At 41.1% G+C, this 144179-nt stretch overlaps 1 protein-coding gene across 1 annotated transcript; it reads right to left on the minus strand.

Moving 5' to 3' along the window:
• Nucleotides 1-17413: 17413 nt before the first annotated feature.
• FGFR1 (fibroblast growth factor receptor 1) lies at nt 17414-80557 on the minus strand. The gene is made up of 18 exons (XM_063448451.1): nt 80508-80557; nt 65766-65929; nt 48870-49133; nt 45801-45887; nt 41871-42037; nt 39723-39846; nt 35406-35596; nt 32331-32475; nt 27430-27626; nt 25879-26024; nt 25663-25784; nt 25409-25519; nt 22147-22337; nt 21863-21985; nt 21175-21245; nt 19289-19426; nt 19058-19163; nt 17414-18915 (listed from the first exon to the last, which is right to left on the minus strand). The coding sequence occupies exons 2-18, from the start codon at nt 65854-65856 to the stop codon at nt 18751-18753; spliced, it is 2439 nt and encodes an 812-aa protein (XP_063304521.1). The 5' UTR covers nt 65857-65929; nt 80508-80557; the 3' UTR covers nt 17414-18750.
• Nucleotides 80558-144179: the final 63622 nt, after the last annotated feature.

Raw genomic sequence — 144179 nt, forward strand, 5'->3', positions numbered from 1 at the left:
GTTTGTTTTTAGTTGTAGAAGAGATGGAATTTATTACAGTGAAAGGTTTGCATTGTAGGGATCCATTCTGCTCAACGTAATTACCATTTAGTCCTCTAGATTAGTATCTCTCAACCTTTCACAAAGAAGTACCCTTGCAGGCCTAAACAAAATTCCCAAGTACCCTGCCACGAAAAAAAGTTTTCTATTGATTTAAATTCCAAATAAAACATGTAGACATTAATATTTAAATTAATCCCATATTGGACAACAAGCCTGGCTTGGCTCTTTCTTCTGCAAAAGCTCATTTGCACCTGCTACAGCAAAATAAATTTCTGCTCTGGTCCTCCCACCCTTCCTCTGACTAAAATATTCAATCTCACCCTCTCCTTTGGCACTTTTTCTTCACCTTTCAAACATGTAACCATTACTCCAATTCTGAAAAAAAAAAAAAACTTTGACACCAACTCCCCATCCAACTACCGTGCTCTCATTACTGCTGTTTGCCTTAAAGATCCTTGAAAGAGTTGTGAATGTCAGATTGACCAACTTCCTTGAAGCCAACTCTCTGCTCCACCCACTTCAGTTTGGATTCCATGATTTAGTAGGCGCATGATCTCACCATTCTATCCTAATTCTCCTAGATTTTTCTGCTGCTGATCGGTCTACGAGACACTGCACTCTCTCCTTGGGCTCCTCCTACCTCTCCCAGCACACTTTAAGTGTTTCTTTCTCTGGTTCTGCCACTTCTCTCCAATCCCTCTCTATTGGTGTTCAAGTTTCTGTCTTTGATCCCCTACTGTTCTCAATCTATACGGCCTCCCTAGGTAAACTCATCAGCTGCTTTGGCTTCCATTATCATTTATATGCAGATTACACGCAATTATCTGTCCTCTCCTGATCTTTCACAGTCCCTCATGACACGTGTGATTGCTATATCTAACTTTATGGCTGCTCACTTCCTTAAACTTAACTTGTCGAAAACAGAACTTCTGGTCTTTTATCCCTCAAGTGTTGCTACTTCTGTGTCTGTCTCTCTCCAAGTCAATGGCACTACCATCAACTCTATGTCGCACGCTCACTGCCTAGGTGTTCTCTTTGACTTAAACTTCTCCTTCCCCCTACATGTCCAGTAGATCGCTAAATATTGGCACTTCCATCTCAAGAACATTGCACGCATCTGGCCCCATTACATGCTGGATGTAGCCAAGGTTCTGGTTTATGCCACTATCCTCTCTCGCCTTGACTACTACAATCCACTTGGTCGTGTTCCCAACTTTCCCCGCTAAGTCTGTAATGAATGAAACAGCAATGCTCAACTTCTGTCCGCCTGCACCTCCCACCTCTGTCTGTCCCTACATTGGTAGATTTAGGGCTCAATTTAAAATTCTGGCACTTTCTTACAAAATCGCTACATAATGCTGATCCAACCTATTTATCTTCCTTAATACACAAGTATGTCCCGTCTAGGCCCCTACGCCGAAGACCTACGTCTATATTCTGTTCGTACTCGCACCTCTGATGCTCACCTTCTAGACTTCTCTAGTGATGCACTGTTCCTGTGAAACTCCCCTTCTCCATTACACTTTCACTCAGCCTCCATTTCTATACATATAAAAAAAATAATAATAATTGAAAACTCACTTCTTTAGGAAAGCATACCAAGTAAATTGTTAATAACTTTCCCTCCTGCATGCCAAATACTACCCGGCAACTATTTATATATATATATATATATATATATATATATATTTATATATATATATATATATATAAAACAAATAAAAAGCAAGCCCTCAGTGAATATTATTCTAGCAACCTTTCTACCCTAGCCCTTTTGACCCTATATCTAGCAACCTTTTGACCCTATATCCCTACCTCCCTCTAGCATGTAAGCCCATTTGACCAGGACCCTCAACCCTCTCTGTTCCGGTTTGTCCAACTCTGGTTACAAGTATGTGTCTGTTAGTCCACCCATTGTACAGCGCTACGGAATTTGTTTGCATTTTATGAATAATAATTAAGGGTAGTAAAGAATATTTTAAAAATAAATGCGACACTGAATATTGTGTAAGGAGTGTATTAACCATTAAATATAAAAGTCACAAAATTTAAAACACACAAGGACAATGACACACACTCAAATACACATTTATTAGTTGCTATTTTAGACACCTTGAAAGTAAATATGCTGGCAGGCAGAAAGCGCAGCCCTCAATTCCAACTCTCTCCTTGACCCTCTTCAGTCTGGCTTCCGCCCTCTCCACTCTACTGAGACCGCTCTTATCAAAGTGACGAATGACCTAATCTCCGCTAAATTCAAAGGTCACTACTCCATATTAATTCTCCTTGACCTCTCTGCTGCCTTTGACACCGTTGATCATGCTCTCCTCCTCCAAACTCTTCAATCGCTCGGTCTCTGTCCTCTCTTGGTTTTCCTCCTATCTCTCCCAACGCTCATTCAGTGTCTCCTTTTCCAAGGATACCTCCTCCCCTCGTCCTGTCTCAGTTGGAGTTCCCCAAGGCTCTGTCCTTGGTCCCCTTCTATTTTCTCTTTATACTGCCTCTCTTGGAAAACTTATTTCCTCTTTTGGATTCCACTACCACCTGTACGCTGATGACACTCAGATTTACCTCGCCTCCCCAGACCTCTCCCCTGCCGTCCTGCAACGTGTCACTGCTTGCCTTTCTTCCATCTCTGACTGGATGTCGTCACGCTTTCTCAAACTTAACCTCTCTAAAACTGAACTCCTTGTCTTTCCTCCTCCTAATACTGATCCTCCTCTCTCGCTCTCCCTTCAACTCAGTGATATCCACATAAGTCCATCCCTGCAAGCGCGCTGTCTTGGCGTCATCCTTGACTCTGGTCTCACCTTTGAGTCTCACATCCAGTTTGTTGCCAAGTCCTGTAGGTTCCAACTCAAAAACATAGCCCGCATCCGCCCCTCTCTTACGCAAGATGCTACCAAGGAGCTTGTCCATGCTCTAGTAATTTCCTGCATGGACTACTGTAACCTTCTCCTGATTGGTCTCCCCAAAAGCCGTATTGCCCCGCTACAGTCTGTAATGAATGCTGCAGCTAGACTGATTTTCCTCACACCTCGCCCATCTGCCAGTCCTTACATTGGCTTCCTGTATCCTACAGGAGTCAATTGAAAGTGCTAACCCATACATTTAAAGCACTGAACAATTCCAGCCCCTCTTATATCTCTTCACTGATCCATAGGTATGCCCCTCCTCGTACCCTCCGCTCTGCCTGTGACCACCTCCTGACCGCTGCTCGCACCCGTACAGCCAACTCGCGCTTGCAGGAGCTTTCGCGGGCGACTCCTCTCCTATGGAATAGCTTGCCTACTGCCATCAGACTCTCCCCTAGTCTTCAATCATTTAAAAAGGGCCTTAAAACCCATCTCTTCAGGAAAGCTTATGGCCTCCCAGAGTAATCTCTACCTTACATACCTGTCTCTTGCGCTCTCCTATGGGACAGTGCTTCACTCCTACTTGATATTTCCTGTCCTAATGTTTCTAATACCCCACCTCCTATAGTCTGTAAGCTCGTTTGAGCAGGGTCTTCTTCAACCTATTGTACCTGTAGGTTTTCTTGTAATTGTCCTATTTATTGTTACATCCACCCCCCCCTCTCAAAATATTGTAAAGCGCTACAGAATCTGTTGGCGCTATATAAATGGCAATAATAATAATCTAAAACCAGCTAAGGTTAGTGTGTGAATAGGTTGGTGGTTGTATGATATGTGGGAGGAGGCTGGAACAGAGTGTGTACACATTTTTGGAGGCTGCATGTTTGTTAGAATACCGCTTGTGGGGTTGTGTGTATGGGGCTGGCTGCTTGTTGTGTTGCATTTGGAAGTCGTGCAAAATAGCTGTTTGAGCTGTAGTGTGGGTGGGAACATTTGTTTTAAACCAAAACTAAACCTAACCTTATTCCTCCATCCCTGAAGCTTACCTTGGGCCAGTGAGAATCCTGGTCCCGTGGGAGAAGCAGCATGTCTGTTTTACCATGCCCCAAGTATTTTTTTTTTTTTTTTTTTTTTTTTTACCCTAGCCACAATTCTGCCTGTCAGAGTATTTGAATAATGAGACCTTAAAAGGGACACTTTAAGCACCATACCCATGGCTCAGTATAAGGATCTGTACACTAGTTTGTGAAGGCTTAACAGATTAACCCCTTAAGGACCAAACTTCTGGAATAAAAGGGAATCATGACATGTCACGTGTCCTTAAGGGGTTAAAACAGTGAGTGCAGTTTAGCGTTTGGTCTTTCTGCTCCAGCTGAATTTCACATTTCAGACCAAAATAGCTAAATTGTTAAAATTCCAGCTATGTTTTCAGATCAGCTGCTATGGCCTGAAATGTGAAAATCACTTTAAATTCACCGCACATTGTGAATTACACTGAAAACCTTCCCACTCATCGGTGTGAAAATGACCCTAGCTTACCCCTGGGCCACTCTCTATTAAAGCAATGCACACCACAGCACAAGGGGGCAGTATTTCTACTTTCTCTCCACTGATTATAAGGAAGACTTAAGATAAATAAGGGGAGGAGAGAACTGGGTCAGACAAGCTCTATAAGACCCCTAAATAATGCACTTTAATGTGAATCATAGTGGCTTTGGTGCTCTGACATCCCACACAGTGCACATTTGAGAATATATAGATTTAATTTTTTATTTTAAATCTCAGATGTTATCACACACCTAATACGGAGACCATTACTACTGCAGAGCTTTATTATATTCATATACATTCCACATCACAGATGTATTGCTATTGGCTTCTGAAAGGATCATGCAGTGTATATTACCATAAATTTCAATGCTGCGAAGCTGTGATCTACAAACTTAAACCAAAAATTAACGTGAACGTTGTTGCAGAAGGACTGATCCCACACAGCAAACCTGAGCTCTATTCCTAGGGAAAGGTAACATTCTGAAACGCAATGGTAGCTGAGAGACTACCATCTACCAGGAACATAGGGCAATGCGGTAAAAAGGTGCCAGAGTAAAATAGACAGATAAAAGGATATTAAATAGAAAATAGTAAGAGGGGAGTTCAAGCAGAGGCGGCTCTAGACTTTATGAGAAATGCAAACATGAGGCCCCACTAACAAAAAAGTGTCACATATACACATTGATGCACTGTGTATGTGCCTGAGAGTGTGTCTGACAGAGCGTATCCTTGTGTGTGTGAATGTATGTCTCTGTGAGCATGTTTGCGTTTTTGTCTGAGACCCTATGTGTATGGGGTAGCTGCTTGTGTTGTGTGTATAGGAGGGGTGAGAGGGGGTGCGATGGTGAGAGGGAGAGGGGAAGAGGGGGTGCGATGGTGAGAGGGAGAGGGGGTGCGATGGTGCGATGGTGAGAGGGGAAGAGGGGGTGCGATGGTGAGAGGGGGAGAGGGGGTGCGATGGTGCGATGGTGAGAGGGGGAGAGGGGGAGCGATGGTGAGGGGGAGAGGGTGAGGGGGAGAGGGTGAGGGGGAGAGGGGGAGCGATGGTGAGGGGGAGAGGGTGAGGGGGAGAGGGTGTGCGAGGGAGAGGGGGAGAGGGGGAGAGGGGGAGAGGGGGAGAGGGGGAGAGGGGGAGAGGGGGAGAGGGGGAGAGGGGGAGAGGGGGAGAGGGGGAGAGGGGGAGAGGGGGAGAGGGGGAGAGGGGGAGAGGGGGAGAGGGGGAGAGGGGGAGAGGGGGTGCGAGGGAGAGGGGGAGAGGGGGAGCGAGGGAGAGGGGGAGAGGGGGTGCGAGGGAGAGGGGGAGAGGGGGAGCGAGGGAGAGGGGGAGAGGGGGAGCGAGGGAGAGGGGGAGAGGGGGAGCGAGGGAGAGGGGGAGAGGGGGTGCGAGGGAGAGGGGGAGTGCGAGGGAGAGGGGGAGTGCGAGGGAGAGGGGGAGCGAGGGGGAGAGGGGGAGAGGGGGAGAGGGGGAGAGGGGGAGAGGGGGAGAGGGGGAGAGGGGGAGAGGGGGAGAGGGGGAGAGGGGGAGAGGGGGAGAGGGGGAGAGGGGGAGAGGGGGAGAGGGGGAGAGGGGGAGAGGGGGAGAGGGGGAGAGGGGGAGAGGGGGAGAGGGGGAGAGGGGGAGAGGGGGAGAGGGGGAGCGAGGGAGAGGGGGAGAGGGGGAGAGGGGGAGAGGGGGAGAGGGGGAGAGGGGGAGAGGGGGAGAGGGGGAGAGGGGGAGAGGGGGAGAGGGGGAGAGGGGGAGAGGGAGAGGGGGAGAGGGAGAGGGGGAGAGGGGGAGAGGGGGAGAGGGGGAGAGGGAGAGAGGGAGAGAGGGAGAGGGGGAGAGAGGGAGAGAGGGAGAGAGAGAGGGGGGGAGAGGGGGGGAGAGGGGGGGAGAGGGGGGGAGAGGGGGGGAGAGGGGGGGAGAGGGGGGGAGAGGGGGGGAGAGGGGGGGAGAGGGGGGGAGAGGGAGAGAGGGGGTGCGATGGGGAGAGGGAGAGAGGGAGAGGGGGTGCGATGGTGAGAGGGAGAGAGGGGGAGAGGGGGGGAGAGGGGGAGAGGGAGAGGGGGAGAGGGAGAGGGGGTGCGGGGGAGAGGGGGTGCGGGGGAGCGATGGTGAGAGGGAGAGGGGGAGAGGGGGAGAGAGGGGGAGCGATGGTGAGAGGGAGAGGGGGAGAGGGGGAGCGATGGTGAGGGGGAGAGGGAGCGGGGGGGCGATGGTCAGAGGGAGCGGGGGGGCGATGGTCAGAGGGAGCGGGGGGCGATGGTCAGAGGGAGCGGGGGGCGATGGTCAGAGGGAGCGGGGGGGTGATGGTCAGAGGGAGCGATGGTCAGAGGGAGCGGGGGGGCGATGGTCAGAGGGAGCTGGGGGGCGATGGTCAGAGGGAGCGGGGGGGCGATGGTCAGAGGGGGCGATGGTCAGAGGGAGCGGGGGGGCGATGGTCAGAGGGAGCGGGGGGCGATGGTCAATGGGAGCGGGGGGGCGATGGTCAGAGGGAGCGGGGGGCGATGGTCAGAGGGAGCGGGGGGCGATGGTCAGAGGGAGCGGGGGGGCGATGGTCAGGTGAGAGTGAGGGGGTGTAATGTGAGAGTGAGGGGGGTAATGTGAGAGTAAGGGGAGTGTGATGGTGAGAGGGAGAGGGGGTGCGATGGTGAGAGCGAGAGGGGGTGCGATGGTGAGAGGGAGAGGGGGTGCGATGGTCAGAGGGAGCGGGGGGGTGATGGTCAGAGGGAGCGGGGGGGTGATGGTCAGAGGGAGCGGGGGGGTGATGGTCAGAGGGAGCGGGGGGTGATGGTCAGGTGAGAGTGAGGGGGGTGTAATGTGAGAGTGAGGGGGGTGTAATGTGAGAGTGAGGGGGGTAATGTGAGAGTAAGGGGAGTGTGATGGTGAGAGGGAGAGGGGGTGCGATGGTGAGAGGGTGCGATGGTGAGAGGGAGAGGGGGTGCGATGGTGAGAGGGAGAAGGGGGGCGATGGTGAGAGGGGGCGATGGTGAGAGGGAGCGGGGGGTGATGGTGAGAGGGAGCGGGGGTGATGGTGAGAGGGAGCGGGGGTGATGGTGAGAGGGAGCGGGGGGTGATGGTGAGAGGGAGCGGGGGGTGATGGTGAGAGGGAGCGGGGGGTGATGGTGAGAGGGAGGGGGTGATGGTAATGTGAGAGGGAGGGGGTGATGGTAATGTGAGAGGGAGGGGGTGATGGTAATGTGAGAGGGAAGGGGTGATGGTAATGTGAGAGGGAGGGGGTGATGGTAATGTGAGAGGGAGGGGGGTAATGTGAGAGTGAGGGTAATGTGAGAGTGAGGGTAATGTGAGAGTGAGGGTAATGTGAGTGTGAGGGTAATGTGAGAGTGAGGGTAATGTGAGAGTGAGGGTAATGTGAGAGTGGGGGTAATGTGAGAGTGAGGGTAATGTGAGAGTGAGGGTAATGTGAGAGTGAGGGTAATGTGAGAGTGGGGGTAATGTGAGTGAGGGGGGTAATGTGAGAGGGGGTAATGTGAGAGTGAGAGGAGGGTGATGTGAGAAGGAGGGGGTGATGGTGAGTGGGGTGAGGCTGAGGGTGGTGACGGAGGGTTATGCTGAGGGTGGTGAGGGGGTGATGCTGAGGGTGATGAGAGGGTGATGCTGAGGGTGATGCTGTAGGTGGTGGGGGGGTGATGCTGAGGGTGGTGGGGGGTGATGCTGAGGGTGGGGGGGGTGAGGGTGGGGGGAATGAGGCTGAGGGTGGTGGGGAGTGAGGCTGAGGGTGGTGGGGAGTGAGGCTGAGGGTGGTGGGGGGGTGATGGTGAGGCTGAGGGTGGTGGGGGGTGATGGTGAGGGGTGAGGCTGAGGGGTGATGGTGAGGCTGAGGGTGGTGGGGGTGATGGTGAGGGTGGGGGGGTGAGGCTGAGGGTGGGGGGGTGGTGGTGATGGTGAGGTTGGGGGGGTGAGGCTGAGGATTGGGGGGGTGAGGCTGAGGGTGGGGGGGTGAGGCTGAGGGTGGGGGTGATGGTGAGGGTGGGGGGGTGAGGCTGAGGGTGGTGGGGGGTGATGGTGAGGGTGGTGGGGGTGAGGCTGAGGGTGGTGGGGGTGTGGCGCTGAGGGTGGTGGGGGGTGAGGCTGAGGGTGGTGGAGGGTGAGGCTGAGGGTGGTGGGGGGGTGATGGTGAGGCTGAGGGGGTGGGGGGTGATGGTGAGGGTGGTGGGGGGGTGATGGTGAGGCTGAGGGGTTGGGGGTGATGGTGAGGGTGGTGGGGGGTGATGGTGAGGCTGAGGGGGTGGGGGGTGATGGTGAGGTTGAGGGTGGTGAGGGGTGATGGTGAGGGTGGGGGGGTGAGGCTGACGTGGTGGGGGGTGATGGTGAGGGTGGGGGGAGAGGCTGAGGGTGGTGGGGGGTGAGGCTGAGGGTGGTGGAGGGTGATGGTGAGGCTGATGGTGAGGGTGGTGGGGGGTGATGGTGAGGGGGGTGGGGGTGATGGTGAGGGTGGTGGGGGTGAGGCTTAGGGGGGTGGGGGTGAGGCTTAGGGGGGTGGGGGGTGAGGCTGAGGGTGGTGGGGGGTGATGGTGAGGCTGAGGATGGTGGGGGTGATGGTGAGGCTGAGGGGGTGGGGGGTGAGGCTGGGGGTGGTGATGGTGGTGGGGGGTGAGGATGAGTGTGGTGGGGGGTGATGGGGAGGGAGAGCCTACCTTTAGTCCCTGGTGGTCCAGTGGGCTCCCTGGTGGTCCGGTGGCCACTGCTCCCGGTCTGCAGAGCTGCAGACCGTGTAGTCTCGCGAGATTTCAGAGCGTTGCCGTGGTAACCTGCGGCAACGCTCTGATTGGCCAATTCTCGCGAGTCACATGGTCTGCAGCTCTGCACACTGCGGAGCTGCAGACCAGTGTCTGCGATGGTGGCCGGGCAGCCAGGAGGGGCCTCGCACCCGGCGGCATACCGGGCAAGCCGCCGGGCCCCCTCCTGGTGTCAGGTCCGAGGACCTGACACACTCTGCCAACAGGCGGTTTAGGCGGCTGCGAGGCCCCCGCCAGCGCGAGGCCTTAGGCGGCCGCCTAAACCGCCTAATTAGAGAGCCGCCTCTGAGTTCAAGATCACGGTCCGGTTTAATTACTGAAGAGTGAATTTACATTTTTCGGCTAAAACAGTCAAACTGGAAACATAGCCAAAAAACTTCCAAACTATCTATTTCAGCCTTAAATTTTAAATTCAGTTTAAATTCCAGACAATTTACACTTTATTTAATGTGCTGAGGCAGAGAATAATAGATATAAAATATACAGTATATATTTCATTTTAAGGTTTCATGTTTTTATCTCATTCACTCATTGTATTTTTCAAAATTAAATTCACCTTAAATTCACCATTCTCTATGCAATGAATGAAACTCCAACCTTAGACACTGATCAAGGTATTACAGTTGCCCCAACAATTCTAGCTTTTAGTCATTATGCTAGAAAGCCGTAAATGCTGTCCCCACACAGCAGATGATTTGAAGTTCTCCAGCTTTTTAAATCCTTACCAAGTGATTCTTACTCACTTTTGTTTTCAGGTTAAGACAAAAGAAAATGTTTAGTTGGCCGCATAAAGTAAAATGTGCACCGTTTATACTACTGTAGAACAGTTTCCAAGAGGCTATGTACCGAGATCATTTTGTAAGGACGTTCACAATTAAAGATCAATACAAACCACATTTTGCTTTAAGGTTTTGTCAGCGCCTGATATTTATGGTGTTGTGCAGACCATCAACAGCCTCATTGAGACTGGGGGAAAAACAAATGTATGTCTGCAATTTCCAGAGGACGCCATTGAAGACTCAATGACTCATTAAACCTCATTAGATCACGGAAAATATACACCTCATCTTTTCTTGTACCCTCTACCTGATCAACAGTCCTTATATCAAACATTAGGAAACTTATTTTCTGCACCACTGCTAAACACGAGATTGTTGCTATTTATATACATAATAATTACATTTTCCATTTGTATGATAAGGTCATTCTTGGATTTTAGTTTATAAAATGGATTTCAAAAGTAGGAATTTTCTCTGTATAGACTTTACAATCATCTGACCCAAAGAAGCCGGATATTATTTATACTAAAAAGATATATTGCGATAAAAGTGGAAATTATGCATCATTAGTTACATTATGTGTAAAACAAAATATCTAGAAGGACTTTACTCTGGTTTCTGACTCTTTAACCCCTTAAGACCGCAGCCAAATGTACAAGTTGTGATCCAAAAAAATGTAAACAAACCACAGAATTTTACTATATGTCTGTTCAACAATAATTTACCTCTTTCATACTAAGTGCACCCACACTTATTATATATCATTTTGTTCAGGGGAAACAAGGCTTTCATTTAATATCAAACATTCATGTATGGAACTCCATTTTATATGAATAAAATCTAAAAAACTTGAAAAAATTATGAAATCTTGTTATTTTTCAATTTCAGCATGGCAATTTAACTGTTAATGTCAGAATACTATTCGGTTTTCCTGCAATAAAACATACATATTTGTATTCAGAAATGTCTCACGAGTAAAACAGTACCCCCCATGTATAGGTTTTATGGGGTTTTGGAAAGTTACAGGGTCAAATATACGACTTGTCCATTATTTTATTTTCTGCATAGAAATTTGACAGATTGGTTTGAGTGACCTAGGTTGCCTTTTAGACCGTATGGCAGCCCAGAAATGAAAATTACCCCCATCATGGCATACCATTTGAAAAAGTAGACATCCCAGGGTATTCAAAATGGGGTATGGCCAGTCTTTTGTAGTAGCCACTTGGGCACAAACCCTAGCCAAAGTTAGCGTTTTTTTGTGTGTGTTTTTTTTTACATAAAATCTGTACTTTCACTGATAATATTATTGTTAGTATATAGTTTACTGCCCTGAAACACACCTAGTTCTGCTCAGTGATATCTCACGAGCGCCATGGTACTCCCCGTGTATAGGTTTTATGGGGTTTTGGAAAGTTTCAGGGTCATATATACGGCTTATCCTTTTATGCTTTTTCACCTTGAAATTTGTCAGATTAGTTTGCAGTGTTCAGGCTGCCTTTGAGACCGTATGGCAGCCAAGAAATGAAAATTACCCCCATCATGGCATACCATTTGAAAAAGTAGACATCCCAGGGTATTCAAAATGGGGTATGCCCAGTCTTTTCTAGTAGCCACTTGGGCACAAACCCAAGCCAAATTTAGTGTTTTTATTTTTTTTTTGCATTTTTCACATAAAATCTGTACTTTCACTGATATTATTGTTATTATATAGTTTACTGCCCTGAAACACTCCTAGTTCTGCTCAGTGAGGTCTCACGAGCGCCATGGTACCCCCCATGTATAGGTTTTATGGTGTTTTGGAAAGTTACACAGTCATATATACGGCTTATCCATTTAGGCTTTATTACATTGAAATTTGGCAAAGTGATTTTCTGGGCCTATATCGCATTTGAGAGAGCATGGCAGCCTGGGTAATAACATTTCCACTATTATGGCATACCATTTTCAAAAGTAGGCAACCCAGAGTATAAGAAATGGTGCATTGCAAGATGTTTGGTCTAACCACTTTATCAGAAATGAAGGGCCCACATAGGGGTTATAGCTTTATTTGTGCTTTTTCACACACATGAACTCCATTTTCACAGGACATTTCATATTCCTGATATGAGTTATTGCAACAAAGCCTCACTATTTGTATTTAACATTGTCTCCTGAATGTAACAGTACCCCCATGTACTAGATTCTCTGTTTTTTGGGGGGGGGGGGGGGGGGGAAGTCATGGGGACAGAAATATTAGATGTCCTTTTCAAAGTTGGCAATTTAACAAAGTGATTTTCTGGGTCTCTCTCGCCTTTGAGAGAGCATGGCAGCCTGGGTAATAACATTTCCACTATTATGGCATACCATTTTCAAAAGAAGGCAACCCAGAGTATAACAAATGGCATAATTTGAGATGTTAGGTCTAGCCATTTTAACAGTAATGCTGGGCCCATGTAGAGATTTCTACTTTGATTTTTGTCTTTTTAATCAGATAAATAGCATTTTCACTGGAAATGTCATAATCCTGATATTAGTTAGTGCACTAGAGACTTAGTATTTTGATTTAACACTGTCTTTTGAATATAACAGTACCTACATGTACCATGTTTCCAGGTTTTTATTATATCACATGAATAGAACAGTACCCCACATACACTTTGATCTGAAGGCAGAGAGAGGCAGATAGATCTTTGATATCACATAGAGAGTCACTGTGTGAAAAGTTTGAGAAGTAAAAAAAACGAAAAAAACAAACTATTTTTTGTAACCCTTTCAGTGCTAATCACAGCATTAACCCTGTGATCAGTTTTTTATTGGGAAGTCACATTTCAAGTACTACAAATGTAGTATTTTGAGTTGTTTGGTGTAGCCACTTTAGAATGGCTAGCGTAAACAGGGACAGGCCAAGGTCAGGGGAATCCAGAATTCAGAGTAGTCGGTAAAACAAGCCAATGGGTCGGTACAGGCAGCTAACAAAGCGTAGTCAGGACAAGCCGAGGTCAGAAATCCAGGTAAATCAAGCAAACAAACTGCCAAAGTCCCATACAGAGTGATTCAGAAATTCAGCTCTGTATGGTAGACTTTGAAACAGTCTGTTATGCAGAGGGCGGGTAGAGATGGGCAGGTTGGACAATAAAAACTGGAGTCCTTTCTTGTAGCAAACACGGCACTTTTTTGGGGGAGCTTTTTTACTAGGGGTGGATGGGATTCGGGAAGGGAAGTGTTTGCCACAAAGTCTTTGGAGATCTCCTGATTCCAAAGTGGGATTGGGGGGCTGGGTAAATAACATACGGGACAAAATGCTTAATGTGAATTCGAGGAAAGGGCAGGGCCTACCTATGACCTCTTTTGTATAGAGGACATAGGCATTGAAAATTGCAATCTGGCTCACGTAGATTGCAATTTCTTGTACCAGGTCCTAGTTTTTCGGTTCACCAGATAGGGCTGTATGCATTGGTCAGCCAAGTCTACTCCCCCCATAAACTTGCTGTAGTCTACAATGCACTTCGGCTTTTCCAGATGCTCAGTGCTACCTCTCACAGACACTGGCACTGTACTTTCGTCATGCATCGTAGACAGCATGTATACATCTTTCCTATCTCTGAAGCGAAGAGCAAGCAACTCATCCTGGCGGAGAGCTGAAGAGGAACCTCTACTGCTTCTGCCACTTGCCAGGGCTTGGGGGAAACCCCTGCGATTCTTCCTCACTGTGCCACAGGCTAGGGTTTCAAAACAATATAAATTTTTAAAAAATTCTATACTGGTATAATAATTGTCAACCCATAGCCTATATCCCTTATTCAACAAGGGAAGGATTAGATCCCAAACAATCTTGCCACTTGTACCCACAGAATCAGGGCATCCTGGTGGGTCAAGATGGCTATCCTTCCCCTGGTAAATGCGAAACGCCCATGTGTAACCAGTACAGGATTCACATAATTTATAAAATTTAACGCCATATCGGGACCGCTTCGATGGAATATATTGCTTAAATAGCAGTCGACCTTTAAATTTCATAAGGGACTCGTCAATTGAAATATCTTTATCGGGGACATAATTTTCAGAAAATTTGTCTGACAGGAGTTGAATAAAGGGCTGAATTTTATATAGCCTGTCAAACAGTGGGTCGTTTCTAGGGGGACACAGCGAGTTATCATTAAAATGAAGGAATCGCAGCAGTTGCAGGTAGCGATCCCTCAACATAACCTCAGGGAAAAGAGGTGTAGCCAGGATACGTTGCTTGCTCCAGTAGGACCTGATACTGGGCTTTTTAACAATACCCATCATTAGGGTTAAAGCCCAAAACCGCTTCATCTCTGCGACATCCGTGGGTCTCCACATATTCCTGCGACCATGATGGGACCCCGGATGTGCAGAGAGATACTGCATAGCAAACAAATTTGTTTGAGCCATGAGCTCAAATATATCGTCTGACATAAAGAGCTCAAAAAAACGAATTGGCTCGCAGTCGTCCACTGTTACAGTGATGCCAGGTGTAACAGTGAACGGCGGTATTTCTGGGGCCATCATATTTGGAGGCACCCAGTCTCTGCCTGGCATTGGGCTTGCTGAGCGTCCTCTTGTGAGTGGTGGTGGGGCACCATCACTTGAGGTCTCACTCAGAGGCTCGTCACTATCACTGCCTGCCAGAATGGCATACGCCTCCTCGGCTGAGTAGCGACGTGCCATTCTAGGGGGACAAATTAATTAATTTATATACTAAAGTGGGTAATTAATTATCTACCTGTCTAACACCTACTACCCGCCCTCAAAAAATAATATAAATGTACTGATCACAGTATAGGCAGCTGCAATCAGTACACTGAAAGGGTTATTTTCAGATCTATAAAAATACCCCTAAAAAAAAGTCAGTCTGATCAGAGAGCCCTCTGATCACAGTGATCACTGATACAGTACTGTACAGCAGATAAACTGTACAGTTTAGTGATCACGGCAGCGGGGAAAGGGTTAAGGGAGATTTGGGTTGCTGCGACTGACACAAAGGGTCAAAAAAAATTAGAAATAATTTTTTTTTGATCCAAAAAAAAAAATAAATAAATACCCTAATCAGGTTGATCACAGTAATATGCTGTGATCAGCACTGAAAGGGTTAAATAAAATATAAATTTTAAAACTAAAAATTTTTTTAAAACTTTCTTTTTCCACAGGAGCTGCAAAAACCACGATCTCTCTGATCGAAGTGAGGTGAGGAGAGGGGCAGAGACAATGTGTCAGCCAGTGATCTGAGATCATTGGCTGACACATACTAACAGTGATCACAGTGACTGGCTGTCACTGTGATCACCTCCTACAGATCGCGGTAATTGGCCACAGGGGGAGTGCCTGGGAGGTACAGGCATGCCCCCCACCGCGATCTGTAGGGGGCTAATGGCTGCAGTTACATGTGTCAGCCAATAGGCTGACACATAGTAACACTGATCGCACTGACAGGCTATGGCAGCCTGTCAGTGTGATCTGATTGCAGCCTGACAGTGCAGATCGCGGTCACTGACCCCAGGGGGGCTGCCTGGGGGGCCAGGCATGTCCCCCGACCGCGATCTGCTGCAGAAGAATGCGGCAGGCTCCATGTGTCAGCCGATTTCAAATCGGCTGACACATGGTAAATACCGATCGCAGTGACAGCCTGTCACTGCGATCAGAAGCTGCAGACCGCGGTCCCCAGGCACAGGGGGGCTGCCTGGGGGGCCAGGCATGCCCCCCGACCGCGATCTGCAGCGGCCATGTGCCGCCGGCCACGTGGAGGGTAAGACCGCACAGGACGTACTATGCCGTCCTGCGGCGTTTAGAGCCGCCCAAATAAGGACGGCATAGTACGTCCTGCGGTCTTAAGGGGTTAAGGATGTAGAATTTAGTTTAACCCCTTAAGGACACATGACGTGTGACATGTCATGATTCCCTTTTATTCCAGAAGTTTGGTCCTTAAGGAGTTAAAGATTGTTGCTGAAATAGGACATTTACAAGCAGATTGAGCATATGCACAAGTAGGAAGCTTTCCAACTTTACAGTTTTGTAATTGTATTCGTGTCAGCATATAGATTTTTTTATATGATCAAAACAGTATCCAATATAAATGCATGTGAAACCTTTGTCTTGAAAACATAAAAGCAGCAGACCATTTAAAGATGCAAGGCCATGCATCCACCACTCATTGTGACAACTTTGTCAAATGAGAAATTCTCCACCCAAAAGGGTTTCACAATCACTTCTGTCCATGCTCTAGATTGTTGATTCATTACCATTTTGCAAGCACATTTCATTTTGGCCAGCTCCATCTCTGTGACTTGTGACCACATGCATTACTCATTATTTAATCCTTTCAGCATTTCGTCCTATGACAGGGTAAGTCTTCTCATGTATGAAACATACCAAGCAGCAGAAGCTTGACGTAGGTTCACCTGATACCAATTGTAAATGGCAACTTTTAAATCTGTAGCAAGGCAGGTAGTACACAGATATCAGTCTTGAGTGTTCTTTATGGATATGAAACCACTCTTACTGGGGAGAAGCAGTATAGGATTAGGAGTATAAACCAGCATGCCCTTTATTAAACTAAACAGAATGTTGCTTCACAAGATAAACTTTTTTTTCCTTGTCTTCCTGGGTTTTTACTCCATCCTATTGCAGATGTCAGGGGAATTAAGGAAAAGAACTTGGGATTCTAAAGTATATATAATTGTGTTATGTATCCTACTAGTCAGATGCAGTTGCTTTTACGCCCGTCAGGCTACCCATGTTCCTCAAAATGTTGGCGACAAGCTGTCATGTCTCATGATAGAAGGTGAACAAGCATGGTTACAGATCACCAATTAGAACCTCTAGGTACGATCAGGCAGTATCTGTCACGCACCTTTATAGTAGGGTTACATCCTGCTGCTGCTCATTGACTTTCTACATACAAGTGGAGGACATGTTTAAATACAAAACAAGCATGCAAAATGTGCAATATTTCATTATTAAATGTACATATAAAAGCAATAGAGATTTGCCAGATTTTCTAACATTCAATTTCATTACAAAGGTAGACATTTTGGTGGAGACCAAAGGGAGAGGTGTTCATAGATGAATGATGAGAACAATGAACAAGGAAAGCCAGGATGATGGTTCAGTTGCATTAACTAAGGGCAGAGAAGAGAGCAAGGAAAATAGGAATAACAGACATAAAAAAATAAAATAAAAAAGGACATTAGAAGAGGGGGAAAGACAAGAGAGACAGGTAGGCAGAGTATGAAAGATAAATGAAATAGAACAAATAACATACAGAATAGAGTATGTATGAGGTTAATGGTTTATAAAAGCCCAAAACATTTAACATTTCTAAAAAAAAAAAAAAAAAAAAAATGTGACTGGGAGTCACCCTCCCCCCCTTAAACACAATTCTAAAATGTTCAATTGTATAAAAATGTAAGTCAACTACAGCGATCTGGTTTTTTCTTTATTTTCTTTTTTTATTTAGGGACTTTTACTGGGAATATGAAAGGTTTTAGAACATAATTTAAAAAAATACAAACTGAAAACGTAGCAAAATATATGATTTTTTTGTTTATAGCAACTGAATTACCAGCCATTTTACTACCAAACTGGTATATATTTTGTAACATTTTTCTTAAAAAGACATGTAAATATATAATTCATATTTATACAATTTCTAGCTATATACACAAGAAAAGCATTAATTGGTACTCTGCCCATGTTTATTTTCCACTATAAATGAGAATTAAAACATACCAAGTTCTCCAAAGTTTTCAAGACCATTTGATTCAAAAAAATGTATTTGTTAAAACCGACTGTGGTTGCAGCGCAAAGTCTTTAATTGTGTTAAGGGGCTCTATTTTGCCAGGAAGCTTCTGAATAAGAGCATAGAACAGGTCAGAGTCAAATACTCTAGAAAACATGGGAATGGCATATTCTTCGTACCGCTGATTGGTCAACAGAGTGCTTAAAATTTACTGAATAAAATCAGTCTGCTTTATCTCTGAATTGTCCTTTATGATGCCTACATGTAGGTGCATTAAAACATTCCTTTAATATATTAAGACTTCTAGGTGACCATTGATTAGGACAGTCACAGTTTAAAATAAAAAAAATAAAATAAAAAATGAACAGGTATGTGGTCTTAGCTTAAGATGCCTGCATCGCTGATACAGTTCACCCAACCGAGCAAATCTCTTGTAGCAAAGTCAGAATTGTTGAGGTTACTTTGGAGAACAACCAAGATTTAATCTAGGTTTGAGATGACATATTTGGAGTTCCAGAATCCAAGGTAAATGTTCTTCATTTTTATGGGATTCTCTACTAAATGAATTACAAGAGTTTAGAATAAATCCAAAATGATACTTATTTGGAGTGTACCAACGTCAGCTGAGAGTGTATTCTTTGAAGGTAAATAAGATGCAGGAAGAACGGTTACGGTAAAATGAGGAAGATTCAAGTCTTGATACTCCATTTGATTAACATCATCATTACGCTTCCATATCCAAATGTCATGGGTTGAGCTGAAATCTCTTACCCGAAGAGGGCCAAGTAACAATACTTCAGTATTTAAAAGAGAAGAAAAAAAAAATCCAAGTGGTGTAGTAACGTAGATGGGAATGAAAACTAAAAATGTATCATGGAAAGTTTTGCCCTCTATAATCAAGAACGGAATTATATCGCAGTGCTTGGAATTTTGGAAGTGGTAGTAATTTTCGGAATGCTTGAAACTAAAATGTTCTCAAACTTGACTTTCAGGAGTGGATAAAAAAAAAAAAAGAAAAGGCAAGTGTCATTTTATAGAACTCCCAAGGTCAGCGTTTTTTTAATCCTCCATTGGCATATTTGGGAAGACAGGGGTCATCTGGTAAAGGATCATGGGAAAACACAGAATCCTCCCCCGAGGAACAAGTGGAGCTTCTGGTGTCCGGGAAACATGGAGAATACTGATTCACTGGCATGGAGAGATCGAGGTATTCCTGCAGAGAGAGTTCATATTGTAACAGTTACGTTTGCAGGCACAGTAAGTATAGTTCTATGGTTTATTAAAACAGTGTAATTTATTATGGAAAATGTTAAGTGAAATTTGTTTGCAAATTATCCCCAGACTGTTGTGCATACCTGGTTGGAGCTTAGAGCCACAATGCGGTCCAGATCTTCGACCAGCTGTACAAAGGTTGGTCTCTGACAGGGGACAGCATGCCAGCAATCCCTCATCATCATGTACCTGGTAAGGAGTTATGATAAAATTGTTACAATCCTCCCATTACATGGACTAACGTGAAGCAGTGCTTCCTATAATTAAAACCGCACATTTACTGTAGGAAAGGTAGTCAAGTGTTCTATACTTACAACTCATTGGTGCAGTTTGTGGGTTTGTCCATCCTATGCCCTTCTTTTAGTAACTTAAAAAGTTCTTCCATTGGGACTCCTGGATAGGGGGAGCCTCCAAGAGTGAAAATCTCCCATAAGAGTACCCCAAATGACCAGCTAAAAAAAAAGGTAGAAAATCATTAACATGATGCATCATCTGTCGGTGATAAAATAAATTTAGTAGATATAAAACAAAACAAAAAACACACGTGACAGCTTACCCTACTTTTTGAACATGCAACAAAAGATTTTACTGCATACTCATCATAATGCCACCTTGCAAACTAGGTCTTCTAAACCGGCAACCCCACTTGCACTACATCACCCCTCACATCACTGTTCTCTTCTCACATACAGGTAAGAATAGAGAGAGAAAACATGAAGATTCTAAAAAGATGGTTGTAGCGGACCACAGGTAACCCGACTTGTAACCTCCGCTATTACTTTCCTTTAGCCAACCTGGAACCATCAACACAAGTAAATACCTATTCCCCCAGTAACAAGACGAAACATAGTCCTGGGAGTCAACTGCTATTTATTGGAACACACACGGCTTTTATGCCCAGTCCCCTACATGGGGTTTACAAGAAAACAGGGGTTTCAATCCCAGGATCCACTGTGCCTGAGCGATAATTGCATGAAAACAAGTCTCTAATCGCATTCTCTCTCAGGTACAGAAAATCCAACAAAATATACAGTACCTCAAATGTGCCCCCACCCTACTCAGGAACCCCACAAAAAGTAAATTTCCCGATAGCCCTGATCTAAATGTACAACTCGGATTGGTTTGGTGAAATGGGAATGCCCTCGAGGTAAAGTTTTGACCTGCCAGACATGAAGCGATGGCCCAAAACAGTTCCAAGAAAATAGGTGCTCTGGCCGGTCTCCATTTGTGAGGTTCCTGTGCGGACACCAAGAAAGGAATTGGTTTTATTTCGGGATACAAATGCTCCCCCTGTTCAGTAGTTCATATCTCCCGAACATCGTTCGTGTAGGTGGTTGGGAAATGGAATGGGCAGCGGTCTATGTTTTACCGGGGTTCATGCGAGTGCCTAGCCGAAAAGGAGTTCCAGGCACTTGACGACCAAGTCCCTCTGCCCACGTTCGGGAGACAAGTTGGCCGCCATTCTTTTGTCTGCCACGTGTTCGGTTATACAAAATGACGGCCACCCAGGGGAGCATTCATTAATTACATCCCTTGTGGTTTAGCATTTAAGTTACTGGTGTGAACGTTATAATGGGGTACAGGGGCGGTCCCCGTTCAGGAGACGAATGGACTTTGTTCGTATGAAGTACTCCCGAATGGAAAAAAGGCAAAAACACACGTATGAGTAGTAGTTCTGCTACAATGGTGGAAAGTGATCTTACAGAGAATTCACAAGGAGTGACCTCAGGCACTTATTGCAACAGTCTATGCCAACAGCCACAAATACTGGTTTAACTTTCCAGTGCCAGGAAAAAACATTATATATAAAACAAACCAGGTCTATGTTGTATTATTTTATGTGTAACTTTAATATCAATGTAGATTTCCATACATGTATTAAAGTAGGGGGAAGAACACCCTTTAAATTCACATCGTTTCCCAATCCTGCTCCATAATGTTGTCAATGAAAGTGCTGTGCATACCACAAATGCAGCCAGATGACTGCAGATATTAGCTGGAGAAATACAATTACTTAAGAATAAGAACATTAGGTTGTGAGGTCTAAAACCAAATGTGTCCCTAACCACAAACCCCACTCTCAAAAAACAAATGAAAGTTGAAATATTGGAGGCAAATTTGTTAGACACCATTTACAAATGTCATGCATTGCTGTGTTATTGTATTTAAAAATAAAATAAATATATACACACACACTTACACATCACTGTGATGGGTGTAAATTCTGTCAAAAAGGGCTTCAGGTGCCATCCATTTTACAGGTAGCCGGCCCTGGAGGGAAAAAGAAAAAAAAAAAAGTCCAAAATGCAATGTGACTCTTTTGCAGCATTAGCCAGTGTCTTTACACAAAACCTTTTCCCCCTTTAAAAAGACATTGAAAACACATGGGATTTGTGCATATAGAATGTAACAAGGTCTTTAATGAAACCAGGAATATGGACTGATAGTGTTCTGGATCTGCAAGACCAATATTATGTCTGCACTAAGGTTTCTGTTGGTGTCTGAATACTTTACACAGAACTCTATATAAATATACATTAGCCCATTTCTGTAATATGAATATTTGGGGTACTAAAGCTAAATCCGCAACTAAAAAAAAAACCACAAATTGTCTTTGTCACACAAGGGTTACAAAGTAAAACTACAAAACAGGTCACCCATGTTGTACAGAAATAAATATTTGTTTGCTTGTTTTTTTGCAAAGGGACTAAACAAGTTAAGAGATTTTCACGGATGGTTGATTTGCAAGAAGCTCTTCCATCTGACCACAGCACTAGACAAAACATCTTATTTAAAATCAAATGCTGCTTATAAACCTAAAATATCATATAATGGCATGGGCAGTTTGACACACGGAACAATGATATTGAACAAGGTCAAACGCTTACATTGGTGGTCTTCTTGTAATAGTCTATGTGGTGAATATCTCGAGCAAGACCAAAATCAGCAATTTTCATCACATTATCTTCTGTCACCAAAACATTTCTTGCCGCCAGGTCTCTGTGGATACACTGACAAGAGACAGGAGACATTTACAGTACAGCATATCATTAAATATATGTAAAAATACCAAACCACACCCAAAAAAATTACAAAATTTAAATTAAAAAAAAATAATGAAAATTATATGTCCAAATTTATAGTAAAAGCGATGACAAAACAAAAAGGCTACCTTTTTAGAGGCAAGGTATTCCATGCCACGTGCCACCTGGTAGGCACAGGAGACTAGATCCTTAAAGCTCAGCAGCTCATTGGGAGCACAGCTGGGGTTGTAGCAATACTCCATACCAGGAGGGCGCCGTGCACGTAAGTATTCACGCAGATTGCCCTTGGAGGCGTATTCCACAATTACATAGAGAGGACCTGCGAGTCAGACAGGAAATCAGGGAATTACATACAATCAATTTAAAAATACGACAAGTCATTAACAGCCAGCAGTTTCTATTGTGAAAAACATCTAAAAGAAAAACCTGACAAAAAAAAAAAAAAACATTTTTTACAGAGGAAGTAGTAAAGATACCAGAAACTCCATGAAGGTGTACAGCCATTGAGTCTTCGACTGCACACAGTTTAAAGAGTAGAACACAGGTGTATAATCAGAAAGAGAAAGCAAAAACAAAATACAAACCATAGCAATGTTTCCTGAAAGGGTTAAACACATTTTTCTAGAGATCAGAGCTCTCTTCAGGTTGCATTCACTAAACTGGCAGTGACTCTACAAGTCTCTCCAAAATTTCAACACTGGGAATTAACAGTATTTCCTCGTTTTACTCTCCCTTCCTGTACTTCCAATGGATTCAGACAAGTTCAATAATGAATCTCTGGCATATTAATGATGGGTGCTCCATTCTGGTCACTACTGCTTTGAACTTTTCATTGCCAACATTACATTGGGGGTGCATTCTTCTATTATACAAGTGATTAATGGAGTTTACAGCATACAAGGGAAGCACAAAAAACTAAATCAAAACACACGGAAAAAAAATGTATTTAATGTATAATGTTACTTGCTTTACATTCAATCTTCTGTAAGGCTACTACAGTTCTAAAGTATTGCAACAGAACACAGTGAGGATGTTCCGCAGTAAGGCACAAATGGAGTTCATCTTGACTCATCTTCCCGCACACTAATGCAATGAAACGCCTTTCAAGACTAGCCAGTCACTAGAAAATCAAGATGGATATTTTTGTTTTGATCTTTCAAAGCTTCCTTTCAAGCAGTGCAGCCCAACTAGCTTAAACACCTTTTGTTGGCACAACTGCAAATCTTTATCTATGTCACCAATAGCTTGTTGTGATATGTGGACTATACACAAAGCAGAAGCTTAGAACAACGGTAACCGATATATTCAAAATGACATGGGCATTGACATACAGGGAAGCAACTTAAAAGAAAAAACAAAATGTATAAAATAACGTATGAGCGTTCCAGGGCTATAGGTGCATAAAGAAAACAGAAGAAGCTATTTTTATGAAAAATGTATATGCCTTTTATACAATGATATAGAACATAAAAATTATATTAAAAAAAAGTGTTCTTATCCCTATAAATTAACCCCTATGATAGGGCCGTACATCATATATATAGTAGGCTATCAATAAAGTAAATCATAGTAAAAAAAAAAAAAAACATATGAGCCTCCCATATTGGAAATAAATCAATATAAAAAATGACACCTAGCCAATGCCCAAGATCAAAAATTATCTACGTAATAAGTGGCAGACAAACCAGAAGGGCAGAAGGGCTAAATGTTAAAAAAAAAAATTAAAAAAAAATAGGAGCAGGCATATGTGGACTTCAAGGACTCGACTCGTATACAAACATACATTTGTTTTCAATAAAAAATATGCAATGTACTGGCCACCTGCTAAGATTACCAAGAGGTACTGTTTTCCAGGCAGGCTGTCTTGGAAAACTTTGAGCTGTGAATTTCATGCCTAAATACGCATATGTAGAGGTTTTAAAGGGACACTATAGACATCTTTACAACTACAGCTTAATGTAGTTGTTATGGTGAGTATAATAGCTCCCTTCAGGTATTTTTATTTAAACACTGCCTTTTCAGAAGAAAAGGCAGTGTTGACATTGCCCCTAGGGACACCTCCAAGTGGCGGCCACTCAGATGGCCACTGGAGGTGCTTCCTGGCTCAGTGCTGCACAGTAAGCAGCCCTGCCTTTCAGCATCCCCACGCTCTGCATGGAGACGCTGAATTTTATTCATAGAGATGCTGTGTTTGGCCCTGCCCTATTGCTGATTTTAGCCAATCCAATGCTCTCCCCATGGGAAAGCATTGGATTGGCTAAAAATCGGCAATTTGATGTCACCAAGGGGGTTGGGCCAGGTCCGGCAGACCTGTGGATAACTGGAAATAAGGGGAGTTTTAACCCATTCTGAAGGGGCAAGTCACCTAAATGGTGGGTTCAACACTATAGGGTCAGGAATATAAGTTTGTGATCCTGACTCTATAGTGATCCTTTACATTTTTCTTTCTCCGCTAACAGTATGATAAACAATGCCCATTCATGAAGAGGACTATGGTGGAAAAAAAAAAAAAAGAAAAAAAAAAAAAGACTTTTTCCCATAGCATTTTCTTCTTGAGAGCATTAAATTGTATATCTGCTTGCTACATTTAAGGCCTAATAGGGACCATATATTTATATCTGGTTTTGCCTTGGTACAATCAATACACATCTAAATAATTGTTAGACCTATTTGCAATACATAGTGATATTTGTATATTAACATTTACCTAGCTACACGAGCCAGAGAGATATTTTTAGTTTTGGGCTTGCTAGCTGGAGGCAATCTACATCACCCCACGGAAATACTTGCTTTTCTGTCAGCGCTGTATGTGGAATCTCCCATGTCCCGTTCTAAAGCTGACCATCAAAAGGTTTATTAGGTATTCTAAAGCTACCTGGACATCAATGGCAGACACACTGTCATACATTGACGTCCCTAGACATCCTTAAAGCAACATGTGGGGAAATGCAAAATGTCATGTGGGAGCAGGAGACTGAATAACAAGGACAGATCAACTTATGTTATCTCTTGCCTTATTCGCTCTTCTAGGAGGACAGGGCACCAAAGGATTATATGCAATATTCAAAAGACAAAAAAAAAAAACATAAACCTCCTATAATAATTGGTGGCTGATACTCAAGTGGTTCCCTGGAATTTTGTAATTTTTTTAAAATAGTTTAAAAGTTTGTCTGTCCAGAGATCAATTAACGTCTATTCATCTTCACCATGCTTCATATTTCATCTTCGTAACTGCAGCTACCACCATTTCCCTGCATGTATGCATTATGTGAAGAATGACAAAATACAGCTTACATCATAGCAACATTAAACCTACGCAGCAACAAAATAATTTTTTTTTAATAAATTAAGCTGCACATTTTATGTACTCAAATGCTAGAATCTACATACCATCCTGGGTGCAGGCTCCAAGTAAGTTAATAATGTTTTTGTGTTTGCCAATCATTTTCATCATTTCCATCTCTGAAATCAGGTCAGAAAGGTCCTTCTCACTAGCATCCGCTAAAGTTAAAATATAAGCAAATATTTAAGGTAATGCATTTTAATAAAAAACTGCCAGTATCACCCATTCACTGACACTCTATATAGAACAATGAGAAAGAGACCCCGAAAGGAAACAATGTGAATTCATACACTCTGCTTACATTTTAGCATCTTTACAGCAACTTTAGTGATTCTGTTGGGTTTTTCCTTGTCCAAGCCAATGGCTTCTGCCATGACAACCTGACCAAAGCAGCCTTCTCCAAGTGGCTTTCCAAGGATCAACCTGCAAAGGCACAATGCCATAAAGTGTTTGATTGTTAGCACACATGGAAGCATTAACAATGCCAAAGAATGACCTAGTATAGTAGACTTCTCACCTGTCCCTTGCTACTTCCCATCGAGGATCTTCAGGAAGCTCATATTCAGAGACTCCAGCCAGCATAGGTGAGCCGCTAGATGAAAGACGAGAGGGCCGGATCAAAATCACTCCTGAGTGCATTGATGAACTGGAGTCAGCAGACACCTGTTTCACCAAAAGAACAATAATGGAATGTTACTGTACAGATATAGATAAAGCATAGTGTAGAACACCAGTGTTTACTAAGGTAAATTATGCATATTTTATTTTTAATTTCGCTTTCCCTGCACATGTGGAGAGAAGTGTGTCTGAGTAGCCAATTACGTGTGTATGAAAATGGCTGATGTAGCTCTGATCTAAGGAATAAAATATTGTACAAAGAGCAACCGTGCTGTTCAGTCATCATCCAATAAATAAAATGCTCTAACTATTCTATTATCACATTAGCTAGCCATCTGCACACTTAGAAAAACAAAAACACTACAGAGGTGGATCAAATCTACTCTGCAAATTAAACCTGGTTTATCAGGGGCCTAAAACTGGACCACCAGGCATTGCTCAGTGTTTAGAATCTCTTGACACACCTTAAAGGGACACTATAGGCACTCGGTTCATTGAAGAGGACTGGGTGCAGTGTCCTAGCACCCTTAAGCCTGAGCAAGCAATTATTTAATTTTTTTAAATAAATAAACTGCAATAATTTCCTGCTAGGGTTAGCTCCACTTCGTCGGATTTCGGGTTGGTTAGGTGACTTTTGGTCACCTAAATGACGCTGGACGGCCTCACTCTATGCATGAGGACGTCCAGCGTCACCATAATCCTTATAGGAAAGCATTGAATAATTCTTTCCTAAGGGGAAATCCTAGTGTGAGCACAGCCATTGCCGCGCATGCGCATTAGGTCTCCAATGAAGCCGGACCCGAGCCAGCGCAGAAGAAAATCAGTGCTTGGGGTTTTTGCTTTCAGAAAGTAATCGTACATAAGGAAAAAAAACAAGAAAATGTGGTAAATTGTTAATGCACACCAAGTTTCTACGGTAGGAGCTTGAAAATATTTACTCTCTTTAGTGTTATTAATCTCTATGCTTACCAGCAGTGAATACTCCAAAAAGGGAGGGTGTACACAGTACTACTGCAAACTAAAAATAAAAAATTATTGCAATGCTGTCTCCCAAAATGAAACATGGGAATTGATCAGTGCTTCTTTAGCATAGAGACTAAATCTTACAGGCATGACAAATTTCCAAAATAAATAAAAATGTGCAAAAATACCCCCATGTGATGAAGGTTATCTAGTAGGATCCAGGGGTATACTCATACTATATTTTGTCATACAATTCCAGCTTTGAAAAAAAAAAAATCCAGGCAAATCAGAAGGGCCTCATTCTCATTTAACAAATATAATAAAAGAATAGATGCATACACAAAGTTTTTTCATGAATAAAAAAAAAAAAGAAATCGCACAAAATATTGTAAGAGCTCCAGAGCCCATATGCATGTTAAAACTCCACCACTATTTTCATATCTTATACAAGAATAGGTTTGTAAACCCCCTATATACTTTCTGTTACCTGTCTGCGCAGTGGGATGCTCTTGGCCAGCTTGTGTACAGCCAGTTGACTGTTGAAATCCGATTTCTTGGATGGGTGTTTCATCTTGAAAATCACGATGGTCAGCAGCATTGCACACACAAAGGCAGCTCCAGTGCAGTAGATTATTATCTCCAGGTGTAATGGGGACGTCATAAGTGCAGGTTTATCATCCATTGCTGTACTCGTGCACACAAAAGGTTAATTATAAATCTTGCAGGAAAGCGTGTGTTCGAGCAGTGTTTCCCAAACTGGTCCTCAAGAATTACAAACTGTCACAGGATATCCAATTTCCCCATTAATAGACCGGCCAGTAATGACATTGTTTTTTGCTGTGCACAGGTCTAAAAAAAATATAAAAAAGGAACTGGGCATTGCTGCCCAATCTCTCACCAACGCCTCCAATTCACGGGACCTGTAAAATACTGGGGGGACCTAGCACTGCTTTAAAGGGACCCTATAGTCACCAGAACAACTACAGCTTAATGCCGTTCTAGTGAGTATAATTATTGCATTCAGGCATTTTAATGCAAACACTGTCTTTTCAGAGAAAAGGCAGTGTTTACATTGCCCCTAGGTACATCTCTAAGTGGCCACTGAAGGGGCTTCCTGGCTCGGTGCTGCACAGTAAGCAACTGCCATTCAGCGTCTCCACGCTCTGCATGGGGACACAGAATTTTCCTCATATAGATGCATTGATTCAAGGCATATCACACCAAAACATTGTAGGATACGGAGATGACACAAATTTCCCAGCAAGAATTTTTTTTTTTAAATAAGTGTTTGGAAAATATCAAATTTGCCGTACTACCTGCAACTGACAGACAAGGGAGAGACCATTCAGAAGACTACCCTGAAAAAGAGTGTGAAAGCCCTGGACGCGTTTTGCACCTTCCTTGAGAAAGCACAAAGGAAGGTGCGAAAGGCGTCCAGGGCTTTCACACTCTTTCAAGGTAGTCTTCTTGTTGCTCTCTCCCCTGTCTGGCAGATTGATATTTTCCCGAACACTTTAAAAAAAAGTTTACAAATTTCCTCTCTTGCTGGGAAATTTGTGTCATCTCAGAGTGTCCTACAAGGTTTTGGTGTGATATGCTGGTACTACATTTAGCATCTAGGAGGGCTGCAGTGACCGCATGATCCCATGACATTTTGATATGCATTCCTTTATCAATAAGTGTGCACTCTTTTCGAATACACAATTTTTTGTTGGTTATCTATGTGTGCGGACCTACATGCACCTATTGTGACACATTATCCAGAATTGGGAAAATTCCATCACCGTGGCAAGAATCCTGTTAATTCGATAATGGAATGATCCACAAGTACAATCTAATATTTTTTTTTATTTTTTTTTTTTTATTTTTTTTTTTTTTAGATAATTTGGTTTTGCGGCTACACATAAACGGAATTTTATTTCCTGCTTGCACTCTTTAGTTTAGTATTAAATATATTATAGCACCCAAAAGCGACAGGTTGGTGCACTATAACATTAAATGGGGGGAGGGATGCTAAACCACCCCCTACCAAGTTAACTACCCTATTATAGTAATCGTGTATGGTGCCCCAATAAATCTAAAATCTATTAAAAAAAATAATTCCCATGCAAGTTTTAAAAGAGAAAAGACTTGCCTGCCCAAGTGCTCGGATTGGTTTGTTGGCTTATAAGTCAACCAGTCACAGCCCTCTACACAGCCCCCCCCCCTTTTTTTTTTGTAGTAGTAGTCGTCGTCCGGTTACCCTTTTATTAGGGTGAGCGGTAACTAGATTTTTTTTATTGGGGGTGGTTGGGGGTCTGGGGACTTTTAGTCACTGGGAGGAGAGAGGGGATGGTTCCAAGCTTTTTTTTGGAGTGGGTAGACAATGGCATAGCATCCCCCTCCCCCCTCCATTGACATTAATAACCACCACCCATGGGTGAAGGGTTGGGAATGTTTGGACAAAAAGGTATGTCCACCGTTTCTTTATAAGCTCCCACCCACAGTTCACGGGTGGGGTTCGAGGGTGGACACTGGGATGACCATGCCCAGTTTAATAATTATTAAATAATATTCCCCACCTGTGGTCTGTGGGTAGTGGCAGCATGGACAACAGGTCAGTATCCCCCCCACCAACTGTGGGCTATGTACAATAACCTGTTCAATCTCCTATATTTCATATTAAGCCCGATGCCAACGCCAAGTCCTCCCAGTTTTTCATGAGCCCTCTAGGACCTTAATGACTAGACCGGGATAGCTGCCCAGTTGCTAGTTTTTTTTTTATTGCAGCGAGTAGCAACTGGCTGCTTATCCGTTTATCAGACATGCTGATATGGTGAATATGATGAATGGGTGAATAAGGTGCATTATTCTTTAATTTTTTAATAACATTTTAACATGATAGCTGGTTAGCATGTAGTGGAAGGCAACCACATGATGTACCCTCATGCTGATTTTTTTGTTGTTGGATATGTGCCACAAATAATTCGAATTTTAACTCCAAATCATGAAACTGATAGTCAATTAGCTGTATTTGTGGGTGTTTTTTTGTTTATTTAAGGCAATATGGCATTTCAGATGAATTGCTGATCGCCCGCATTTTTAATGAATTGTGATTTATCCAACACCAAATGCACAAGTCTACTAACTTACTAGAGAGTTTTAGGAATGCATCATGGGGAGTGAGAATCTCAAGCGAATATGGAATTGGATCCTGGACTTTTGGTAATAATGGAGGGCTGCCTTAAGAACCACTGTTCTATACGGATATATAGTCAGAGAATAGGGATACTGACAGGGGCTTGAGTGGATTTCATGAACACATATGGCAAAAAAAGCAAAGCAAAACACACAAACAAAAACAGCAGACACTTGTAACTTCATAAAATCTAAAATTTCTGGGGCAGAATTTAAAAAGTGATGTGCACAACATTCAGTCGGATTCTATGTTGGGGTTTTTTTTTGGCCCAGAGTTGTCATCAAATTATTAAAGTGCAAGTGTATGTAATAGCCAAAATTATCACACACACGAAATAAAGAAAATAGAGCATGGGAAGGAAACAAACACCCAAATATTCAGCATCTAAAATATTATACACAATACATTCCTGCTTAATATCCCACCCTTAAATATATTAAAACACAAGGAAAACATTGTTAGAGATTTCAGATAATTGCAAAAGTAACAGCAGCAATTATCAGTGAGTCAAAAAGGATTTAATGTGAAATGATATTATCTAGAAGGACAGATCTCCCATGCACTGCAAGTTGATAAGAAGCAAAAGATAAAATATAAAATAAAGTTCCAGGGTTTCTTTATAAAGCCAGTTCCAGAGATATTTTAAATTGCAAATCAATTTTTTTTCAAATTAAATTACCCCAACATATTACTGTAAATGCCCCAAAACAAAAATTTAACATAGAATTGGCTTTAAAACTTAAACCTCTGGAGGTTATACTCCTTCATGCATTTCACAGACACAGGATGCAGCATATTGAATCCTAAACATCAAAGAAACCCTCCATTCTATAGTGAAACCACCAGATATTATCCGACAGGCCTTACTTAGCCTAAACTTCTAAAGATAATATGCAAATATAAATAATATGCTTGGACTATTTTAGTTTAACCCCTTAAGGACACATGGCATGTGTGACATGTCATGATTCCCTTTTATTCCAGAAGTTTGGTCCTCAAGGGGTTAAAACAAAATGAAGTTAAAAAGGTTACTGGAATCTCCCCAAGTGAATCCTTTCTGGGATTCAGGAGAGTTGGCCAATATGCCATTACTTCCAAACAGGGAAATGTAGAAACATACTTCTAAATGTAAAACCTAATAATGCAAGCTGCCAGGGTTATCAACAGTCACTAAATTTGTAATCAAAGGAGTATCAAAACTAGTCCTTCATAACTCATTCTTAAAAGTTATGCTCACATCGCTACACTGGAAAACTGCCTGAAAGTCCCTTTTGACAGAAGTGACCGATTGGGCTGTGCTCACATGTTGTCAGGAGCACAAGCCAGTCAGGCTACAAAGCAGCTAAAAATACATTAATGAATAAAAAATATATATATATATTTAAATGACCCACTATGTACAAAAGGTGACCTTATTCCTTTCTGGGGCAGACAGCAACGTAATAGAACTGACTGACAACTTGAGAAAATCATACAATTTCCTCATTTTCTATTTCATTTTATGGGATTAATCAGCAGCACAGAAATAAAAACTGTCAAGAGCAAGCCGCATGTGTCACTGCACATTAGAAACTGCGCCTCAAGGCAACAAGGGAGATTTTAACTACGGTAATATTTAAAAGAGAACTACATAATGAAAGCTTCTATTGCTTGCCCTAAATAAGTAGATCATATTTTCCTATATTGCCTTGCGTGTACCATACTGCGTAATTTGTGCACATTTATATCAGTCAAAGTGCAACCCAAAAAGGTCAATAGTGCTTCGCTAAGGGTCGGGTGTTCTTTATTATCCACCAATCAATTTCTTTTTTAGACTTATGTGGAAACACTAGTTACCTGCACTAATTTAGTACTTAAATGCCATTTCAAAACACAGCTTTATTGTAGCAATATAAAACATCAAATTGATGTTTAAATTGTGGCAATATATATATTTAAAAAACAGTTCATAATATAGGTCAACTACAAGCTTTCACTGCATTAATGGATCTATAGCTGCTTACAAGCAGATCTAGTCCTGAATAGCTGGTGGTCAACATTTTTTGAAGGAATTTGCAATCAAGCAGAGGATATGAACTGATGAAAATGCATCATAAGCTTAAGATTTTTACCTTATCGATAGATGTTTAAATAGCTACCATCCTTTGCTTTAGAAATGCATGCAATAATTATGAAAATACCCAGAGAGGACAGTATAGAACCATATATACCTTCAAGAACTGTCAACCATGCAGAATGATGAGAGAGCCCAATGGAATTAGCGGCCAAGCAGGTATATTGCCCAGCATCCTCAAAAGTAACATTCCTCAGTTGGAGAACCTCCATCTCCTTGTCGGTGGTGTTGACTCCTGCAGTCTATAGAGAACAGCATCGAAGAGGGGAAATGGACAAGCGAAATGCCATGAGAACCAGAGGAGAGATGGGCAGGTTCTATCCTGGAACCAATGGTACCAAGAACAGAGAGAAAACCACTGAAAGAAACTTGGTTAGAAGATTTGAGAAGGGCTTCTCCATCAAGAGGGACCTAAAGAGAAGCTACCATGGTTAAACCCGTCACCAAAAATCGAGACCACCTGCCCAATGAAACATGCTTGAGATTGACACATGGAAAAATGAGACCCAAGTGTGATAACCTTGTTTAATTTTGAAAAAGAAATCTAGCATGTTAAAGAAGGATTTAGAAAATAGTAATGCCTTGCCACCAAGCACTATTTTAGTGTGTGTGTATATATATATATATATATATATATATATATATATACACACACACACACACACACACACACACACACACACACACACACACACACTTTTTTTATTCCGCAACTTACGGATAGTAGATCTGCACTAATAAGTGTGTTATCAAGAAGATTAAAGGGTTACTCCAAGCACCATGACCACTTCAAAGTTTTGAAGTGATCAGTGTGCCTAAAAATTAGTGCATATTTCAATGTTTGGCACCTGTTCTCACATTTTCAAATATGTCGACTGGCAGCTAATGGCATAGCCTACCACTCTATGCTGCTTATGTCCTCTCTATGTCCTTCTTGACATCTGATCCAAACTGGCGAGGGGGACTGACATCAAGAGGAGGATCGGATAGCAGGAGAATGTGGCCTTGGGATGGTAGGGAGTTTTAGCTATTTTTTCTTTAAAACACTTTTTTGTAATTATCAAGAGGAATCTGTGCGTGGATGTGAGATATATTGTATTAGAAGAAATATGAACTTGTTATATTTTGAAAGAACAGATACGCGTGCGTGCACGCACACACACACACACACACTAGTTGTGCATCACCTACATATCTAGTAGGACATTGGGAAAAATCCATCATGGGCACAATAGTTCCAAGAAGTCATGTTTCTTCAACTGTCCTATACATATAAGCAGACAATCATGTTTCAGACTTCACCCGGTCTTTCTACATTTCCCCTTGACAATGGAACAGTTTTAAAATACACCCTTTAAAAAAAAAAAAAAAAAAAAAAAAACTACTTTTTTTTTAATTATTTTTTTTAAAAAGGGTTTTGATCCACTTGCTTTCTGGTCAGCCTTTTTGGATGTTTATAAAACAATGCAACCATTGCTAAAGGAACCTGCTGAAATGTGAGATAAAGGCTTAAACATGATACGGTCTGTGCTCATTTGCATGTCAAGCTGGGACCACAGAGAACTGTGGAAACAATTTTTCAGAATTACTGAGATAAAGGTATGCAGATTATTCACAGTAGCAAAATTTCAAATACAAATAAACCAGTGTTCTTTGTTATATAGTGAGCTCACCTCAACGTATTTAGTACATTTGTACATTTATACATACACACACACACACACACGTTGAAAAATAGAGAAACAAATGAGAGGGAAAACTAAACCAGGTCTCACACATTGGGTATTTTTCCATGGAAATAAAGCAGACAAAAAAGGGAGAAAAATAACTTGCTCTCCAAGAACTTGGAGAGCAGTTTTCCCCAAATCCCTGGATTATTATTTTTCTTTTCAGGAGGTGTCACCGATTTTTACCTTTTGTTTCTGGTCTGGTGACGGTAAGCCACGCAGACTGATTGGCCTCACCAATATAATTGGATACTTTACAAATGTATTCCCCACTCTCTGCCTCTGTCACATTGTACAGGGTCAATACTTCTGCGTCTGAGCTATAAATCCCAGAATGCTGAAACAAACCGATAACACGGCAACAATTAACAAGACACCTTCATTTAGTAAACAGCACATTGATCATTTAGGCGTATTACTGTAAAGGAAACTATTATCTGCAATAAAGTCTTGAAACAAACACACCCACCTCCCCTCCAAAAAAATTTAAAAAGTTTTAGTACATTTGTAGAGTAAGTAGTCACACACTTTGTGAACAGTTTGACAACTTGCCTGGAGACTGCAGAGTACCGGTCACAGTTTCCACTGGAGCTTGGAAGCAGCTTCCGTTGGCACCCTAAACCAAGCCCTATAACTGCTGGCTCATTGGCTGAGAGCATCGGCTAAGTGTTCTAAGCCAATGAGAAAAGCTCTACGGGGTCTTCTTAGCACAGTGCTACAGCAGAGGGAGTCACCGGCACCTGGCACACCCCAGGTAAGTTGCCAGACTGTACTCTTGGTCACCTGCACATTGCTTTTTTTAGAACAAAATTGATCAAAAGTGCCAACTCCAAAAACATTTTAAAAATGTTTATTATTTTTCTTTTAAATGGTCGTGATTAAATGAAAATTTAAACCATATTGCATTTTAAAAAAAAAAAAAAAAGGTACATTTTAATTCAATTACCTCACTACATTGAAAAAATATCAGAAACTGATTACCTATTCCTAAACACTACATATTTACGTTTAATCTATAATTTAACATTTTAATTGCACCCCTATCTCCTCCCTTAACGTAAGCAGCAGTGACAAATTGTTGGTCAACATAACCTGGTCTGAGATCTTGCAGAAAACGTGCTCCCAACGGTCCCCTTTACATCTCGGTTTCCTGCTGGTGCAGGTCTGCAAATTGTAGCTTGTCTACTTATTATGATGTGTTCTTAACCAGGCCTATATTTAGCAACATGCTAGTTAATAAATAATGCATATAATGTTTAATAGCATTCAGCAGACTCAATAAGCTGCATCTGGTTTCTTTTCCTATGCCCTGAGAGGAAATATCCCAAACAGGGGCACTTTGGCTAAGATTACACTTTCCACTAACGGAAACATCGAACAGTAAGTGGCACTGCACACATATACACACACTGACACACAGGGAGTGTACAACTCTCAGTATTTACCTTGAGCACCTCCACATATGGATATCCATCAGAGGCAATTTTACTTCCGTTGATCTCAATATGTTTGAGCCATTGAATATGAGGCTGGGGGTCACTGTAAACCTTGCAGTAGAAATCTGCATTGCTCCCCACTGTGACCGTTTTATTTGCAGGGAGTCCAGCTTGTAGGATTGGTCGGTGCGGAGAGCGCTCTGTGGGGGAAGGAGGGAGATGAAAACAAGACCAGTTTATTTAAAGGCAATAAAACAATTATATTTTGTTATGTGACACACTGCGTGACTTTTTGGTTTTGGTGCTAGAAATTTGGCAAAACTATGGTAGATTGGGCCTTGTATTGATGGTAGTTAAGGTGGACTAGTGAACAACCCTTTGCAGCACTCACGGTTTCCTGCACAAGATTATGAGCAATATCTGCTGAATATATAAAAAAAAAAAAAACACAGGAAAAAAAACAGAATATATAAATGTGATAGAAGGCTCAGTTTAATACAAGATAATTCATTTTCTAACATTAATATTGCTACACTGTATACAGAGTATTACTGGTCAATAATTACAGAGTGCTATGTATGCAATTACCACAGCACATGGAGTTTAGGATATAGACAATGCCCATTACACTAGGTCCACAATTATTAGACCTATTGTGTATTCAGGAAATACAATCTGCCCCCTCCCCCTCCACCTCCGCCTCCCCCCCTACACAGGTATGACTGGAATTTGAAGTGTTATTTGGATATAAGCAATACAAATCAAGCTACTATATACACAGAAAGCTGTGCACTTTTACAGCAAACCATAAAACAGGGAATGTGCACAAACTCATCTAATTAGAAAATAAGGATTACTTCCCACAGACAACTTGTGATATGAGAGAGAGGGTAAAGTGTTTAACCATTGTATGCAGCATTATTCCAGTAAACTTGAGTAACCTTTTCATGTGTACTCATGACGCCAGAGAAGGCGCCACACAAATTATAATACATACAATTTCCTGTAGCCTAGAATTCTTTTTCAAATATTTTAGCTATATAAACTTACACAGAAAACAATTTTCTCACTATAAAGCAAACGTATGATTAGGTGTTTCACCTTTATGCCCTTAAAACTCCCAGGCAAACATAAACCACTGCGCAAAAAAAAAAAAAAAAAAAAAAAAAAGGAAATGTATGCCTGCAGCATCTTAAGGCCAGGATCAAGTCAATAACGCCTGCAGAATGCTTTACAAATTTGGCGCATGAAAACTTGAATTTCTCCAGAACAGAGTGGTAACCGCTATCGTGAAAAACTTAAGCATCATCAGGTAGAGTTCTCCCTGAAGCGAAGTAGTCAGAGGAATAATAGCCAAAACAGTTAGGGTGGGGGGAAAAAACTGATTGAAAACCCCTTCCACCTAAAGTCTGTGCATAGTTAATACAATGTTGAACAAAAATCTGCACACCAGTCAAGCCATAAGACTCTTTTCCCACAAAAATCACAAATGTGCAGTGATGTTACTATCGCAAAGGATGGGTGGGCATATGAAAATTGAATTCACCTAGATAAGGACAGTTTGGCTTCTTCATGACAAAACACAAAAACATTGCAAGAATGAAATAAAATTATTCAAATATTCCAGCAAAACTTTGCATGCATCCAAGCAATAGAGTTTTTTTTCCCCAAATCCAAAGTGGGAAGGGGATAGTATGTAGGGAGTACTAATTCTTGTTAAATGATAGCGACATTCGAGACATTTGGACAAAAAACATAACTACTTGGTCTTTGTGGAAGAAAGAGTATGGATATGAGCATGATACAACAATGAATGGAGGGACAGTGCCAGGGCACTCCAGGCACTATAACCAATTTAAAGAGATGAAATGGTTATAGTGACTACATTGTCCCTTTAAGATTTACTAGTTGTGCACAAGTCACTTCCCTCTTATACCAACAAGCATAGTGGGAAATACACAGAACAAGGAACCATACGTTAAAAGGACAATTAATAACATTAATACAATATACATAAACCCTCTGCTCCTAAAGATTGGGATTTAAAGGGTTCATTTTGGACATTGCAATTACTTTTTTTTGTTTTTAAAATGTGGAAAACTAACAGCTGTAGCCTCCTGGAATATTAGCATTATTCTCTTATTGATGCATTTAGAAGTGTTTTGATTTATTTGGTTTGTGTCTATATATCAGTCAGCTCTACCACCACAGAATAGAGCAGGAGGGAGTGGTCCATTTAATACATAGTAGGCCTAAAATAAGTAGTTCTGTATATCACGAGAAGGGCATTGGGGTTTCACTAGAAGATAAGCACACATCCTCCAAATTATACCCCATATTTATTTTTCACCAGATAGCCTAAATTCTAAAAGGAAAAAAACCCCACTAACTCCGCAGCCTTATATCACACTCAATATCGACAACAATATTGCTGCAGACAGCAGATGTACTTTACAGACAATGCTGTGTTGCTTCGTCAGGTCAGAGATACAGGTCACACTCCTCACACAGATACAAAGATTGACTTTCCTTACACATATTACAAATCAGTTACAGATGACTTCTCTTAACTTTAACCAGATGCCACATGCTGCAAGGACATCAGTTAATACTGAAACTCCAAAAATACACACTGCTCACTAAATAGATGCAGTCTCCTAAGATGTATTGGTAGCACATTTAACATCATGCTTTACACAGCATGTGCAACACATGAAATACTTTTGTATAGACAGGCTAGGTCAATTTCAAACCCGTCACCACTTCCACCGCATATAAGTGCAGGGCACAGGACATCATTTGATTGTTCTCTTTCTACCTGCCCTGTCAACCAGGTCCAGGAGCCCAGTGCTGCTTTAAATTAGTCAGTCACTTTCCATAGTGTCAGCAGCACCCGCAAGATTAGTAAGTGCTGAGGTGGGTAATTCACGCCAGGAAATTCATTTAAAATATTTTATAGTAGACAAACATAAGCACAAATATTAGTCAGTCTAAGTATACATTTGCCTTCTCTCCCTCCAGTCAATGAAGAAAAGAAAATTGAAACACTGTTAAAAAGACGGGCTGAGGGGGGGGGGGGGGGGGGGGACGACTAAGATGACAGAATAAATAAAACTGAGCACCTTAAACAAGGCCTCATGCTGCCCCCTGTACAGGAAATATCTGAAATTTAATAGGATCTGTGAGGTGGAAATGGGGGAAGCTAAGTAAACTAAAATATGTAGGATAATTAAAGGCGGATGTTCACAAAGAAATATTTGAGTGAAGAATTGGCTACTTATTTGAGGAAATGAGGGATAATTGAGATTTGCCAGACCGAGGGCAAAAAAATAAGTCCTAATTTTTCTTTGAAAGTGCCACAATCCTATCATAACATACACATGCCCAATTTCTTTCCATCTTAACTTAGACACCGCAGATCACATTCAAAGTATTTTTTGTTTGTTTGTTTGTTTCTACTGCTAGTGGTTTATAACAAAATGAGATGTGCTGTCGTCAGTAACATTTAAAGTCTCAAATAAATTGCTGCTTCATCCCTTAACGTTTGACTTACCAACATCAGTTCACTCTTTAGGGAAGTAACTGCCTTAGCCTTTATTTAGCTTTGGTCAGGGGGTGTAAACGTGCTGTACATGATTAGGAAAGTCTGGGAGCCATACACAAGATACAAATGCAACATAAAAAAACTGAAAACCTGGTACACACTTAACTTGCGCATTAATTTATACTCTTGGAATATGATAAAATAGACCAACAAACCAAACCATTTATTTAGGGTAGGGATAAAACAGGACTAAAGAAATGCCAGTTGTGACAAACGCTCCCTCCCACTAACGTGTGCGTGTGTGCGACAGACTGTGCACGTCTGTGTGTCATTATATCAGAGTGTGTTAGTCAGTCCAAGTGTGTGAGTCTTTAACAGAAAGGTGTGGCAAACGTAAATTCTGTCATGTCTAGGGCAGCATAGATCCAAAATACACCACTGGTTCTCATGCTGGAAAATGCGAATGCACACATGCAGTTTTACAATTAGCACATTCCCAGAATAACCAGAGGATGATGTCCACTACTCTCCTTACAATGCTTAATAAAATTCTTCAAGGTAATGAATGAGCTTTGAGTTAAAAAGGGTCATCCTATGAAGACAAACATTTTAATTTTAATGTAGACACAGGAGACCAGGTTTATTTGCACCAAAGGACAATAGAGGATTTGCATAATTATAAATAAAATCCATGCAATTTTGTTCCTACACACTTACAGCTGAAGACATCATATAGTTTATATTTAAGGATTACACTTCTACATATATTGAGGACTCCTTACCAACAACATCCAACTGGTACGTGTGATTGATGCTTCCAAACTTGTTTTCAACAATGCAGGTGTAATTTCCTTTATCAGATGGAACGACAGAATCCATAATAAGACTCCAGGTTTGAGAACGGACCTAGAGAAATAAATTATATTTCATTAGGCTTTTACCCCTGTTAATGTGCAAAACATTAATTAAAAAGACCAGGAACACAATAGTTCTGCTTAATGATATGGTTAAATCATAAAGATGAAGAAGCTCTGTATGTGACTAGTACATCAACATGCGCGGTTCTGTATTTTGCATTAGTGTTGGACCAAAGTATCATGATGGGGGGGTACGAACCACAACACAACTACAAAGTAGAAATACAATATCTGTTGAAGTTTAGAATTCAAGATCTTAAACTCATAAACTGAAAGTCTACATTAAGAATTTTGGAACTAGATTTAATAAAACTAAAAGTGTGATTTCTTGTGAATAAATTCTGACCAGAGTAGGGGATCCAGATACAAACACAAACACAGGACACATCCAGCCGGGATGCCTAAAATAAAAGCAGTCACAACAAGCATTGGACATAATATGGAGCCACAGCCATTAATGGGAAACCGAAACAAGCAACGTGAGATATGCAAGAAGACGGAAAATGGAAGGATGGAGAGTTACTGTCCAACACCCTCAACCCTCCCTCTCACTAATTACCTTCAGCTCGTTAAGCCACCAAACAAGCTCAGCTATCAGCAGGGGGAGATATTAATGAGCGTCCACTTCCAAACCTGCTCAAAACATGCATGCTGGGCATGGAGAATGGATGGTCCTACTTCAAAGACTGAAGTGGCACGCAAGGTGATCTCATGTCCTGGCACCTCCCATATTTTAAGTGCAAGTCTAGTGGAGCATCACACTGCTAGCTGCACAACACAGTTTCTGCACAAGAGGAATGTGCACAAATGGCTCTAATAAACTATATTTCTATACAGATTATACATTTAAGCGCACACACAAACTCCAACGGTTACAATGCCAAACCTCAAGAGATATTACCACGACAGGAAATAATATCTGCACTTAAGAACAGAGAGGATAACAGAAGTGGCTAAATGCCAAACTTGCTGGCATGGGCAAAATGTAGCCCACTTTGATGACCGTCTACCTCCCTCAAAACTGCATTATATGCTCAAATCACTCGATAGGTCAGGAAACAGAACAGCAGAATGTCATTATCAGGAAATATAATATACCAACAGTTGCTTACATCTAAACATATTGAGAAGTTATCGCCTTCTGAAAGGTAAAGTAGGCTGTGGATACGCATGTCCCGGTCATCGTTTATTCAGTATAACAAAATATACATTATCAGCTATCCTTGTAGGCACAAAGCATTTCCAACATGTTATCATTCAAATGCAAGAAACAAGATTACAGCATCAACGGACAAGTGATAAAATTAAATTGAGTAGTATCCTACAAGAAGAGAAGAGAAAAAGAAGATCGGAGAAGGTCAGGTCATCACTAAGAGGTAGGGCAGAGAGAGAAAGAGACTTGTGATAGAATGTTGCATCCAACTGTGGTGGCAATGGACCCTTCCAAGCCCAAGTACCTAGAAAATAGGTTGACATCAGAGGGACAGCACCAGACCCACACCCTTCAACCATTTCCAGAAAAGATCTCTCAAGGTTGCAAGACCTTTGTGAAAGTCTGCAAGGACTCCTGTAGGCAACAGGATTTTTACAACAAAACTTATTTTTGCATACAGCATAAAATAAAATACACACTTTCTTATTCACAGCTGTAGTGTGGGTGTGGACATAACGCAATCTTGTGTAGGCCACACAGTTCTGGTATATCCCATAAATGGTCCTTCTAACGCTTTGTACCAATGAGAGGCAAAATAAATGTTTTAAGAGCAGTGAAGAACTGTGACTTACAGAATTTTGAATCCTGGGTAAAATTGCCATAGCACAAAACTTTCATTACTCCACCAACTCTACAATAAGTTGCCAAGAAATAAAAATCCAGGGAATAGTTAAGGTAATGGATGGGATTTTGTTATAGCACAATCTTCAAATGTAGTCATACAACGAACGGTTTCTGAGCATTAGCAAATCTAGGATGCATGCAAGAAAACATTTTATATTTATGGTTTAGTCTTTCACCTTGTATCCTCCAATGCGGTGATCAGGTTTGAACTCTTTGCCATTTTTTAACCAGCGAAGTGTTGGCGTTGGAGTGCCCCCTGCTGGACACCTGAACTTTACCGTTTTGGCAGCAGGAACAGCGTGAAGTTTCTTTTCCATCTTCTCTGGATTTGCCCAAAATGGACCTGCAATTTTGAAGAAAATTGTTTTTTTTTTTAAATACACACACACATATATATATATATATATATATATATATATATATATATATATATATATATATCTATCTCAATATGGAATAAATTTTTATTCCGTATTGATAAAGCCATTATAGGCAAAACACGTTTATGGACATTTTAACTGTGTATTTTATATATTAAAGATTTTTTTGGTCACTTTTTCGTTTGTGCCAATAATCTTTATATACACTTCATCTTTTACCTGGCATTTTCTACCTCGGGACTCCAAGCATATCCTTGGTGGGGATTATTCCACTTACGCCATCATCAAGGAGCAGTCTGCCTGCTCCATTCTTGTGAGTACCATTTAATTTATTCATTATTTTATACAGAGAACACTATTGGTTGTGTCTTTTTATTCTCTTTGAGTGGCATTTCTTCCCCTTGAAGAAAAGAAAAAGCTGCAGTATATCCTACAAGCGGGGATCTAAACCGCTGTATGCGTTCCACACTAGAGCTAGCTATAGCTCTACCAAATGTGAGCGCTGTACTATTCTTTCTAAAAAATTTTACACTATAGTGAATATATTACACTATTTTGGAAATTTGTTTTATCTTTTCATATTATTGGATTTACCTGCGGAAGGACAACGAGGACAACGTTCTCCATCCAGCATTGTATAGACTATCCTATCCAAAGAAGACCTATCCAGCTAATACTACTTATTTTACTTGGACTTTCCCCTTTATTTGGACTATTTTATTGACTTATTCATATTTTTTTTTAGTGGCGCAGCTTTTAATTTTTATTTTTTCATTATGTTTTAAGGGTTTTGAGGGATTCCCTTTTAAAGTTGCTGCCTTGTTCTGGTTTTAGCGCTAACCCTTTTTCTCTTCTTTTTACAGATTAGCAGTATGTTGCCACCTCTCACTACACTACAATGTATACTGGTTTCTTCATTTATGTATAATAAATATTAGATACACATAACATTCAAATACACAATATTGAAAATGAACCAGTGAAGGATCACTGACAATACAACCTCATCCTAAAGCTCATGAAGAACAAGGAAAATTCCTCTAAACACTGACCACTCAGAAGAATCACATTTCTAAAATAACTAGGACATCCCATAATGGCATAGAGTAGACTGGTGACCAACCTTGGCAGAATAAAGATCTGAACATTTGACACGTGTACTGCCAAGTGTAGTAATCATTAGCAAAGGAATGACAACCAACTTGTTGTAATGGCATGAAATACCATTGACTGTTAAAGATTAAAGCAGGTTTTCTTCTGTTCTATTGACTCCGTTCTTTAGGTTTGTACCCCTTACCTGGCTCTTCGAATCAGATAATTTGCAAAATCAGAAAGATCTCAATGTGGTAAGTTCTGGATTGGCAACTTTAAATTTTAATAAATAACTAGTTCTAAATGGAACTATACAGTTCCATTTAGAATGGAATACCAGCCTGCTGCAGCTTGATACCTTTATATGGATACAAAACAGATGGCATGCATTCTTAGAGACTTTTAAATTAAACACACACACACACAAACTTTGTCCAATACACGTTTAAGTTACTGAAGTACTCCACACACAATCCTCTACTATGCAATGCATAGTGCAGGAATACAGGTCTAAATCAACATTTAAAGGGTTTATTTCAAAAGTGCTGGAACAAATCCTTTTTCAATTAGGATGGCATGAAGCTGAGGGAATCCCATAGGAATTTAAGGTATGTGCTGTCTAAACTCAGTTTCTTACAAGGGAAATTAAGGAGCTGGGGGGGAGGCGACAATCAAGAGATGCAAGCTGTACTGGTTTCAAATCTATTATTTGCAAAGCTCTTCCGTATTACTAGACCCTGTATATTTGGGGAGACCACCATTCAGCAGAAAAAGATAGACCAACATAAAATTACAAAGCTCATAAGGAGTCTCTACAATATACTAAAGAGCAATCCTAAAACGCTGTTACTACTACTGTGAGACAGACTGTTTAACCTGCAGCATTAGCCAAGGATAAGGGTTGTTGTGGTGCCACCATTTTGAACAGATCGAGAGACATCTGCTATAATGGTTTGAACCTGTTGAAGAACTCTGTTAAGAATTCATGGCAAGCTGTTTCTATGCAGTCTGCTAAAATAATAGCCTTAAGCAAACCACCTTTATTTACAACAATAACCACGCACTGCTTTTAGGTCACCTCTGACACAAATAATCAGAATAGCCTAGCAAAGCTAGAACAGAAGATGATCACCAAATTATGTCCTTTATATTGGGGGTTTTAAGTAAAAAAACGTTAAAAATTGTGGAAAAAATTATTAAATAAAGGTGTGTTTTTTTTTGGTATAGAAATGTCAAGGATGTCAGAATTGTAAAATCTCTCTCTATAGACATTGTAATCTATGTACAGATTACAATGTCTATAGTACCACTTCAAAGCAAAAATAATAATAATAATAATAATAATAATAATAATAAATCTAGACAACTGCCAAGGGAGAGTTCAATCTGGATAGATTGACAGTTTAGTGTTAAAGAGATACTATGTCTGAACGAATGGCTCAAATTCAGTTTAAATTCCCAGAAAGGAACACTATACAGTCTTCCGAATACAAACATGAATTCCTAACACTATAGTACTGGAATAAATGTATAAGTGTCCAGGCCCTGTATCTGTGGAGATAAAAGGTCATTGTACTCACCTTTTCTCCCACGGCATGGCAGTCTTTTTGCAGCTAGCCCCACCACCATGACAGAGGTCATAAATCTTGAAGATCCGATGCTTTCCCAAATAACAGTATTAGGAGGCCATTGTGCATGCGCAGCAAAAACACCAAGCTGCAACAATCAGCATCTCCTTATAAAGATGCATTGAATCAATGCATCTAACTAGGAAGAGTTACGCATCTCCATGCAGAGCAGAGAGACACTGAACGTTAGTGCTCCACACTGTGCAGCACTGAGATAGGAAGCACACAGAGGGGCTGTCTGAGTGACTGCACCTAGATCACCTAGAGTGTTACTAGGCAGCAATGTAAACGCTGCCTTTTTTCTGAACATGCTATAGACACCAGTGCAACTACATTAAGCTTTAGTGAGTTCTGGTAAGTATATTGTCTCTGACAGACACTCTTACCAACACGTTCTCTAAACATTATTCTAAACATTCAGATTTACAGATAGACAATCACACACTCAAACATGCTCACTCTTTGAACATCCCTTGGAGCAGGTTTAAATCCATTAAATAAAAAATAGTTAATATGGCAAAACCAGGTCTCTGCTTAGAGAAAGCGACTCAACCAAAATGTATTTACTAGGTAAAGAGGGCACTGGTCAGTGATGCCAATAGGAGGCTAATAGTACATTTGAAGTAAATGCAAAAATCCATAGCAGAGGTGGGATAAGCGGACCATGACAAATCTAAAAATCTTTGACTATACACATCCATCATGCCAAGTAATGTGTCCAAGAGAAGAAAGCATTTGCACAAATGCAAATATATCCACATTCAGGCCTTAATGCAAGATTATTTTTCTGGTGTTGCAAAGCCAACTTTGCTCATTACTCCGAGAAGACCATTTCCAAAGTGAAGTTTTATCAAGGTGGCATGTTGTGGGAAAACTTTTCACTGACCGGGACCAGCCTTTAATATTGAACAGGTGATGTGGAGCGAAATATGGACCATCACTATATGAAGGAAGCCCTTCTTTTCTGGAGTGGTTAGACTGTTTATTCACAATACAGGCTACTCACGGTTTGGTTTGGAACTTTCTGCAGCTTTTTCTTCGGAGGATGAATTGTCATCATCGTCATCGTCTTCTTCAGCTGAAGGCAGAGCATCTGAAAAAAGGACACATACAGGCATGTTTCAATAAGGATTTGATCACGGAAACACAGGCATAAGAAAAATAAGACCCCATGGGACCAGAAAAATAATGTGTACAGTGATTTGAAGTGGTGCTTTGAGGCTAAATGAGCAGCATTTCAAACAGCAGCGTCATTAGCAAACCCAGAACGAGTTTTAGGCTGGCTAAAGTCAATTATGTGCATATTTGGTGCCAGTCAGCATGCATAGCATCCTGGAGAGACATGATCAATGGCGCCATGGCTTTCCCTTCAAGCTGCAATGCAGGGAAGCTTTCCTTTATTCAACGAAGTGGGGTGCACCATGCCAGTAAGGGTTACTCTAACCGAAAACCGTTCTTAATTTCACAGTATAAATAGCATTGTGCTTTCAGGGATACACATTTTGTAGAGTAACTACATAGGTGGCTTAATGGAGCTTATGTATGAATTATGATTTTGTTCATGGTATGTTCATGTCAATAACTCCACTTTTAAAACTTTGCCCCCAAATTTCTATTTATACGACCTCAATGAGTCTTAATGTGTTTTTCTCAGAATGCAGACATAGAAGCAAATCTGAGTTGTCTTGCTTTCTGCAAACTCCATTTTTTTTTTTTTATTTAGGGTGGGGCATGTTGGGGACAAAAAAAAAAAAAAAAAAAACCCCTTCTGAATTCTGTTTAAATTGCACCAATTAGATTTTAGTAAGCATGTGCCATGATGCTTCATAGGCAACATGTCAACAATTCTATATCCACTCCAAGGAATATAGACTGTAGTAACTTTCCAGACACAAGTCACTTATGGATATGTGCATATTGGACAGAGAGTAAAATAAAAGTTTCATTTTTGAGAGAACATTAAAAAAAAATGGGTATGTGATACTTCACTTGTAACGGAACACTCAAAGGTAGATCAAACCACCTTAAACAGTGTAAAACCCCTTAAGGACACATGACATGTCATGATTCCCTTTTATTCCAGAAGTTTGGTCCTTAAGGGGTTAAAGGGACACTAGTCACCTGAACAACTTCAGCTTAATGAGGATGTTCAGATGAGAACTATAGCTCCCTGTAGCCTCTCATGTAAACACTATTTTCTGAGAAAATACAGTGTTTACATTGAAAGCTAGGAAAACCTCCAGTTGCAGTCACTCAGAGTGAACCAGAGGGTATTCCGAGTTGACTCAGATCTGCTGTGCACGAGCATCATGTGGATTTTCCTCAGAGATTCATTGATTCAATTCATCTCTATGAGGAGATGCTGATTGGCCAGGGCTGTGTTTGAATCATGCTGGCTCTGCCCCTGATCTGCCTCTTTGTCAGGCTTAGCCAATCCTATGGGGAAGCAATGTGATTGGATCAAGCTACCACATGTCAGCAGACTGCTTGTTTTTCCCTGAGTAACAGCATGCAGATTTACAGCTTCTGGCTTGAATACAGTAAGATTTTTACTATATATTTATGGAGGTATGCGGGGCCCAGATGGTCGTGTTAACACTATAGGGTCAGGAATACATGTAGTTGCACTGGTGACAATAGTGTCCCTTTAATGCACTGCAATAATGTCCCGGAGGAGGGCACCCATCATCACCTGTGGCATAACTCCTTAGTGTTAGCCCTTTCCTGTAACACAAAAATACACACTGGCGCACACACACATTCATTGATTTCACACTATCACTGACAGACACACAAATTGTTTTTTTAGTACTTTTATTTAAGTCCACCCAGCCTCTCTAACTTTAGTAGAGCTGGAGTGTATGCTTTCCCTGGGGTCCAGTGTGGGGGCTTGTGTAATCTTCATGCCATTCCAGCACAGCTCCCTTCTGTGGTTTGGCGATGCCGTGCCTGGAATGACATAAAACAGCTCGCAGGGCATGTGAAGGAGCAGTGCTGAAATATCAAAGCTCCATCGATGCCTTTGTCTCCATACTACCCAGCTGCCCACCTCTTGGCGTATCCTCTGCCTTTGTGGCAAGTAACAGCTGAGGTATGTGCACTACAGGTTGAGAAACTAGGCCCTGCAGGACACACTGCATATGCACAAACCTATATTACAAGCACATGCTGTGTTACCTCCAATCAAGGATAAACTGAGGCCACATGCATCCATGGGCTTGCTTTATTTGAATGAAATCCCTCAATTGTATTCAAAACACAATGCTTTGCCCTCCCGTTATAAAGAAGTAGAGCACATGCACAGCAGAGAACACACAGTCAGGAAGGGGGTTGGAATACAAGAAATGTTTTCTCCGACTTTTACAGATTTTGTTCAACTTCTGAAAGGAATTCATAAATGAGGGGAAACAAAATATAGTGCACCAAAATAGAGTGAAGAAAACAAAATTCCTATGTAATATGCTTTATAAATGCAGACCATGCAAAGGACATGCATATAATGTATATATTATTTTTTCTAATCTTATATAGTCACCTTATTTATGTGAATATTTTCCAAAAAAGCATATAAAAATAAATATATTGTGTGTGATAACCTCCAAGATAAAATGGATGGCTAAAAACACATGGTGTGATTTGAATCCAGCAACCAAAAACACCATTCTACCAATACTTTCAAAAACCTCAAGAAATATGTTGATAATAGGTCTTCCAAACTGACTAAATTAGTTCACTTAATTCAGTGGATCATTTCACTGGTGTCATTCAGATCGTTCGCACATGACAAGTTTACCAGCTTCTCCTCAAATACACACATTGAAAATAGGGTTCAGTTATTAGCCACCAGAATGCATACTGTTTGGCCTTTAAAAGTGAATGTTTGAGTCAGGGCTACATCAAAATAGAGGCAATGGAAAGTTTTTGCCTGTTAGCCATTAGCTTTTGAAAGCTTCAGAACATAGATCAAAAGTATAAAACCTCAAATTAAAATAAACATGGCAGTTGAGGTTACTCTACCTACAAAATGCCCATTTGACGTGATACCGGACATAAAGAACACCACACATCTACAAACCTGATACATTAACTTTGAATAAAACTGTATCCGTTCCAGATGGACCGCTAGTAACACAGGCATATAACCCAGAGTCCTCCAGCCTTGCGTCGAGAATTTGGATTGCCTCCCCTGTTATAAGCGTGTGGTTAGTCTCCAAAAGCTGATCACCATTTTTCACCCAGCTGATGCTCTGAACATCCTCTCGAAGCCTGCACTGTAAAATTATCACATCTCCGGGACGGGTCAAATACGATTCCATTTCTGGTTTGGATTCTGGGGCAACTGAGAGAAAAATAAAAATAAATAAAAATCCGAATTAAAAATAAAAATAAAATTTAAATATATATTTATGGAATATAAAACGTAATCCAAGTCGTGGCTTTTAAAAGATGGATAATACTTGTTTGGATAGGTCATTAGAACAGTGACAGTTAATAAAAAAAAAAAGTCAGGCAAGTTCTTAATGACCATCATTATAATCAAAGCTAAAACAAAAAAAATAAATAAAAAAAGGAAATATTTTAGTAAGAGAAGATACACTTCTCTTCAAAATGTAAGATGATTTGTAATTGGGCTTGAAATGACGTAATATTGCAGGATACCTTTTGTAAGGTATGGCTCAACCTATCAAGGCCAGGTGAGTTAAAGGTACATTAGGTAAATAGCCCTAACATGTAATCTGTAAATAGTTGGTGCTAACATATCATTTGGAATGTTTCCATCCTGTGTCAATCTCTCATGGACAATAAGGAATGTCACCAAGGATGATGATAAATAAATTTAAAATTTTTTTTTAAAAAAATGTAAATACTAGGAGGCAGATGCTTCATGGGTGAAGAACAGCTCAATATTTTACAGGCAAGTAGCCAAGCAGAGAATATGAGTGGTAATTAGTTTGTTAGCACTGAAAGGACACATCACAATATCAATTCCATATAGCACATGCCCCTATCATACAAGGTTGAAAATAAAACAGCAGCCCTGCCCACCTTTCCTATCTTATTCAATATCTTGAGTACCTGAATGCATTTCCTTTAACACTGATCAATTACTTTTTTGGTTGCAATGTTCCATAAGTTCTCAAATTTCCAGACAGGGATCATTCTTCATTATTGTATGAGAAGCCTTATCCAGTCTACTTTTAAAGGAAGAGCACAAGGATTTTTCCTTAACTCTTGATAGTTTTTTTTTGGTTACATAGTTTGTTGGGGGAAGGGTGAATAAATAAATACATAATATTTTTTCTCTTCTAATTACCAAGGTTTAATCATGCAGCACAAACTTTTTTAAAAACACATTTTTAATATATATTGAAGGGAATGTATCCTGAATGTGGCACATCATAAAAAGGGATACTTTAAGCACACACAAAAAAAACCAAACACTTTGCCAACTGCAAATAATGTGGCAAATTCTCTTTGAGATGATTATGTGCCATTGCTGGTTGCCACAAGAGGGAGAGGGGGAAAGAAATCCAAAACAAACAAAACACATAAGGACCAACTCGATATTCAGACACACACACCCACCCCCTCACCCCCCTCCGGGGCGTGAAATGTGCACAAGCACAAAAATGAAAAAGCAGATTCTAAAAATGTACATTGTGACAAAATATATAATATGTAAGAAATTACAAAAGGCAGTAAATTACATTTTCTTTCCTTCATGTTGACAAATTTCACAGGATTCCAGCTCTTGTTTAGATATATATAGATATATATATATATATATATATATATATATCAGATACAGACATTACAATATTTACACATTAAATAAAATGGACATTTTGTTGCTGGCTCTCATGCTGCAAAAAAAATAAAAAAAAAATAAAACAAAAAACGCACAAACCTATAAAAAGATAAAAATCCAAAATAAAAAACCAAAAACACACAAAATACCCCTAAAACTACTAATCTCAAGGTCCTATATTTAACAGAAGGAATTCAGGATAGCAATAAAATAAATAAATAAATGGTACTATGCAATTTTAATTTTTATTAAAAAAAATCCCAGTCCTACCATGCCTGTCAAACAGTAACAGCAAACATTTAACCATTGTATTGTAATGGTAAAACATTAATTACATGTGTTTGACAAACACTCCCCTTGAAGAAATCCAGGTGTTTTCTTTCCCTTGCCCTTATCAGAGTCAATAAAGATAAAAAGTGTAAGGGCCACTTTGCAAGAGCAAATTAATGTGGAGCAGGCAGAAACAAATAGGAAAGCCTGTTCCATCTCAAACATAGCATTGTCAATTAGTTATTGAATGAGGAGCCCTTTCTGGAAATCTGACATAAATAGCCAGCTCTGGATTACAATGGATTGTGCTACCCAACGGAGTGACAGATGTGGACTAAGAGGTCAAAGAGCAGGAGGAACTGGTGGCTGAGGTCTATCAAACACCATCATTACATCTTTTCCTCCCCTCCTCCCCTCCTCCCCCCCCCATTTATAGCCAGATCACTATGCATAGGATGAGGCAGAGGCATCAGTGATGCCCACCGATTATCAAAGATAAAGAACACAGTAATGAACAGTTAAATCTGAGCTGCAGGGTCTCCTTACTGTAGTTCCAACAGTGTAACAAACAGGTAGCCAAAAAAAAAAAAAAAGTGAGTTCTGCGCATCAAGTAGGTAGTGCACACCCAGGTCACAATATAAGAGGTCACAATATAAATACTATATAAAAATATTGTTTATATTGTGTCCTAATAAACTGCAGTAGCACCTGGGTGTGCACTACCTACTTGATGCGCAGAACTCCATTTTTTGTCTACCCATTTATAGCCAGATGCACATTTTACAAAATTGAATGCCGATAAACTCTCAGTACAAACTATTTATGTTCACTACACACAAAAAAACAAAAACCAACAAAACCCACAAAGATAATTTTACTATCCTCCATAGTTCATCAAACTGCCACCAAAATGAACCAGATAAATTTCAATACAGAGAATTCAACCAGCCAGCCACAAGCAAATAATCTCCACCCCTCCAGTATTTGGAAGATCGTTGCAACAAAATAAACTAATGGGCAAATAACCAATACATAAAAAATAAAAAAAATTCTGGGTGTGCACATTTCATTTGATTCACTGAAACAGTCGTTTTAAAGGCAAAACATAACTATGTAATATACAAGAAAAATATAACTATAATATACAAGAAAAATAAATACACGTAGGTCAGTTATAGCCACTTGTAGATATCCAATGAATTATAGGAGTAGTGGATTAACAGTAGAGCTTAGCAGGTATAGTTATTGTCGGCTAGAGTTTAGGATAAATTGCTCAGCCGGCATTAGACAAGATTATAATATTAGACCTTTGACCCCATGATGTATAAAACACTCAGGAGGTAGAGTCCAACAGTACAGTGAAGAGTCAAAGTACAGTTAAATAGTTAAGAAGTTAAAGAAAAAGAAAAAAAAGGAGGGGAAAAGCCACATATATATACCAGGGGTCATCTGTCAGACCAACAAGATTGGGAGTACAATATTCATTACAGAAATAAGACCAAAAAATTAATAAACACTCTAAACCTCATAACCGCTGTCATGGTTTGCCTGGAATCTAGCACTCTCACAGAGTAGGGAGTCAAACTATTGAGTGGTTTCACAACTTAGCTGGTGCACACTGCTGCCAGAAGCCAGTGAGCTTCCAGTTAGCTACACGGTAGCCGAGAGAGTGTTAGCAGTGCACAGATGACAGTGGCCCTAAATAGCCAGGCGTTTCTGTCAGCAGTGTGTTCTTAACTTTATAGTGCCCTTATTACTGTTAAAATCCCCATCCCCAACCTATTGGGAGAAAAAAGAAGCTCTGTCTCCTTGGCCAAGATCATGCAGAAAGCATTGGGAGGCTAGTGCACATGTACAGCAATATGCAGGGCTGCGCCTGTCAGATAGTTTATGAAACTATTTGAAAGATATAGCAGAGCTTTATACTAGAGGTATTTAAATCATGCAATGGAAACATTGCACAACAACAAGTTTTAACTTGCAGGGTTAAAATGGGGGAACATGGCTTCCAGACCACTTAATTAAGATATAATCGTTTGGGTGCCTATAGTGTCCCTTTAACAGTTTGACTACTTCCTCCGCGAGGGCATTCCTGGCACTATAATCTCTAATTTTTATTTCATTTTCCCACTGTTGTAGAGACTGAAAAACAAACAAATAACAAAAACATACATCACACCAATACTGGCTACTTTTCATTATCAGAGACATTTTTATGATCTTAAAACCACACACAGCAGTGTATTAATTGGGGGAGGGGAGGAAGAAGAAATCCTAAAAAAAAGAAGTCAAGAATTCTTTACAGGTAACAGTATAGAAAACCTGTCACTGCATGTACATCTTCTACATTTGGAACCATGCTAAGTATGACAGGTGTTTTAGTCAGTAGATGTTTGAGCATCACAACTACTTCCACCACAGCACTGGGTAATAAATTAGCTGTAGTCATGGCTGATAGTTTTCCAAGGGAGCAAAGCCAAATATGCGTGTGACAATTCTCCATTTCTCATTATTAGGTCAACATACATCATACCCTCAATTTATTTAAAAAAAAACAACAACGTGTGCAAAAATGTATATACACTTCCCAAAACTTTATTTTATACACACACACACACAACTTGAGTGGAAAGGTACCATTGGTGTAAACATAACAGTTGTTTGTTTGCAGTTGTAAAAGTAAATGAAAAGCAATTTTTGCACATAGGAAAGGAGTGTTTAATTAGAGGCAACTGGTTGTGTTCTCATCCATTTCAAGCAAGCTCTTGAGATGGCTCACCCAGATAAGTATCACACACACCACACTATATAAAGATGTTTATACAAGGTTTCTTAAAATTATCTGGAACCACACAGTAGAGAATTTCCCTCAAACATTATAGCCTTTGTCCTGCTCCCCCATGGCTATTGCATATATAAATCTAACTTATAAGGGGGCTGAAGGATATAGCATAGTAAAGTGCCTCTTTAAAGAGATCTTTTCTTTATTACCCCTGAATGGGCTGTTCCCTTAAAAAAAAAAATAGATTTCATATAAAAGAAGCTTTAAAATGTGATGTGTTACTAGGCAACATCATTACCAGTGTTATTTAGTAAGACAACAAGCTATTAGAGAATCTCAGTATACATACACTTTTTCTTTTCTTTAATACAACACCAATGCACAAATATTAAATCAGTTTGTTTTCTCCTTCTGACTGAAGATCTGTAGGATAAATTAACTTAAGAGCTCACATTTTTGCTTGGGGCGACAGGTTTAAATAATGGCGCTAAGCTCAGATGGCAAGAAGGACAAAGTAGAATTTAATTTCAGAACTGCCCCTGGCATGTCATATCAAATGTGAGGTGTAAACTCCAATGATACCAAATACAAGCTATTTATGAGCTAAGCAACTATGTCGTTAGACAAAAAAGAAAATATGCAGTGTCTACAATAGAAAACCAAAACACAAAACAAACCATTAATACAGGGCAATTTAACGAAATGATAACGAATCATAACGACATGATAAAAAAAAGTCATCCCAATTCTTTATAATATATATATATTTTTAAATACACTACTAATCTACAAAGCACAAGTATGGACAAATCACATTTGAAGATCACATTCACTGAAAAATCTAAGGTCATGGACTGGCCACTTATCCCTGCAGATGATTTGACGCAAATACTCACCATGAGACAATATACAAATTTTTAATGCATTACAAATAATTTCGTGGCTTGGCCAACTAAAAATGGCAAGCAAAAAAATAAATAAAACACAAACACGGATTGGTTTTTGAGTGCATATGCACTGGAATATATAAATCTAGTTTTTCAATATGGTGAGTGTTCACTATTTTACAGAGATACTCGTTGTCCGTAGACAGAGAAATGCATTTATGTGCAGGTATACAGGCTGAAATAAGTATTTTGCCCTCTGGGCTGTTTTAATGGTGGGAAAGCATCCTCCACAGGAAGGTGCACACTTGATCCAAACAAAGTTTTGTTTAGATGTTAAAGGATACTTTATTATTCGCAGCGTCCCCTGGGACACAAATACACAGACTCTTCCAGAACTTAGGGCAAAAAAATTCCAGGTCAGTGATCAGTTTTCAAATAAAGGATATAAAAAGTGGTGGTAACACAGTTTGGAGTAAACTGGGGTGGGGAGGACAAAGAGTTATCTGCATGCTATTCCAAATCCCTGTGCATCCTGAACTGCCCCTCAATGTAGACCACATACCGTCCAGGATTTAAAAATGGATCATGAGGTTGACTTTCATTTTAGGGGGTATTGTATGGGTGTAGTACGAGGGACAGTTCTGACACATTTTAGGTGACTTATTAACAATTTATGCAACTAAAATGCAATTCAGAACAAAACAGTGCAACCACAAGGACAGATTCCTAAAGTTAATTACAGTTTAAAGGCACTTTAGTGAGTATTATTGCTGCGGAGGTCTGTTACACATTCAAAACGCCCCAATAATACAGAACTCCTAGAAATGAAGGTCAGGATCAGCTCTTAAAATAGTTTGACTACATTTATTTATTTTACATTTAACAAGCTGTGAATGCCCTGATTACGTGTGGTTGGCATTGTAAAAGTGCTACTCCTGTTTTGAGATTCTGACAATTCCCAATGGCTGTCAAAGCAACTATACGAGAAGTATGGCAGTTGCTGCATTTTTAAAAAGCACCCAAATTTTATTAACAAAACCATATGGGGTCATTCATATAGTCTTCTAACCACCAACCAATGTGGCTCAATAACTTCCCCTTGTCACTCTGAGTGAAGCAATAGGAAGTAAACTCGACATTCTTGGCCTGCAAGGATCAGAGAGGAAATAAAATGCATGCAATTGGCCCTTCGGGAGTTCGTTCAGTAGAGAACATTATTTTAAAACATCTCAGTCCTGGAAAGAAAAAAATAATTAAATCCTGCAGATAAAAGCTTTAGGATAATGTAGTACACAGATAGTGACGTTATCTTCACAATAATGAACAAATAAAACTGCCCAGATCAGTTTCAAATGGTCATGGGGGCCCCTCATATTAGACAAAACTGGGACATACAAATCCCAATCTGCCTCATAAGTTGGAGCTACACTCCTGAAGAACACCTACCACTTTAACGATGACATATGAAATAGCCCTCGCTCAGGACTAATTTCCACTAATTGCAGGCAGCACTGGAATGTTTGTCACAATGTTGCCATTAGTATACTTCACATTAATCTCTACAATCATTATCCTTAAACAAAACATTAGCCCTAACACCACTTTAAACATTATCTCTTTATGTTTACAGTACCTTAATACCAACTCCAACAATACTCTATTGCAAAATGATACCACTCTGAAGGTCTCCTCATGTTATTGAAGCAGTGTATATCTTAAAGGACCACTATAAGCACCTAGACCACTTTAGCTCAATTAGGTGGTCTGGGTGCCAGGTCCCTCTAGTTTTAACCCTGCAGCTGAAAACATAGCAGTTCCAGAGAAACTGCTATTTTTACACTGAGGGTTAATCCAGCCTCTAGTGGCGGTCTCCCAGACAGCCGCTGGAGGTTGCTTCCGCGATTCTCACTGTGAAAATCATAGTGAGAAGACACTGGACGTCCATAAGAAAGCATTGAATGCTGCTTTCCTATGGGCTGTTTGACAGCGCACGGCTCTTGCTGCGCATGCGGATCTGACATCGGCAGGGGGTGGAGAGTTCCCCAGCACAGAGGGAGCCTGGCGCTGGAGAATGGTAAGTGGCTGAAGGGGTTTTGACTTCAGAAAGTTACAGAACTAGACGTTTCCATAATGATACGGACGGTAAAAGATTTGAACATTAACAAAGCAGAGGAGCAGATTACACACATCACTGTACAAGAGTTGAGGGGGGATTACATATCTCTGCACTAGCCTATACTTTTGATTGGAAAAGCCGTTTACATGGTCTTTAATGGATTAATAAATTGCTCACAGTTCAGTGTAGCAGTGACATTTTGACCAAGAAAAACTATGTGATAGATAGATATATAATTTGCCAGTGTGTGAGAAGGTTTGTGTGTGACTATATTTTCATTTTGTGACTTTACTTCAGATTTATATTTATACACAATATTTACATTATGGTCTTTATTTTTAAAATATTATTTACTACATTTAATTAGGCTTGTTCTCAGTTTCATTTGGAATTCAAAATCAATAGAAATTACTTTCTCAAGGCAGGGGTACTTAAGATTTTTTTTCGGGGCCTTCATGGGTACTTCTCTGTAAAATGTTGAGAAATATGGCATAGACAAGGTGTACTGTAAAGTTTTTCCTGAGTTTGTAGTAGTTATCCAGCAGCTAAGAGGCCTCTATTTGAAGTGTCAAAATAAAGCAAGTATACATGAAGATTTATGAAAGACTTCATTCCACGACATCCCTTTTAGCAGTACTCCACTATAAATATTAGACAAAATGCTGATGACATGACATGTACAGTGTACATATGGAATATGTGCATAAGAGTTTGCATACCTGTGTGTTTACCATACTAAAGCCATCCAGACTGGGGAGTTCAGTGAAGCGGGGGAGACAATGGTTGACAGACTTATGGCTCCTCTAACAATTCCATATTAATCCTTTAATGTGAAAGAGTGACAGCAAAGAACTGTATTGCAATTTAAAAAAATATATATAATAATTTAAACCACACACTAAACTCCAAAAATCACAGCATCTTAATGCAGTGGTTTTGGTGCACCGACCAGGTCTCTACAGTCTGAAAAATGTAAACATTGCGATTTGTGAGAAAGTGAAAACCATGAACCCCTACAACACCTCAAACTTAAAATATACTTGAAAACGCTCCTTTTAATTCCAACTAATCCTCCTGTTCTAGGAGAACACAGCTGCACTTTATGAACCTCCCATCACTTCAGTTTATTAAGAGGAGGATTTCTGTATCACTAAACACTAGAATACTTAATTAACTTAGATTATACTTAACAAGAACCTGTGAACCATTTACCCTACCCACCTCTGATAATGTTTAACCCAGCTGCTTGCTTCACAGAGCAGGGCAAAGGGTGGAAGGAAAATAAAACTCATGGCAATGAAATACAGAAATAAAGAAGTCCGTACAGAAAATTAAGAAAAATAATAAAAATTGCAACCTACCAATATTTAAAATTATATATCCAAGCAATAGAAAAAGCAAGCCTTATATTTGTAAAGAAAAAAAACCCACAGCACACAATGCACATCAAACCAATCCTCCCAAAAAGGTCCCCATTTAGGAGGGTCAGTCCCTATTTTGAACCCAAATCCCTGTGTCCCTCATTTCTATCCTAATGCCGCCTCACTTCTCTAGGAGCTCCAGATTATTGGTGTGCGAGTGTATAATAGAGCTTTACAAAACTGTATTCCTAACACTAGGGATTCTGCCCTAAGCCCCCCTCCAGCTATCAAAGGGTAAAAAATAAAAAACACACACCCCTTTTTAACAATTTACCTTATTCCAGTAACCTTAGCGCTGGGTTTGTCCCTGCCTCCTCTAATGTCATCACTAGGGGGAACCTAATGCATGGTGAGAGACACACAACTCCCCATAGGAAAGCATTGAATTAAATCATCTGAAGTTTCTCAGAACAGCACCTCCCCTGGCCACACCCTACACCCATTCCTAATTATAGTCTATAGGGGTACATTTTAAAAAAGACACACTTATGTTACTGGACTATCCACATACTTCAGGTGGAAGGGGTTTTCAATCACCCTCCCCCCCCCCCCCCCAATAACTATTTGTTTGTGCTCCGCAAGAAACGCCAAGCCTCACGAGCAAGTCAGTAGCCAAGCCTCACGCTGATGAGTTGCATTAACAAAACAGCTGTCCATGAGGGGTTCACTGGCTTTGTATCTTTTGTTTCAAAGCTGAAACAAACTTCAAGGAATCCATGTTTAAAATGGCATAAAAAGAAAAAAAGTAAAAGTGATGCTTTGTTGAACGAATTTGAATATGCCCACCTAGATTCCCTTGCAGTAGTAACATCACAGCACATTTTAAAGCTCTTATGACTTGACTGATGTGTGCAGATCGGTGTTAAACAAGGAATTGACTATACACTTACTGCCAAGTTAATATTCTTATGTTATTTAAAAAAAAAAAAAAAAAAAAAAGCCCAAGCATAAGGAGATTTTGTAGGACTGCGTAATGAGTAAAATATGGACACAGCTGCACAGAGCTGTTACAGCCATATTCAGTGAGGCAGATACAGTCTTCAGATGAGCATCTTAGCTTGACTCCACTTCTGGCTCCCCATATTCCTTGTAAGCAGTTCACTCATTTTAAAATGATTTGACTTAACAGGGTCCTCTGCAGGCATTGCTCACCTACAGCTTTCAGAGAGCTGGAAGATTAGGAGCTTCTGTAAGGTTCTGCACCTCTAGGTATTGCTCAAGCAGTGAGAGGTTGGCTCTCTGAAGACTAATGGCGAGAAATTGGTACCCGGCAAATAAAAGTTAACCTTTCTAAAAACTATTTGACTACTTATATTGGGATTGCGGCAGGGCATGAAGGTATAATTGGTTTATTCAGCCGTCCAAAAGACAGAGGCTTTTGGGAATCGATCGGAACGAGAATTTTACCTGCGTCAGAGGAAGCAAAAATTGAAGCCTTCTTTTACTGTGCTCACAAGCACAGCACACAGTGTCTCTACCATAAGCATTACAGCGCATAAAGTGTTTAAGGTGGTCCAAATGTTACTTTAACATATACACTTGGAGATGACTTTACAAGTACCATGCATAGGCTTTATGTTCACCTACCTTTGTGGTAGGAAGATAACCGTAACTTTAAAATTCAGTATAAAAAGACTTTTAACCCCTTAAGGACACATGACATGTGTGACATGTCATGATTCCCTTTTATTCCAGAAGTTTGGTCCTTAAGGGGTTAAGCAATACAGAGGTTGTTCGTAAAGGGAAAGCAACAGATCAAATCAATGATTTGATGACACATGTGCTAGTCATCACCAGGCTTACTGGCGTTTGTCTTTAACACCTGCATTACCAAATCCATAAAAATAGCTAGTCCGGCAGTATTTAACAATGAGAAAGTGATTACCAATGTCATGGTTTGTTAGCAGGCAAGATTAAAAAGAGTTAAAGGAATATGTGATTAACAGTGATAATTTTATCAATGACAAAATTCTTTATTTAAGAATAGAGTTCTGCAGCTTTATACAGCTTGATATACATTAATAAAAACAAGATACATTCATACAAATATTACAATGTTAAAAGTATTCCCTATTTCTAAAATCAAAACAAATGTAAGCAACATCCCAAGATGATTTGCTCCTTTCCCCTAATATGGGATCAGGCTGCAGGAGATTTCTTAGTGGCTGGAAAAAGGACTTCCTTTGAAATTAAATCTTTGTCGCTTTGAACCGCATGCAAATTAGATGCTTAAGCAAATATCAAACATTCTATTCTTATAATTCAGAAGTCTATAGGAATTAAAATAACATATGATTAAGGAAACACTGTCAAATACCATTTCTGAATTAACTAGTGTTAACTCTACAGACCAACGGTTATTATAAAATCAAATCACTGTACAGTCTGACATCTTATTTTTAGACTCGCTAGACAAATGCATGCATTCATTCCAAAGTGATTCATAAACCGTACAGAAAAATAAAAACAAGTGCATTTACATGCCAATATTTGGAGAGATCTTGTGTGTTTCACACATATATGTATATTATATACATATATTGATACACAGTTTTTGGAGGGGAGGGAGAGATACATCCACTTTCAAATGCAAATTGAGTTGAGCATGCGGATGCAAAACTAATCTAAGCTGATGGAGGGTATACCATAAAAGGCCTTATACAAAGCCTAACTTAGACAAAAGAGAGTGAATGGTTCCAAGCAGCAGGCACTGGCTGGTTTCCATAGTAATGCCAATGGGGCCTAGTTTAATGTGTTCCTTCTACTTCCTGAAGCATACAAATAAGCCCATAGGTACCCTAATCCCAAAAACCTGAGTGGTGGCTAATGTTTCAGTATTCAACTATGTATAGGATGCGGCAATAAAGCAAAACACAATGAGTCCAGTAACATGCTTTAAACCTCACTAACAGGGAATCAATTTTCTCATAAATTGTGCATTAGTGCAGCATGTGTCACAGCCAAAGGCTGGAATATAGCCAAGTTGAATAATGTCTAACCAATATATATTTGGCCTCGTGTGTTTGACCAAAGCAAACAGTATGCCAAGTGTATTTTTAAATACTATCAAACTTAACTAATTTGTTGAAAAGTACCAGCATAACCTCATTCAAATAAAATAAAAAAAACACAAACACAAAATACTGCATTTTTTTAAAAAGCACAATTATGCACTATATTATACATATAAATAAAATAAAAATAAGCATTTGTACATCCATTGCAGACAGGCTACTCTGGACAAAGAAGAGGTTTCACCAATCAGGAGCCTCCCATCTGCCCAGTAGAATTATCAATGGGATCTTTAAAAAGGTACACTAAGCACCAGAATTACTACTACTATAGTGATTCTGGGACAAAGATTGTCCCCTCACTCCGCAGTGTAAACACTGCCTTTTCTAAGAAAAGGCGGGGTTTACTTTACTGCCTAGAGCCACCTCTAATGATGGTCACTGAGCCAGCCACCAGGAAGGCTTCTTGGCGTTGTCCTGCAACATTTGCAGGAGCAACACACCAAACTCTCCCCACAGAGAGACATTGAGTCAATTATGAGACGATTGTTGAACATGTGCACTAGCTCCCCAACACTTCCCAATGGGGAAGCATTAGATTGGCTAAGATCACCAGTAATGATTATCTCGGACAAGGTAAGAGTGGCGGCTCTAAAGTGCAGAGTGATCGAAGGTGATTAAAAAGCTTTTTGTTTCCCCCGCCTTCAGATTTAGGGAGACTCTAGCAAATCTAAATAGCCCCTAGATTACTCTAACTTTAGGTTTGTATTCGGACCAATGTTACAATGTTCCTTTAACCTCCCATCCACACTTCCACTCTTTGCTTATAATGGAGGTAACGTAGCTATTAAGAGTCGGATCAGTGATTCAATTTGTGCCACAGCCTGCCATCCCTCCCCCTATTGCACCTGATCAAAAGGTTCAAACAACTTTTGCGGTCCATGACAAAACAAGAAAAATTATCTTAAAATATTGCAGTGATTTATAGTTTGAGCATATGGTTCCCATACTGTTTAGTGTTTCAGTAAATGTGCAGAGTTAATACAGTTCGAAAACCATTACAAAACATTTTTACAAATATATTGTGCTATGGAGTAGAAATGACAGTAGTTATACCCAGTGAATGCAATCTAAAAGAGAATCTCCCCTGACACGCCAATGAAAAATAAAGCCTACACAAAGTACCAATTTGTTACAGATTCCCCAATATGACCCAACTGCACAGAACAAAACCTAGTTTATTATTACAATAATCTAAAAATGAAGATGGCATAAACCGCCCACCCTGCCCCGACAAATTTCTTTATAAGAAATACTTCCCAAATAAATGTGCTCCAATAGGGCATAGGCAGCTTTTCACAACAATTTTAGCGCCCATTTTCCTCAATCCAGAGATAAAAAGATGTGTTCTCATTAAACACTTAAACCCTTTATCCCTCCTGACCCAGGAAATACCTCAAAAGACAAGTAAACAGCTTTTGTCTGCAGTGGAAGAGTGGTTGGGGGAAGGTTCATTAATTTATGTACATCTAGGCCTCAAAGCCCAACTACAAATATGTGCAGAGTACAAAAACAAGGCAAACATTCAGATTTCAAGTTGGCAAGATGTATAGAGGAAGGAAGGAATAAATAGTATAAAAATGTGTCTAATATGTTATGTGAACTTCTTAAATGAATTTAGCAGTGCAAATAGCAACTGGGTTCTGCAAACAACACATTCAGTGAGAAAAACACCTTCATATAGATAAACAACATTTGCCATGGCTTAAAGTAATTAGCACAGATCCTACAGGGCATGTAACTGTGGAATCTTGGTTTTGTAGGGTGTCATTAGTTAAAAATTAGCTTAGTTTGTTTACTTCATATACTGCTTAACAAATTTAGCAGGGGGGAGGGGGTGGGGGGTGTTGATGGTTATGGCAGGACTTAAGTATTAGTCCAATGCTACTAAGCAGGTCTAAAATGTTACTCATCACTGTAAGCCATATCACACCCTCCAGTGGTGAATTTCTACTTGCGGGTTCAGTGAGCCCTAGTTGTGGTTCTTAGTGAAGACATTGCAAGTGCCCTCCTCTGAGCCAACAGCTTGACATTCTAATGAGTGTGAGGTAAAAATGACACAAAAGGTAAAGGGTAATAAGTAGGTTGCTATTGCTGGGAGAGGTTACAATGAAGTTTTTATATTTTTTTTGTGTTTTGTTTTTTTAGATGACAGATGCAGGAAAGAGGCAAGAGGAGTGAGGGAGTTGTGGAAGGGATAGAAAGGTTAACTGTAATTAAAATGCCTTCTTGAAAAAGCGAGTTTTCAGCAATAGTTTTTTTTAAGAAGTTGAGAATGAGGGAGGAGGGGAGGGGGCAGAGGGGAGTGAGTTATGGTCAACCCTTACTATAACATTTTATTACATTGGCTAGCACTAAAATGATAAGTGTTTGCAACCAGAAAGCAACCATTTATTCTTGTGTAGTTTTATGTACAGGACCTTATAACACACCTTCAGTATTCAAAAACGTAGCAAAATGTTACCAGCCCAGATACAGTTTTTCTTTATATCTATTTACAGGATATGTTTGGGGGAAGAAAAAAAATATATATAAAATGTATTATTAAAAAAGCCACACTTGAACATATGTATTCTACTGGTAAGAAACTAGCCTATGCGCTACTTATTAATTATGACACAGACTTGGGTCTATCTTTCGAACAGGATTTTCCAAATCACCTTTTTTCTTACCAATGTAACAGATGCAATACAATCTAAATCTCCTGTGGAAAGCATACAGAGTGGAATTACCCACTCCTGACACCTAATTTTTGGATCAACATATGCTGGCTATCAGGAGTATTGTTACATAATTCCCAACCACTAAAGGACCACAACAGAAGACCTATAAATGCCATGCATCCCCCCCCCCCCCCCCCCCTTTATTTCAGGTACAATAAGCAAAGCTGTTCCACTTCTCTTTCCTTGGGAAATAATTGGCTGATAAAGGTCAGGAAGGTGTTGCATGGATGAGTGCTTTAAATTTGCAGTTCTGTTTAGTTAAGATTTGAGTCCTCAGATGAGGGATTAACCTCTCCCTTTTGATCCCTCTACCACCACCAAAAAGGAGGGAAAAAAAATTAAAAAAAAAAAAAAAAAAAAAAAGGGCCCCAGCTGTTTCCAGTTGGCCTCTGACCTTATGCCTGTCCAAAAGTGTTATTCTTGCCCCTCACCCTCTTCAGAACACTGCTATTCCCCTCCCAAATACTCACAAGCCTAGACACAAAGCATTCCTAGATTCTTCTTGTTTGAGGTAGGAAGTAATGTTTGCAGTCCATGATTGACATTTTTGTTTGGGATGGGTGGGTAGTCAAAATGACTGATATACAGAAAAAAATAAAAATAAAATAAAAATGTGCTAGACTTACGCCTTTAATGTCTGCACATTGGTTCCTGAACACAACACTGCAAGCCAGACACAAAAGTATGAACTACAGCAACCTACGCTGGTACTGAACTGGTTAATATAACAATAGGAATAGACACAATGGTAAACTAAATGTGTGTGGTGTGTCATTTCAATCCCATGATACTCAATATCCACATTTCTACTCATACTGAATAATTGTAAGTTCTTCTAGATGAGAACACCTTTTTACAACGTTACCCTTGCTTTCTCTATTCAGGCCCCTACGGGTTCTCCGTTGCCGGAAATCCTATCTGTTTAGATGTATAGAAAAGTTCAGTAACCCGAGGCAGTGTTCTGGTACATGTACAGAAGGGTTGTCAAGAGAAGTATGTGATCTGTTTACCCAGAAGTGGAGTATAGACACCCTGCGGATATAGAAATCTAAGTCCATCATCAGGACTAAAAAAAACCAAAAAAAAAAAAAACAGGAAGTTGGTGTTGGATAATGTGCATGCCTTAGGGCTTGGAACCTGTTCAATTATACACCATTTGAGCTCAGGTAGTATTTAGCTCACCTTATGTAAAACTGTATACACACTTACAGGATAAACTACCTGGGACATTTGGCAGCGCACTTTTAACCACTCATCTAAAAGATTAAACTGGCAGCAGAGTTAAAGGTTAGTGAGACACTAACTAAGGGTTGGCTCCAAGGAAGCAGTTACCTTGCAGGCATATATATTATTGTCAAGATAAATCATTTCTTATCAGTCTTAAAAGACAGTAGATTAAAAAGGCAGACACCTCCCTGCCACATTTACTCAGAAGTGAGGTACAAAGGTTTGAAAAGGTCATAGAACACCCAGAAATGCAATTCTAGAATAATATTATATATATATATATATATAAAAATCATGAGAAAAAAAATAAAATTAAAAAAAAAAAACTAGCCTTGACCAGTACAGGATTTCTTACTCTCCCCCCACCTCATAAAGAAAATTAAACACACCACTAATTTAGTTGAAATTATTTATATTATATATGCTTCAAAAATTAATTGGGACAAAAACCAACAGCAAAGTATCAATGGATAAATTATTATTTTGCTGATAAGACTTGTAAAACAGAATAATTTCAATGTGTGAATGTTAAAACAGCCAGAACACAAAAAACTTCAAAAAATAAAATAAAAAATACAAAAATGTTTGACATGGTATAGGTGTAAAGTTATGACGGACACCTCCAAAATAAAGCCAGTTAAGAAGAAAAGAAAAATATGCTTACCTTGGTCTGGCAGAATGGAAGGGGGCCTGGCAGCTGAGAGAGCAGCAGCAAGTAGGACACCCCAGAAAAGCAAAGATCTTCTGGAGAACATCCCTGCTTGGCTAGTGCAGCCCAGGGGAATCCATGAGGCCTCCAGTGTCAGGGTGAGCCAAAACTCACAGCTTCTGGGGAAACAAAATAGGGTAGACACATGAAGATTGTTCTACAAATCAGCTCTTTAAGACTGAAATTGTAAGGCTTTTTTAAAGCAATTATAGCTATAAATATTTTAATAACAAATAGTAGACCCATTTAACCAAGCTTTAAAAAAAAAAAAAAATCATGTGGATATACACTAAAAAATTCTACAGGAAGAGAGAAAGCAATGTACATCAACAATAATTTAAAAAATACAATAGTCTTCCTTTGCCAGGAAGTTATAGATCATGTGTATTACTGCAAAGGGCATAACAGGGAATTGTAATTTTTTTTGCATAGGATACCATTTTAAGATCATCTTATCTCCACAATATTATTAGTTTTGTATTCCTCTTTGTCTCTACGAACCAAACAGACTACCCTAGGCTATTTTGCTTACTTTACATTCATACTCCTAATACCATTATAGTCCTTTGAGTGGAGATTAGTCACAAGGTGATTCCATTTTCTCTGGACAAAAACACAGCCATGATGCAGTTGGAATACTGTCTGGCATTGTTAACAGCTTGATGTAAGCCATGAGATTTTATGGCGTTCACATCATAGGCACAACCTTTTTCAGCTACCACAGTTGGCCTCTTTCACGGAGTGCAATCTACATATATTAGCCACGAAACTTCAACATATGGAATGAGCAACCACCTCACTAGGTCTTCGTCATTTTCCCAGGAGTGCATCCCCCACTGTAAAAACAAAATGCTTTGACAACTTGTATAAGGGGGCGGGGGGCACAGAGCCGTCCAGGCACCATAAGCACATCAGCGCACTGAGTGTTTCTTTAAGCACCAATATATGCTGCAGAGCCACACATACAAGCAGAAAAGTGAGAAAGTCAACGGGGCTACAGAGAAGTTTAAAAAAATAAAATAAAAAATTACTTTAAACTAAAAGTAGTCTGATGGCGTTGGATAGAAGGTTTAACAAATCATGGGCACAGCACCCACAACTCCTTGCAACAAGTTGTAGTGGTTTTAGTGCTTAGACTGCCCCTTTAAGCAAGAAGTGGAGATGGGATGTTAACAGAAGACAGATGATTGTTGTCCAAGCAGATAATTAGAAAAGAACATATAGTTTAGGATACAACTGTTGAGGGATTTGCAGGTGAGAATAAAACAAAAAAAATTATATATATATATATATATATATATATATATATATATATATATATATATATATATATTTTTTTTTTTTTTTTTTTTTTAAACTGATAGACGTAAAGAGCAGCAGGTAGTAACAAACATTAGATACCCTTTAGGGGTAATCTGGGCAAGTCAAGACTGAAGACGACTAAGGTACAATAAACAAGTGAATGCACAAACATAAAAGCTGACAAGACCGTTGGAAACAGAGAAAAGGATGTTTGTGACAATATAAAATGTGACCAGCGGTTAATTTACAGATTGCCAAACTAGATCACATAAAAAAGTAAATACAGTCAGGAAGCAAAACATGAATAATTCCAAAATGAACGACCAATGACTAAATGGTACCAGAATACCACTGTTAAGATGCACGAGGCTCTTTGTCCCCCATCTCTGCTCATTTAGAGTGAATAGTCAATCTTTAGAAAACAATTCCAACTAAATATTTCCCCTTCTAAGCAGTGACCCGCCATGGATTTAAATGGCATTTGACTTATTAGAGACAGTCTGTATCCAACAAATATTACTCTACTCCCTGTAGCTATCCATGCTTTTATGGAAATCCTAGCTTCTGAAGGACACTGCAGATTCACTACAGTTATTATAGTCTGTTTGCTACCATCTGCTGCAGTGGTTATGGTGCCAAGAGTATGCATTGAATAAGTACTCAAACCATAACTTGCCTATGATCCTCAATGCATCCTTTACAGTGGGCTTTAGTGGTTATGGTTCTTGGAGTATTAGGATTTAATGGATATTCCAATTGATTTTTAACCGATCCATCAAATTATGTACTAGTGCTGGTTTTAAAGATTAGACACCTACAGCTTTGTTGCATCACTTGTATTGCCTTGTGATGAGAGCACAGCTGAAGCTCTATCTGCATAGTGCTTATACACAGTGCGAGCGCATCCAACGATGTGCTCATGCAGGCAGTCTGGGGACTGTTCCCGGAACAAATAAATCAGAACTGGACCCTTAACCCATTAAGGACCAAACTTCTGGAATATAAGGGAATCATGACATGTCACACAGGTCATGTGTCCTTAAGGGGTTAAATAGTGGCGGTTTTGCTAAAATCAGGACTATTTGGATATGTCCTTCAAATCGTGCTTTAATGTCCGCTTAGGTTGCCTGTTAAATTACCAAAACTCTTTCATAAGATTCAGTGCATGTATAGATAACATGTAAGAATTTTTTTTAGATTAGGAAAAAATATTTTTTGCTAGAGCCTTTTGTGAAGCTATGGAAATGTAGCACAAACCAGTAGTGCAGCTACAGGGGGTAGAGAGTGGCGGTGCAACTGACCCTGGCGCAAAAGATTATGAGGGACGCCAAGAGGAGCCTGTCCGTCACGTGGGGGGGGGGGTCCTAGAAGGTGCCTGGCTGGCCACCTTAGGGTGCTCGAAGCAGGCTCTTTTTCAGTAAAGCAAAGTAGCCACCTGCTTACTCCAGACAGTGCCTACTCTGCAGAAATATACCAGAGAGAGGGGAGTCAGGTAGCAGGTGCCAAGAAGCACGGATGTTCTTTCAGTTGCTCACTGCTTCCTCACTCGCCTCCTGGGGTGATGCCGGGAGCAAGAATATGACATCACTCAACACATTTATTACCAACACAGGAATGTTCTTTTAACACACTGGGGTGGACCACACACACCCCATTGGCATAGGAGGTAAAACATTACACATGGATGAGCAGACTGACTTCCAACGTGTAGTTCAATACCTCTCCTCACGCAAGCGTTCATTGGCTGTAATAAGTGGTAACCACATTTAAGCAAAATACCTAAAAAAAAAAAAAATAAATATAAAGGAATCCACCACACTATACCGAGCCAATTCCATGCAAGTGCTCTTCATTTGGCCAACAACCACTCTTGTGCAGCCAACTGCATACAGTCACTCAGTCAAGAGGTCTTCATAAAGTGTAATACAAAATAGCATAGGCATATTTTTACTATGATCAGTGTGCTACCGCTCATGTTAACTTGGGCTGCTTCATTTTTAGTTTGTATTTACAAACCTAGAGAGAAGGGGTGGGTTAAGAAGTATATTGTAGCTTGGCGACTGAGCTATTTCTACCTTAAAAGGAACACTATAGTCACCTAAATTACTTTAGCTAAATAAAGCAGTTTTAGTGTATAGATCATTCCCCTGCAATTTCACTTCTCAATTCACTGTCATTTAGGAGTTAAATCACTTTGTTTCTGTTTATGCAGCCCTAGCCACACCTCCCCTGGCTATGATTGACAGAGCCTGCATGAAAAAAAAAACTGGTTTTACTTTCAAACAGATGTAATTTACCTTAAATAATTGTATCTCAATCTCTAAAGTGAACTTTAATCACATACAGGAGGCTCTTGCAGGGTCTAGCAAGCTATTAACATAGCAGGGGATAAGAAAATCCTAATTAAAACAGAACTTGCAATAAAGAAAGCCTAAATAGGGCTCTCTTTACAGGAAGTGTTTATGGAAGGCTGTGCAAGTCACATGCAGGGAGGTGTGACTAGGGTTCATAAACAAAGGGATTTAACTCCTAAATGGCAGAGGATTGAGCAGTGAGGCTGCAGGGGCATGTTCTATACACCAAAACTGCTTCATTAATCTAAAGTTGTTCAGGTGACTATAGTGTCCCTTTAAAGTAACCACCTTCCAGACCGTCAGTACAAAAGACTTCGTCACATACAGAATGGCCTAATTAAGGGGGAACTGGCACTTTCCAGGATTTTAAGTATTATTTATGATCACTTCAAATGTACCCAATATATTTGTAAGGTGAATATTCGCTCAGGATCCTCAAGGCCCCAAACTGCCATGGACTGGTCAACAGATTTCTGCAGTGCAGGGAAAAGGCATGTTCAATAACACATACTACAACAACGCAATCTATTCCAAACGAGCATAATTTTATTACACACAGCTAATAAAATATATAGACACATTGATCTAGGGTGGTACACATTATTTAACCAATAGGCACATTGGTCAAAGGTGGTTGTGCATTAGTTAGCCAATTGCAATTGGCACAGTGTACTTGTAACTGTAAGCAGTTCTAGTATTTTGTATTAGGCTATATGTTAACAGATTAGAAAGCATGATCAGCACAATCCCATGGTGCAGTTTAGTATGTGCTGTACAGGCATAGAGATCCCCCAATGTAAGCATTTTAAGATAATTCAGCGAGACGGCTCATAGGTGTCCGAACAATATATATATATTCGTTGAACAACTTGATGTTAGGCCTTCAATATTTAACAAATAAGTTATCCTACAACGAGAAGCCTCAGACTTAGCACCGTGTCAATCATGGTTATAAGCTCAGTACTTTGCACCGTGGTGTCTTAAAGAAAGCATACAGAGGATATAAATAAGAAAAGAAAAAAAAAAGGTTATTACAACCACCATGACTACTTCTGTTTTTTGATGTGGTCATGGTGGTAGGATATGCACACATCTATTGTCAGTGCTCACTGCATGAAGCCGACAGACCTAACCTCACTTGCAGGGGAGAACCTCTTCTCTCCCATCCTACCCTGAAGGAATACCCACTTCCTCCCAAACCCCTTTTTATTTATAAATTATCCACCCTACCCTTTCCAGCTCTGTGCGCCCCAAGCCAATAAAATGGTCTAAAGGCTTCTCTATGAGAAGACTTTTATTGGAACTTGGCGCCGCTTGGGGAATGGACATATAGAATTATTAAAATGGGTTAGAAAACCTCTTTAAATGTTTAATAATAATTCTTCTTCATGTGCAGTATGTGACCTGGCTGTACCTTGCCTGAACTAGATTGTGATGGCATGTGCTAAAAATATTTAATATAAAAATAATCAAGCACCACACGATGAAAACACAGTATAGCAATTTTAAATAGGGTATTTCTAGAAAATTGTAGATAAATCTCTTTGTGGGAATTTTTATTCTGTTTCTGCAAAGAAAAGGCTCCAACTTCTATAGTCTCATTTAAATTATTTTATGTTCAAAATTGGAAATAGATTTTTACAAGAATTAAAAAAAAAAAAAATCCTAACCCCAGGTGCAGGTAACTTCTAAATGAACCATTAGACTGGCCCTAGGATGCTTGATAAAGGCCGGATTAAGTCCTGGGATACAAAAATGGGAGATCCACAGACAGTCCCCACAGTCTCTCTCAGACATCACCATTAAATATATCAATATGTGCAGGAATGCCTGCAATTACTTTTATTGAAGTCTAGCCTCAGCCAACAACTCCTATTCACAAAAGCCAGAGAATTCATATATTTTCAGTCATAGAAGTACTAGAGCTTACAATGGGATCAGAAAATAACAAAAATACAAGACTGTTAACGAGAATTTAAGCATCGGCTACAAATCTTAGCGAGGCCCTTGTGTCCCAGTACCAGATGTTGAAAACTCCACATTCTACTTGCATTTGTAGCATCTGCAGTGCTACAGGAAGTCCCTGTGAGGTCACTGATCAGCATGCTGGTGGCAAACCAAACCAGCAGACTGTATAGAAGTAGCCAAAATTCTGTGGATTATGAATCACCACCAATCAGCTGAGCCATTAAAATGACTGAGCTTTATGGGAATCAAAATACAGTGATTCAGGTGATGACCAATTTTTGCAGAATGTACGAGCAAGATAGATTTAAAGTCAAACATGATTTTAGAGACACTTTAGTTAGTGTAATGCATTTGTTCTGGTGTCAAAAGACTGTCCCAGCAGCCCTCTAAAATGTAAGTATGGACTTTTCAGAGAACAGGCAGCGTTTACATTACTGCCCAATAAAATCTATAGTAGCAGTCACTCAGATGGCCATTAGAGGTGCTTCCTATGTCAATGATGCACAATCTGCAGCACTGGCATTCAGTGCCTCCATGCAACATTCCATATAGAAATGCATTGATTCAATGCATTTCTATGAGCAGATGCTGACTGGCGCAGCACAGCAAATTGCCACGATGAGCAATAGCCTCCCAATGTTTTTCGAAGGGAAAACATTGGATTGTCAGAGATCATCAAGTTTGATGATTTCAGCCATAGAGGCGGAACCAGCTGCGGCGAGAGTGAGAGAGTGTTTTACTGCTTAGATTCAAGTACAGTTCAGGTTTCGTCATGGCTCTGTCTGCCCCCACTTGAATCAACGCATCTCTGAGGAACGTTCAGCGCTTCCATGCAGAGTGTGAAGATGCTCACCTAGGAAGCACGTCTGAGTGACTGCCACTACAGGTGTTCCTAGACAGCAATGTGTAAACACACCGCCATTTCAAACAGGCGAAAGACAGCAGAACCATTACATTTAAGCAAGAAGAAGAAAAACAAAATTTAAATTAAAAAAAAAAAAAAACAGAACAAAATACCAACATATGGGATTTTGATAAACTATGCTTCTTTCTTTGCTGGGATTTATGGAGCAAGAAGGAAGAGGGAGGAAAAAATAAATAAATCTCTGGTCAAGAGTCAGTAGCAAAAAAATTAAAATCTATCATTGAGGTATCTAATAAGCCAGTCTTCAGTTCTAAAACTCTGGGCTGTCACCAAATAAAAAAAAAAGGGTACACAAAAGCCATAACCAGTTGAAGACGTTCCACATAATATTCAACTTCCGTAACCCATTCACTCAATAATTCTAGTCTTGGATTGTGGACCCGGGGGAAAGAAATTATTCAGCAAATAGTTGATTAGAAATGGTCACTAACAGACCCCTAAAGCCATCCATATTGTCATGGCTCCATTTACATTGTAGGGTTGCTAGTTTACAGTCCTATGACAGTTTGTAGTCAATAGGATATGTAGGTACACACATTTTATTCTTCATGTGCTCGAGATAGCTTGCATGCTGGAAAATGCCATATTAGCTGTAACAAGTGCAATAGTAACAATCAACATTGGTCAGAGATATGGTAGTTTGTAGGCTGCACATTTTTTTATAATTAAACATTGATCCTAAAGGCATGCTGGGATGTCGTCTAGTGTGCCATTACAGTGGCGACATAGTATATGTAGTGGGCAATGAGTTGTCTGAGTAATGTCATGTAGGTTCTTCTTGCTGCTAGTGTATGCAGTATCTAGTTGTCTATAGAGTACACGGCAGACCGCATTTCTGATATGTGAGGTCTACCTGGGCACATTACGTGGAGAGCGCCCTTGGGAGGGGGGGGGGGGGGGCGGGAATCGAGAGACACTTTTTTTTTTAAAATACATTGCTAAACACAAATACACACATCAGTCAAGCCATAAGACTTGCTTTCCCCACAGAAATCTCACTTTAACAGTGCTCTCACTACTTTGTTGAGCTCATTTGCATAAGCCTACCCAGAATCCTTTGCAGTAGTGAGATCTCTGTGGGAAAAGCAAGTCTTATGGCTTGACTGGTGTTTGTATTTAGCAATGTATCAACTATCCACTTCAGGTGGAAGGGGTTTTCATCCCCACTTTGGGGGAGGGGGTGTATTTATATATTTTTTTTAATTTTTTTTTGTAAATACTAATGTAGCAGTTACATGGATGACCGCTTTATTTCACTGCAGCTGGAAACCTAATATTTGCAGGGGCCCCTAAAACAGCTGTAAAAACAGTTTACTGCCCTGAATCATGTGGCCTGGCGTTTTAACACCTAACCTTCTGTTTGGTCCTAGTGGCAACAACTTCAAAAGGTTAGCATTGTAAACAGATGGTCACTACTATCTTATTGGTGCTGGACATCAACCCAACTTAACAGAATTCACCCAGGAGGTCATCTGTCTTTTATACACCAAAAGAAATCTCTTGCAGAGTGGCTATGAAATACGGCCATTGCTAGAAAATAATAATTTATTCTTTAACCCAGAGTTTTTCCCATCGGTACGCCTTTTTTAGGCAAAAATATGGAAATCATCCCAGTTTTAAAACCGTGCTCAAATCAGATTTTAAAGCAGGAAAAAAAAAAATATAAATAATAATAACAATAACCCACAAACTACAGTGCCAAGTTTAATTTTTTTGTTTGGATGTCAGATTTCACTTGCCCAAAATAGATGAAAACTATGCAGCACATGTCCTTAAGGCACTGAAAGGCATCTAACTGCAGCAAAGGAAGATTACCTTATTTTACAATACAAATTGAAATGCTTAATCAAAATTGTTAAAAGCACAGCAGGAAAACCTGTCCATAGATTATATTATGTATAACCAATTTCTTCTGTGAGCATTAAAACAAACACTCCAGGCAACATAAGCACTTTGTGGTGGTTATGGTTCTAGAAGTGCCCTGTTGCCATCCAAGATTAAATAAACCTTTTTGGAAATAGTTTGACTTTCACATGGGGCCCACCGGGCACGATCCACACCTTCATTACTTCAGTAGGAGCAATCAGCTGAAGCTCAACCAAGAAGAAAACCCAGCACTTCAGGACCTCTGACTGATGAAGTAAAAGAAGCACCTGGCAAACCCCAGGTAAAAAGTCAGACTGCTCTAAGAATGGTTTGACTCCCTACAAATGGGGGGTGCCAGGGCAGTTCTGGCACCATAACCACTACAGTATACATTTATTCTATTGAGCCTATCAATAAATTAGATAGAATTGTCATACAATTAGCAAATTGTGTTTTCTTAATAGAGGACTTGGCTGACCACGACACTAATTAGTGGCTGAGGGGTGTTATGCTTAGGCATCTTTGGCTCATATGATAAATACCTTACATGTGGGCTATCCAGATAGCTGCAATAAATGCCTCAATAAGGTGGGGAGACCTCAGAAACAAATGTTACATAGTTGTGTATTAAAAAACAGAAAAGGCACCGTTTTGTCACGGTTATTGGCGGGTTTCCTGAGAAAGGTAAAAACTTTCAAGTTCTTAGGAGAGAGACATAGGTCTACCTTCAAGTTGTAAATATCAATAATTTTGCTTAAATTTGAACATGTAATTAGTTGTAAAATCATCAGAATAAAAGAAAACAAAATCCAAAAGAATAATAAGAAGGGAGAGAAAACAGGTAAGGGCAGGGAAAAAGGCACCAATTGTACAGGGCTGTGTAATGGTGTCATACATAAGAAATAACACACTGGCACAAAAATGGTGCAAGTATGAAAGGGAGTGTTTTTTGTTAATTATTATTATACATAACCTCATTGTACCCACACTTTTGTACCCCATCAAGCACTTTTTTTTTCTGTTGCTGAGCAAAGTCTTCTGTCATTACTACCTCTGATAACCTTTGAGTGTGCGAAGACAAAAACAAAACACAAAAACCAAACAAAGCCTTCATGCTATTGGACTCAGGGCCACAATCACTGTTGCAACTCCACATGTTAAAGGGACACTATAGTCACCCCGACCACTTCAGCTCAATACTATGTCCATCAGGTTTTAGCCCTTCAGATGCAAACATAGCAGTTTCAGAGAAACTGCTAGGTTTACATTTGGGGTTAATCCAGCCTCTAGTGACTGCCTTCCGGACAGCCACTAGAGGCGAATGTCGCCTCCATTGCGCAAAGCGTCCATAGGAAAACATTGAGAAATGCTTTCCTATGGACACTTTAAATGCGAGCGCGGCACTTGCGCATTCGGCTCCAGTGACGTCGGACAGGGAGGAGAGATTAAGGTAAGTGGCTGAAGGGGTTTTAACCCCTTTAGCGCCACGGGAGGAGGACCCTGAGGGTGGGGGCACCCTCAGGGCACTATAGTGTCAGGAAAACCGCTTTGTTTTCCTGACACTATAGTGATCCTTTAAATTATTCATGTAAAGTGCCAACATATTCTGCAGCACTGTACAATAGGTAGACCGGTAACAAAAGTCACAGCAGGATTGACCATAAGGTGACCTTGGGCGGCTGAGTATGGCCCATGGGGTTAGACAGAAACCCCAAAGCAATACATTTGCTAGTCCCAATTCCCCATCCCTATGTGAAGAATAAAGTGGGAGTGAGGGTGGCTACTGTTAACATGCAAGAACTAAAGGTGGCGAGTTTCCAGCTCAAACAAGCTACTAATCAAATATTTTCTAGACCTGGTAAACAAACAGTATGATTCCTCTGCAACTTGAAGATTTAAAGAATGGACAATGGGGAGGTTGAAGCCTTTATCTCCACTATTTGTAGGGATGGACTAGGAAAGAGTTCAATATTATTATTATTATTATTGCCATTTATATAGCGCCAACAGATTCCGTAGCGCTTTACAATATTATGAGAGGGGAATTTAACTATAAATAGGACAATTACAAGAAGAAAAAAAAAAAATCACAGGAACGATAGGTTGAATAGGACCCTGCTCAAACAGGCTTACAGTGTATAGGAAGTGGGGTATACACATTAGGACACAAAGTCCACATCAAAGCAGAATGCACTTGGAAAAATGTTTTAAAAAAATATTGTTTATAGACACTGGTACCATTACTCAAGTCAGTGGATTTTTGACAACTCCAGAAGGATAAATTATATAAGAGGACATATTGATTTGTGTCCAATGCCACTGCTTTGGGAAATAGGGAAAACAAACATGTGACATATTAAGAGAACACATTGGGGAAGATTTATCAAAGTGTTCAGTTGTAAAATGTGTTGCAAAAAACAGGGAGGAATCACAAATGGAATTTGCCTGCTAGTTCAACTGGTATCCATGGCGATTGGTACTTTTAAAAAAATAAAAAAAAAACTTTTTAGAACAGAACACTTTGATAAATCTCTCCCAGAGAGCCGAAGATTTAAAAGGGAAGATTTTGATTAACTAAGCCAATCCAAGAGGAAGTGGAATTGAGAAAATCTTGCTGTCACGCTAAAGAACAGCTGTACAGCTTTGTATGACCAGGAAGGGATAACAATGAAGTACTAGAGTATTGGGACAAAGAAATATATAGACGAATGTTATGATGCAAGAACAATGCTACACAGTTTCCCAACACTAAATAAAATACTTTTACATGGTATTCTTACATACAGTAACAAAATGCATTTACACTTTTATTACAGAACTGAACCTGTCACATAGGATTTTGCGATCTTTCTTGAATTGGTATATTGCTATTTTACCTGATATACAGCACCTAGTTTTCTCGGGTTTCCCTAATTCGGACTCCTTTTAGATACTCAATGTATGAAGCTCTAATATTATTTAACCCCTTAAGGACCAAACTTCTGGAATAAAAGGGAATCATGACATGTCACGTGTCCTTAAGGGGTTTAAATGGAATTGGCAATCTGGTGTGTTTGGATATGTGACCTCAAAGCTCCTATTGTTACGGATATTCTGCCTAATTTCCAATAAAATGTTGGGGGGGGAGGGAGGTGCATACATAAAGGTATACTTACATGTGATAATAGGTTAGAAAAACAGGAGTTATTGACAAATGAGTTGAGAAGTGATGTACAAAGGAAAAGCGACAATTTGGGGATGCATGTGAAGAGGAGACCGGAGGTGAAGACATGAACCAGCAACACAAAGAGCTTGTGTGTTCCTGCTAAGACTTCACATTTAATTCTAGTGAATATATAGATCTAGTCTTTGTACATTCTGAGGAGCCTGGTAAAATAGAACTATCACTGCAGTTTGAAGAATGACATAGGACCTATGTATTGTCACTTGCAACACAGATGTGAAAACAGAAGGACCTAGTAATGTGGGAAATGAGCTGTGAGCGGAGAAATCTTGGTATTGGAAGTGTGTAAGGTTTACAGTAAAAAGCATAAGGAGGAGGAAAGAATCCATTACAGATGACAGAAAAAGTTTGTTTTGTTTTTTTAAAAACCCACCGGTTTACTGTCAAACTAGAATTCCCTAGACACAGTTGAATTCTTGGTACACAGCAGCTGGGGTGCCATAGGTTACCAAATTCTAGGATTCACCATTATTAGTTTATATGATCCATACACAAGCAAATACAGTAAAGAAGCCGCATATAAGACACAGATTTATACGGGAACCTGCACCAAGTTGCCAGTGGCTGCAGAATACATACGTGCATATCAGTAAGAGTAAAGTACACGCAAGAAGGGAATTAGCAAAACTTTAGACTCTTTTAGGGCATGTGTACTTACTGGTCTTCAGTCAATGACATGGATAAGGCTTTAAAATATACACTGTCCTCTCAGCCAGTATGTAGTATTCCGGGGTGTGGGGGGCCTATAGTGGTATAAGAACTACCCAATAACATGGAAAGAAATACTAATGCAGGGATTGGTGTGGAACCTCATAGTAATATGTGCATACATGTAGAGAATATTGTCATCCAGTGACTAAGACAAAAAAAAAAAACAGCAACTAAACAGTGTGTGTGATATATATATATATATATATATATATATATATACACATACATACATACATACATACATACACACACACACATATACACAGAGTGTACCAGCAATACATAATATTCAGGTATGTTCACCCATCCATTTTATAGCAAGTCTGTGCACATACCTATGTGAAAATAAAGGCAAGTTTTGGTGCCTACAGGACTATCCGGTCACTAACACACACACACACACACACACACACACAATTTGTTTATTTGGATCACACCTTTGACATTTTTACAGTGGGTGTATTTAAACCAATATCTACTTTATTTAACCACTGCAGATGCTTCCGCTGATTCCCCAAATTTGTAGCTTGCTTTTTCAGGTTTAGCATCCATATCATGGTAAGATGACAGCCATACTGAATCCCTTTAGTGACCATGTATGTAATTAAATAATGGGATTCGACAATGTGCTTTTCTCCCGGTCATGCAGAGGGTTAAAGAATAAAAAAAGTCAGAGGAATTTCACACCACCATTTGTTCACAACTTCTGCTAGAAAATTCAAGATGTTGGCTTTAGATTACGGACTTGCAGTGAAATAGTGATGCACAGCTGGTTAAGAGTAAAAGATAACAGTCGAATCTGGCATTTCAATTACCACTAAGTGAAAGATAAAGACAAACACACAGGTTTGGAAATTTCCAATGGGCTGTCTGTGGTAAATTGCAAAAAGGTAGCCAACAACTTAAAATACATTATAGTCCCTATAAACATTAACTTTCATCTGGCAGAACACACTAAATAAAAGTGTTGATAATTTGACAGGGTTATTTAGTAAAGTGAAAATTCAAAGTTCATTTCAAATTTAAGGCTAAATTAGCCAAGTCAGCTAAGCTTTAAGTTCAGCTACTCTGGACTTTAATTTGAAATTCACTTCAAACGCTTGTTTCAGAAAATAATCCTGAGAGACTGACTTCCAACAAATTTCAACAGTGTATTTACAAAACTGTGAAGTTTTGAAATTTAGAGGTGAATTTCAAACTTAAGGCCAAGTCAGCAGAACTGAAAACATAGCTGGCTTGGATAATTACCCCCTCCTCACCACCATATTTGTCTATTTTGATCTAAATTTTAAAATGCACTTTGTAATCCAAACTATCAACACAAAATCAAGTTTACCACTAGTCAGATACAGAGTTACACTTCACCATCAACTTTCCTACAACTGATATCTAAAATAGATGGCATTCATCAAGTCATATCCATTAATGGTAGACAAGCAGAATTTGAAAGGTAAAAAAAAAAAAAAAAAAATGTAAAAAATTAAAGACATACATAAATAAAAAAAATAAAAAAGGTTAAATATGCAAACAAGAACATTAAAAGCATTCAACCATAGAATAATCTGACCACTGGGGACTAAAAATAATTTGCAAATTCAGAGTCAAGTGAAATCCTATGGCAGTACACAGTCTCAGTGTTTACCAGTACACGAGGCAGAGATTACAAATGCTAGGTGAACCAGTTGCAGCAGCCATGTTTAAAAGCCCCCTCTAACAACCACACACAAAAAGAGGATCTGTTGAGTTCTAGGATAAGAAGGGGCTCAGTATTCTGAAGGAACGCACGGGCATCAAAAAGAAAAACCCGTTCCCAGCCAGCTATAAATGGACTAGGGCACATTTTACAAGTTAGAAACTAGGAAAACAGTGACGTGAAAAGAAAGGAGTATGGGAGCATTATAACACTTTGCAAACTTGCAAGAGCAGGGAGGGCCTCATCATCGATTAAGATTTGTCATCAATGACTTATTGCTAGTGTATGAATCCACCATATGACATAACTGAATGTTCACCCATTCTAAATGGCAGGAATACAAAGTTAAACAAATGTTACTAAACATTCAGATTTAACGGTTTGATTGGAAAAGAGCATGGACACAACACTAGACCAATTGGCTAAAAACCAATATAAAATCTAGAACATGCACACTGCATCTTGGTCTAGGATTCACGTTTAAGGAATATAAACACACTCAACTTTATCTGCTTAATATTAATAATAAAAAAAAATTAAAAAAAAAGTACATAGGACTTACATCAAGAACACATTCTACCCAATACATGGTAGGTTTTAAAATAAAAAAGGTATAGAAAGTAGTTTTGTGGATTAAAAATGGAAATATTTTTACCTGCTTAGGATGTATAGTTTTCCTCTCCAAGAAGACGTGCAATATGTATGTATCCTTTGTCAAATGGAGAAAGAATAATTTTTAAAAAAAATGTTTTTAAATGGTTTAAAATAAAATTAAAAAAAAAAAAAGCTTTAAGAAAAGTGGAAAAAAAAAAAAACCTCTTTCGTTTCTTTAGTAACTTCCACAACGCTCGATACCTAACAAACGTTCACTTAAAGCCAAAAACTGGGAGAGAAAAAAAAAATACAATTGACTGATCGGTCCGAAATGAACTAAAAGCAATGTATATACATATTATAGTAGTCAAAAAATTAGTTTTCGAGGCACTACAAAAATATATATATATATTAGGAAAAAAAAAATACAAAAGAACTTCCTTGGGTGAAAGTTAAAAAGGCAAAGAGGGAGAAAAAAAAAAAAAAAAGTAAAAAGACTTAATTTAAACCATCTGGTCTCAGTTGATAGGAAAAAACAAATTTGGAGTTCTGAAACACCTTAAAAATCCAAGTGAGAAAAAGTTGGAACGCTTTATGCACGTCTGAAGTACTGAAGGGTTCTCTCTAAATAAAAATAACAAAAGCCCCAGCAGATTCTTCCAATGAACCAGTTTCCGACTAGGAAGGTTTCACGCAGGATCTGATCACCTTTCCAATGTGCCTTGGAGCTAGATCCCTTCCGAGAGTGCAGGCTTTTTTAAGCAGGGAGCACTGAGTCACTTCTTAACAATACAGACCCATCCCATCCCCCACGCTCCATACAAGAATTTGCAGCCCCTCCCAAGCAGACTTCATTTACACAAAAAATACCTCCTACCCGCTCACATTTCTCCAATGCACGCTGGGGTTTGTAGTTTCTGTGCCATTTAACTCCCGCCTGGCATTTTTTTGTTTGCAATAAGCAAGTTGCAGCTTTGGATTTTACTGCAGTGTACAACAAGTTTATCTAGAGGCAGTAAAAGCATAGTTTATAAATCTGGCTGTCAAGCAGTATTTGAGATATAGGTAACTGAAGACATTCTACAAACCTAAAAGCTGGTTATATCATATAATATATCTTTATTTTAACGTATTTTATACCTTATTATGCCTTTAAATGAACAAAACACACACACACACACACATCCGTGTGTGCATTAAACTTCCAATTCTGACACTTACCAGAACCATTTTTTATTTATGTGTGTATGTGTTTATTTATTCATAAGGTTTTTGTTTTTGTTTATTTTTTACGCGTACTTACTGGAATTGGAGGGGGAGGTGTGGGGATACATTTTGGCTTGGACACGTATAGATTTTTTTACCTTTATGAAAGTTCTTAAAGGAACACTCCTAGAACCAGAACCACTACAGTGCTCTGTAGTGGTTATGGTGCCAGGAGTGCACTGACACTTCTCCAATGGAGAAACATTTACTAATTGGCAGAAATAGTGGAAGCTTTTAGCAGGAGCTGCGAACAGCACCTGGCAGACCCCAGGAAAAAGTCAAACTATTAGGAGGCAGTTTGACTACTCACATTGAGGGATGTCAAGGCACTTATGGTACCATAGCCAGTACAACATGCTGTAGTAGTTATGGTGCTTGGAGTGTTCTTTTAACTTCAGGTGTTTATAATTCCTTTTAGAGGGTGGAACATTTTAGGAAAAAGCATTAAAAAGAAATTCCTTGTTGTATTGTAAGTACAAATGCAAGTAAATGTAAGCTGGAATGTAAGTGGAAAAAAATAAACATTACAGACACTTCTTTTAAGGCCAAATTCATTGCCTCATGATGCTGTGCCCGTTCTTTAATGTACACTTGACATCTACACAGAAATGTCATACAAGCACACAACATTTCTTCAGGAGTGCTGTACTTTCTCATATGCAGTGAGTTTGACACTACATGAGTTAGGTTAAAGCAGACCTGCACAACCTGGCAGTAGGTAGGGGTCAAAATTAATTAGGCTAAAGTTCTTCGGGCCACAGATTTTTACGTTTTTAGTGCTTCACCTTCCAAGTAAAGGTATACAATTGAATTAAGAAAAAAAAAACACACACACACACACCTACACAAATAAACACACTGACAGGCATACATATACACACACTGACATACAGATACACAGACACACACATTGACAGACATACAGATACACACTGACAGACATACAAATACACACGGACAGATATACAGACGCACACTGACAGACATACAGATACACACATAGACACACACTGACAGATATACAGATACATTCTGACAGACATACAGATACACACACACAGACACACACACTGAAACATACAGATACCCACACACTGACAGACACATAGACACACACATTGACAGACATACAGATACACACTGACAGACATACAAATGCACACATACACACACACACATGGACAGACATACATACATACACACTGACAGACATACAAATAAACACATAGACACACACCGACAGACATAGAGATACACAGACACACACACTGACAGATATACAGATACCCATACACTGACAGACACATAGATACACACACTGACAGACATACAGATACACATGCAGGTAAAAAAATATACACTTTTAGAGCCACCCTCCAGTTTCCTACCTTTTAAGTGCTGGAGAGTGGATTCCATTATGTCCAGTCTGCAGGCTGAGGATGTTGGGAGTTAGGGGCAGACTCTTGCCCCCTGCACTCCCTCCTCTCCTGCGTTCTCCTCCTCTGGGCCCTGTCTCTCCTGGCATGGCCCCATGCTAACTGCCTCTTCCCCTCATCCCACGCGACTCTGGTCTCTGGGAGAAAATGACTCGCAGCTCTCACATCCTCCCATGCTGATAAGCCTACTTGTACGGGCCACCAAATGTGCCTCCTTAGTGTGCGGAAAGACATCCAATCAGAAATTGAAGAAAGACAAACTGTGACATGTTGGAGGGCAGAGGGGGAGAGGTCAGCGGAGCAAAGAGATATCTGTGTGTCATTGGTATACAAGTGGGGAATCCAAATTAACTAATAGGTTTGTCAAGAGAGGCCACTAGAGGCACTTCCTTCTAAGGTCTTTATGTTTAACTTTATTACTTCACAAGCATAACAAAGATGATGATGGTTCCTAGAGCATCCAACAGAGAAACATGAGTTTAATGTGAAACATTGGATTGGCAGAGAATGGTGTGCAATGCTTCACTATGATTAGCATTTGATTGGGCCACACATCATCATGTCTGGTGATTTCATTGTGGGTGGAGCATCCACTGTGAGGAGACTGTCCCAGCACTCGGTTACAGGTTACAGTTTAAAGGAGCACTATAGGGTCAGAAACACAAACATGTATTCCTGACCCTATAGGGTTAAAACCACCATCTAGCCACCCTGGTCCCCTCATGCCTCCCTAAAAATAGTAAAATCTTATTTGTATTCAAACCTGAAGCTGATGGCTTTGTCACTGTTTCGTTTATACCTGCCCACAGCAGAAGTGGTAGCCTGATCCAATCACAGTGCTTCCCCATAGGATTGGCTGAGACTGACAAGGAGATTATGGGCAGAGCCAGCATGATTCAAACACAGCCCTGGCCAATCAGCATCTCCTCATAGAGGTGAATTGAATCAATAAATCTCTATGAGAAAAGTTCAGTGTCTGCATGCAGAGGGAGGAGACACTGAATGTTTGGATGCATTTTAGGCTGCCATGACCCAGGAAGGATCTCGAACAGCCATCTGAGGAGTGGCCAGTGAAGTGGCATTTTCTCCGAAAAGACAGCGTTTACAGCAAAAAGCCTGAAGGTAATGATTCTACTCACCAGAACAAAAACAATAAGCTGTAGTTGTTCTGGTGACTATAGTGTCCCTTTAACTTTTTACATTTTTTTTTTGTATTTTAACAATGGGTATGTTCTGATGAAACATATTTATTTTAACATTAAAGCGTTTCTTTTTAGTTACACACCAAGCAAGGATTGTAAACTGAAAACAATTAAACTAATGAGTTCTAAAAAAAATTATAATTAAATAAATATATTGATGGCTTGAGGTTAACTTCTAGTTATCTCTCCGGTTTCACAAAAATCTCACTCTGGACAGTTCAGCTTTATATTAATATTATCCTAGCTGCAGGTGTAACATGACAAAGGGCGGAACATTATCAGATATTCATGAAAAAAATGCTATTCTTCAGGTTTGTATTTTAACACATATAGCCTTAACCCCTTAAGGACACATGACATATGTGACATGTCATGATTCCCTTTTATTCTAGAAGTTTGGTCCTTAAGGGGTTAAAGTGGGCATTTAACAAATATAATCCTAATCAAAATCATGGTCTAATATATATTTCACATTTCATGGTACCTTCTATTTTGTCCCACTGCAGGTTCTTTATTGCGTTCAATACCATCATTATTAACATGCTATTTTATTTAGGAATCACTACATAAAATAATACCAGTCTAGTGTTACACTGAGTTAGATGTCTGTCTTCATATTAACTAAATGTGATTTTTTTTTTAAATATAATTAATGATTGAAGCAGTGATATGTAGCATCTATCCATAGGTCATAGTGTGAATACAGCAAAATTTTAATTAGGATCACTTGCGTGCTTTGGGGTCATAATCATAATCATAATTAGTTTTCTTGTATTTTTTTTCTATGTCTGTTTAATCTCTTCTCTTGCATTATATGGTCACCACATTTGGTAGGGTTTTTGGTATGTTTTTGAATTCTATATTATGTCAGTTAAGGCTTGCAATTGCTGCCCACCTGTATCTAGAATTCTTATGCTCATTTTGTGAAATCCTGGGTGGGATCCACAAACACCCACTGTAATTGACTGAATTCACACCAGGAGCATAAAAATTACACACACTGCCATGAAGCACTTTTATTCCCATAGATGTCAACAGGGCCCACCCAAAGTTCTATATTTCTTTGTATCTGCTGTACAGTGGTGCTGAAATTTTGTAACACTTCCAAGACGTTATTTGTACTGTATACACTGTATCAACTGTATCCATACTTGTAAATTCAATAAAATGCAAAAACAGAAAAAAAAAGAAAAATGAAACAAAGTAGCAACCCCAGGTGGGATGTATGGAGGAGAGAGAAGGGATGGTGGGAAAATCTTGGAGTTAAATGCTTTCTACAAACACACACATAAGTTAAGACTTAAACTAAAACATCTTTAAAATATAAATTTCGAGTGTCCATATATCATTATATAATAATGATCTGACATCTCTAGTCTAATCCCCTTGTAGGCTATAATATGGAGCGGAAGATATATGCCGCCCATGGCAAAAACTTTCCTTACTTCCTCTAGTGTGTTCCTCTCTGCCTTAAAGAAACACTCCAGGTGCCTAAAGCATTTTGGCTCGCTGAAGGGCATTTTATGTGAAGAGTGTGTCCACTTTTTTATTTTACAAAAAAAAAAATAAGATTGCAATAGAAATTGGCACTTTTATAAATTAACCTTGTTACCTTTTTTTTTTCCTGTGTAATCTAATTGCAGTTGCCTGCCTGCCAGCGTGTGTGTCAGGCTCACAGTGTATACTGTGCCCACTTGCCCAGTGCCACCACTCATATCTGGTGTCACAATAGCTTGCATTTAAAAAAAAAAAACAAAAAAAACTTTTTTGACTGTAATATAATAGCAGTCATTTTTCTTCACACGTGTGTGTTTCAGGGCCTGCCAGGGCACAGTGTCACACCAGTGCAACTCATATCTGGTGTAACAGTAGTGCACATAAAAAAAAACAAAAAACTAGAAATTTGACTGTGAAATAATAGCAGTCAGTTTCCTTCACACGTGTGCGTTTCAGGGCCTGCCAGGGCACAGTGTCACACCAGTGCAACTCATATCTGGTGTAACAGTAGTGTACATTTAAAAAAAAACAACATTTTTTTTTACTGTAATAGATTGAATAGCAGTTAGTTCTCTGCAAGCGTGTGTGTCAGGCCTACAGCGTCTACTCTGCCAACTTCTGCCAGTGCACAGTGCCACTCATATCTGTTGTCACAGTAGCTTGCACGCATAGTACCACTAATCGAAAAAAAAATGACAGGCAGAGGCAGGCCACCCCGCAGGGGCCGTCGTGGTCGTGGTGCTGTGATTCCCTTTGGCCCTAGAATAATGCCCAGTGTTCAGAGGCCACGTACCCTGAACTCGAAAAGTTCTGAGGACATAGTTGACTGGCTAACACAGGACACCCAATCTTCTACAGCTTCCGCTCGGAACTTTGGCGCACCATCCTCCTCCAGCTTAGCTTCGGGCACCTCTCAAGTTACCACTCGCCCGCCTGCCGCCACCACCAACACTAGCACCACAGCCGCTTCACTTCTGTCAGAGGAGTTATTTACACATCAGTTGGAAGAAATGAGTGATGCGCAACCATTATTGCCAGAGGATGTAGATAACAGGGATATGTCTCAGTCAGGCAGCATTACACACATGGACGTACGGTGTGATGATGATGATGTTGTACCCGCTGCTGCTTCCTTTGCTGAGTTGTCAGATACAAGTGAAGCGGTTGATGATGACGATGCGTCCGTGGATGTCACGTGGGTGCCCGCTAGAAGAGAAGAAGAACAGGGGAAAAGTTCAGATGGGGAGACAGAGAGGAGGAGGAGACGAGTTGGAAGCAGGGGGAGGTCGTCGCAAGGAGCTAGTGGCACAGTCAGACAGCATGCATCGGCAGCCGGGGTCAGCCAGACAGCACGTCTATCAACGCATGCTGTTGTCACCACCAGACTGCCGTCATTGCAGAGCTCAGCAGTGTGGCATTTTTTTGTTGTGTCTGCCTCTGACAACAGTTTGCGGTGTTTGCGGTGCGTTAAACGTGGACTTTAGTCTGTCACTGTGAAGTTACACTACCTGATCGATACAACATCACACAATTTAGGAATGATAGGTGATTTATGCCCTTTATGGATTAAAACCAGACTCTGCATCAACTATGTAATTTTCCATGGGAGTTTTGCCATGGATCCCCCTCCGGCATGCCACAGTCCAGGTGTTAGTCCCCTTGAAACAACTTTTCCATCACTATTGTGGCCAGAAAGAGTCCCTGTGGGTTTTAAAATTCGCCTGCCTATTGAAGTCTATGGCGGTTCGCCCGTTTGCAAACATTTGTGGAAATTCGCGTTCGCCATTCGTGAACGGAAAATTTTATGTTTGCGACATCTCTAGAGGGGGCAGGAAAAAGCACTATGGTACAGGGGGGCAGAGGAGAGTACTATGGGACAGGGGGGCGCAGGGAGAGCACTAAGGGTCAAGGGGAGAGCATTTAAGAAGGGTCAGGGGAGAACATTAAGGGATGGGGCAGGGGAGTGCACTAAAGGGTAGGAGAGAGCACTAAGGGACGGGGGCAGGGGAGAGCAGTAAAGGACAGGAGGAGAGGGGAGGGGAGAGCACCAAAGGACCGGGGGCATGGGACAGCATTAAGGGACCCCTGTCAGGGGCGAGCACTAAGGGACAGGGGGGCAGGGGAGAGCACTAAGAAACAGGGGAGGCAGGGAGATCACTAAGAAGCAGGAGAGATCACTAAGGGTCAGGGGGGGCAGGGGAGAGCACTAAGGGACAGGTGGGGAGGGGAGATCACTAAGGGACAGGAGGGGATGAGAGAGCACTAAGGGACAAGAGGGGAGACCTCTAAGGGACAGGGGGAGAAGGGGAGATGAGACCACTAAGGGACGGGGGAGTGAAAGAGACAATTAGGGTCTCACACACAGACACACCAAAACATACAATGCATCATACACTCACACAGAAACATACCATGCTTCCCTTACACATACAGAAACACACAATGCATCCATCACACACACCCACACAATGCATCCCTTACACATACACACTGCATACCTCACACACACACACACATTGCAGCCTTTGCACACATACACATAAGCACACAATGCACCCCTTACATACAAAAACACACAATGCATCCCTTACGCACACATACACAAACAGAAACACACACTGCTTCTCATACACACACACAGAAACACAATGCATCTCTTACACACACTTAATGCACCCCTTACAGACACACACTGCATTACATTACATACATTCACAGAAAAACACACCTTGCATCCCTTACACATACAAACACAGATTCACACAATGCATCCCTTACACACACACACATAGAAACACAGAAACAGACGCTGCACCCCCTATACACACACACTACATCCCTTATACACAGGGCCGGTGCAAGGATTTTTGGGTACATAGGCGAAGATGTATTTTTCCGCCCCCCCCCCGCCCCCATTCAAAAATAACATCTTCACCTATGTGCCTCTTAACCAGCCCCTCTCCCCGTCCATTATTGGTCCCCTCCCTTCCCTGTCCCTTAGTGTTCTTCTGACAGTCACACACACTCAATGACAAACACAGAGACTCACTGATCTGACACACACACACACTGATTGACACTCATTGACAGACACACTGATAGTCACACACAGACTCAATGACAAAGATACTCTCACTGATTTGACAGACACTCACAGACACACACTGACAGACACACACATACACTGACACACTCACATGCAACACTCATACAATCACTCACAGACACACATACACTCAGTCACTCACGCACACACTCACAGTCACTCACAGACACACATACACTCACTCACGCACACACTCACAGACACACATACACTCACACTCAGTCACTCACAGACACACATACACTCACGCACACACTCACTCACGCACACACACATACACTCACTCACGCACACACTCAGACACACATACACTCACAGACACACAGTCACTCACAGTAACACATACACTCACTCACGCACACACACAGAGACACATACTCACAGACACTCACTCACACACACTGACACTCACACACAGACACACACTCACAGACACTCACTCACACAGAGACACATACACACTCACTCACACAGACACTCACTCACACACTCAGAGACACATACACACTCACAGACACACAGACACTCACTCACTCACACACAGACACTCACAGACTCACAGGCACTCACACAGAGACACATACTCACTCACAGACACACACACAGACACTCACTCACACACTCACACAGACACTCACACAGACACTCACACAGACACTGACACAGACACACACACACTCACTCACAGACACTCTCACACACACACTCTAACACAGACACTCTCACACACAGACACATCACATACATTCACAAATTATTTTAATAAATAAATAATATCCACCCAGCCTCCCTACCTGGAGAGCTGGTGTGGATCATTCCCTGGGGTCCAGTGGGGCTGCTGGGCGGCGTGCGGCAGTGCTGCGATCAGGCGCTGCGAGGGAGCTCTAACCTCTCTGCTCTGCTCCCTCGCGGGCTGTCTGCTGATGCCGCGGGAGCCGGAATATGACGTCATATTCCGGCTCCCGCGGCATCACTAGACAGCGCGCGAGGGAGCAGAGCAGAGAGGTTAGAGCTCCCTCGCAGCGCCTGATCGCAGCACTGCCGCACTGGGGCGGAGATGGTGGCCGGCAGTAGGGAGAGCTTCCCTCCTGCCGGTCACTGAAATCTTGCGCCCCCGGAGCCGGTGCGCCCTAAGGCGGCCGCCTGTGCCGCCTTATGGACGCGCCGGCCCTGCTTATACAAACCGGTATCCCTATACACTACATTCCATAAGAACACCCACACATTACATCCTCTACAATAACACATAACACATCCCCTACACAAATACACTCCACTCCCTGTGAGGCACTCCCTGTGAGGCATAAGGCTTATGGGCGGGCTTTGTAGGCATATTCACGGTCAGGCCCTGAAAGGGGCCCCAAAAAATGGAGCTGGTTCCTGTTCGTTGATATTTGTGAGCACTGCCTCCAGAGAGCATGTTCTAACACCAGACCCGTGGAGCCAAACTGCAGCCTGAGCTCATCATCATCCTCTTGTTCTCATCTGGTGGTAAGTAGGCAATCCAGTATATTATTAGTGGCACTAATCTCTAATTTACCTCACATTAAAGGGACACTATAGTCACCAGAACCACTACATCTTGATGTAGTGGTTCTGGTGTCTATAGCCCATCCCTGCAGGCTTTTGAATGTAGACACACTGCCTTTTCAGAGAAAAAACACTGTGTGCAGTACTGACGTTGGCTCATATGGCAGATCAAATGGGTGGGGCATTGTGATGTCACATGGTGGGCACAGCATATGGGGGGCAGCAAATGTTTGTGGGAAAAATCCTTGCACCAGCCCTGTGCAGCACTGACATTCAGTGGTTTCACAGTCTTCATGGATACACCGAACTTGCCTCATAGAGATGCATTAATTGAATGCATCTCTGTGAGGAGATGCTGATTGGCCAGGGCTGTGTTTGGCTTGTGCTGGGTCTGCTCCTGATCTGCCTCCTTGTCAGTCTCAGCCAATCCTATGGGAAAGCACTGTGATTGGCTCAGAACACAATGTCTGATGAAGTCAGCCAAGCAGGCAGATCAGGGGCAGAGCCTGCAGCAGCAGACTGTAATAAAGGTACGATTTTGCTATATTTAGGGGGGCATGATAGTTTTAACACTATGGTGTCAGGAATACGTTTGTGTTCCTGACCTTATATTGTTCCTTTAAATTTTTTTCCAGTTTAGCTATTTCGGCCTAAAATTTTAAATTCACTTTGAATTCTCTCTTTAGTGAATAACCCTGGATATGTGTCCAAGAAAATATGATGCATCTGGCACATTGGCTCTTTTACCGCTTGATGATGTCAGTGTATGATAACATGTGCAATCACACTTCAAATAAATAAAGGTTAAATGAAGGAACAAGGAATTAAGTTCTCTTAGCCCCACTGAAAATTTCAGTTGCCACTTTGTAATTGCAACATACTTATAAATTCTTCCCTCTCTTTGATAAGGCTTATAGTCCTCCAAGGCTGAGTAGGAAACCCATTCCAGGTTTTAAATTAATTATTTACAGCTTGAGTTCCCAGAAGTAAAGCTGATTAGTTGATTGATTTGAAATTTAGGAGTATGCAGAATTCATACATTGTATGAAAAAATGGCAAGTAAGCTAGAACTACTTTAAATTTAATTTTTTCTTTGGGATACCTATTTAAATATGCATTGTTTATGCTGTATGGGAATAAAAAATACCCTTGTGCAGGGCCGGCGCTACCGTAAGGCGGCCCAGGCGGCCGCCTTAGGGCGCACCGGCCCTGGGGGCGCAAAATCAGGCTGACCGGAAGGAGGGAAGCGCACTGCGCTCCCCTCCAACCGACGACCTATTGTAGCGTGGCCGAGCGCCCGATTCTGCGGGCGCGCGAGGGAGCACTCTCCCATGTGTGCTTCCTCTTCAGCTCCCTCGCGCACCGCATAGGGATGCCGGCGCCGGAAGATGACGTCATCTTCCGGCTCCGGTATCAGTATGCGGCGCGCGAGGGAGCTGAAGAGGAAGCACACATGGGAGAGTGCTCCCTCGCGCGTGTGCCCGCCTGCCAGCCTGCCTACCCGCCCGCCCAGGAGCCCAGCAGCACCACTGGACCCCAGGGAATCCCTTCAGCACTCCAACAAGGTAAGGAGGCTGGGGGATTAAATTAAAAAAACAAACGTGTTAGTGTGAGTGTTTTTTTTTCTAATGTATATAAAATGTAATTTATTTAGGTACTGTGAGTTGGATTTATGTATATACTGAACATGGATTTATTTTGCATTAAATAGCAAAGAAACAACATGACAGAAAAGAAAAGTGTTAGTGTGAGTGTTAGTGTCTGCTAGTGAGTGTCAGTGAGTGTGTCTACTAGTGAGTGTGTCTACTAGTGAGTGTGTCTGCTAGTGAGTGTCAGTGAGTGTGTCTACTAGTGAGTGTCAGTGAGTGTGTCTGCTAGTGAATGCTAGTGAGTGTCAGTGAGTGTGTCTGCTAGTGAGTGTCAGTGAGTGTGTCTGCTAGTGAGTGTCAGTGTGTGTGTCTGCTAGTGTCAGTGAGTGTGTCTGCTAGTGAGTGCTAGTGAGTGTCTGCTAGTGAGTGTCTGCTAGTGAGTGTCTGCTAGTGAGTGCTAGTGAGTGTCAGTGAGTGTGTCTGCTAGTGTCGGTGAGTGTGTCTGCTAGTGTCGGTGAGTGTGTCTGCTAGTGTCGGTGAGTGTGTCTGTGAGTGTGTCTGCTAGTGAGTGTCAGTGAGTGTGTTACTGTGTGTCTCTTACTGAGTGTGTTTGTGTGTGTATTAGTGAGTCTGTTTGATGTCTGTTAGTGAGTGTGTGTTTGTCAGTGAGAGTGTATGTTTTGTAAGTGAGTGTGTATGTATGTCTGTCGCTGAGTGTGTCTGTCAGTAAATGTGTGTCTGTTAGCTGGTGTGTATGCATCTGTTCGTGAGAGTGTGTGTGTGTCTTCAGCACTTACCTTTCTCTAGCGCCGGACTCCCTTGGCGCTGGGGATCCCTCCGCCTCTCAGCTCCGAATGCTCTTGCCGCGCACGCATTGTCAGTGAGACATCCACTAGAGGCTGGATTAACCCTCGGTGAAACATAGCAGTTTCTCTGAAACTGCTATGTTTTCAGCTGCAGGGTTAAAACTAGAGGGACCTTACACCCAGACCACTTCATTGAGCTGATGTGATCTGGGTGTCTGTAGTGGTCCTTTAAGTGTGTGTGCATCTGCATGCATTGGCGTACATACCGCGGTCGCAGGGGTCACAGCCCTGCAACCCCTGCGACCAGGTGACCGCCGCCATGTGTTGCGGCCTCGGCCCGCGCAGAGTAAGCGTGGGGGGGGAGGGGGCACGGATCAATTTGCGCACTGGGGCCCCATGGGTCATGTGTACGCCACTACACCTACCCTGGTGTCTGCCGCAGGCTGTGTGGAGGGGGCGAGGATATGAATGACATCATATCCCTGCTCCCTGTGTACCACACAGCGCGGCTGGCGCCCAGTGATGGGGCTGGGCTGCAGGACAGGACTCCAAGGAGCCAGACAGCATGCATCCAGGGGACAAGATTGAACTGATGTAAGTATGTAATTGTGTATGTCTCTGTATGTATGTATGTATGTATGTATGTATGTATGTCTCTGTATGTATGTATGTAGGTCTCTGTATGCCTGTATGTCTTTGTCTGTATGTGTCCGTATGCCTGTATGTCTCTGTATGTACAAATGTATGTGTCCGTATGCCTGTATGTCTCTGTATGTACAAATCTATGTGTCTGTATGCCTGTATGTCTTTGTACGTATGTGTCTGTATGCCTGTATGTCTCTGTATACCTGTATATATGTATGTGTCTGTATGACGGTATGTCTCTGTATGCGTGTATGTGTCTGTATGCCTGGATGTCTCTGTATGTATGTCTATGTATGTATGTATGTGTCTGTATGATGTTATGCCTCTGTATGTATGTCTTTATATGCCTGCATGTCTCTGTATGCATGTATGTCTCTGTCTGTGTCTGTATGTCTCTGTATAATTATTTCTGTGTTTGTATGAACCTTATTTTAAACGAGGGTGGGGGGGCACCAAAAGGCATCTTCGCCTGTGTAACTAAAAATCCTAGCACCGGTCCTGCCCTTGTGTATTTATATTTGACAAGTTTTTAACTTGAAACCCTAGCCATGTTAAATTTGGAGGTCCAATGACCTGTATGACTATAGGCTGAAGCCCAGGATAAGACTAGCAATAGCTTTGCACTTAGAGAAATAGCACATACCATATCGCTCAATGAGAGGCCAGTGAGAGGGAGGAACACCAGACACTAAATTCAAAAAATAAAATTATATATATATATATATATATATATATATATATATATAAAGAGAAAAATAATCTTGCACTCCACTCCCAAGGTATGTATGCCCGGTGCTTGTCCAGCAAAATACAAAGAATCCAAATAAGATAGCACTCCCAGGACTTGTAAATACAGATAAAACTTAGCTTTTAATTCTCTTGAAAAAAGATCGACGTTTCAGTCTGCTAACCACAGACTTTCATCAGGACTAATGTACAAACCATAAAAACACATATATATACAAATATACATATTGGCAATCAACTTACCCACCACCGAGATAATTGCATCTCCCTGTCAGCTCGGTCTGAGTTTCCCGCGGGTTCTGCCGACGTCAGTGCGTGCGTCAAAAAAAATGACGTCATAACGTGGCGCCGGCGTCATTACCGCTACACGTGACCACTCGACCGGAAGCATCATGGGGAGGTTGTTGCCGTGGTAACAGAATCCATGGCAACAACTAAAAACAAAGACACAGAAGACTGAGGAAGCAGTAGAAATCAAATTAAATTAAATAGTATTGCATATAGACCCATATTATAATGTCCATCCTTATAAACCAAAGAAATTAGAGATATGGACATGGTTATTACGTTATTACCAAGACCCACTTGTCCTAAATAAATCATTTAAGGGCCAGCACACATGAGTGCCAAAATATACGAAGAATTCCCTCATTACTGGAAAATGCAATAATAAAATAAAGAAATACAGAAATTTAAATATGTCCTAGGCAATAATATATATGAAGGAGCAAACATACAAATATACAAGTATGCAAAATAGGGGCAAGATTACTGCCACCACTCACTTGGGCATGTAAATACCCTGTCCACTTACTTAGAGCGAGAAAGCTAGACCTAGCAAGGAAAATTAAGACTTCTTTAGTCGTTATCAATGAGGAGTTAAAGAGAAATACCTATCACAACAGGTAGGCAAATTAAGCCCAAAATACATTCCATCCAGTCACATAGATATATCAATAGATTTAAGATGATACTATACTTATAATTCAAGGCAATAACAGAGGATAATACATGTGGTAATTCCACCAAAAAGTGGATACCCATGCCATCGCTGAATCTATATTTTTAACCACCGAGACAGAGTGAGAAGAGAATAACCATCCTCGAAACTGAATATATAGAGAGGTGGTTAGGCCACCTCTCTATATATTCAGTTTCGAGGATGGTTATTCTCTTCTCACTCTGTCTCGGTGGTTAAAAATATAGATTCAGCGATGGCATGGGTATCCACTTTTTGGTGGAATTACCACATGTATTATCCTCTGTTATTGCCTTGAATTATAAGTATAGTATCATCTTAAATCTATTGATATATCTATGTGACTGGATGGAATGTATTTTGGGCTTAATTTGCCTACCTGTTGTGATAGGTATTTCTCTTTAACTCCTCATTGATAACGACTAAAGAAGTCTTAATTTTCCTTGCTAGGTCTAGCTTTCTCGCTCTAAGTAAGTGGACAGGGTATTTACATGCCCAAGTGAGTGGTGGCAGTAATCTTGCCCCTATTTTGCATACTTGTATATTTGTATGTTTGCTCCTTCATATATATTATTGCCTAGGACATATTTAAATTTCTGTATTTCTTTATTTTATTATTGCATTTTCCAGTAATGAGGGAATTCTTCGTATATTTTGGCACTCATGTGTGCTGGCCCTTAAATGATTTATTTAGGACAAGTGGGTCTTGGTAATAACGTAATAACCATGTCCATATCTCTAATTTCTTTGGTTTATAAGGATGGACATTATAATATGGGTCTATATGCAATACTATTTAATTTAATTTGATTTCTACTGCTTCCTCAGTCTTCTGTGTCTTTGTTTTTAGTTGTTGCCATGGATTCTGTTACCACGGCAACAACCTCCCCATGATGCTTCCGGTCGAGTGGTCACGTGTAGCGGTAATGACGCCGGCGCCACGTTATGACGTCATTTTTTTTGACGCACGCACTGACGTCGGCAGAACCCGCGGGAAACTCAGACCGAGCTGACAGGGAGATGCAATTATCTCGGTGGTGGGTAAGTTGATTGCCAATATGTATATTTGTATATATATGTGTTTTTATGGTTTGTACATTAGTCCTGATGAAAGTCTGTGGTTAGCAGACTGAAACGTCGATCTTTTTTCAAGAGAATTAAAAGCTAAGTTTTATCTGTATTTACAAGTCCTGGGAGTGCTATCTTATTTGGATTCTTTATATATATATATATATATATATATATATATAAAATCTGCTATGTCTATGTCACTCGATGGCGAGGTTGAGCTTAATGTGAGGCTGTCATGTCACGTCTTCATGCTAAGCTCAGCTCTTGCCATCAAGATACAGACTCCTGACAGACTGTCTTCTGTACACGTAGAAGGGAGTACCGCCTCATAGTGTTTTCCAGTTGTGTATGTAACAAAAAGAAGTGGAGATATGTAACAGAAGTGGAGATATGGAGAACTATATAGTGTAGAATTCTTCACACAGTGGGAGAATGGCAGAAAAGAAATGCACTTACAAATAGATGAGCTATTATCAGCTGTACCCCCATATGGCCGACTTGCTTTGACTTAGCAATGCCACTGTGTCTGGCTATGCTGTTTGTACCCTGAATAAATAAATGTACTTTTTGTAAATGACCCCCTCAAGGGCACGTTATATTAATTATATAATATTTGTTTGGTATTGCCTATATTTTTCAGTGGGCCTGCTCTAAACTGTTAATGCCAGCATATGACATGAGCAAGCTTAAAATATAGTTATTATAATAAAGCAAAGTAAGTATCGGTCTGCTATTACAGTTAACCTAAACTAATGAAACAACAGCTGCCCTTTGTGTCTCTCGTGAGGTTAAGGTAGCTGGGCCCTGTGTGTGCTCTCTAGGCAATACCAATATTTCCAACATCATACATACACCTTAGGTTAGATCTTCCCTAAAATATTGTCTTTTGTACTCTAGATTGTGCTTATATGTTTAAGAGTCCATGTGCTTTCAGCCAATGAGGAGCTAATGACCGGTAGTGCAATTTTCCTTTAATTTGCCTATTGACGTCTGTTTCTTAATCAATAAATATTGCAACTGCAACAATTAAAGTTAATGAGAACCTAAATTATGTAAATTAGATAAAGCATATGCGGAATAATTGAGGGAGGGTTCTCATTGAGGGATCTATTTTAAAATAGTTTTCTTCACATTCTATATGTTTGTTAGTAATTCCGCTTGCACAATTTAGAAAGGAAATTGAATTCACGTTTAAATTAGATACACTTATATGTACCATGACAGGCACACTTTAGTTTAAACAGACATGGCAGGGTGAGAAACTTGCCCTGATATGTGACATGTGCCTGGGCAGAATGGTAAAGCTATTTTGAAATCACTTTCTATTTGCTTGTTTTATAAGTACCTATATGCATATTGCCATGGTCACTTATGCAAAGAGCCTTTTGACACTGGGATACGTACATGACAGCTCTGTACCACATATGCAAATGTATATGTTTAACAAGAGCTCCACTTTTGTTTTTGTTTTTTTATTCTTTATTTAATTTCAAAGAGTGTGTGGTACATAAAGGACGATAGCTATTAATGAATGACAAAACAGTGGTATGCTTATTGTGTTACAGCCGTCTCTAGATGTACATTCTCGTAGAAACAATAACAACATATAAGAAAATGAGAAACAAAACGTGGGTCACTGTTCGCATATATAAAGAAAGATTATCAGTTGCAATAGGTCTACAACATCATTGATATATACACGCTTTTTGTCTGTATGGGATCCTAGAGTGTATGTTTAGTCACAACTTTACATATATGTAAACGGGGATCTCCAGTTTAGTACAAGCTGGGAAAAAACTGTCTTATCCAGCGGTTCGTTGCCATTCATAGATGAAGGACTGTGGGGTGAAAGGTTTATTTTATTTTTATTTTTTTTAAGTCTCCAGTAGTAGAAGAAAAATAAGCTCCACTATTAATGTGCTTTATGCCTGTGTCTCTACTTGGTGTAGGCAAAAGGATGAAATCATAGAATTTTTATAAGCAAATGCTCAGTGTATATAGTCAAAATCTATTTCATTATCTAGGATTTTAGAATCTCTGTCTGGAGTACTCAAATAACAATTGGCTAGTGCTCTCACCTTTTGTGTCCTCTCAATCCCACAGCAGAAGGTCACAAATGACAAAAGAAGAGCTGATTGCTATGCCAAAATACACCGTTCCCCAATAAAGGGGCAAACCATTTTACAACAGTTTGACCTCTTACCTAGGTCCCTCTGCTCGCTGAGGCACCCACCATAGCTGCAGAAACCGGATGCTGATCCTACCACTCATTAATTGGCTGAGAGCATCAGCTGAGCACTCTCAACCAATGAGTGTGTGTGCACGCAAAGAAATATGCACAGAATTGATATTAGCCAGCCCGGAACTCTCGTTCCAGGCTGGCTATTGAAGCTTCCAGAAGTGGAGTTACACCACCTCTGACAAGTAAAGAAAGAAAGTATATGTCAAGTAACCTAAATATCTCTATGTGCAGTGTTTTATACCAGGCTCCAAGCACCATGACAACTTCCACAAACTGAAGTGGTCATATTGTTTTTCGTAACATTTTAAGCGGACCAATTAATAATTTTCTTCCAATTTATATTTCCTAATAGTCTTCTAAATCAGACCAGGTACATGTCATGGCAAATATATCCAAATGTCCATAGTGCAATAACAAGGTACTGCAAATCAGAAACATAACTCTTTGCCGTGTTTCATACTGTGATTGTACTTATGACTGATGTGTGGTGTGTTCTGTGTGTTTGTTTTGTGTGAACAATTATTGCTGGCATGTTTGTAATAACCTTCCTCCGTTCAAGCCCTGTTACATGATTATTATTTTTGCCATTTATAGAGCACCAACATATTCCACAGCGCTTTACAATACGTATATAAAGGGAGAAATTCAACTATAAATGAGACAATTACAAAATGTTACAAGAACAACAGGTAGATGAGAACACTGCTCAAAAGAGTTTACAGTCTAGAGGAAGTATCATGTGTAGCATGCCAAAATAAATACATTGTTTGAACACTGCTCAGAATGTGGTGTAAGGGGAGAAAATGTATACAACAGAGATAGTAGAAAAACATGTAGTTAGACAGAGTTGGATCAAAAATGCACAAAAATAAAATGTCTGGGGGGAAAAAACAGAGAGGAAGAACAGATACAAAAGTATACAAACAATAGAGCGAAGAAAAACTAGAGTGAGATAAAAGAAGAGAAAGTATAAAAAGTTGAAAGCCTATCCAAAGGAGGGGATTAACAGAGGTCGGAACATATGGGGACCAACTAGCACCAGGAATGGTGAACAATTTGAAAAGGACAAGGTGAAGTGTGTAAAAGAGTAAGGGATAAAGAGAAAAAAAAAAACATGTTAATTAAGTAAAAAATAATGAAAGGGAAACTAATCAATTAAATGGGGATGGAAAAAAACTGAGATATTTCAGCATCGTCTATTTGAGTTGGCAGCTTTGTCACAGTGTACTACTTTACTATTGGACTATGAAAGTTTACAAGACAAGACAAGCTTAAAACAAAATCATCCTTGTAAGTGGTATGGAGGAGCTGAATACACATGACTGCTGACTCCTTTGATCACCAAATCCTGTTATCCTTCCATTCCCAATAAGTAACGCAACACCATGTTGAGTGGGTAAGGGCAACGGCCACAGCTTTATTTAAACCAGCATAACCAAATACTGTCAGCTGCTGGTTTTACCCAGCAGACAGGTACACTTTAAACTTCTTCCAGAGCCTCTTCAGCCTGTCCTTCGTCATCAACCAATTTCAGGCTGCGACTCCCCAAGCCCGTCCGGGCATTATTCATTTACCAAACTTGCTGGCGCAGGAAACCCGCAGCTGTGACAAAATGAGAACAAAGAAAAAATAACACAAAACAACAATTCCAGAACAGAACAGTTGGGGAGGGTGGGTGGGGAATGACACTGCCAGGCTCCCTCAGCATTGTTCACCAGTAGTCTGGTAATTTTTCCCAGAATTCCATGCTTTCAACTGTAAAACCAACTGTATCCTTTTGGTTGCTATGCCAACTCCTCAGGGCAGCAGTCATGTTCCCCCTCCCTATTCACTCCGGGGGTTGGCCTTGACTGCTGACTCCTTTGATCACCAAATCCCGTTACACTTCCATTCCCAATAAGTAACGCAACACCATGTTGAGTGGGTAAGGGCAACGGCCACAGCTTTATTTAAACTAGCATAACCAAATACTGTCAGCTGCTGGTTTTACCCAGCAGACAGGTACACTTTAAACTTCTTGCAGAGCCTCTTCAGCCTGTCCTTCGTCATCAACCAAATTCAGGCTGCGACTCCCCAAGCCCGTCCGGGCATTATTCATTTACCAAACTTGCTGGCGCAGGAAACCCGCCACCGCAGACCCCACTCCTACTAGAGGGAGGGGGATGCATCCCCCAAAGCCAGCGCCTGTGTCATTATTGCTTGTAACCACATTTTAAATGTATCCAAACCAACATGAGTAAGATGTACCAAATTAGTATGCATAGCATTATGGTTATCTTCTTCTAGTTCAACATGAGGAATCACCAATCCACCCAAGCATTGTACGAATCGTGATATTGTCATGTTGAAGCGACATCCACCTCATTATATCCCTTTTTGCGTTGCGCGCTCTTGACCCAGGTAATAACCACCAGCGTGGATCAGCAGAATCAGCAGTATAACTGGTTCCGTCACATATATCGCAGAAGCGATCTCTACTGATAAAATTGCTGCCAGCGCAACCCCCTGATCCCACACCACCTAACATTGACCTGGTGATGAGTAATCCCAAGATCCTGGTCATACGACCTCTGGTCTACCTGACAAGCTGCCCAATAAATAAAAGAATGTCCAAGGATCCAAACATATAGAGAATATCTAGCAATAAAGAAATCAACCGAACATTAACCATACCCAGGCACCTATTAAAGGCCGAACATACAATCGAAAACCTGCTCATTCCCACCGACCCAGCAGCCAAATGGAAGAGTCTGACAGACCTAACCTGCTTGCCTGCAGAGACAGACCGATGCGGAATAAATGAGTTGAATAGTCACTATCATTTTTTATTTTTGTTTGGGAGTCCACTCCTAACAAGCGCAATACAGTATAATCCACTCCTAACGAGAGCAACACCAACATAAACATTCTAGTGAATTGATAATAACCCATATGCATGCACTGGAACGTATCTCCAATTATGGACGCTCCAATCTTAATCACTCTACCACTACCCGCTTGATCAGTATTAGATCGCCAAATTTGAAATTTCACTTCTTTTCGAAACTAAAGAACCTCCTTCCTAAAAAGGGGTGGCTGAGCTGTAGAACTCCACCAATCTGCCGACGCATAGAGTTGCATAAAAACACACAGAAAAGGCTACCCGAAACAGAATTGCCTCCAATGGGAAAACATAAATAGCAGGCAGAATCCCACCTATGTCTACCAGAAAGTGCACAAATACAGGATGTACAGGATGCCTAATGACCACCACCAGTTTAAGTCTCCAACAGTGCAATACCCGCTGAACCACAAATGCTTTAGTCACATCTTCCCCTCACATGAAGTGCATTAAGATTGAAAGAGCTGACATACCCTGTTCCACTGACACGGATGTCCCTCGATGCCGCAAGTCAGAAAGAAAGGCTAAGTGGATAACAACCTACTTTCTGAAGAAGACCAACCAAATTGATCCCACATCGTCAAGTATGCTGTCCAAGACTTCGGAGACAGGGATCTCTCAATCAAGTCAGTCAAGTTCCAAAACTGAGGTTCCAGAAGAATTCAGGGTCCTCCACATGCTTCTGCCTCTGGAGTCACCTGCTGAAATTCATCCTCCTAGAAGCGAGAAAGAGAGTCGGCAATACATTAGACACACCTGGCACCTGCAACCAAACAAATATTAAATTCCAAGCAATGCAGAACCAACTGTCGCAATAAAGCCCATCCCAGAAGAGAACCCAAAGATAACTGGTTAACGATATGAACCACACTAAGGTTTTTTGCATGGAAAAGAACCTGCTTCTTTGACAAAGCTGAGACCCAGAGCTTGGCCGACACTACAATCGGGAATAGCACCAAAAAAGGAATCTGACCACGTCAACATCATAGCCCTCAGAAAAAAGCACCAAAACCAACTGAGTTGCAGCCTTCGTAAACAGCTCAAAGGCCAAGTTAAGCACTGTTTTTACTGCGCCAAAATGTCTGACCATTGTAACCCACGAGGAACAAAACTCCAAACTCCCAAAAGGCAAGTAAAGTTAAAAGGTAGATGAATACCAACCACAGTCAAGGAAAGTAAGTGACTGAAAGCACAGCCAAAAATCAAATGGCCCTGTTGGGATTGCAGAATTCAAATAGGGCCCAATAGGGAGCCTCCTAGATATGACACGAGATATGACAACCTGAAGCTTAGCCTGTATCTAAATCCCCAGGAAGAAAAATCGTACTAGTTGGAACCCCAAAATCCGCCACAACCCTATGAAAGTGAAACAACAAGTCCGTACAAACCTGAGAACCCGACTAGTGCAGAAAGAGATGGACAAACCACTACACTGTGATGAATTAGAAAACCGACAAACAAGAAGTTGTTGAGATAGTGAAGGAGGGAAGAACAGCCCGACACCCACGCCACGATCCATTACAACAAGGAACTGAAAAACTTAAAATATAAAAACAAGAAATCGAACAACCCATGAGAAGGCACATGTCGAAGAAAAATCAACCTGAAACTGACACCCCAACAGATGAAAACAATCTGGGTGACCTGGCAGCACCCGAAAAGCCGACTGGATATCATACGTCGCCAACAGGGCCCCCGGGTACTATTTCACAAACCAAATCCAAAGCCCGATCAAAAGAAGTGTATCGCACCCGACAGTCCTCCTTTGAAATCCCATCATGAACCGAGGACCCCAACGGATAAGACAGATTTCCTACAGCTCCACCTCCTCCCCTAGCTTGGCTGCCAGGACCCCTTCCTTACCCCGAACCGAGGACAGGCTAGGCACAACGACGCCTCCCCCGATGGAGTAAATGGGAACGCCTGAGACAGAGTGAGAGCTGCACCTGTCTTTCTGCCCTCAATGGCATCCTCTCTCCAAGGAACGTAATCCTTGGACTCCGACATCGGGTGGGGTTTTCACCTCTTAAAACACGGACGGCTGGGTGAGCCCCACCACAGTGGGAGCACTCATGATTAAACGTTAAAGAGCCAACAGATGCCCTTCTTGTGACCCGCCGATGCTCCTCCGGAAGTGCCGGCGGCCGACGGAAAGTAAGAACCCGACGGACAACAGGGATTAATGAGAAGCAACCATAGGTTTCCGTCTTTCACACCGAAATCCAAGTTTGGCCTAACCGCTGTATTTTTTTTTAAAAAAAATTTAAATTTATTTATTTTAACTGCTGGTCGTATTTAAACCAGCATTGCCCAAGTGCTAAGGGCAGCAATTACACCAATTCTCCTTGACCCTCTCCCACTATCCCTTAGTCCCCCCCTAACACCTGCCAAGAGCAAGCGCACTCCAACTCACGGTTCAGGAGAAGGGGTGTCTCTATCCCAGGCTATAATTCCGGTCCTTCTTGCTGTGAGGGTTCTGCAGTCCGCCTACCTGCTGTTCTGCCAGTGGAGCAGAGGCTCACACCCCAGGGAGTTCCAGTCCGTCCATGCCAGGCATGTGGAGGGAAATCCTGCGTCCCTCCCTGGTGCTCCTTGGCCTCCAGTCCAGAAGCTGGTGAGATCCTCCACCAGCACGTCACCACCCACTGGCCTGCCCCACTTGCCGGGAGCCAGCTGTGCTTCTCCTCCGATTCCCCAGTCCAAAGAGCTCTGGGAATTCCGGATTCGTCAGGGGCCTGTGACGTCTGCATTGCGAGATTTGCAGACGTCACGTACGCGCCCCCTCAGTTCCGGCGAGAGGCACTCCGCCTCTTCCTGAGTGCGGCCGCACACGACGACACTTCCACAGCCACCGGAAGAGAAGGGTGAGGACTGTGGGACCTCACCTCGCCTCCGGCGCCATCTTGGGGACCGCCATCTTGCTGCCCAGGCCCAGCCCGGCCATCTTGACTTCTGCAGCACCTGCTGCCATTCCTCTGCCTCGCCCTGCCCGCATCCTGCCGCCTGGAGCCAGCCTCACTCGGCCCTGGACCCTTTTGTGGTACTTCGACCCTGGACTAGGGGACAGTCTGGAATGCAGTCTGGAACGGTGGGCCCGATGTCCACTCCTAGTCTGCACTTCCTTCACCGGCCCCTCCTAAGCAGCCTGCTCGCCCTGGGCACTGTGGAGCAGCGAGTTGAAGGATTCAGCCCAATGGGTCCTCTGGAAGGCCTGCAATAGGGTAGGCAGGGCCTCTCTAGACACAGCAGGTGTGTGGGCCATCCTGTACCCCCAGTAGAAGGTAAAAGTAATTTCTGTCTTTTTTTTTTAGGAGAAACTGCACTGCCAGGTTTCCTCAGGGAGTGAAACTCAATTTAATAAAGTAATTTTTACAGAGACTACCAGAGGAAAGACACTGCCAGGCTCACTCAGCATTGTTCACCAGTAGTCTGGTAATTTTTCCCAGAATTCCATGCTTTCAACTGTAAAACCAACTGTATCCTTTTGGTTGCTTTGCCAACTCCTCAGGGCAGCAGTCATTCTCCCCCCTCCCTATTCGCTCCGGGGGTTGGCCTTTACTAGAGACAGAATGTCAATGGGCACACAACTCTAGCATCCACAACCCTGTTTCAGAGTTTGAGTTTTCTCAGAACCTTTATTGTATTTAAACTCCAAAAGCCCGGTGAAGTCTCTTGAATTCAAAGTGAAGCCCCAATAACTCACACTTTAGCAAATAACCCAGAGTCTGTAATATTTGTAAAGTGGATTATGAGCTAAATCTATCAGTAAAACAAACGTTATTTTGGACATGTAACTATTAAAGCTGATCCTTTGATGGGTCTCAAAACTGCTGCGCTAAGATAACCTTTATTAGGTCTCATAAATACATGCATTATGTACAAGCCTAGCAATGAGTGGTCTTTGCAAGATAGAGGCCAAATAAACAGTGCTTAACAGACAAAAGGAGGTCTTTGTGATAGATTTTATAGCAAGGCACTAAGAACAGTGTATTATCTCATAAATGGTTTAATTGATCAATTGCTCCACTGAGTGGGTTGGGTAAACTTTTTCCTTTGGTAAAGACTTCTTTTGACTTTTATTTTGTTTCTCTAGTTAAAATGATGCTGTCTGACCAATAGATTTATGGATTTATTGCAGAAACTTAAAAGTCTAGAGTGTTTCAATGTGCTGTTTTTTTCTCTCTGAAATGCTTTGCCTACAGTTAAATGGTTTTTACTGTTTTTTTCACACGTTGAATATATAAGTGGCTGTTATTTACCCATGCCTCAATTAAGGATATATATATATATATTATTAATTTTTTTAATTGTATTTATTTAATTTTTAAAAATTCTTTATTTTTGGTTCTTATAAGTACAAGCTGACCCGTAATGCCACAACAGCAAAATCAGGCTTTCGCAGGCAATTAATACATGATATACAATATATACAATACATGTCATGATATACAATATTAAATCCAAGAAAGGATCAAATAAAGATGGATTGGCCATTAAAGTGCAAATGTAAATGCAACAACCCCCAGTATCTAAAATCACTCAAATGACACTGAATAATTAGATAAAAGCAATGAATAGCAGGGGGTGCAAGAGTGATCAACAGCACACAATGATAAATACTTATTAGTATGACTGTAGGGCCTCTTGATATTTCTGTAAAAACAGTATAAAAACAATCATAGCATAATACTGTATAGCAGCAATTGTTGATCATTTAAAGAGGTAATGGGTCACTCACACTTTCCAGAGCCGCAACAAGCAGGCTCTGGCTATGTAGGCAGTTGAATAATAAGCTTATTCTGGCAGTAAACTCCATTCCTTGGGATTCTCCTTCCTGGTACCACATAAATACCAGTATATCCGATAGGATAGAAGTGAAGGCTCACACCCCAGGGAGTTCCAGTCCGTCCATGCCAGGCATGTGGAGGGGAATCCTGCATCCCTCCCTGGTGCTCCTCCAGTCCAGAAGCTGGTGAGATCCTCCACCAGCACGTCACCACCCGCTGGCCTGGAAGTGAAGAAGCATTACTTGAATAAAAACAAATAAATAACAGCAACTACATAAGCTTGTAACAAAATGAGGTAAAAGTCCACAAACACTAACGCGTTTTTAACCTGGATCGGTCTTTTTCAAAGTGTATGTTTGACTCTTCTCCCTGGTGGCTTTTTTTCTTTCTGGAAATTGAATCTCCCGCCGTTTTCGTATTCCATAGTCACTTCCGCATTCCTACAGTTCCGTTCGGCGCAATGACGGCAATTGGCGTAATTACGTCATGACAGCATAGTGGAATTGCCGTTCACATCCTCTCACTGACAAAACATCCCGTAAGTATGGGTAAAGCCATATTGAAATAGGGCAGAATCGTCCAAAGCGTTATGTAAATCCGAGTCTTTGTATGATAGGACTTTCGTCTGCTAAAAAAATTTCATACATAGCATATATAAGTATAAGAACAAAGTTAAAGGAACACTATAGTCACCTAAATTAAAAAAAAACTGGTTTTACTTTCAAACAGATGTAATTTACCTTAAATCATTGTATCTCAATCTCTAAATGGAACTTTAATCACATACAGGAGGCTCTTGCAGTGTCTAGCAAGCTATTAACATAGCAGGGGATAAGAAAATCTTAATTGTTCAGGTGACTATAGTGTCCCTTTAATAACTGTTGAATTTAAATAAATCTTAGTAATGGCATCAATAATCATACAGTTTGAAAATGCATAATAATAGGAGAAAAGATCTTCTTTTAAAAGAAAGAGTGAATCTTTTAAAAGGATAAGACACATCTTCAATACTGGGAGATTAAAAATATGGGGGTCAGAATCTGGATAAAAATGGAGGGGGAATATACATCCTATATATAAGATATGGATAAATTTACATAGGATAGAAAATATATAAAAATAAGGAAATCTAAAAAGGTATGGAATATTCAAACCCATATAGATAATCCATATGAAAAATCTGTGTGAAAAAATCCATATAAAAAAATCCAAATTAAAAGTATATAAAAATATAAAAATATACTATAAAGGGATGATGTAAGGTGGGATGATTAAATAAGTGCAGACATCTCGAAATCGACATTGAGTCCGCTGGGAGACAAAGTGTCTAAATTAAATATCCACTTCATCTCGCAACGGCTCAACGTCGATTCCAGACTGCCACCTCTCCAGTGGTTTTGAATCCATTGGATGCCACAAAATTGGAGTCTAGTGGGGTCTCCACCGTGGCAATTTAAAAAATAAAGTGATATATAATGATTTAAAAAACCTCTCTAAATATTAGAAATATGCTCACGTATCCTTGTTTTCAGACATCTGGGTGTTTTCCTAACATATTGTAATCCACAAGGACATGTGAGCAAATAGACAACATTTTTGGAATGACATGTGATACGTAACTCAATAGTGTATATTTTTGATCCCATCCGAGGTTTAAAGGTATCTACTTTTTTATTTCTGTCTTTCCAATTTTTACATCTCATGCATTCTCCACAATAGTAGAACCCTTTCTTAGTATTTCTATATGTATTTTAAAAAATAGTATATGGTACATCTATATAGCGCAAGGTAAGTATTTGTCTCAGGTTTTTTGCTCCTCTAAAGACTACTTTTCTCTTCTAAAAACTACGTTTATCTTCTAAAAACGATTTTATTTATTGATCTTGTTGGAGAATATGTCAATTTCTGTTTAAAATGCGCTTTAGTTTATGATCTTTCCTATAGTGGTTTCATTGATAAATTGCCCCACTGAGTGGGTTGGGTAAACTTTTTCCTTTTGTAAATACCTCTCTTGACTTTTATTTTGTTTCTCTAGTTAAAATGATGCTGTCTGACCAATAGATTTATGGATTTATTGCAGAAACTTAAAAGTCTAGAGTGTTTGAATGTCCCGATGTGCTGTTTTTTTCTCTCTGAAATGCTTTGCCTAACTTGCAAGTACACAGTTAAATGTCTTTTACTTTTTTTTTCACACGTTGAATATATAAGTGGCTATTATTTACCCATGCCTCAATTAAGGATAGATATATACATATATTTTTATTCTTTATTTTTGGTGCTTAATCAGGCTTTCGCAGGCAATCAATACAATGTCATGGCATAAGATTGAACTGCACATTTTAGTTGTAATAAACATGCTCATTTCGTATGAGATTAGTATAGTAAGGATATATTTCTAATATTTTAAAAAACAAAAAAGTTGAGGGAAAGTCATGTGCCCAGCAAACTACTGCTTTTTTAATGAGTTTACATTTTCATATTAATGGTGTTTATTTTGTCTGTGTATTAGATAGGTTGCTAATTGTATATAATACTGGGTTTCCATGATCTTTATACACTAAGTGAATCTAATTTCCCCGGTATTGCAAGGGGCTCAAACTGTGAAGTATATGAAGGGCAACAGTAAAATCAATTATCAGCTATTGTGCTGTTAGTGACCTTAGTGCCCCCCAAAAAGTTACATCTCTAAAGAAACAACAACTCTAACTAACAGAAACACAGGTTGTCACGTAATAGAATTAGGAGAATGAGAAAAGTAGCAAAACTGCCTACAATGAACAAAACAGCCCCAGGCTTATATAAATGCCTTATCATAATGCTGCCATCTAACATATCCTTATTATTTTCCTATAATATCATGAGAATTGTTGCGATAATGTGCTGTTTGTTAAGCAAGCAAATTAACATCACTTTTAATGTCGATTAGTACATTAAAGAAAATATACTTCATAGCTGGATGCTGAATTCTTATAAAACGAAACAAGCCAGGTAACTTCTATTACTTCAGTCTTATTTGTCCATGTGAATTTGTAGGCCAACAGAAATGAAAGAACTGCACACATTCATAATAATTAAACTTGTGCAATTCCACTTGATAAAACCCTTTTTAAAGGAGAAACATGTAGTGGATTATTACTTTACTTGTTTTTATTTGTTTTATAGCAATCAAGTAATTTTTGGTTTTACCTTTTGACATGCTTTTTTTTCTATATTTTTGCTATTTTGTCATCATTCCTTCTCCTAAATCCTGACATCTTGAGATACATTCTCACCACTGGACAAAGAATACTGTGATGAGTATTATACCACCTAGCAACATTTACAGAGTGGTTGGCCTGCTCTATAAAATGTAAGTACGACTTCAAATATTAGTTACTGTTTTAATGAAACAGAGAGCACTATATTGTTTTCTTTTGTTTTTATGGGCCTTACTCTTCTACTCTTCTACTAAAAACTACAATAAGATCCTGTTATAAACATAAGTGGGGATTTGTAGACATGTGCAATTATTTTCGGTCCGAATATGAATTCGGACAAATTTCAGGCAATTCGGACATTCGGGTACTTCCGAATGTCCGAATTGCCGAAGTGCCGAATTGTCGAGGTCCCGAAGTTCCGAAATTACCGAATTCCCGAAGTGTCGAAGTTGCCGAAGTTCCGAAGTGTCAAAGTGCCGAAGTTCCGAAGCACACTATTGCCTAAGTACTAATATACTTACCCAGTGAAAGAAGAAGAATGTTACATTGTATACAATTTTAAATAAAAAGTATACAAACATAGTCAGGATTCAGCTGTAAGCATTTGCAACACTTACAACAATCAAGTAATATACATTCATATAAAATGTAAGTTACTTAGCCTGTCAATGTAATGACAGGAATGAATAAGTAGATAACTCCCTAATTCCCACGGTATTAGTGATCTATCTACTAAAAGGCTGAAAGACCTAAATTGGTCTTTCAGCCAAATTTACTAATACTAAGTAAGGATTACTTAGTATTAGTAAATTGTGCCCCTACTTGCTATAGCGCGAGTAGGGGCATGTCTATTAAACAGTGAGTTATGAGTCAAATTACACAGTGTGGGAAAATTCCAAAGAACTTTCCCACGCTGTGTAAAATGACACAGAGCACTCTGATTGGTGGATTTCAAACCAACCAGAGTGCTGTGACAGGTAAATGTAGAGACTTACCTGTCAGTCTCTTCATTTACCTTCCAGAGCACTCTGATTGGATGGCTTAAACCCACCAATCAGAGTGCGCTGAGTCTAATTGCAGGGCGGGGCAAGGCTTTATAAGGGGTGCTCAGGGGTGGGTGCCGGGGGGAGGACAATAGGTCATCCCCCCTATTGGTATTTAGGGCCCCCACCTGCCGCTCAGGGGTGGGGGCCAGGGGGGAGGACATTAGGTCCCCCCCTTATTAGCATTTAGGGCCCCCACCCACCGCTCCTAGGTGGGGACCAGGGTGGAGGACATTAGGTTCCCCCCTTATTAGTATTTAGGGCCCCCACCCATCGCTCAGGGGTGGGGGCCAGGGGGGAGGACCTTAGGTCCCCCCCTTTTTAGTATTTAGGGCCCCCACCCGCCGCTCAGGGGTGGGGGCCAGGGGGTAGGACATTAGGTTCCCCCCCTTATTAGTATTTAGGACCCCCACCCACCGCTCAGGGGTGGGGGCCAGAGGGGAGGACATAAGGTCCCCCCCTTATTCCAATTTAGGGCCCCCACCCACCGCTCAGGGGTGGGGGCCAGGAGGGAGGACATTAGGTCCCCCCTTTTTAGTATTTAGGGCCCCCACCCACCGTTCAGGGGTGGGGGTAAGGGGGGAGGACATTAGGTCGAACTGCTGAAGAGCCGAAGTCCTGAAGTGCCGAAGTTCCGAAGTGTTGAAGTCCCGAATTGCCGAAGTCCCGAATTGCGAAAATTCAGAATTTCGGAATGCCGAACCGAACCGAAATTGTTCCCCATGCACATGTCTAGGGATTTGTCTCACTGCATGCTGTATATACTGAAGCTGGTCTTAAGCTCCATCACATGTGAGTTGGCAATCATAAATTTGCATGGTGTGTTTATCCCATCTATCAAGATATACTACACTATTGGACTTTCTTTCTATTTTTGTTTCGTAACATGTATCCTGGACTTACCTCAAGCACCTATAAGAAGCTAGACCTCTTTCCCAAAATTACAAGAAACAAATATATACCGATACTATACTATATCATAATATTTGTTAATATTTGTTCTATACCATTTGATTAACTACAATAATTAGTCATTACTAGGCACAACTTGTTTTTGCTTTTCTGTTGTATATTTCTCTCTGGGGCGTTTGAGGGAGTCCCCTATTTAAGTGTTTGCTGCCACATTTCCATTTTGCGTAGTTTATTTAAGTTATTTAGCACTTACTCATTACTCTGTCTTTTTACTTAATATCAGCTTTGTGTAGAAATTGTGTTGCTTTTTTCAAAATTTGAAATGTACAGGATATCTGCACCGGTTATCGGCAATCGGCCCGAGACGAGACCAATAATCTGTATTGGCATCGCTTCTGAAATGTTTTTATCGGTCAACCCCTAGGTAATGGTATTATTTCTAAAGATAATTACAAGCCTCTTAAGCACTTATTTTGCTACACACATTAAAAAGGAGGGGAGGCCACTATCAAAAATGAGATCTTCCATTGATCCTTTGCCGTTTATGCACGAAGCTGTGATTAAACATTGATATGGCTCTGCCAAACATGATGCTTATTTCTCTTGCGATAATACTGATAAGCATATCCCATAATCAGTGCTATGGGGAAAGCAATGGCTTATGGGACTTGCCGTTTTATAAAATTTGTACTGTAGACTCCTAGAACAGCTGAATTACAAATCCCCAAAACTCCTACAAAGCATGACATTGTGTGCAGCAGTATTTCTGGAGAAAAAAAAACATAACAAAACACTGCATAACAAACTACAATCTAACCTACACATAACACCAAACTTTTGGGTTCCTGCAGTGCCCCTTTATGTAACAAACAGTTCCCGTCACTAATTGTTTGTTTATGCAATCTTATCACATAGGTGCTAAATTTAAATCAGATATTTACCCAGAGATTAGAGCCTTCCTCTCACCTGACATTTGTCAGAGCAACTTGTCACCAGTGATACATTTGCCTTAGAAAGCCAACCACATAATCTGACATATTGACTGCCTGTTCATTCATGGAAAATTGTTATCAATTAGTCATACTTTTTGCTGGTACTGGCCAGTATTTTTTTTGTAACCACTATCTTAACCAATGGTTAGTTCAATAATGTAAGTTTCTCATAGGGTTTTTAGATGAGCAGTTGAGTTAGGGATGTTTATAAAAATACATTTATTAAGACACGATTCCAACCAACACATCCCTGAAATATAAAAAATGTTCATAGGTGTCCCTGAATAAAATGATGATCTGATAACTTTCTTGCCAAGGATTGATTTATTTTTGTAAGCAGCCACAATGTATCAGGCAGCAAAGTTCAAAGAGTAATGTACTCATTAAAATCCTATGAATTAATGTATATTCCCCTTACATCTAAACTGGGGGATGGAGAGAGGAAAAGGAACACTTTGCCAAGATATGTGGTGTTCTGTAGCTTATGCAAATCTCCTTCCAGTACAGGAACACAATCTCCATTTTCAGAGTAAGAGCAAGGAGCAAGAAGTCTATATGCATTCAATTTCAAAATGCAACTTTAAAGAGGTGAGTTAATAAAAGTTACAGATAAATAGCGTGATGCAGTAATAATGATGTGGGGTAAAAATAAATGCACAGGATAATACAGTGATCGTCTTGTGCTGTGAGTTTATGGAATTTTAAGGCTTGAAGGCACTTAGAATCTTGGACATTACAGTACATCGCTCCTCAAAGGCAGGCAACCTCTAAATTTAGGATTCCCTAATCCTAAACCCCAAAACCTTAAACACCCACTGACCATATTAAGTACCTCAAATACAACTCTAATCGTCCAAGAACGAAAGGTTACCTGAGCCTTAAGCCTCCCTACATTTGCCTTTTTATATTTTAAATTAAATCATCCCTCGTTGACCTTGTTTCTGTGGGATACCAGAAGACCACAACAAAAATGCAATTATTATGTTTGGGTAAGGGGTAATTTAGGTCTCTCAGCATTTGTTGATCTCCTGCTGTGTTCTCCTTTGATGTAAAGGGAATGCATAACAGCTAGTATGGGTTTTAGCAAGCAGTGTCAGCACCTACCCACTAATGTAAATTGCATTGGAGTGAGATTTTTGCTTGGTAAAGGGAGGACCTACCAAACCAGTTGAGCTATGCACAAAGTCTAGATCTGCCTTCAATCTACATCGAATCCTTGAATTTGACTACAAAGTGCAAATTAGATGCACACTAAATGCAATTCCATTTTCTTTGTTACATAGTAGTATAGCTTGAAAAAAAGACTAAAGTCTATCAAGTTCAACCTTGAAACCCATATTATTTATTAAGTGTTTTTGCATAGCAAGACCACTTAATGTTATCTCACATATATATTATTATTATTATTAAGTGTTCTTGCATAGCAAGACCACTTACTGTTTTCTCACATATTTATTTAAGTGTTCTTGCATAGCAAGACCACTTAATGTTATCTCACATATATATTATTATTATTATTATTAAGTGTTCTTGCATAGCAAGACCACTTACTGTTATCTCACATATATATTATTATTAAGTGTTCTTGCATAGCAAGACCACTTAATGTTATCTCACATATATATTATTAAGTGTTCTTGCATAGCAAGACCACTTAATGTTATCTCACATATATATTATTAAGTGTTCTTGCATAGCAAGACCACTTAATGTTATCTCACATATATATTATTAAGTGTTCTTGCATAGCAAGACCACTTAATGTTATCTCACATATATATTATTAAGTGTTCTTGCATAGCAAGACCACTTAATGTTATCTCACATATATATTATTATTATTAAGTGTTCTTGCATAGCAAGACCACTTAATGTTATCTCACATATATATTATTATTATTATTCTTATTATTCTTATTATAGCCAAATTTGCCACCCTAACTCCTCCCACAGTTTTTACACTACATAGACAAAAATATACCAAAACGTGCAGATTGTTCCCGATCGGATTGCTATTACTTTGTGGAACGTTTCGCCGAATGGTTCACGGAATATCGTCGTTCTTGTGGCGAAATTTGTCCCATAGGAATGAATGGCAAAGCTAGAGTGGGAGCTGGCAAAAGCTGAAAAATCAGGACATGATTTCTAAACTGCCACCACTCCCTCATTTTCAGGCCCACCTACACAAATCTTATATCAAAACGTTCAGCTATCCCTGCTGCCACTAGAAATGTCCACGGCTAAGCCATAGTCCTTATAGTTTTCACAATATGACCATTTGTTTGCAACTCACGCCTTCCATTGACATTCATTGAAACTCCACTCTGCAAAGCTCACATTTGAAGGGCAATTTCTAAACTGCGACTGTGCCTTCATTGTTAATATCTCAGAGACATACTATACATCAAAATGTAGGTCTGGGTCTTGTGATTCTCACAATATAAAGCTCTTCACTGTAGGAATTATAGTTTTTAAAATACGACCGTTTGAAGATGGCAACCGCCAAAATACTCTGACCTGTGCAAGGCTGCAGCAGCAAGTGATGTCATAGACAAAGCCTTTTACACCTGCTAATTTTTTTATAACTGTATGTTTTAATGTAACTGTGAAGCACTTTGGGCAACAACATTGCAATTAAATGTGCTATATAAATAAATACTAACAGTTACTCCGCCCACTCTAGTTGTAGACTACTGATGGAGGCAAGAACACTTCACACAATTTCCCCAGAAATTGTAGCTTTTCTAGTTATTCTTATTATTCTTATTATAGCCAAATTTACCACCCTAACTCCTCCCACAGTTTTTACACTACATAGACAAAAATATACCAAAAGGTGCAGATTGTTCCCGATCGGATTGCTATTACTTTGTGGAACGTTTCGCCGAATGGTTCTCGGAATATCGTCGTTCTTGTGGCGAAATTTGTCCCATAGGAATGAATGGCAAAGCTAGAGTGGGAGCTGGCAAAAGATGAAAAATCAGGACATGATTTCTAAACTGCCACCACTTCCTCATTTTCAAGCCCACCTACACAAATCTTATATCAAAACGTTCAGCTATCCCTGCTGCCACTAGAAATGTCCACAGCTAAGCCATAGTCCTGATAGTTTTCACAATATGACCATTTGTTTGCAACTCACGCCGTCCATTGACATTCATTGAAACTCCACTCTGCAAAGCTCACATTTGAAGGGCAATTTCTAAACTGCGACTGTGCCTTCATTGTTAATATCTCAGAGACATACTATACATCAAAATGTAGGTCTGGGTCTTGTGATTCTCACAATATAAAGCGCTTCACTGTAGGAATTATAGTTTTTAAAATACAACCGTTTGAAGATGGCAACCGCCAAAATACTCTGACCTGTGCAAGGCTGCAGCAGCAAGTGATGTCATAGACAAAGCCTTTTACACCTGCTAATTTTTTATAACTGTATGTTTTAAAGTAACTGTGAAGCACTTTGGGCAACAACGTTGCAATTAAATGTGCTATATAAATAAATAATAACAGTTACTCCGCCCACTCCAGTTGTAGACTACTGGTGGAGGCAAGAACACTTCACACAATTTCCCCAGAAATTGTAGCTTTTCTAGTTATTATTATTCTTATTATTCTTATTATAGCCAAATTTGCCACCCTAACTCCTCCCACAGTTTTTACACTACATAGACAAAAATATACCAAAACGTGCAGATTGTTCCCGATCGGATTGCTATTACTTTGTGGAACGTTTCGCCGAATGGTTCACGGAATATCGTCGTTCTTGTGGCGAAATTTGTCCCATAGGAATGAATGGCAAAGCTAGAGTGGGAGCTGGCAAAAGCTGAAAAATCAGGACATGATTTCTAAACTGCCACCACTCCCTCATTTTCAGGCCCACCTACACAAATCTTATATCAAAACGTTCAGCTATCCCTGCTGCCACTAGAAATGTCCACAGCTAAGCCATAGTCCTGATAGTTTTCACAATATGACCATTTGTTTGCAACTCACGCCTTCCATTGACATTCATTGAAACTCCACTCTGCAAAGCTCACATTTGAAGGGCAATTTCTAAACTGCGACTGTGCCTTCATTGTTAATATCTCAGAGACATACTATACATCAAATTGTAGGTCTGGGTCTTGTGATTCTCACAATATAAAGCTCTTCACTGTAGGATTTATAGTTTTTAAAATACGACCGTTTGAAGATGGCAACCGCCAAAATACTCTGACCTGTGCAAGGCTGCAGCAGAAAGTGATGTCATAGACAAAGCGTTTTACACCTGCTAATTTTTTATAACTGTATGTTTTAATGTAACTGTGAAGCACTTTGGGCAACAACATTGCAATTAAATGTGCTATATAAATAAATACTAACAGTTACTCCGCCCACTCTAGTTGTAGACTACTGATGGAGGCAAGAACACCACACAATTTCCCCAGAAATTGTAGCTTTTCTAGTTATTATTATTAAGTGTTCTTGCATAGCAAGACCACTTAATGTTATCTCACATATATATTATTATTATTATTAAGTGTTCTTGCATAGCAAGACCACTTAATGTTATCTCACATATATATTATTATTATTATTCTTATTATTCTTATTATAGCCAAATTTGCCACCCTAACTCCTCCCACAGTTTTTACACTACATAGACAAAAATATACCAAAACGTGCAGATTGTTCCCGATCGGATTGCTATTACTTTGTGGAACGTTTCGCCGAATGGTTCACGGAATATCGTCGTTCTTGTGGCGAAATTTGTCCCATAGGAATGAATGGCAAAGCTAGAGTGGGAGCTGGCAAAAGATGAAAAATCAGGACATGATTTCTAAACTGCCACCACTTGCTCATTTTCAGGCCCACCTACACAAATCTTATATCAAAACGTTCAGCTATCCCTGCTGCCACTAGAAATGTCCACGGCTAAGCCATAGTCCTGATAGTTTTCACAATATGACCATTTGTTTGCAACTCACGCCGTCCATTGACATTCATTGAAACTCCACTCTGCAAAGATCACATTTGAAGGGCAATTTCTAAACTGCGACTGTGCCTTCATTGTTAATATCTCAGAGACATACTATACATCAAAATGTAGGTCTGGGTCTTGTGATTCTCACAATATAAAGCTCTTCACTGTAGGATTTATAGTTTTTAAAATACGACCGTTTGAAGATGGCAACCGCCAAAATACTCTGACCTGTGCAAGGCTGCAGCAGCAAGTGATGTCATAGACAAAACCTTTTACACCTGCTAATTTTTTATAACTGTATGTTTTAATGTAACTGTGAAGCACTTTGGGCAACAACATTGCAATTAAATGTGCTATATAAATAAATACTAACAGTTACTCCGCCCACTCTAGTTGTAGACTACTGATGGAGGCAAGAACACTTCACACAATTTCCCCAGAAATTGTAGCTTTTCTAGTTATTATTATTCTTATTATAGCCAAATTTGCCACCCTAACTCCTCCCACAGTTTTTACACTACATAGCCGAAAATGTACCAAAACGTGCAGATTGTTCCCGATCGGATTGCTATTACTTTGTAGAACATTTCGCCGAATGGTTCACGGAATATCGTCGTTCTTGTGGCAAAATTTGTCCCATAGGAATGAATGGCAAAGCTAGAGTGGGAGCTGGCAAAAGCTGAAAAATCAGGACATGATTTCTAAACTGCCACCACTCCCTCATTTTCAGGCCCACCTACACAAATCTTGTATCAAAACGTTCAGCTATCCCTGCTGCCACTAAAAATGTCCACAGCTAAGTCGTATTCCTTATAGTTTTCACAATATGACCATTTGTTTGCAACTCACGCAGTCCATTGACATTCATTGAAACTCGACTCTGCAAAGCTCACATTTGAAGGGCAATTTCTAAACTGCGACTGTGCCTTCATTGTTAATATCTCAGAGACATACTATACATCAAAATGTAGGTCTGGGTCTTGTGATTCTCACAATATGAAGCTCTTCACTGTAGGATTTATAGTTTTTAAAATACGACCGTTTGAAGATGGCAACCGCAAAAATACTCTGACCTGTGCAAGGCTGCAGCTGCAAGTGATGTCATAGACATGCACCTGCTAATGGTTTCTATAACTGTATGTTTTAATGTAACTGTGAAGCACTTTGGGCAACAACGTTGCAATTAAATGTGCTATATAAATAAATAATAACAGTTACTCCGCCCACTCCAGTTGTAGACTACTGGTGGAGGCAAGAACACTTCACAATTTCCCCAGAAATTGTAGCTTTTCTAGTTATTCTTATTATTCTTATTATAGCCAAATTTGCCACCCTAACTCCTCCCACAGTTTTTACACTACATAGACAAAAATATACCAAAGCGTGCAGATTGTTCCCGATCGGATTGCTATAACTTTGTGGAACGTTTCGCCGAATGGTTCACGGAATATCGTCGTTCTTGTGGCGAAATTTGTCCCATAGGAATGCATGGCAAAGCTAGAGTGGGAGCTGGCAAAAGCTGAAAAATCAGGACATGATTTCTAAACTGCCACCACTCCCTCATTTTCAGGCCCACCTACACAAATCTTATATCAAAACGTTCAGCTATCCCTGCTGCCACTAGAAATGTCCACGGCTAAGCCATAGTCCTTATAGTTTTCACAATATGACCATTTGTTTGCAACTCACGCCTTCCATTGACATTCATTGAAACTCCACTCTGCAAAGCTCACATTTGAAGGGCAATTTCGAAACTGCGACTGTGCCTTCATTGTTAATATCTCAGAGACATACTATACATCAAAATGTAGGTCTGGGTCTTGTGATTCTCACAATATAAAGCTCTTCACTGTAGGATTTATAGTTTTTAAAATACGACCGTTTGAATATGGCAACCGCCAAAATACTCTGACCTGTGCAAGGCTGCAGCAGCAAGTGATGTCATAGACAAAGCCTTTTACACCTGCTAATTTTTTATAACTGTATGTTTTAATGTAACTGTGAAGCACTTTGGGCAACAACATTGCAATTAAATGTGCTATATAAATAAATACTAACAGTTACTCCGCCCACTCTAGTTGTAGACTACTGATGGAGGCAAGAACACTCAACACAATTTCCCCAGAAATTGTAGCTTTTCTAGTTATTATTATTCTTATTATAGCCAAATTTGCCACCCTAACTCCTCCCACAGTTTTTACACTACATAGCCGAAAATGTACCAAAACGTGCAGATTGTTCCCGATCGGATTGCTATTACTTTGTAGAACATTTCGCCGAATGGTTCACGGAATATCGTCGTTCTTGTGGCAAAATTTGTCCCATAGGAATGAATGGCAAAGCTAGAGTGGGAGCTGGCAAAAGCTGAAAAATCAGGACATGATTTCTAAACTGCCACCACTCCCTCATTTTCAGGCCCACCTACACAAATCTTGTATCAAAACGTTCAGCTATCCCTGCTGCCACTAAAAATGTCCACAGCTAAGTCGTATTCCTTATAGTTTTCACAATATGACCATTTGTTTGCAACTCACGCAGTCCATTGACATTCATTGAAACTCCACTCTGCAAAGCTCACATTTGAAGGGCAATTTCTAAACTGCGACTGTGCCTTCATTGTTAATATCTCAGAGACATACTATACATCAAAATGTAGGTCTGGGTCTTGTGATTCTCACAATATAAAGCTCTTCACTGTAGGATTTATAGTTTTTAAAATACGACCGTTTGAAGATGGCAACCGCAAAAATACTCTGACCTGTGCAAGGCTGCAGCTGCAAGTGATGTCATAGACATGCACCTGCTAATGGTTTCTATAACTGTATGTTTTAATGTAACTGTGAAGCACTTTGGGCAACAACGTTGCAATTAAATGTGCTATATAAATAAATAATAACAGTTACTCCGCCCACTCCAGTTGTAGACTACTGGTGGAGGCAAGAACACTTCACAATTTCCCCAGAAATTGTAGCTTTTCTAGTTATTCTTATTATTCTTATTATAGCCAAATTTGCCACCCTAACTCCTCCCACAGTTTTTACACTACATAGACAAAAATATACCAAAGCGTGCAGATTGTTCCCGATCGGATTGCTATAACTTTGTGGAACGTTTCGCCGAATGGTTCACGGAATATCGTCGTTCTTGTGGCGAAATTTGTCCCATAGGAATGCATGGCAAAGCTAGAGTGGGAGCTGGCAAAAGCTGAAAAATCAGGACATGATTTCTAAACTGCCACCACTCCCTCATTTTCAGGCCCACCTACACAAATCTTATATCAAAACGTTCAGCTATCCCTGCTGCCACTAGAAATGTCCACGGCTAAGCCATAGTCCTTATAGTTTTCACAATATGACCATTTGTTTGCAACTCACGCCTTCCATTGACATTCATTGAAACTCCACTCTGCAAAGCTCACATTTGAAGGGCAATTTCTAAACTGCGACTGTGCCTTCATTGTTAATATCTCAGAGACATACTATACATCAAAATGTAGGTCTGGGTCTTGTGATTCTCACAATATAAAGCTCTTCACTGTAGGAATTATAGTTTTTAAAATACGACCGTTTGAAGATGGCAACCGCCAAAATACTCTGACCTGTGCAAGGCTGCAGCAGCAAGTGATGTCATAGACAAAGCCTTTTACACCTGCTAATTTTTTTATAACTGTATGTTTTAATGTAACTGTGAAGCACTTTGGGCAACAACATTGCAATTAAATGTGCTATATAAATAAATACTAACAGTTACTCCGCCCACTCTAGTTGTAGACTACTGATGGAGGCAAGAACACTTCACACAATTTCCCCAGAAATTGTAGCTTTTCTAGTTCTTATTATTCTTATTATAGCCAAATTTGCCACCCTAACTCCTCCCACAGTTTTTACACTACATAGACAAAAATATACCAAAACGTGCAGATTGTTCCCGATCGGATTGCTATTACTTTGTGGAACGTTTCGCCGAATGGTTCTCGGAATATCGTCGTTCTTGTGGCGAAATTTGTCCCATAGGAATGAATGGCAAAGCTAGAGTGGGAGCTGGCAAAAGATGAAAAATCAGGACATGATTTCTAAACTGCCACCACTTCCTCATTTTCAAGCCCACCTACACAAATCTTATATCAAAACGTTCAGCTATCCCTGCTGCCACTAGAAATGTCCACAGCTAAGCCATAGTCCTGATAGTTTTCACAATATGACCATTTGTTTGCAACTCACGCCGTCCATTGACATTCATTGAAACTCCACTCTGCAAAGCTCACATTTGAAGGGCAATTTCTAAACTGCGACTGTGCCTTCATTGTTAATATCTCAGAGACATACTATACATCAAAATGTAGGTCTGGGTCTTGTGATTCTCACAATATAAAGCTCTTCACTGTAGGATTTATAGTTTTTAAAATACGACCGTTTGAAGATGGCAACCGCCAAAATACTCTGACCTGTGCAAGGCTGCAGCAGCAAGTGATGTCATAGACAAAGCCTTTTACACCTGCTAATTTTTTTATAACTGTATGTTTTAATGTAACTGTGAAGCACTTTGGGCAACAACATTGCAATTAAATGTGCTATATAAATAAATACTAACAGTTACTCCGCCCACTCTAGTTGTAGACTACTGATGGAGGCAAGAACACTTCACACAATTTCCCCAGAAATTGTAGCTTTTCTAGTTCTTATTATTCTTATTATAGCCAAATTTGCCACCCTAACTCCTCCCACAGTTTTTACACTACATAGACAAAAATATACCAAAACGTGCAGATTGTTCCCGATCGGATTGCTATTACTTTGTGGAACGTTTCGCCGAATGGTTCTCGGAATATCGTCGTTCTTGTGGCGAAATTTGTCCCATAGGAATGAATGGCAAAGCTAGAGTGGGAGCTGGCAAAAGATGAAAAATCAGGACATGATTTCTAAACTGCCACCACTTCCTCATTTTCAAGCCCACCTACACAAATCTTATATCAAAACGTTCAGCTATCCCTGCTGCCACTAGAAATGTCCACAGCTAAGCCATAGTCCTGATAGTTTTCACAATATGACCATTTGTTTGCAACTCACGCCGTCCATTGACATTCATTGAAACTCCACTCTGCAAAGCTCACATTTGAAGGGCAATTTCTAAACTGCGACTGTGCCTTCATTGTTAATATCTCAGAGACATACTATACATCAAAATGTAGGTCTGGGTCTTGTGATTCTCACAATATAAAGCTCTTCACTGTAGGATTTATAGTTTTTAAAATACGACCGTTTGAAGATGGCAACCGCCAAAATACTCTGACCTGTGCAAGGCTGCAGCAGCAAGTGATGTCATAGACAAAGCGTTTTACACCTGCTAATTTTTTATAACTGTATGTTTTAATGTAACTGTGAAGCACTTTGGGCAACAACATTGCAATTAAATGTGCTATATAAATAAATACTAACAGTTACTCCGCCCACTCTAGTTGTAGACTACTGATGGAGGCAAGAACACCACACAATTTCCCCAGAAATTGTAGCTTTTCTAGTTATTATTATTAAGTGTTCTTGCATAGCAAGACCACTTAATGTTATCTCACATATATATTATTATTATTAAGTGTTCTTGCATAGCAAGACCACTTAATGTTATCTCACATATATATTATTATTATTATTCTTATTATTCTTATTATAGCCAAATTTGCCACCCTAACTCCTCCCACAGTTTTTACACTACATAGACAAAAATATACCAAAACGTCCAGATTGTTCCCGATCGGATTGCTATTACTTTGTGGAACGTTTTGCCGAATGGTTCACGGAATATCGTCGTTCTTGTGGCGAAATTTGTCCCATAGGAATGAATGGCAAAGCTAGAGTGGGAGCTGGCAAAAGCTGAAAAATCAGGACATGATTTCTAAACTGCCACCACTCCCTCATTTTCAGGCCCACCTACACAAATCTTATATCAAAACGTTCAGCTATCCCTGCTGCCACTAAAAATGTCCACAGCTAAGTCGTATTCCTTATAGTTTTCACAATATGACCATTTGTTTGCAACTCACGCCTTCCATTGACATTCATTGAAACTCCACTCTGCAAAGCTCACATTTGAAGGGCAATTTCTAAACTGCGACTGTGCCTTCATTGTTAATATCTCAGAGACATACTATACATCAAAATGTAGGTCTGGGTCTTGTGATTCTCACAATATAAAGCTCTTCACTGTAGGATTTATAGTTTTTAAAATACGACCGTTTGAAGATGGCAACCGCCAAAATACTCTGACCTGTGCAAGGCTGCAGCAGCAAGTGATGTCATAGACAAAGCCTTTTACACCTGCTAATTTTTTATAACTGTATGTTTTAATGTAACTGTGAAGCACTTTGGGCAACAACATTGCAATTAAATGTGCTATATAAATAAATACTAACAGTTACTCCGCCCACTCTAGTTGTAGACTACTGATGGAGGCAAGAACACTTCACACAATTTCCCCAGAAATTGTAGCTTTTCTAGTTATTAAGTGTTCTTGCATAGCAAGACCACTTAATGTTATCTCACATATATATTATTATTATTATTCTTATTATTCTTATTATAGCCAAATTTGCCACCCTAACTCCTCCCACAGTTTTTACACTACATAGACAAAAATATACCAAAACGTGCAGATTGTTCCCGATCGGATTGCTATTACTTTGTGGAACGTTTCGCCGAATGGTTCACGGAATATCGTCGTTCTTGTGGCGAAATTTGTCCCATAGGAATGAATGGCAAAGCTAGAGTGGGAGCTGGCAAAAGCTGAAAAATCAGGACATGATTTCTAAACTGCCACCACTCCCTCATTTTCAGGCCCACCTACACAAATCTTATATCAAAACGTTCAGCTATCCCTGCTGCCACTAGAAATGTCCACGGCTAAGCCATAGTCCTTATAGTTTTCACAATATGACCATTTGTTTGCAACTCACGCCTTCCATTGACATTCATTGAAACTCCACTCTGCAAAGCTCACATTTGAAGGGCAATTTCTAAACGGCGACTGTGCCTTCATTGTTAATATCTCAGAGACATACTATACATCAAAATGTAGGTCTGGGTCTTGTGATTCTCACAATATAAAGCTCTTCACTGTAGGAATTATAGTTTTTAAAATACGACCGTTTGAAGATGGCAACCGCCAAAATACTCTGACCTGTGCAAGGCTGCAGCAGCAAGTGATGTCATAGACAAAGCCTTTTACACCTGCTAATTTTTTTATAACTGTATGTTTTAATGTAACTGTGAAGCACTTTGGGCAACAACATTGCAATTAAATGTGCTATATAAATAAATACTAACAGTTACTCCGCCCACTCTAGTTGTAGACTACTGATGGAGGCAAGAACACTTCACACAATTTCCCCAGAAATTGTAGCTTTTCTAGTTATTCTTATTATTCTTATTATAGCCAAATTTGCCACCCTAACTCCTCCCACAGTTTTTACACTACATAGACAAAAATATACCAAAACGTGCAGATTGTTCCCGATCGGATTGCTATTACTTTGTGGAACGTTTCGCCGAATGGTTCACGGAATATCGTCGTTCTTGTGGCGAAATTTGTCCCATAGGAATGAATGGCAAAGCTAGAGTGGGAGCTGGCAAAAGCTGAAAAATCAGGACATGATTTCTAAACTGCCACCACTCCCTCATTTTCAGGCCCACCTACACAAATCTTATATCAAAACGTTCAGCTATCCCTGCTGCCACTAGAAATGTCCACGGCTAAGCCATAGTCCTGATAGTTTTCACAATATGACCATTTGTTTGCAACTCACGCCTTCCATTGACATTCATTGAAACTCCACTCTGCAAAGCTCACATTTGAAGGGCAATTTCTAAACTGCGACTGTGCCTTCATTGTTAATATCTCAGAGACATACTATACATCAAATTGTAGGTCTGGGTCTTGTGATTCTCACAATATAAAGCTCTTCACTGTAGGATTTATAGTTTTTAAAATACGACCGTTTGAAGATGGCAACCGCCAAAATACTCTGACCTGGCAAGGCTGCAGCAGCAAGTGATGTCATAGACAAAGCGTTTTACACCTGCTAATTTTTTATAACTGTATGTTTTAAAGCGGCACTGTCATGCCGAATTCCGTTTTTTTTTTAACCCCCCTCCCGCCTCAACTACATCCAATCGACCCCCTAGTCACCCCCAAATGCCCCTATGCCCCCCACATTACCTATTTTTTATTCTTTATTTTCTGCCCGATCTTTATTCAGGGCGCCGCCATCTTTGTGTGGGTAGGTGAAGTCCCTATGGGACACGTCATCTACCCACACTACACAGACTGTGAGATTCCCGCACATGCCCAGTGAAACACCTGGACATGCGAACGGGAATTTCACCTATTCATTCATTCATCAGACAGACGAATGAATGAATAGAAAAAATCAGACGAACAAACTAACACTGTGTATCCGTGTTAGTTTGTTCGTTCAGTTTATTACAAGGAGGGAGCTACCGGCGTGCAGCTCCCTCCTTGTAATATGTAACTATAGAAGCGGCAGGGAGCAGAGCTCCCCACCACTTCATAAGCCCCCCAGGTCCCCCCCTCACTCTATGGGGGTCAATATGACCCCCATAATAGCACAAGGGAGATTAAAATCTCCCCAATGCCCCTACTCGCTATATCGCGAGTAGGGGCATGTCCACTAAACAGTGAGCAGCCTGTGGCTGCTCACTGTAAAAAAAAAAAAAAAAAGGGTAATAAGGGGGGGACGGGGGGCCTACTGTCCTCCCCCGCCGGCCCCCACCCCTGGACGGCGGGTGGGGGCCATAATGGGAATGAGGGGGGACCTACTGTCCTCCCCTCAGGCCCCCACCCCTGGGCGGCGGGTGGGGGCCATAATAGTAATAAGGGGGGGGGACCTACTGTCCTCCACCCCCCGGCCCCCACCCCTGGGCGGCGGGTGGGGGCCATAATAGTAATAGGGGGGGGGGGGGGACCTACTGTCCTCCACCCCCCGGCCCCCACCCCTGGGCGGCGGGTGGGGGCCATAATAGTAATAAGGGGGGGGGACCTACTGTCCTCCAGCCCCCGGCCCCCACCCCTGGGCGGCGGGTGGGGGCCATAATAGTAATAAGGGGGGGGACCTACTGTCCTCCAGCCCCCGGCCCCCACCCCTGGGCGGCGGGTGGGGGCCCTAATGGAAAAAAAGGGGGGGGGACCTACTGTCCTCCCCCCGGCCCCCACCCCTGGGCGGCGGGTGGGGGCCATAATAGTAATAAGGGGGGGGGGGGTCTACTGTCCTTCCCCCCCCCCGGCCCCCACCCCTGGGCGGCGGGTGGGGGCCATAACGATAATGGGGGGGGACCTACTGTCCTCCCCCCGCCCCCACCCCTGGGCGGCGGGTGGGGGCACTAAGTAAATTCCCCCCCCCCCCCATCAAGGTGACTAGGGGTGCCCAAGCCCCTAGTCACCCACCCCCCACCCAAATAAAAAATGCCCCTTCCTACCCCCCTCACCCTAAAAAATAGTGAGGGGGGAATAAAATTGCTAACCTGTAAAGTAAAATTAAACTTACCATTCGACGTCTTCTTTTTTCTAAAATCTTCATTTTTCAGCCCCAAAAAAGGCCAAATAAAAAACCATCATAGCCGTCGAACTAAAAATAAAATAAAAAACCCGTGCGCAAAAAAAAAACCCGACGAAAAAGAAAAAACCCGAGCGCACACAAAAATAATCCATCTTCACCCATGGAGGGCTCCGCGCAGACTGAGCTCCGCAGGGCGGGGCAAGGCTTATAAAGCCTTGCCCCGCCCTGCAATTAGCCTAAGAACACTCTGATTGGTGGGTTTAAGCCAATCAGAGTGCTCTTTGTCATTTTACAAGCGTGGGAAAGTTCTTTGGAATTTTCCCACGCTTGTAAAATGACACAGAGCACTGTGATTGGATGGCTTTAAATCCATCCAATCACAGTGCTCTGTGTCATTTTACAAGCGTGGGAAAGTTCTTTGGAATTTTCCCACGCTTGTAAAATGACACAGAGCACTGTGATTGGATGGCTTTAAATCCATCCAATCACAGTGCTCTGTGTCATTTTACAAGCGTGGGAAAGTTCCAAAGAACTTTCCCACGCTTGTAAAATGACACAGAGCACTGTGATTGGATGGCTTTCAAGCCATCCAATCACAGTGCTCTGTGTCATTTTACAAGCGTGGGAAAATTCCAAAGAACTTTCCCACGCTTGTAAAATGACAAAGAGCACTCTGATTGGCTTAAACCCACCAATCAGAGTGTTCTTAGGCTAATTGCAGGGCGGGGCAAGGCTTTATAAGCCTTGCCCCGCCCTGCGGAGCTCAGTCTGCGCGGAGCCCTCCATGGGTGAAGATGGATTATTTTTTTGTGCGCTCGGGTTTTTTCTTTTCGTCGGGTTTTTTTTTTTGCGCTCGGGTTTTTTATTTTATTTTTAGTTCGACGGCTATGATGGTTTTTTATTTGGCCTTTTTTGGGGCTGAAAAATGAAGATTTTAGAAAAAAGAAGACGTCGAATGGTAAGTTTAATTTTACTTTACAGGTTAGCAATTTTATTCCCCCCTCACTATTTTTTAGGGTGAGGGGGGTAGGTAGGGGCATTTTTTATTTGGGTGGGGGGTGGGTGACTAGGGGCTTGGGCACCCCTAGTCACCTTGATGGGGGGGGGGGGGGGAATTTACTTAGTGCCCCCACCCGCCGCCCAGGGGTGGGGGCGGGGGGGAGGACAGTAGGTCCCCCCCCCATTATCGTTATGGCCCCCACCCGCCGCCCAGGGGTGGGGGCCGGGGGGGGGAGGACAGTAGATCCCCCCCCCCTTATTACTATTATGGCCCCCACCCGCCGCCCAGGGGTGGGGGCCGGGGGGGAGGACAGTAGGTCCCCCCCCCCTTTTTTCCATTAGGGCCCCCACCCGCCGCCCAGGGGTGGGGGCCGGGGGCTGGAGGACAGTAGGTCCCCCCCCCTTATTACTATTATGGCCCCCACCCGCCGCCCAGGGGTGGGGGCCGGGGGGGGAGGACAGTAGGTCCCCCCCTATTACTATTATGGCCCCCACCCGCCGCCCAGGGGTGGGGGCCGGGGGGTGGAGGACAGTAGGTCCCCCCCCCCCCTTATTACTATTATGGCCCCCACCCGCCGCCCAGGGGTGGGGGCCGGGGGGGAGGACAGTAGGTCCCCCCCCCCCTTTATTACTATTATGGCCCCCACCCGCCGGCCAGGGGTGGGGGCCGGGGGGGGGGGACAGTAGGTCCCCCCCCTACTACTATTATGGCCCCCACCCGCCGCCCAGGGGTGGGGGCCGGGGGGGAGGACAGTAGGTCCCCCCCCCCTCATTATCTTTATGGCCCCCACCCACCGCTCAGGGGTGGGGGCCGGGGGGGGGGACAATAGGTCTCCCTCCCTTATTTTACTTTACGGCCCCCACCCGTCATTTAGGGGTGGGGGGCAATATTTTTTTTATTTTTTTTCTACAGTGAGCAGCCACAGGCTGCTCACTGCTTACTAGACATGCCCCTACTCGCGGTATAGCGAGTAGGGGCATATTATTTACTAATACCAAGTCATTTTTACTTGGTGTTAGTAAATTTGGCTGAAAGACCAATTTAGGTCTTTCAGCCTTTTAGTAGATAGCTCCCTGATACCGTGGGAATTAGGGAGTTATCTACTAAGCGGCTGCAAGATGCAGCCACAGCAATGAATAGGATCGGAGTTTCATTCATTTGAATGAAATTCCGATCCGAACAAAGTACCGAATTGCATCCTAACACCAATGGAGAAACGGTGCTCATTCTGTTAGGATGCAATTCGGCAGTTTTGCCGGCGTTCTGTCTAAGTGACAGGACTTTCGGCAATACTGACAGGAAGTATTGTGGGAACTGGGAGGAAAGCTAGGGATCATGGGAAAATTGCTCTGACCAGCGGAAATGAAGCACACTTTGCTCCTCCGCTGGTCAGAGCTGGTCAAGCGGAGGAATCCCATAAGACAAAGAGTCCCTACTTTGTCTTATGGTTTTAAAGAAAACTAAAGAAGACAGGAAGAAAAGAATAACAGATCCTGAGAGAGGGGGAGAAGAGGAAGAGATTGAGGAAAGGTAAGTTCGGCATGACAGTGCCGCTTTAATGTAACTGTGAAGCACTTTGGGCAACAACATTGCAATTAAATGTGCTATATAAATAAATACTAACAGTTACTCCGCCCACTCTAGTTGTAGACTACTGATGGAGGCAAGAACACCACACAATTTCCCCAGAAATTGTAGCTTTTCTAGTTATTAAGTGTTCTTGCATAGCAAGACCACTTAATGTTATCTCACATATATATTATTATTATTATTCTTATTATAGCCAAATTTGCCACCCTAACTCCTCCCACAGTTTTTACACTACATAGACAAAAATTTACCAAAACGTGCAGATTGTTCCCGATCGCGTTGCTATTACTTTGTGGAACGTTTCGCTGAATGGTTCTCGGAATATCGTCGTTCTTGTGGCGAAATTTGTCCCATAGGAATGAATGGCAAAGCTAGAGTGGGAGCTGGCAAAAGCTGAAAAATCAGGACATGATTTCTAAACTGCCACTACTCCCTCATTTTCAAGCCCACCTACACAAATCTTATATCAAAACGTTCAGCTATCCCTGCTGCCACTAAAAATGTCCACGGCTAAGCCATAGTCCTGATTGTTTTCGCAATATGACCATTTGTTTGCAACTCACGCAGTCCATTGACATTCATTGAAACGCCACTCTGCAAAGCTCACATTTGAAGGGCAATTTCTAAACTGCGACTGTGCCTTCCTTGTTAATATCTCAGAGACATACTATATATCAAAATGTAGGTCTGGGTCTTGTGATTCTCACAATATAAAGCTCTTCACTGTAGGATTTATAGTTTTTAAAATACGACCGTTTGAAGATGGCAACCGCAAAAATACTCTGACCTGTGCAAGGCTGCAGCAGCAAGTGATGTCATAGACAGGGCCATTTGCACCTGCTAATGTTTTTATAACTGTATGTTTTAATGTAACTGTGCAACAACGTTGCAATTAAATGTGCTATATAAATAAATAATAACAGTTACTCCGCCCACTCCAGTTGTATACTACTGGTGGAGGCAAGAACACTTCACAATTTCCCCAGAAATTGTAGCTTTTCTAGTTATTATTATTCTTATTATAGCCAAATTTGCCACCCTAACTCCTCCCACAGTTTTTACACTACATAGACAAAAATATACCAAAACGTGCAGATTGTTCCCGATCGCGTTGCTATTACTTTGTGGAACGTTTCGCTGAATGGTTCTCGGAATATCGTCATTCTTGTGGCGAAATTTGTCCCATAGGAATGAATGGCAAAGCTAGAGTGGGAGCTGGCAAAAGCTGAAAAATCAGGACATGATTTCTAAACTGCCACTACTCCCTCATTTTCAAGCCCACCTACACAAATCTTATATCAAAACGTTCAGCTATCCCTGCTGCCACTAAAAATGTCCACGGCTAAGCCATAGTCCTGATTGTTTTCGCAATATGACCATTTGTTTGCAACTCACGCAGTCCATTGACATTCATTGAAACGCCACTCTGCAAAGCTCACATTTGAAGGGCAATTTCTAAACTGCGACTGTGCCTTCCTTGTTAATATCTCAGAGACATACTATACATCAAAATGTAGGTCTGGGTCTTGTGATTCTCACAATATAAAGCTCTTCACTGTAGGATTTATAGTTTTAAAAATACGACCGTTTGAAGATGGCAACCGCAAAAATACTCTGACCTGTGCAAGGCTGCAGCAGCAAGTGATGTCATAGACAGGGCCATTTGCACCTGCTAATGTTTTTATAACTGTATGTTTTAATGTAACTGTGAAGCACTTTGGGCAACAACATTGCAATTAAATGTGCTATATAAATAAATAATAACAGTTACTCCGCCCACTCCAGTTGTAGACTACTGGTGGAGGCAAGAACACTTCACAATTTCCCCAGAAATTGTAGCTTTTCTAGTTATTCTTATTATTCTTATTATAGCCAAATTTGCCACCCTAACTCCTCCCACAGTTTTTACACTACATAGACAAAAATATACCAAAACGTGCAGATTGTTCCCGATCGGATTGCTATTACTTTGTGGAACGTTTCGCCGAATGGTTCTCGGAATATCGCCGTTCTTGTGACGAAATTTGTCCCATAGGAATGAATGGCAAAGCTAGAGTGGGAGCTGGCAAAAGCTGAAAAATCAGGACATGATTTCTAAACTGCCACCACTCCCTCATTTTCATGCCCACCTACACAAATATTATATCAAAACGTTCAGCTATCCCAGCTGCCACTAAAAATGTCCACAGCTAAGCCATAGTCCTGATAGTTTTCACAATATGACCATTTGTTTGCAACTCACGCAGTCCATTGACATTCATTGAAACTCCACTCTGCAAAGCTCACATTTGAAGGGCAATTTCTAAACTGCGACTGTGCCTTCATTGTTAATATCTCAGAGACATACTATACATCAAAATGTAGGTCTGGGTCTTGTGATTCTCACAATATAAAGCTCTTCGCTGTAGGATTTATAGTTTTTAAAATACGACCGTTTGAAGATGGCAACCGCAAAAATACTCTGACCTGTGCAAGGCTGCAGCAGCAAGTGATGTCATAGACAGGGCCTTTTGCACCTGCTAATGTTTTTATAACTGTATGTTTTAATGTAACTGTGAAGCACTTTGGGCAACAACGTTGCAATTAAATGTGCTATATAAATAAATAATAACAGTTACTACGCCCACTCCAGTTGTAGACTACTGGTGGAGGCAAGAACACTTCACACAATTTCCCCAGAAATTGTAGCTTTTCTAGTTATTATTATTGTTATTATAGCCAAATTTGCCACCCTAACTCCTCCCACAGTTTTTACACTACATAGACAAAAATATACCAAAACGTGCAGATTGTTCCCGATCGGATTGCTATTACTTTGTGGAACGTTTCGCCGAATGGTTCTCGGAATATCGTCATTCTTGTGGCGAAATTTGTCCCATAGGAATGAATGGCAAAGCTAGAGTGGGAACTGGCAAAAGCTGAAAAATCAGGACATGATTTCTAAACTGCCACCACTCCCTCATTTTCAGACCCACCTACACAAATCTTATATCAAAACGTTCAGCTATCCGCGGTGTCAATAAAAATGTCCACAGAAAAATGTGGAGGCAAGAACACTTCACACAATTTCCCCAGAAATTGTAGCTTTTCTAGTTTAAGTATATTTCTCCTCACATTCCACGTCAATTTGTAGCACTGTTGGGGCTGATAAAACAAACAAACAAACAAACAAGCAAACAAACAAACAGAAAACAAAACTAGAATTACACACTAATATTGCATAGAGTAAAAACCAATGAATTAGAAAAAGAAAGAATAGTGTTACAAATCCCCTTTTAAACAAAAGAGGCCCATGGTTATGGCAAAGCTGATCTGACTGCTTTTCTTTCCACTTGGCTCTCCATCTCCCAGACTTTGTGATGGGGAAAAATAAGAAAAGGGGAACTTGCTCAAAGTTCCCCTTACACTGATTCCCTCATGGGCACTGCATGAAGGGAAAGCAATTAGATGGGGTCATTCGATCCCTCTTCACTACTGGTGACATGCTTATTGTTCTGCCTATTCTTATTCTTTTGCAATAGGTGAGAATTAAATAATATTCAACGGTGATCCAATGGATCAACTCTTTCATAACTAGATGGGAGTCTCAAACTCTTGCTATTCCCACACCTCATGTGTAGTAGGGATTGGGTAAAACCCCAACAATGTGATGTGTGCCCAAACTATTGCCAGGACTTCTACCCTCCCTCACACACAATGATATCAGAGCCCACTCCTAGAGTATTTAAATAATGCAAATATTTCACTATAAAAAGTATTCTCGCTCAGTTTATCTGATATCTAGACTTGTGCATTTGTGTTTGGCCAAATACATCTTAAGCTGAATTCTGGTCAATTTTGTCTATTTGTCTGAAGCAGGAAAAGTCAAATCCCAATCCTAACAAGACAAATGAGGAATGAATTGCTTGTCGGATAAAAAACTGTTCTTGCATTTTGTCCCTTTCTTTTTGGCCAGAGAGCTACTGGCTCTTGCCTTTCATTAGGTTCTCAAGCAAAACCCTCTGATAAATGTGCCCAGGATCAGAAGAACATTTATTGGTCTTTTTAAAAGACAAACCACATGCAATAAAAATCTAAGGGGAGGGGGCAGAGCCAGCACCCGAGCAAGTCAGCCGTGCAATTATCCCAAATAGCCCGCCCGCGGCGCTGAGCTCGTTCCACAAACAATGTGCTGCCTGGTTGGCATGGAAGATCGGAATAAGGCACAGAACCTGAGGGTCCGAGGAGTACCGGAGACAATCACTGGCTCTGAATTGCCACATTTCTGCCGATGGCTTATAGCCACGTTACTGACACCACGACAAGCCAAGCTAGTTAAGACTCTTGCTTCAAACTCGCCAGGGCAACTTCCATGCCACGCGAAGGAGCCTATGATCAAATTTGTACGAGATCAAATTTGTACGAGACTCTGACCGGGGAATGCTAATGGGGGCCACAAGAGGCTCTCCTACAGTGCAGTTTGAAGGGGCACAATTGACGTTCTATAGAGACTTCTCAAGACACACCATGTTGTGGAGGAAGTCCTTTCGACAGGTCACTCAGCTGCTCCAGGAGCAAGCCATCCCCTACAAGTGGGGCTCACACCGACTACAGGCAGACAAGGTGGGCACAACATATAAGCTCTCACACGCATCTGAAATACCGGCCTTTCTGCAGGCACTTGGCCTCCCAGCGCTAACAACACAGGAGATAGCTCGTCCATCTTGGACTGTTGCAGAGATCACTCCCTTTGTGCCCAGAGGAGAGATTCAGAAAACCACTGACCTACCTACCTGACACGGCAGCAGCTGAGAAAGGCTCATATAACTTTTACCTGTTGCAGTGAGCAAGAGTTATAACTGATTCTAATACTGTTTGTTTTTTCTTCTGTTGTTTTTTCTTGTGTTCTTTTATGTCTTCCCACCACTGGCTCCGTAAACCACTGAATAGTCTCTCACGTTAAGTTACTCTGCCCCCTTTTAACTCAGAGTGTGCAAAGCAGCCTGTAAATTACCACTGACCACCTGCCGCACTCTCAGCTAGTAACCTAGACCTTCCTACCCAGCTATGGCACACAAATTAACCTGAGCCCAATTAACGAAGGTCCCATACTAAATACATACCCACCCAGATGTGCCTTTGTTCCTGCTACGAGTAATACTTCGACACTAAGCATATGGGCACTTACTGCTCTAAATATGCGCCCACCTTACCATATCGTTGACATCCCCCTCTGGGCTGGAATGGGCGAGAGAGGGCTGAATAGGCTCTCAAAAAATTAAAATTGGGTAGTCTTCATTTACGTGTAACAATTGTTATTCCGCTTAATGTTATATGTCTTACGTTGTAAGCCAAACGCGTGATAATGTAATCACCATGCTGTACCCACAAAAATAAAGAATTGCACCAAACAGCTCCAAACAGTTGAACTTGAATTATTTGTCACACTTAAAAAAAAAATATATATATTTTTTTAATCTCTTGTTTTTTGGCTTATAGTTTTTATTTACGAAAAACGGAAAGCCTAAAAAACAGTAATTAAAAAAAAAATTCCCCAAATAATAAAAAATATGAAATGGGGTGGGGCCTTGGGGTATGACGTCTATGATGGCCGGACGTGCCTTTACGGAGCTCCTGAAATAATGAGCTAAAACTCTGAAAACCTGGTTGAAAAAATTCAGTTTTAAAGGGTCCTGAGCCACAAGCACGTGGACAGTTAATCGACTTCTACTTACTGTGCTTGGACCAGAGATTTTTGCAGACCAGCAAGCTGATTTGTAACTAAAGCTTATTGGAGCAGGTGTGCAAGCGGTGTGGGGAGGCGGCCGTCCTCCTGAAGCTAAACACGCGCATCGTGTGCGCTTCGTAAGCCCAGCTACCCTCCCCCCTTAGACCTGTAGGGGCCATCCCAGTCTTCACTGGGTTGGTCTCATCCTACATCCACAGCAGAAAATCTTGTGGCCTAGGAAAGCCGTGTGACGCAACCAAGATGGCCGCAGTACAGGAATCTCACCAGGGCCAAATAGACCAGGTGGGCCAGAGTTGGAGAGACCTTTTCAATATTAAATTTGAAGCAATCTGCCAGTGCTTCTGGGACAGAATTGCCCGCAGAGCCCACTCACCTACTTCCCCAGCTGCAAAGCCGATCCCAAGGGTGCCTCAGCTGCTCGTTCCTCTTCTGAGCAGGGAGCTCACTTGGAGGTCACTCCTAACTGCCATCCATACACCCGGAGGGAAAGCCAGATCCTGGCAATCCCATGGGCCCGCGATCCCTCCACTCTGGAATGGGGGATCCATGGAACACAGGCACTGGCTCCCACTGAGGCTTGGAGCCAAAGCTGCATGGTACTGACACCATGTTCAAAGTACACGGTGAAGTGGAGACTCCAGCGATACCTACCATGCAGAGTGGCTGCTGAAGAAAGAATCATTCCTGGCAGGGTGCTGGACTTTATGTCGTGGCCCACCTGTGGCATTGGTTGACTGAAGCTGTTGGCTACATGACTTATTCTTAACATTTATTTAATTAGGATCTTTGATTTCTTTTTTTTTTTGTAAATATATTTTTATTAGGTATTTTTGATTTTTCAGAATCAGTATCAATATCAATCATGGCATGGTAAAACATCAACTTGGACACGCAGGTCCCATCAATTTCACTGAAAGGCTATCACAGTGGGATGACCGTGCGACAAATAACACTGGTTAAACATTCGAAAATATGAGACTTAACGGTCTCCCATTCGAACTAGAGAGTTTGAGGCACACTGGCCCCTCATTACCGTTCAAAAGAAATATACATAGTAGACTCGCAGGTCTCTCATTCATGGAGGGCATTTAATCACGTTAGGACGCGCAGGTCCCTGTTATTAGAGAAAACAGTAAAACGGTTGTCACCTATCTAGTGGTCGGGTGTGATCAATGTCGTTGCCCTAGGTGCTTAGTGCCCGTAAGATAAAGCCGGTGAGCGGTAGGGGCAGTTCAAGGCATAGGTTGGGGCAGGACTCTTGGGTCCGACCTACGATGTAACTTGGGTGAGGGTGAGCGTCCTGATGTGTCTCTCTAGGGGTCGTAACAGATATCTGTGTATGTTTATGCGTTTGGTCTCGTTATGTCAGCTTTCGATGCTTACGATGCAAGGTTGAGCGAAGGAACGAGTGTGTCTTTGCCCATCGGTCAGTCAGGCGTCTGTCGGTGTTGGATGGGGTGGGTGGAGGGGGGGTGTTCCCTAGGGAGCCGTCTGTCGGGGTTCGGTAGACCGGCATGGATCCCTTGCGTGAATCTCGCGAGGGCTGTCAACCAATGCTTTCGGAGGTCTGGGGTCACAGGGTTAACCAGTCTCCCCCAGTGCGTCCAGGAATTTGTCTCCAGTCATCGTCAGAATCCAGTGTGTCCAGGTGTCTAGGTATCGCTGTGCCCTGTCTGTAGCCGTCAGGTGTAAGTCTTCTGTCACCCTGAGGTCCTCCATTTTCGCAAACCATTCCCCAAGGGTAGGGGCCTCAGTGTCCCTTCAGTGTAGGGGGATGAGTAGTTTGGCGATGTTCAATATCCTTATAGTCATTGATCATTTGTATATGGCTAGGCACCGTAGTATGGTGTAGGAGCATTGCTGCTGGTTCAAAAGGTGGGGGGTGGTCAGAGAATTTCTGTATCAATTTGTAAATCCCTCGCCAGAAAGGTTGTATCTTCTCGCAGAACCACCAGATGTGTATGTGTGTCCCCGTTCCAGTCCCGCATTGCCAGCATTGTGCGGCGTGATCTGGGTGTATGTTGTGTAGTATGTCTGGAGTGCGGTACCATTGCGTGAGCAATTTATATGCGGTCTCCTGGTGTCTGCTGAAGACCGCGCAGTGGTGTGTCAGTGTGCATATTTTGTCCCATTCCCCGTTGCTAAATTTCCGGTTCAGGGCCGTTTCCCATTTTCCCTTAAATCTAGGTGTTTCTACGGGGATCTGGTTTTGTAGCAGGCCGTATAGTTTGGATATCCCATGCGGGAGTGGTTCCGGGTCGAGGCACATTCGCTCGAACTCCGTGGGAGTACGTCGCAGGGCCCTACCCTGAGGCAGAGTCTGGAGATAGCTTGTCAATTGTGCGTATGTGAATGTCTGTAGGAAGGTCGGGGGCCGATCTCCTATGAGATCTGAGAGGGTCTTCCGGCCCAAAGGTGTGTGGAGGTGGTGGAGCCTAGGTAGTTGGTCTGGGATAACGCTCCTAAGAATTAGCGGGTCGAGTCCCGGTGGTAAATCCGCATTATGTGTCAAAGGAAGCAGGGGTGACGGGTATGGGGTCAGGACGGCTCTGTCTGCTATACCGTACCATACCTGTAGGGTGTTCCCCACATATATGGGTGTCTCGACCCTCCCCCCTCTAGGTAACATGGGGCCAGCGCTATGGGGATCCGCAGGTCCGCCTCCTCCACAACCTTCCATTGTTTGTGGACGTTGAGTTTTGACCATTCCAATATTCTAAGGAGATGGCACGCTAGATAGTAGACAGTGGCGTACATACCGGGGTCGCAGGGGTCGCGGCTGCGACCGGGCCCGGCCCACCAGGGGGCCCGGCCGCCCTGCGACCCCGGTATGTATGTCACTGGGCCAGCCTCTTCTCCTGGGGGGCCCAAGAGCCGGCCACCTCAGGGCCCCCCGAGGCTGGCCCTGCTGTCACCCGGCTGGCCGGTCCTGCAGGCGCGCGAGGGAGCACTGTCTCCTAGGTGCTTCCTCTTCAGCTCCCTCGCGCACCGCACTGATACCGGAGCCGGAAGATGACGTCATCTTCCGGCTCCGGTATCAGTGCGGCGCGCGAGGGAGCTGAAGAGGAAGCACACAGGAGACAGTGCTCCCTCGCGCGCCCGCAGGACCGGCCAGCCTGACTGCCCGCCGGGTGACCGGCCCCCAGGAGCCCAGCAGCACCACTGGACCCCAGGGAATCCCCTCAGCTCTCCCACAGGTAAGGAGGCTGGGGGGATTTAAAAAAAAAAGTGTTTGTGAGTGTTAGTGTATGTTAGTGTTAGTGAGTGTGTGTGTATGTTAGTGTGTGTGAGTGTATGTTAGTGTGTGTGAGTGTATGTTAGTGTGTGTGAGTGTATGTTAGTGTGTGTGAGTGTATGTTAGTGTGTGTGAATGTATGTTAGTGTGTGTTAGTGAGTGTGTTAGTGTGTGTGAGTGTATGTTAGTGTGTTTGTGAGTGTGAGTGTGTGTTAGTGTGTGTGAGTGTATGTTAGTGTGTGTGAGTGTATGTTAGTGTGTGTGAGTGTATGTTAGTGTGTGTGAGTGTGTGTTAGTGAGTGTGTTAGTGTGTGTGAGTGTATGTTAGTGTGTGTTTGTGAGTGTGAGTGTATGTTAGTGTGTGTTTGTGAGTGTGAGTGTATGTTTGTGAGTGTGAGTGTGTGTGAGTGTATGTTAGTGTGTGTTTGTATGTTAGTGTGTGTTTGTATGTTAGTGTGTGTTTGTGAGTGTTAGTGTGTGTGAGTGTATGTTAGTGTGTGTGAGTGTGTTAGAGTGTGTTATAGTGTGAGTGTGTTATAGTGTGAGTGTGTTAGTGTGTGAGTGTATGTTAGTGTGTGAGTGTATGTTAGTGTGTGTTTGTGAGTGTGAGTGTGTGTGTGTGAGTGTGTGTTAGTGTTAGATTGTGTGTGTTAGTGTGTGTGTTAGTCTTAGAGTGTGTGTGTGAGTGTATGTTAATGTGTGTGTGTGTTAGAGTGTGTTAGTGTGTGTGTCTGTTACTGAGTATGTTTGTGTGCATCTGTTAGTGAGTGTGTATGTATGTCTGTCACTGAGTGTGTGTCTGTCAGTAAATGTGTGCGTCTGTTCATGAGAGTGTGTGTGTCTTAAGCACTTACCTTTCTCCAGCGCCGGACTCCCTTGGCGCTGGGAATCTCTCCGCCCCGATCCGCCTCTCAGCTCCGAATGCGCATGCGTGGCAAGAGCCACGCGCGCATTCAAACCGCCCATAGGAAAGCATTATTCAATGCTTTCCTATGGACGTTCAGCGTCTTCTCACTGTGATTTTCACAGTGAGAATCGCAGAAAATCCTCTAGCGGCTGTCAATGAGACAGCCGCTAGAGGCTGGATTAACCCTCAGTGAAACATAGCCGTTTCTCTGAAACGGCTATGTTTTCAGCTGCAGGGTTAAAACTAGAGACCTGGCACCCAGACCACTTCATTGAGCTGATGTGATCTGGGTGTCTTTAGTGGTCCTTTAAGTGTATGTGTTTATGCATGCACTTGCGTACATACCGCGGTCACACAGGTCGCAGCCCTGCGACCCGGTGCCCGCCGCCATGTGTTGCGGCCCCAGCCCGCACAGAGTAAGCGCGCGGGGGGGCCCACGGATCAGTTTTCGCACCGGGGCCCCATGGGTTGTGTGTACGCCACTGATAGTAGAGGTCTGTCAGTGCCATGCCTCCCCGCTCCCTTGGCTGCGTGAGTTGAGAGAATTTTAGCCGAGGCTTCTTCCCTTTCCACACGAATTCTCTCAGGGTCCTATGTAGGGTTGCGAAGTATGTCCTGGGGATACGTATAGGTATCGTCTGCATCAGGTACAGCAGTCGTGGTAGGAAATTCATTTTAATGACTTGGACCCGGCCAAACCAGGAGATGTGGGGGTACGACCATTCCCCGGCATCTCTCTTGAGCACGGCCAGCATCTGGGCAAAGTTTTCCTTAAAAAGGTCCGTGCTGTTTCGGGTGAGCCAGATGCCTAGATACCTGATTTTAGAGTCTGCCCATTGGAGCGAGAAGCTCTTTGATTTCTTTTTATATTACTATCTTTCATTACTAAGCCAAACCCAGTGACACTTTTAGCGAGGACATGCCTATTCGTTTAGATAACGAGCTATCATCCTTGTTACAACATGCCTTTATGCTTGGTTATTTACCTATAGTGCGGTGCTACTTATTTGATCTGTGACTTACAGTCATCCAGACCTTGGTATTTGACTGAACATGTTAGCCTAGCTTGTCCTCTCTTGTTTTTTTATCTTGCTTTTAATACTAATCGTGATCGATACACCTAGAAATGCTTAACATAAGCTTGTTTTTCTTGAAAATAAGTTGCAGATTGTCAGTATGCTTGATCTAAATATTACTTAGGCATTATCACTCATTTACAATATAGCTAGCCCATATTTGCCTAAACCTGTGCTTAGTCTGACAAAGATGTGACTAAAAAGTGCAGAATCTACACAATGCCAACCCATGTAATGCTTTGTTGTTGTTTTATTTTTGTGTAAATTTCTTTTTTATTTTTCAACATAAATGCATTGGCAAGACTTGTAGGTCCCCAAATAATTGGCGTGTAATGCTTTGTTTTACCTTGTACTTACACGTGCTGTTGGGGCACTGCAAGCTAACTTGTTAAATCGCTGTGCACAACATAAATAAAGAATTAAAAAAAAAAATGTAATTCAAGAATTTGTGTCTTGTTATTGTCAGGGTGGCGGTCCGATGCCCGGGACCCAGACACTGTCCGGGTGGCGGTGCAGGACCGGGACCCAGTATGCCTGATGTTCAGAGTAGGAGTCACAGTGTGGAGGTGGATTAGCGGGGTCTGGTGCAGGGTAACCGCATGCCCCCTGGTGTTGAGCACCAGCCTTTGTGCAGCCACATACTAAGACCCTGAATCAGCTTAAGCGGATACCAGGAACTAGGAGCATGGAAATTAGCAGACCTCCCAGGAGCTGAATAGGGAGGCTCTGCAGCAAGATTGTATCCAGTACTAGAAACAAGGCTAGACTAGAGATAGGCACCAAACATGAAACCAAGACAGAACTAGTAGAACCCAGAACCAGAGAAGGATAGTAAGCTAAACCCAGAACATATACACAAGACATGAGGAAAACATGAACATAACTTGGGAAAGACTGGACAGGACTGTACATGGGCTGGGTATACAAACTAAAACAAGACAAGATAACATAGGCAAAACAAGAGGAGAAATAACTAAGTACTACATATGGAAATTATGGGGATTTAGTCACACTATATGTTCATACATTGCATAAGCCTGCCAACAACGCCAATGTACCCCATATCTGGCAGGTCCTACACTGCCTAATGTATACTAAAAAACCCAAAAGACATATATAGCACTTACCTGGAAGAAAGGGCAGAAGCCTTGAGGAGCTGCCTGCAGGAACACTGAAACAGAGTGAATGATGGAAAACAAACGGGTGTGGCAACATAAAACAAACATTTAAATGAAACCTGGAGACTGGGAAATCCAGGGACGAACTATAGGAATGAACCCAGAAATCCCAGCATAAAGAAAACCAGACGTAGACTAGAAAACCAAAAAAACAAGGAAAACTAAGCAAGAATAGCAAAAAGAGTACTGGAAACCAGAAGCCAAGGCCAGACATCTCCACAGAACAGAGCAGGACGTGACCGTTATACAAATAATATTTATTATTATATAGTCATATATCCATGTGTAGTCCATTGTTTAGGGAGAACAAAATGCACTTTACATGTCAGACTTGAAGAGTATATCAGGAATATTATGAAAGGTTTTGAAAAGTATAGCATTTCCCTTTATTTTAAAAATAAACATAATAATGTTCCTAGTGGCTTACAATTTATAGGTATAAAAAAAAGTGATTAAAGATGGGAGAGGTGGTGATTTTATGAAGAAAATAGTAGAATAGAGATGGTGTGGATATTTACATTTAAACACTATAACCTCCAGTTATTTAAACAATGAACTTGAGAAATGTAACTTTTCATACATTTTTCATTCAGTGCTTTATAATTGTAATAACCTGGCTATATTTTAAATTAGTTTTAAAGTATGAAACCCTGTAGGAATTATATTAATAATGCATTTTAGATTATATTAGTTATGCACATTTGAGCCCCTGATTTTTATATAATAAAAGAAAGATAGTGTGAAAAAATACGGATTTTGCAAATACTTTATTTATAGTTTAGCCGGTATAAATCTATGCAAATATGTATTTATTTGAATTTATGTATGCTAATATGTATTGTTTGTTTTGCAACTGAAAAAAAGTGAGGATATTTTATAGATATAGTGCTAGTAGAAAATGCTTCTTTGTAAAAAGCTTATATATGTATTTGACATATTAAAATTATTTGGTTAATTATTCTCCCCTTTTGGGAGTCAGCAATGATTTAAGTATTACATTATGAGGACTTTCCTTCTGAATCAATGTGAAACATTAGTGGAATGCAACACTCACATAGGAAGTATCATGTGACACACTGTAAGCCAATAGGGGAAGGAGAAGAACTGTATGTGGAACACATGGACTAAAGTGGTTAGAAAAAGAGGAAGACAAAGATATCAGGAAAAACCCAATACGTGGTCATAAATATGGTGAGAGAGGTAATATGGGCATGACCCAAGTTAATTAGAAAAAGATACAAATAAGGTAAAGGAATCTGCCTCCTTACTGAAATTACCTCCTAAGTAGAATCATTCAAAGGTAATTGCAAAACAACAACAAATAATAATAAACTTTATTTAAACAAGATCCTAAAGTTAAACTACGATAGAGTAAAGTGAAAAAACGGAGAGAAGGAGAAAGTGTCTTGTAATAACCAACAAGCATAAAGAGCATTGAAAAATCCCCATAAGGGTATAAAAAATCCCTATATAAAACCTAAGTGTGCCGCATGCACAAAATAATATGTATAGTATAGCCGGAGAAGAGCAAAACGTCCGAAGTGCTCAGGATATCCGTTACACAGCAGGCAGCATACAGTACGTGTAGCCTGTCTGGGACAGTTGGTGAAAAGGTAGTCAGAGCTTGGTAATAGCCAGTGGGGTTCTATGTATAAGACCCCTCAGATAGAGTAGTGGGAGTAGAAGTGCATCTAGTTGAATGGAGGCCTGACCCCACAGTAAAAAACCAATGGCAGCCAAACCCCACTCCCAAATCAGCCATGCTAATATCCCTCCATAACTAGGAGGCTATCCAGAGAAATGGCTAGAGCTATCAACCCTAAGTGTTTAAGCGTACTGGCTCTATGAATGATCACTGTGCATATAGACAATGGCGAAATATATGCACAAAACAGACAAAATTGGCCAAGGCCCAATATTTCTATGAAAATCTAAACAATAACATCTCAAACCCTAGAAACGTTTGGAAAATCATAAATAAACTACAAACTCCCCCAATCTACTCCCAACCCTCCACTGTCGAAGTGGATAACCAAACCCTGCAACTTCCCTTAGATGTAGCAAATGCCTTTAACAATTATTTTGTCGGATGCTCTACTGCCCTGATTGCCAAGCTAATAAATAACACGCATCCTGAAACTACAAATTTGGGTCAGGTCCCACTAAATTTGCAAAGGCCCAATATAGACCAGTTCATTTTTAGACCTGTACCTGTTAGTGTCATTAAAAAACATCTTAATAATCTAAAAATGAAAAAACAGCAATGCTGTTGAAGCGCAGTGCGCCGGCAATTGCTGAACTCGTCACAACTCTAATTAATGAATCCTTGGTGTCTGGATACATACCCAAACTTTGGAAGACTGCGAGAGTAGTGCCTATCCATAAAAGTGGTGACACTACTTTGGTTTCTAACTACCGCCCAAGATCATTGCTCCCGGTATTCAGGGACGTTTTAGCCGCGAGGCAAACAAGGCATTTGCCTTGGGCGGCATTTTCCAGGGGGCGGCAAAAAGCGCCGCCCCAATTGCCCAGGGCAAATGCCTTGTTAGCCTTGCGGCTA

This window comes from Pelobates fuscus, chromosome 3 (genome assembly GCF_036172605.1).
Source record: "Pelobates fuscus isolate aPelFus1 chromosome 3, aPelFus1.pri, whole genome shotgun sequence".
In the NCBI taxonomy this organism is placed as follows: Eukaryota; Metazoa; Chordata; class Amphibia; order Anura; family Pelobatidae; genus Pelobates; species Pelobates fuscus.

Excerpts from the sequence above, each read along its gene's own strand:
- FGFR1 (XM_063448451.1), bottom strand. The coding sequence starts at position 65,856 with ATGTTCTCCAGAAGATCTTTGCTTTTCTGGGGTGTCCTACTTGCTGCT. Across the intron at positions 25,785-25,878 it reads TGGGAAGTAGCAAGGGACAG|GTTGATCCTTGGAAAGCCAC; the intron begins GTGAGAAGTCTA and ends GTGCCTTTGCAG. Across the intron at positions 21,246-21,862 it reads ATTACAAGAAGACCACCAAT|GGCCGGCTACCTGTAAAATG; the intron begins GTAAGCGTTTGA and ends TTTTCCCTCCAG.